This window comes from Bos javanicus, chromosome 4 (genome assembly GCF_032452875.1).
Source record: "Bos javanicus breed banteng chromosome 4, ARS-OSU_banteng_1.0, whole genome shotgun sequence".
In the NCBI taxonomy this organism is placed as follows: Eukaryota; Metazoa; Chordata; class Mammalia; order Artiodactyla; family Bovidae; genus Bos; species Bos javanicus.
Genome location: NC_083871.1, coordinates 29,353,290 through 29,490,157, shown reverse-complemented (window position 1 = coordinate 29,490,157; position 136,868 = coordinate 29,353,290). Strand labels below are relative to the sequence as shown.

Sequence of the window (136,868 nt, the reverse complement as noted above, 5' to 3'; positions counted from 1 at the left end):
TTCAGATACACCACATGGCTTCTTCTTGACAGTGTTTTTGAGATTAAAGATGCTACCCCTAAAATGTGACAGCAAGCAGATTCCTTGGATGAGTAAATACTTAGAGAGAAGCATAATATGTTCCTCCCCTGAAGATAGGTTAGGGGCTTAGATGAGGGCATCACAGAGGCTTCCCTGTGAGGAGAAAGGCAGTCAGGCAATACTTGATCACTACAGAAATTATGAGACAAACTAACCCACAAGTACAGTACATTCCACCCTCCATCTCAGGAAGAGGTAAACAGCCAATTTTGACTTCAACAGCAAGTCAGCCCACAGCTATTGCAACAGTTTTGATTTATGAAGTAGTTTTCATCTGTTGTTTGTCCCCTCTTAATCTGAGAGTGGAGAATAGTTGAACCCTGTAGTGGTGAACTCTTGTGACTGTAAATGTCACAGCGCATAGGCACCACCTTGGATCTGAGGGTGATTGTGAAGCTCTGCGTTGTTGCAGGTATTATGAAGGAGGTTGCGGGGGGTAATTGTGCATTTTTGAAATAAACAATGATGCAAGCTATGCTCATCTTCCACTTGAGTTCTGCCTTTCTTATTCAGAACAGACTTGCACACTGATTAGCGGATATTTGGGGAAGCCATGTAGCACATTTAGGAAAGCTCAGACTCTGGAGTTAGGCTACCTAGGACAGAATCTTGAGTCTGTAACTTAGGAGTCATGTGACCTTGGGTGAGAAATTCACTGGCTCAGTTTCTTCACCTATAAAATGAATGTAAGAAATACCTGTCTTATAGGATATTGGGAGGATCAAAATAGTAGATTTGTATGAGGAAGGTGAAGGGCTTCATGTTGCACTTAGCCTTAGTGGTATCCAATACATGTAACTGCCTTGCAGTTGTACTCCCAAGTGAGATGTAAGAAAGCTGGCTTTGCCTCATGTTACATTTGATAACGATGAAGATGATGGCCAAGCTATGCCCCATATACGAAACACATTAACCATGCTATGCACCAGGGAGAATTACACTGGACCCAGTTTTTGTGTCCCCACCACTTAACTTTGCTTGGCATCATCTGTCTTTTTATGGCTTACATCTTTACTAGAGTCATCAAAGCCATTATAGGCATCACCTCATTTCTGACCAACATGAGTTATTGCTGCCCTCTTGAGATGACACAAGACCTGAACTGAAGGGAACTATTATAGCTCATCTCCAGTACCTACATCCAGGGTTACTGGTCCTACAGAGGCACAGCCTTGTCTGGTGGCTGCCCAAAGGACTGGACAACACATTTTGGAGCTATGAGAGGTAATTCCCTGTGGGGTGACACTTGACTAGTCAAAGAGGGAAAGGAAGAATAAATGGATAAGCTACTTACCTTTCTTTTCTAGATAGCCTGATCTGAGATACTGTGATTCCAAGTGGTCAGTTCAGCAGCAATCATCTAACATTTGCTTCACTCTTTTCTTACATCACTTCACTTTCTTTTCCACTCTTGCTTTCCTGGGATTCTATTCTCCAATAAAATGTTAGTAGGTAAGCATTGCCTTAGGTACTGTTTTATAGGGATCTAGCGACTAAAAGCAATAAAACCATTTGTCCATAATAAGCTGATAAATAAGCTTAATAAACATAAATATTTTAACAGCAACTTTAAAACAATGTAGTAATGCTTTTTATTGCCATGGAAACACAGAAGAACCAGGAGCATATTCCTTGAAAAAAGGAAGGAAATGTCGGGCAGGCTTCCCTGAGGAGATTTTTTTTGAAGGACAAATAGAGTTTTTGAAGGATTTTAAAGATGGGTAAGATGAGGATATATGTATAGCTATGGCTGATTCATGCTGAAGTTTGACAGAAAACAACAAAATTCTGTAAAGCAATTATCCTTCAATTAAAAAACAAATTAAAAAAATAAAGATGGGTAAGGAAGGCAGAAAGAACAAATTAAGAGACAGCAAAGTTATATGGACAAATGCAAACTTGTATGCAAAGAATAAAGGGTCCCATGTGACTGGAGTGGAGAGTGCATGGAGCGGGTAGTATAGAAGAGACGGAAGTATGTGCTGATTCAGATTGTGAAGGTCCCCGGATGCTATGCTAAGAAGGAACTTTGGCATTATACCAAGGATGAAGGGAGCTTCCAAAGGTTTTGAGTAGGGAGGTGGTATAATCAGATCGTAGTATGTCGGAGGCAGGTAGCTGGCTAGGCGAGTAATTGCAACAGTCCACATATGGCCATAAAAACCTAATCTGAGAAAGAGAGGGACTGGAAAACAAAGGCTTCCCTGGTGGCTCAAATGGTAAAGAATCCACCTGCAATGTGGGAGACCAGGGTTTGATCCCTGGGTTGGGAAGATCCCCTACAGGAGGGCATGGCAACTCTCTCCAGTATTCTTGCTTGGATAATTCCGTGGATAGAGGAGCCTGGCAGGCTATATAGTCCATGAGGTTGCAAAGAGTTGGACACAACTGAGCAACTAAGCACAGGAAAACAAAGGACAAATGCTAGATTTATTTTGGGGATGAAATCAAGAGGATTTGAAAAACTTTGCGTGTAGAGTGAGAAAAAAAAGATGTTATTGTTGATGCTTGGGTGGTAGCCACACAGCAGAATGAGTAATGATAGCATTTACCAGAACAGAAGACAGAAAGGAGGGCACATTTTTGAGGAAAAAGTTAATTTTTTAATAATGTTTCTACATTTCCCAATAAACATCTAGGTAAAGTCCCTAGGAGTAGTTGGGAATACAAATCTAGACCTAAAATATATTGTTACTCTACAGATAAAGTTGACTGCTGACATTCTCAGAGATATTGGAAAAGTCGGTCAGGAGAGAGACCAATAGGTAAATCAATATTAGGAGCATGAATATAAAAGGAAGTTGTATGGTGTCACCACAAATTATTCTCCTAAGGCTATTAAACTGGCCAAAAACATTCTTTTGAGTTATGTGGTTTACCTTTTGGAAATACAGGCAAATGTACCCAAATGAGTCCCAAGGCTTTTCTCATATTTTCGAACTTTTACTTTCAGCTCCTCATCGGTGAATATGAAAGGGACTTTTCTCTGTTTAATTTCTTCTTTGGAATCCTAAAGCATTTCCCTAAAATGTTTCAATCCTCAAATACTTTTTTCCCTTTTATGAAATAGTTACTTTCAACCACTTACACAAAATATTATTTTAAAATATGCAATATTATGGTTTCCAGAGTGTTGAAACATTGGTGATTCCAGAAAAAAGATTTTCTGAAATGTCATCTTGGTAAAGTGAAAATAACACTGAATAAACAGCTCAGAGACCCAGGGTCCATTCTGGTTCATCCACTAAGATTTATTTAAATCCTTCGATTCTCACTTTGTTGCAGTGCCTGATACATTGTTGTGTGTTGTATGAATAAATAATGTTGTATGAATTTTCAAAATAAAACTAGTCTTGAACTTGAAAATTTCTAAATAACTTTTCAATGGTAAGAATGTCTTTTACCCTCATGTCTTTCTAATAACTTTCATTAAAATCTTGTTCAGCAGGCCTTTCCTAAATAATTAGTAAACTGTTATTCTCTGCAAAGATAAATAGACTAGGAACAAATCTATCTTATAAATTTAGATAGCATCTGTTTTATAGGTATAGAAAATAGAAGCAGATAATTTTCTTACAGTAGCACCAAAATTCACTAATTAGGTGTCTCTAAGAAAGTAATGCTCTACATGTTAACGTAAGTTCTGAATACTTTCAATGTGCCCAGTAACTAATGTAAATAATAGCCCTCTGATCTTAGTCTCAAACGTATTTGGTATTTGTCTTTCTTACATATACTGATTGATATTCTTTAAATCATGCCCATTTTAAGTGTCTCTTGATTACACATGGACTTTAAACATAGATTTCAATCTTAAGAATGTAAAATTTCTGGTGCCTAGTCCATTATTGAGAAATTCATTACTATATTTCAAATGCAAATTATGACCTTTAGGTGAGAAGAAACCTATTTATTGAACAGCATTTAAAATTGCACCAGAGGAACCTAAGTAACTTAAGAGCAATAGTATTTGTCCAAATTGAGACAAAGGTTTTCCTGCTTATTGACAGCATTAGTACTTAGGATCAGTTCAGTTCAGTCGCTCAGTCGTGTCCGACTCTTTGCGACCCCATGAATCGCAGCACGCCAGGCCTCCCTGTAATCACCAACTCCTGGAGTTCCCTCAGACTCACGTCCATCGAGTCAGTGATGCCATCCAGCCATCTCATTCTCTGTCATCCCCTTCTCCTCCTGCCCCCAATCCCTCCCAGCATCAGAGTCTTTTCCAATGAGTCAACTCTTCACATGAGGTGGCCAAAGTACTGGAGTTTCAGCTTTAGCATCATTCCTTCCAAAGAAATCCCAGGGCTGATCTCCTTCAGAATGGACTGGTCGGATCTCCTTGCAGTCCAAGGGACTCTCAAGAGTCTTCTCCAACACCACAGTTCAAAAGCATCAATTCTTCGGCACTCAGCTTTCTTCACAGTCCAACTCTCACATCCATACATGACCACAGGAAAAACCATAGCCTTGACTAGACAGACCTTTGTTGGCAAGTATGTCTCTGCTTTTGAATATGCTATCTAGGTTGGTCATAACTTTCCTTCCAAGGAGTAAGCGTCTTTTAATATCATGGCCTCAGTCACCATCTGCAGTGATTTTGAAGCCCCAAAAAATAAAGTCTGACACTGTTTCCACTGTTTCCCCATCTATTTCCCATGAAGTGATGGGACCAGATGTCATGATCTTCGTTTTCTGAATGCTGAGCTTTAAGCCAACTTTTTCACTCTCCTCTTTCACTCTCATCAAGAGGCTTTTTAGCTCCTCTTCACTTTCTGCCATAAGGGTGGTGTCATCTGCATATCTGAGGTTATTGATATTTTTCCTGGCAATCTTGATTCCAGCTTGTGTTTCTTCCAGCCCAGCATTTCTCATGATGTACTCTGCATAGAAGTTAAATAAGCAGGGTGACAATATACAGCCTTGATGTACTCCTTTTCCTATTTGGAACCAGTCTATTGTTCCATGTCCAGTTCTAACTGTTGCTTCCTGACCTGCATATAGGTTTCTCTGGAGGCAGGTCAGGTGGTCTGGTATTCCCATCTCTTTCAGAATTTTCCACAGTTGATTGTGATCCACACAGTCAAAGGCTTTGGCATAGTCAATAAAGCAGAAACAGATGTTTTTCTGGAACTCTCTTGCTTTTTCCATGATCCAGTGGATGTTGGCAATTTGATCTCTGGTTCCTCTGCCATTTCTAAAACCAGCTTGGACATCTGGAAGTTCATGGTTCACATATTGCTGAAGCCTGGCTTGGAGAATTTTGAACATTACTTTACTAGCATGTGAGATGACTGCAATTGTGTGGTAGTTTGAGCATTCTTTGGCATTGCCTTTCTTTGGGATTGGAATGAAAACTGACCTTTTCCAGTCCTGTGGCCACTGCTGAGTTTTCCAAATTTGCTGGCATATTGAGGGCAGCACTTTCACAGCATCATCTTTCAGGATCTGAAATAGCTCAACTGGAATTCCATCACCTCCACTAGCTTTGTTCGTAGTGAGGGTTTCTAAGGCCCACTTGACTTCATATTCCAGGATGTCTGGCTCTAGGTGAGTGATTACACCATCATGATTATCTGGGTCGTGAAGATCTTTTTTATACAGTTCTCTGTGTATTCCTGCCACCTCTTCTTAATATCTTCTGCTTCTGTTAGGTCCATACCATTTCTGTCCTTTATTGAGCCCATCTTTGCATGTAATGTTCCCTTGGTATCTCTAATTTTCTTGAAGGCATCTCTAGTCTTCCCCATTCTGTTGTTTTCCTCTATTTCTTTGCATTGATCGCTGAGGAAGGCTTTCTTCTCCTTGCTATTCTTTGGAACTCTGCATTCAGATGCTTATATCTTTCCTTTTCTCCTTTGCTTTTCACTTCTCTTCTTCTCACAGCTATTTGTAAGGCCTCCTCAGACAGCCATTTTGCTTTTTTGCATTTCTTTTCCATGGGGATGGTCTTGATCCCTGTCTCCTGTACAGTGTCATGAAACTCCATCCATAGTTCATCAGGCACTCTACCTATCAGATCTAGTCCCTTAAATCTATTCTCACTTCCACTGTATAATTATAAGGGATTTGATTGAGGTCATACCTGAATGGTCTAGTGGTTTTCCGTACTTTCTTCAATTTACCTCTGAATTTGGTAATAAGGAGTTCATGATCTGAGCCACAGTCAGCTCCTGGTCTTGTTTTTGTTGACTGTATAGAGCTTCTCCATCTTTGGCTGCAAAGAATATAATCAATCTGATTTCGGTGTTGACCATCTGGTGATGTCCATGTGTAGAGTCTTCTCTTGTGTTGTTGGAAGAGAGAGAGCTTCTTCTTGAGATACTACTTAGGATAGCTATCTAAAATTATCAGTGTGGACTCTAAGGTGACACATTGCCTTAATCACTTGATGGGGCCAATTTAATTTCCAGAAATTTAGTGATACCGGTAGACCTGTATTTATTTAATATGGCATCCAGAACTTTAAACTCTAGCTTTGGAAATTTATAAATTTCTTCTGAAATGAAAATAGGGGAAATCACTGTAACAATGTTCCAGTTAATTGTTCTTTTTTATCAATGCCATCTGAACGTGTAGGTAGTCTCTACCCCAAGTATCGTGTTAGGAGGATGTCCATAAGATTTAACTGGGAAAAGATAAGCAACTGTGCTTCTTTTGTAATGAGGTTATCACTAATAATCTCATAAACAAGTACATTACAGCAAAATCCTCATCACACTTAAAAAAATATTTCTTTGTAAGTGTCCCTAGTGACAAGGACCTAACTCACTCTTTTTTTTCTGGAGCAACTTTAAACAAGCATGCAAATTTTGTTTCCCCTAAAATCAAAAAGGAATATGAAATTCACACATTCAAACTATGTTTAGCAAGCCTCTTCTATAACCCAGGCAACATGCTAGCAGCTGGGAAATAAAAGTGAAGAAACAAAAACATAGGCCTTGGCCTCATGGAGCTTATCTGAACAATGAACAGGAATTATTTACAAAAATTATCATGGAATGTAAAATTTTCTATAGATACTCAAATGAAGGCTTTCCTTTGAGTAGCCCAGATCTAAACGGAAAGAGAGAGGACAGTATTCCAGTTGGAAGAAATGTGGAAGACTCTGATGGAAGAAATCTTGGAAAATCTAGAAATTAGAAGAAATCTCCTCCAGAACAGGATTAATCATTAAGAGTAATATTATTAAAGTTGGCAGATAAGAAGGGACACAAGAGAGCATGGAGGGCCTTCCTGGCCAAATGGGGATTTCAGCTTTACACTGAGAGGAAGGGAAAGCTATTTAATTTGAAGGCTGGAACATTGTATTTACATTCTGGAAAAACCATTGTGTTTTCTTTCATTTTTAATAAAAAAGAATTGACTGAAGAGCATCAAACATAGATAAAAAAAAAAAAAGAGGCCACTTAAGCTGCTGTTGTATTTGAGGCAAGGGAAGTGGGTTGTTCGGAGGAGAGTCATGACAGTGAAGTGGGAAAGAGGGATATGGGATGAATTATATTTAGGAGATATGCCTGGCAAGGGCTAGTGATGAATTAGATACGGAATGGATGAAGTAGGTGATTTGGGGAGGTTGGCCTTCAAAATTGGACTGCTCATGGTGCCACTTCCTGAGGTGGGAAATACAGGCAAGGAAACCATTTAGGGACAAGTTCATGTTTTTTTGTTTTTTGATTGAATTGCATGGGTAGAAGGACTTCTCTGGTGGATCAGCAGTAAAGAATCTGCCAGCAATGCAGAAGACTCGGCTTTGATCCCTGGTTGGGGAAGATACTCTGGAGGAGGGCAGAAAACCACTCCAGTTTTCTTACTTGGAGAATCCCATGGACAGAGGAGCCTGGCAGGGTGTAGTTCATAGAGTCGTACAGGGTCAGACATGACTGAAGCGACAAAGCAGTAGCAGGAGCAGCAGCAGCAGCATGAGTAGAAATGAAGAAGAGGGAAGAGCTTGAGAGCTAGTTATCTGGGTTTAGCGCTCAGAGGAGAGTCCTGATATAAATTTTATACCATTAATGTATAGCAGATAGTGTAAAGAGTGGCAAAGATGAGATTGCCTGGGGAAAGAGATGAACTGCTAGGACAAACAGTAGAGGGGAATGAGTCAGCAAAGACTCATTTGCTTTGAAAAAGAGCAGCTAGAGACAGGAAAAGCATCAAAAGAGTCTCACAGATGCCAAGGGAGAGTAAGTACCAAGAAGGGATCAGGGAACCTCACAGTAGGAATTGTGTCCAACTCATCAGAATTTTCCAGCTCTGTCTACAGGCACATCGTAGATGGCTCTCCTTCCTGGCTTGTGGTGGGTGGGTGTGGCCATGCGTTAGTTCTGGCTAAAGAGTTATAAGCAAACAGAATGTGTGTTGATTCTGGGCATAGTCTATAATTGCCTGTATGAAGTTCACCAGAGGTCTCCCTCTACCAGGATAACAAGCAGTGTCCAAATTAGAGGCTGCTCTGGAGGTCCAAGTTCCTGAGTGATTGAGTTGAACAAAGGCCTCCAGCTAACCCTCAATGGACCTACAGAGAGAGCAAGAAAGAGACCTGTGTTATGGTGAGCCTAAGGGATTGGAGTTGTTTTTTACTTTAGTATCATATAGACCCTTCTAAATGACATTAGTGTTAAAATCTTCTGAAAGATCAAGAAAATTAAAGAGTTGAAAAAATTCCATTGAATTTAGGAAAGTGATCATAAGGGGAATTTAATGGAAGTAGAAGTCAGAAAGAGTTGAGGCCTGAGAAGATAAGTAAACTGACAGCAAGTTTATATAGAGAGATGGTTGACAACATCAGTGATGAGGAGGAAAGGTTATCATGGGTGCTTGAGAGAGGTGTAAAATTTGTTGTTTTTATAAAATGAGAAACATGTGGATAGAAAGAATTCTGATGGGAAATGAGGTAGAATATGAAAGAAAATATAAATGAAAATAAGAGATGATTGATACTGACAGTTTCTTGAAAAGGTAGGAGGGAAATGTCTTGAGAACTGCTAACAGAGGCAAATTTTGACTAAGTAATTCTTGGCTCTTTACAAAAAGAATCACTTATTGGAACAAAATTGAATGAATGAATGACTAGATAAATAAATGTTCTGTAATGAGTAAAGAATAAACAAAGATGAAACCTTTATATTTTCCTCTTTTTTTTTTTTTTTTGGTCCCGATGTTATATATCAGAAGAGACAGTTCTTACCTCACCACTTTAGAATGAGACCTGTGTATGTTTAGAACCAGTCCTGAGCAAAACTGTAAGTAATTAACTTTTAATTTAGGCCACTCTTTCATGTTGCAAGAAATACAATGAAGAGGGTGTGTTGAAAGGAGAGAGAATAAAATTAAGAAGCACAGGAAGTCACTATGACACTTAAACAATCAGGAAGAACTCAAATATTGTTTAAGATGTAACTCAGTACACATCCACTAGAATGTAGGGTTTGTGAAAGCATGGATTTATTTTTATTTTCTTCTCTCAGTAGACCTTATCAGTATCACCAGGTCTTAGACTAGTCCACGGTGCATAGTAAGCACTCAGGAAGTATTTGTTGAATGTGAGAATGACTAACAGCTTGCCTTGCCCTTATAAATGTCTAATACTTCCGAACTCTGATTCTGCCACTCCTGCCTTTATCTTACTCTGCTTCTTTCTCTGTTTCTTCTGTCACTACCAATCACCAACACTCCACCCTGCTCCTCTCTTACTCCCACGGTTTCTGTATATTACTCAAGCTTTTGACTAGTTTGTGGTTTCTATTTTCCGTCTTGTCAAGGTATTTATCTTAGTTTTGTAATACTCCAGAGACTGTAACTCTATTTGAAGTTTTTCATTTTCATGCCATAAGAGAGATGGTATGATTGTTTAGTTAGTTATTTACTGCTCTCTCTCTCATGTATGTGTGTGTGTGTGTATATATATATATATATATATATATATATAAGATAGGGCATAGCTCTCATTTCAGAAGACCTCATAAGACCACTATATAAGTCTGTAGCTTTCAAATTTGTCCACATCAAGGAAAATATTTTCCATTTGACCCAACACTCGCACAAACACATTGTTAACACACACACATACACATGGAAATAATACTTCATGAAACAGAACTGATCCTTTTTCGTTCAATATACTCTGTTACATTGTAGTTTAGTCTAGTATATTTTATTTTATTGATTCCATTCCATTAATTCTGTTCTGTTCCATCTCCATTTATTCTATTTCACTTAAAAATGTTATGAATTGATTCATGGCCCACAAACAGGTCAAACATACAGTATGAAAAATCTTAGTCTAAGTTGCATATGGCCAACTTTGGTTTAGATATCAGTTTTTAACCTGGTCATCTGGGATCAACCATTTGTGGTTAGCCAGGGCAGCCAGTGGAGTCATATGTTGCAAGCAATGAAAGATTATATCTTTGGCTAAGTTCTTTCATGAGAAGGAAGAGGTTCAGTTTAGTTCAATCACTCAGTCGTGTCAGACTCTTTGCGACCCCATGAACCGTAACATGCCAGGCCTCCCTGTCCATTACCACCTCCCAGAGTTCACCCAAACTCATGTCCATTGAGTTGGTGATGCCATCCAACCATCTCATCCTCTGTGGTCCCCTTCTCTTCCTGCCCTCAATCTTTCCCAGCATCAGGGTCTATTCAAATGAGTCAGCTCTTCTCATCAGGTGGCCAAGTACTGGAGTTTCAGCTTCAACCTAAGTCCTTCCAGTGAACACCCAGAACTGATCTCCTTTAGGATGGACTGGTTGGACCTCCTTGCAGTCCAAGGCACTCTCAAGAGTCTTCTCCAACACCACAGTTCAAAAGCATCAATCTTCGGTGCTCAGCTTTCTTCACAGTCCAACTCTCACATCCATACATGACCAATGGAAAAACCACAGCCTTGACTAGATGGACCTTTGTTGAAAAAGTAATGTCAGAATAAGTGTCTTTTAATTTAATGGCTGCAATCACCATCTGCAGTGATTTTGCAGTGATTTTGGAGCCCCTCAAAATAAAGCCAGCCACTGTTTCCACTGTTTCCCCATCTATTTGCCATGAAGTGATGGGACCGGATGCCATGATCTTCGTTTTCTAAGTGTTGAGCTTTTAGCCAACTTTTTCACTCTCTTCTTTCACTTTCATCAAGAAGCTCTTTAGTTCTTCTTCACTTTCTGCCATAAGGGTGGTATCATCTGCATATCTGAGATTATTGATATTCCCCCCAGCAATCTTGATTCCAGCTTGTGCTTCTTCCAGCCCAGTTTTTCTCATGATGTATTTTGCAGAAGAGGTAGTCCCTTTTTTTTTTTTTCATGTGGATGTGAGAAGTACTTAATATGGTCTCTATGATAGAGACCATCTCTCATTCTAGTGCAGCCCTATCCTTTCCTCACTCTGCCCATTTCTTAAATTAACCCCTACTAAAATGTTGGTTGATAGAGTCTTGCAATGAGAACCCCTCTTAAGATGCATTTTAATTTTAGTATGGTCGTATTTAGTTAATGTAATTTAATCACTCTTGAGAGCACACCATTTTTAAAACAGAATCCTGGGTCACTCGTTATGAAATAAAGGGTGACAGTGCAGAAGCAGGTGATATTTGGGGGAACCAGGGCTTTTTGTCAATGCTGCGGAATTTCCTGAGATGTTAACATGAAGCAACATGCAGAATAATGGCCTCTTCAAGATGTTCACACCCTAATCCCTGGAATCTGTGAATATGTTACCTGACATGGTAAAGAGGGCTTTGCAAATGTGGTTAAGGGCCTTTTCACTGAGATATGGGTAGGTTAACCTGTGGGTGGTGGAGGGAGGGAGTTAGGGGCAAGATGTGATGACAGGATCAGAAAGATGTGACTTAAGAGGATTCCATCTATTATTGCTGACCTTCAAGATAAGGAAGGGATCTGAGCTAAGGAAGGGGATGGCCTCTAAAGTTGAAAAATGCAAGAAAATGGACTCTGCCCAGAGCATCCCAAAAGGCATGTGCTTCTGCTAACACCTTGATTTTAGCCCAGTGCGACCCATGTCAGCCTCCTGACTTTCAGAATTGTATAATAATAAATTTTTGTTGTTTAAACCACTATATTTGTGGGTACATTGTTACAGCAGCAATGGAAAACAAATACATTCAGAATGAATTTGCCAGCACCAGGAGAATGTGTAGAAATAAAAGCAGAACCTCATCTAGATTCTGACATCCCAAACATGTTGTTTAAGGGTAGTGGATAGGTGACATAAGGCACTCCTTTTCTTCTATGCAAGAGAACATTGAGCTTTCAGACTTTGTAAGAAACCGGTCTCTATGAAGTTTCTTCTCTTAATCCCCAAGGTAGAGAATAGAACTTGCTGTGCTTGAAAATTTGTCAAGAATATGCAAACTAAGAGACAGGATATGAAATATACTGCTACTTTCTTTAGAGATTCAAATTGACAGAAAAATTACTTCTGAAAAATCCCAGTAATTGTGCCCACAGCACATAGCAGTATGTGAATGGAAGTGAAAGAAGAAAGAAAGTGAAATTGCTCAGTTGTGTCAGACTCTTTGAGACGCCATGGACTGTAGCCTATCAGGGTTCTCCATCCACGGAATTTTCCAGGCAAGAGTACTGGAGTGGGTTGCCATTTCCTTCTCCAGTGTTAACATTAAAAAATGTTTTGTGTCTTCTTGTGCAAAAGTGTTTAAATATTCAAGAAACACACACACACATACAGACATGTGTGCATGCTCATTTGCATCAACTCTTTGTCACCCCGTGGACCGTAGCCCACCAGGCTCCTCTGTCCATGGAATTCTCCAGGCAAGAATACTGGAGTGGGTTGCCATTTCCTTCTCCAGGGAATCTTCCTGACTCAGGGATCGAACTCATGTCTCCTGCATTGGCAGATGGATTCTTTACCACTGTGCCACCTGGGAACCCCATATATAGATATAGGTATATAGATAGATATAGATAGCAAAACATGTTATGTAAACTATATTAGCAGATGAATTAGGAATATTTGCCATTCCCTTTTTTCTTGACTTACAGATTGTGAACTTTATGGAGTACAATTAAAAGTTGATATTTTTTTCTCAAATAACTTGCAATATGGTATATCAGGGACTCAGAATAAACTCTTATTTCCCCTGAAAGTGAGTGAGGTAATCTGTATGCTTGTACACACACATACACATAAAGACATCTGTTAATGGAGTGCAAAAAAATCACTATTTTAATCAAGGGACACAAAATTCAACACTTTTCTAGGACTTAATGATAAATATATACTTTGGAAAATTTCTGGAAAATCAAAAGTTCCAGGGAAATTGATGTAAAGACAGCTGAAGGTTTTTCCAGAGTGATCTTGGTATGACAATGGCAGTTATACCAATAAAAATACAGAGGAGTCAACAAATGGACTATTATTTAGGTTACTGTTACGAGGCAAGTAATCCATAGACGTTCCAGCAAAAACTTCACAGGGGATTCTCTGTTGTTGATTAGTAGAAAAAGGACAGCATGGAAACATCTTTTGATCATGTGAAGAGTTGGCATATATTCCATTATGTGCTATCCTGCAAGCAACAAGTGAAAGAAAACAGCAGTGAATTTCTAAACTACAGCTTGGCAGGGGTCAATTTATGAATGATTCATCTTATGCTTGAGTAAAGAGCCAGAAAGATGTAATGAAGGAAACTATGAAATTGTAAGCACAACTTGGCTCACTTTCTTAATCTAGAGAAATTAGGATTGATGTGACCTAAATTAACTTTGGCCCTAACATTTAAGGGCTTCCCTGGTGGCTCAATCGGTAGAGTCTGCCTGCAATGCAGGAGAACTGTGTTTGATCCCTGAGTTGGGAAGATCCCCTGGAGAAGGAAATGGCAACCCAATCCAGTATTCTTGCCTGGAGAATTCCAGGACAGAGGAGTCTGGTGGGCTACAGTCAATGGGGTCACAAAGAGTCAGACATGACTGGCTGACTGACCTACTTAACATTTTTCTATGATTTGAGATACTCACTGAAATTAACTGGTAAATGGCACAGTATTAACTGTTTTGGGAAAGTTGTAGTATGATCATGACTCAGGGACAAAGTGATCCAGAAAACAGATGTCATAGGCAGCCCAGTGGTGTAAGAGTCAGTGGCATACCGAAACAGGACAGAGAAAAAACTCCAGGGGGATCTTTCTTATAAGCTTGCAAAAATGGCCTTTCCCTTTCCAAGACAGCCTCATATGGGGAAGAATCTGATCATGTTGGCTGGGGGGAGTGGGGAGGCATATGGCTTTTGCCTATCGCTCTTTCTAGTATATTTGTTCCAAACATAGGGATGAAACATGAGTGATATTTAATATAGGTCATTAAAGGATACCAAGAAAATCCCCTTTTAATTATTAAGTAACACCGTGGACATATTCAAACCACTTTTTGTGTTTGATTTCCCCCTATGGGTGCCAGGCATCCCTAGCTCTGCTTCCTACGAGGTACAGAGAGGCAGTAAGGTCTAAATTCTCTATCAGATGTGGTATTAGGAGAAAAAAGCTACCTCTGCATTAATGAGCAATCGACAGTTTCCATGTGGTCAGAAAATTTTTAAGTTTAAAAAACTTTAAGCAAGCCTTCCTCATTTTACAGATCAGTTCAGTTAGGTCAACGAATATCTACTATTTCCAGATACTGTGGAGCTTTTGGATATTTAGGGATTGAATAGGACCCAGTCATGATCAGATAGAGTCTTAATAAAGTTGGGTGGGCAGAGGTAATATCTGTTATGGTGAGGTAAGAACTACATTAAATGTATGTATCGGTCAATGTTCTTAGTTCCAAACAATAGAAATTTAATTTGGCTGATGGAAATTGAAGAAGGATGCATCAAATTCTAGTCCCACAATTGCTGAAGGCTAGAGAATCAGGCACATGGCTTGTGAGGACAAAGCAACAGCCACCGTTATGTTATTGAATAAGTTAGTTTTTTTCTGCTAAGCCCTAGAGACCAGTTTGCAGAATCATTACTGAGAGTTCTAGGTTCTACACTCCATGGCTGTGACAGACACATCCAAGACAGAACGTTGTTTGCACAGCTGCCTCTGTTCACCTCAAGACTGGATTCTCCTCTGTCTCTGCTGCTTTGTGTCTCCAGTTCCCAATTCCAGGTGCCAGATAACTGTGTCTGATTAGCCACTCTAAGTGCTTTCCCTAATCTACCAGGCTAGCTGGGACAGTGAGTCACTGGCATTTTGGCTTCCATGTTGTTGTCACCATTAAAGTATGGATGGAGTGTAGCAGGTTTTAAACTCACAGTTTAATACATCACTGTCTCTTTTAGCTTAAATAATCTTTTGGATAACTCCTTTTTTTGCTCTCAGCCTGTCAGTTTCTCCTCCTCCGTCTTCAGTTTTCTTTAAGATGGTCCCTAAGTGTATATAGTAAGACAGACATAACATTATGTTATGGGGAAAGAAGGGGATCTGAAGCCATGTCATATTGTCCGGGTCCTGGCTAGTCACCTGCTATAGAGGAGTTTGCTTTGACTCTAGTGCTTGACCAACAGGTCTTTCTGAAGTGTTGTGCAAGCATGACATCCATTATATGATCCTTACCATTTTTCTTGGGTCACAAAGCATAATATAGCCTCTTTGTCCTAACTCCCTAGTATCTGCATGTCCACTTGCTCACTTGGCACCTTCATGTTCCCACAATGAAGAATATGGTGTTATTCCCTGAACAGCTGTCCTAGCTGGGCAAAGAATACAATTGTGTCAGCTGTGTGATTGAACATGGAGGCCCTGCACCTGATAAATTTCACTTTTCACTACCTAGGGTGCATGTGTGTCCATGCTCAGTCGCTTCAGTTGTGTCCAACTCTCTGGAACCCCATGGGCTGTGGCATGCCCAGGCTGCTGTGTCCATGGGATTCTCCAGGCAAGAATATTGGAGTGGGTTGCCATGCCCTTCTCTGGGGGAATCGTCCCAACCCAGGGGTTGAAACTGTGTCTCCTGCATCTCCTGCATCACGGGCAATTCTTTATCTACTTTATCTACTGTTTCAACTGAAGCCCTCTTAGAGTTCCACTTACACTCTGGCTTTCTTCTTTCTACACCCTGGGCTAGAAAGGCCTGGCTTCCTATACTTTTATACTATCTGTCAGGAAATAACAGATATCCATATTCTACTTAATTTGTAGGTGCAACAAATCTTGTGGCTGCAAGTGATCACGATTTCAGGGTAGAAATGAAAACAACTTGGTTTAACATTAACAAAATATCAATTCAGCCAGACATTTGTGTAAATCAGTACAAGAAACATATAAGGGGTTAAGAATGGGGTAAAGGGGTCAGAAAAGACATTCTTAAGGAAGCAACTCTGAACTGTGTTGGGGATGAACTCCCTGCCCACTTTTAGATAGCTTGTATGCACACAGGCAGAATGAGGGGCTAGAAGTCCTTAAGATATATTAGAGGACAGTTGGGAAGACTCTCCTGACCAGCAGTCACCTTCACTAACCTGCCTTTGTGTCTGATGATGCACAGATATCTCACTGTGTGTCAGCGGAATCTAGAAGGTTCACTTCCTCCGCAGTGGCTGACAGCTAGACTACATAGCAGACTGTGTGAAGACTGGGAGAATTCTATAGAAGTAGACATGTAAGGAACTAACAACTACTGGAACAATTCCCTTCTTGGGTGGGAGAGATCAGTGATTAAGAATTATTTAAAGAAGTCTGAAGGGCAGAGTTTTCACTTCAGAGATTAGATTGTAGGGGAAGGGAACCACAAACACTGGAGCTGATCAAAATTGTAGATGGTGGCAGGGCCACGTCTCCAATCAAGATGCAATTATGGGAATGAGGGCCAGTCTTTGGGAAGCTGTTAACAAGCCAAGTGCACAGCATGGAGCAGAACTGGTGAAACAATTAATTCTGATCCAGTAAAGTGTTCATTTCAGGTACTGACAGGGGTTAAATTGATAGACTTAGTACCATACCATTCTGCAAATAGAGGGCGTGGAAGCTGCACCAGACTAGACCACAGGAGCATGCTGAGATCAGTATTCCTCCTAGGTATTTAAAGGCTTCTTTAAATGCAAATATTTCCTGGGAGAGATAAAGATAGTATTATCCAGATTGGAGTAAATATCTCAGTTATTTCATTCATTGGTTGTTTTATCAGAAATATTTACATGTAAATCATTGAGTTAGTGAGTGGGAATAAAATCAGATCTTACCTTCACATTGGAAGATAAGACCACATATATATACACACACCAATGAAATAAGGTATAAAGCCTGTTATGAGAGGGCTAGATAATATATGAAGTTTGTTAGGAGAGAGAAAATAATTCAGATTAGGACAGACTGGCAAGGGCTTCTTAGAAAAGAATGTTTTGTTTCACTGAGCTTTGAAAGAAAGGAAGGATCTGAACATTTAAAGTTGGGAAAATAGTATTTCAGAGAGAAGAAACAGCATGGAGAACAAAATCTGTAGGGTTTAGGGAAACAGAAAACTGTTTGTTTTGGAAATAATATAAATGACATAAGGGCAAGTTAGGTTCTGGTCAGGAGATTGGGAGATCTGTGGCAAAGGAAATAGAATGACTCAATTTGAATTGTGGAATGACCCAAGGGGAAACTTCAAAAGAGCTCTGAGTGGATCAAGTAGATTTGACCACATGAAACCCATTTCCTTAGTAGGGAGGCAGGGAGAGAGAAAGTGCAGAAAATGGAAAAAAAAAAAAATTATTTTGTCACCATTCTGCCATCTGCTTACTTTAGCTGAATCTTTCCATTAGGTTTTGGGTTCAGACCAGAACTTGTCTATAACCATTTTATGGTTTGTTTCTAATGAGAAAGGAAAGGCTAGAGACAGATGCTGTATGAATAAAAGGAGAAAATACATTTTTTAGGTTTTGTTTGTTTCTAACACTTTCCCAGTGTTGCAAAGACGTGAAACAATTATTGCACCTTTACTTTTACCCAAGTTTTAAAATTTCTATTTATCCTTCCAATTTTCTTATTTTTGAGTTTTGAGCAATCAGAGGTAATGTTGGAATGCACAGAAGGAAAACACAAAATCAGGGAATGGAAAGGAAAATGATAGAAAATATCAACAAGTTTCATCTTGTTCACATTTTAAAATCACATTTAAAGTAATCCAGGGCATTTACAAATTGAAGGGTAAAATGTTTCTATTATACCTTTTAGCACCTGTGAGTGACAATCACAATGCTGATGCAGGATTAACTAGAGGCTTTCAGGATTTACCTGGGAAGTTCTCATTCATCTGTTGCACAAGGTAATGAGGCATCTCTGCCCTGAATCACTGAAAGAGAATCTGGTGTGGCAGGTTGCACAGCTGAATGAGGATTTGTTTGCATAAAGTCTTTTTCGTTCCAACAGTGAGGGCACCTTCTTGTTGGCAAACATCAAACCTTTTTTTTGTTTCCTTTTATAGATATAATTTCGTATTTACAAATTGTTCTTAAATATACCCACCCAATACATACATGTTTACTTTTTGCTTTGCTTTTCCACCTTCCCAGAGCAAAGCTGCACCCTCTTCTCCCGGTTTCAGGTGAGAAATTTGAATTGTGGGTATTGTAGTTCTTCTCTCTGTTAGGGTTTCCGGTTGAGCAGCCTGGAGTCATACCACAAGGACTCCTAGTCCCAGGTGGCTCAGTAAGTAATAGTTCAGGCGCCACATACAGAGCAAGGCACGTTTGTAAGGAGTCCTTGGTTTTGGGTAGAAAGACTTCCATTCACTCTACCAAATAATGTTCCTGAACTGAAGAGACTGGGGTTCATTTCTGCAATTGTAAGTGCTGCTTTTAAAAATTAATTCTTTTCACTATTGATATATGGTACAAATAGGAAATTGTGTCATTTCCAGAACAATTGAATAAAGTAAATATTTCTTCCTTCCCAAGGCCTCCTTGGGAAAGAAAAAGAGAAGGTAATTGACACTCTGTGGGTTTGTGGGACATGGTTTAGAATAAATTTTAACACATAAAATAAATACCTGAGACATGGCATAGGATGAAATAACTTATGAAAAGAACAATAAGACATGCTACCTTCAAAGTCAGGTATAAACAACAACAACAATAGAACCCCACTTTGACTGACTTCAAACATGTGGATGGTTGAAATCCTTTGAAACTTTAAAATATTTCAAAAGGCAACAGCTGTGTTGAAAAGACTGTGGATGTTAAAGTCAGATAAAGTTAGATTCAGTGGCCCTACTTCTTAGATGTGTGAACTTTGGCACAATATTTCACCTTGTGGAGCCCCCATTTCCACACTTGTACGGTGGGTATAAAACCTGCTTCACTGGATTAATAGTATAAATGAGTGTTGTGCATTATGCTGAATAGATGCCTAGACAATAGCTACTGGAGGGTGGACTTTCTTCATAATGAAGTTTCAATTCAGCTTCAAAAACAGATTAAAGGGATAATTTATTGTAGGATTCCACTTATATGAGGTATTAAAGAGTAGTCAAATTCATGGAAACAGAAAGTAGAATTGTGGTTGCCAGGGGTTAGGGAGAGGGGGAAATAGGAAATATTTAGTAGGTAACGAGTTTCAGTTTTGCAATTTGAAAATGTTCTAAAGATTGATTGCACAATAATGTACATATACTTAACAGTGCCGTGCTCTACACTTACAAATGGTTAAGATGGTAAGTTTTACATCATGTGTTTTTACCACAATTTAAAAAAACCAGATCAAGGAGTGCGTAGTTAGAATACTGGTGCCTCTTATTTATGAAAGTATCTCTGACTTCTTAAAACATGTCTAAATCCATTTTCAGTGGGTCTGATTTTAGGGTTGATATTGGATCACCTGTGTTAATCTCTGGTTTTTACATAATAATAATTAGCAGAGAGGATAATGCAATTTTGCTGTATTCTTAAAGTCATCACTATTTTTGTGGAGATCCTTTTATATCCTCCATAACTTAATTATGTGATTAATTTATAATAGTGAGATTTCATCATTACTGTACAGAATATAGGAATTGTGAAGTCATAGTTTGGTTACAACTTACTTAAAAACTTTAGAAACAGCTTAAATGTTTTATTTATTTTGGTGTTCTCACCTTCCCTGGACCTAATTTATAAACAGATAATTTTATGTGTCTGTCTTAGAGATAATAAAGACTATTAAGACAGGATGGTGTTTAGCTAATACATTTTAAGACAGGATGGTGTTTAACAGATCCTGTCTTAAAATGTATTAGCTAATTTGGAGGACAAAAGGCAATTTGAAGTGAAATTGATTTTAGATTTAATAACATACAATGAAAGTATGTCATTGTTAAATTTTTGGAAAATCTCTTGAAAGACTACACCAATGCCTAGCTGTCTATTAAAGCTATGTGTCTTCTATGGTATTTGGTGATAACTGAAAAGGCAATGGCAACCCACTCCAGTACTCTTGCCTGAAAAATCCCATGGGTGGAGGAGCCTGGTAGGCTGCAGTCCATGGGGTCGCGAAGAGTCAGACACAACTGAACGACTTCACTTTCACTTTTCACTTTTATGCATTAGAGAAGGAAATGGCAACCCACTCCAGTGTTCTTGCCTGGAGAATCCCAGGGACGGGGGAGCCTGGTGGGCTGCCGTCTGTGGGGTCGCACAGAGTCAGACACGACTGAAGCGACTTAGCAGCAGCAGAAGGTGATAGTAACTGGTATTTGTGACAAGTGTGTAAAGTTTTGCATGGGATATATCATTTAAATGTAAACTCTCTCAGGAACTATGTCAGGAAATCCCGGGTAGGATTAAAGTGAAAACAAAGGAGAAGGAAAGCTGCAGAATCAGTTGATAAATATAGTATACTATCTAAAAGGGCATTACTTTTGCTGTTGAATGTCATTTATAGTCTACTCTCTCTAGGACATGCCATTTATTCACTTAACAATTACTTCTAACAGTCCTACAATGTCCTCCCACTGGGCTGGGCTTTGGGGTTAGAGTGACTGAGGCATAGCCCTTGAGGGGATCCTATTCTACTAGAGGAGGTATGTACTTATAAATAGCTAAAGGCAGAAAGTGCTAATTCATGACACTCAAGTCATTCCTGGCCTCACTGTTGGTTCATTCCTACTGTTTAGAGTATACGGTGCTCAGGATCATGAGATTAAAGAAGTTTCCATAAGTCTTTGCTTGAACTGTAATAATTAGAGGACAGAAAAAAATAAATTTGAAAACTTGAATGTGAGTGGGTCAAAAACAAAGTGGAATGACTTCCCTGAACATGGAAGAAATACATACCCAGAATCTCAGAGGAAGGGGAGTTCATAGTGTCTGGAATAAATAACAGGTGCTGGGAATGAAAATGGAAGAGGGGGATGGGAATTCAATAGCAAAACAACAATAATAATAATTTATAATAATAATAAATGATAACAGTCAAAATGCTTTTGAGTTTTTAAGCTTGGGCCTGAGAGAATAACAGTAATACTGAAGCAAAAGAGAGGGGAGCTAGTTCTTTGGGGGGAAATGTGCTTCAGGCAATTTGAAATCGGAGCTAAGCTGACCTTTCAGTGGAAAGGGAAACTGCATTGTTAATCATGTGGAATTGGAATTCTGGAGAGCCATCAGAACTGGCCAGAGAAATAGAGACAGCAAGCAAGCACCTCTTTCAGTAAGATGAAGCAGTTCTGTTCTTCCTCATGCCTCACTCATAGAGGCTTGCTGAAGAAAGAGAATCTCCAGGTATCTAGGGATGGAGAGGGGAAAGAAGACTAGATTGACTGCTTCCACAGCTTTATTTTGTCTCAGGGTTTCTCTCTTGATTACTATAGTCACTACTTGCTCAGTGATGACGCTTCTTTGTAAGAGCCTTCCTGGGAAAAAACAGAAACATCATCTCTAGCCAGGAGACTGACCACTGGGTTTACTTTCCAGGAATGGTAGAGGGGAGTTTTTGTCTTCTGTTTCCATTGGGAAGAGCACTTAATTTGGAAGTTTTCCTAAAAAATACAATACATAGTAGATTTCCATTTAAAGATAGACAGATATCATAAAGCCTTGCACACTCACCTTCCAGTCTAGCAAAAAAAAAAAAAAAATTTAGAAATTAAAAAAAATCAAGTGCTCTACCTGGTTCTGTTTCTCCCTTTGCTACTTCAGCAGTTACTGCTTTTCAGTCTTTGTAGATTTTCTCTCTGTTGTATGCTTTTATTCTTTTGTCTACCTTTATTTTTATATTTTACTATTTCTACTGCCATTGAACATATCCATAAATATTATATAAGCTTGTTTTAAAGTTGAAAGATTTTATAAAAACCCTAGTGTATACAGTGTTCAACTGCAACTTGCTCTGTTCTTTTAACCTCGTACTTTTGAGGATAATCCATATTGATTTTTGTAGTACAACTTATTAGTTTTCATAGCAGCATGGTATTTTGCTATCATAAGTAGAATTATAAATAATCTTATACATGCCAGTTGTATACAAATGTAAGATTTATTTTAGTGAATATTTCATAGATTTGCTGAACCATAGTCATGTATATCTTCAAATTTATGAGATACTGATGAATTGCCTTCTAAAATATTTATCCCATATTTTGTTCATACACAATGAAGGAGAATTCCTGTTTCTCCCTAATCTCAAGACACTTATTTATCTTAAATGCTCTACATAAATAATCTCTCCAGATGTAACTGAAAACCAGATACTTTTGGCATCTTGGAGACTCAGATATGTTTGTAGCATTGTAATCTCTAAAATATAGTGCAAAATTTGATCTTAAATCAACTTCCTTGTTTCTCAACCTATGGTGTGAGAGAGCAACTGAATTTTCTATTTAGTAGACATTGTTGTTGCTCAATCACTAAGTCATGCCCGACTCTGTTATTCCGTGCACAGTGGGCTTCCCTGGCCTTCACTATCTCCCACAATTTGCTCAAATTCATGTCCATTGAATCAGTGATGCTATCTAACCATCTTTTCCTCTGCCACCCCCTTCTCCTTGTGCCTTCAATCTTTACCAGCATCAGGGTCTTTTCCAGTGAGTCAGTTCTTTGAAACAGGTTGGCAAAGTATTGAAGTTTGAGCTTCAGCATCAGTCCTTCCAAAGAATATTCAGGGTTGAGTTCCTTTAGGATTGACTGGTTTGATCTCCTTGCTGTCCAAGGGACTCTCAAGAGTCTTCTCCAGCACCACAATTTGAAAGCATCAATTCTTTGGTGCTCAGCCTTTTTTATGGTCCAACTCTCACATCCGTATATGACTATTGGACCTTTGTTGGTCAAGTGATATATCTGCTTTTTAATATTCTGTCTAGGTTTGTCATAACTTTCCTTCCAAGGAGCAAGTCTTAATTTCATGGCTGCAGTCACTGTTCACAGTGATTTTCAAGCCCAAGAAAATTAAATCTGCCACTGTTTCCACTTTTCCCCCAACTATTTGCAACGAAGATGGGACCAGATGCCATCATCTTCATTTTTTGAATGTTGAGTTTTAAGCCAGCCTTTTCACTTTTGTATTAATAATAATAATGATACCATGTACCAAATACTGTCTTAAGTCCTTTAAGTGAAATATATGACTTAATTAATTTGAGGGTTAAGATAATGATGTTCTGCCATTTTAGAGATAAAGAAACTGATTCACAGAAATACCATGTCAATAGTAAGAGCTGGTGAAATTTGTATCTACTCAGACTATTCCAGCTAAGACAAGTGATAAAAGGTAGGTGGGAGCAGACTGGAAAAAGAGACATCAAAGTAGCATAGTCCTAAACTTCCAAAAGTTTAAAATCTAGCCACTATTTAATAAGATAAAAAGAGCATAATGAAGTGATGAGAAGTGTCAAATAAGTCTATATTTGTATGGAGAAAATTTAATTTTGCCTAGGAAACCTGGAAATGATTTTCATAAATGATCAAACTTTACTGAGCCTTGGAAATTAGAGAAAGGAAGTTAAAGAGGCAAAAACAAAGGGAGTAGCTACTTATAAAATATAAGGAAATAGAAAGTACAAAATATATTTGGTAAAATTAATTTATCCAGCCATTGACTCAACAAATAATTTCTGAACATCTGTTGTGTGTGAGGCACTGACCTAAACCGTGGGACACAGCAGTGAACAAAAAAGACCCCATCTCTCTCCATAGGTAAGTGTGGTTGGTGATGTAGTATTCGGGGAATTGGGGGCAAAAGATGAAGGAAATAAGATTGGAAAGATAGATTGCTTATAATTATGAAGCATTTTCAAATATCAGCCTAAGAATTATGCACTTTATTCTGAAGGCAGTGAGGAATCAGTGTGAGTCACTGTGGGGTGAGTGGCATTATTCAATTATTTATTCAGTAAACATTAATTCAGCGGGCTTCCCAGGTGGCTCTAGTGGTAAAACCCCGCCTGCCAATGCAGGAGACATAAAGGACAGGGTTCAATCCCTGGGTCAGGAAGATCCCCTGGAGGAGGGCATGGCAACCACTCCAGTATTTTTGCCTGAAGAATCCCATGGACAGAGGAGCCTGGCAGGTGACATAGCATCATACAGAGTTGGACATGACTGAAGCGACTGAGCACACAAACATTAATTCAACCTGAGCTTTACTTGGTCCTGGGGATACGAAGATTGAGGGAGTGATAAGCATGTGTATACAGTTGATAATGCTATGTAAGAAATAAGGTGGGAGTTGCAAAGCATAGGAAAGCCTAACAGAGGCTGGAGTGTGTGGTGAGAAGAGGGGGACCATGGTAGGAGATCCTAGAAAGTAGCCAGTTTTGACCTAATGAAAATTTATCAGAGTAAAACTTTAGGTGTGTTTCCCTTCCAATTTTTTAATATTCAAAAGAAAATAAATTTTATTAACTGACATATCATTTCATATATCAAACTTTTTAATTTTCTGAAACTTTCTCCTCAATACCTATACAGAAATATAATTCTCAATCCTCAAACTAGAGTGCTAGGAGAAACCTTTTTATCCTTTGCTATTTGAAAAATAGCAGGTTTTAAGCAAAGTAAACAATCTCTGCTTACTAAACCATTCTCTTTTTGGATGGTTTTAATAAACTGAAAATTCAATAAAAACATTACTTGTTTTTGAATATCAATAACTGAACATTGTTTTCTAGTTGTAAAGGTTAATTCCTCAGTATTTACATGTAGATTGCAAGCATACAGTATGGATGCATTTTTATGTTCTGCCTGTAATCCAGCCTATTTTTCTGTATTATCATGTGCAAAAAAAAAAGTATGTTATAGCTCACCTATTTATGGAAAAATATAGACTCATTTATTCAGTCCATGGTATTTCATTCAAGTTTCTAAATCTTATTTATAAATGACTTGGTCAGTTATTTGGAAAGGGCATTTCACTTGGGTATAGACACAACTGTGTCAGAATGTCAGGGCTGAAAAAAGATGTTGGAGACTTTGTGCCAAATAGAAAAACTTAAAAAAATTAAGCAATGAATAGAGGCCTTACTGTGTATGTAAATATATTTACAAAGATATTAAAGAAAAAATGTAAAGTAATTCTTGCCACAATAAGAAAATGCAAATAATATGTTAGCATATAGAATGTGAAGTAAGCTGAAACTCCAGGTTTCAGATTTCTCGTCTGCGAATTCTCTCCTCATAAGCACGACATGGCAGCTTTCAATTTTTTCCAACTCTTTCCAGTAAGAAATATTGTAAACATATGGAATGTCTAGTGCCTTTCCTTTTTTTACTTAATATATCTCAGTGATTGACCCATATCATTGCATATGAGAAAACCACATTATTTTTTTCCTGCAATGGCTGTGGATATGCCAAAGATTTTTATTGGTCTCATATTGTTGATTTTTATGTAATTTCTAGATTTTGGCTACAATTAACAGAGCAAGAGTGGTCAAGGAGGTTAAATTGGAAAATTTGGCCAAGATTCTAAGATAACTGTTTTCTGACTAAAATCCCAAGTTGGGAATATTTTCACAAGTATTGACTCCTCACCCACCTCCAGGTTATAAGGAAAAATAAAGGGAGGATAAAACACTGAGAGGATTTTATAAGAATGATTTTTGAAGAGCTAACCCAGTGTGGAGAGGTAGAAGTGAGGGATGGTCTTTTTTATCTCAAACATAGAGGAAGTGGCTTTGCTATATACTCCTGGAAAGTTTAATGTGTTTTCCTCTAGAAACGCAGAGCTAAGGGGGACATCACTAAGAGAAGAATTAGATGCATTGCTCAGTTCACAGGTGATACAGTTATAAGCTTCTGAGGATTCCCCAAAGCTCACTCATGTACATGTGCACACACTCACCCCCATACACAGTGTCAGTAATAAACACTGCAGAGCCAAAGCCAACTTTCAATCACACTAATAGAGTAAAAATGTTCTGTTTATTTCTCCTTTTTCTTCCTTATTCTCCAATTTTGGAGGCTTCAGTAACAGGAGCTTGCAAGTTGGGTGACAGAGGAAGTGAGGTAGAAAAAGAGAAGGTGTGCACAGCACTCCTTTTCCAGAAGCCTGTAGACTTGTAGGGCACGAGAGCAGGGAGATCGGTCTTACACCAAAATGTTGGTATGCTGATGGAAATATTGGATGGGGCATTCTAATTCGTGAATCAAAACTGTATTTTGCAACCTTAAATAACCACAGAATTTTCTTTAAATCTCAGAGTAACCAAAAGATACATGGGGCCAATTGGGGAATTTTCGTCAGTGGTATTGGGAAAAACTTCCCCCAGTGAATACGTTTTTAAAAGGAAAGTGGTGGACAAAAATACAATTGCATTCTGATTCATCTCACAAATTGTTTCAAATGGTTACATGTGTATCTTTGCCTATATGTAAGCAAAACTCTCATTCTTAAACAAAGACAATGTATCTATGAATTTCCAGAACAGAGTAATTAACTTGCAGTAAGAATAACTGAAATTAAAACTACTGTAGACAGAGTATAGAGAGTATTTCTAGAAGACTCTTGAGAGTCCCTTGGACTGCAAGGAGATCCAACCAGTCCATCCTAAAGGAGATCAGTCCTGGGTGTTCATTGGAAGGACTGATGTTGAAGCTGAAACTCCAGTACTTTGGCCACCTCATGCGAAGAGTTGACTCATTGGAAAAGACCCTGATGCAGGGAAGGATTGGGGGCAGGAGGAGAAGGGGACAACAGAGGATGAGATGGCTGGATGGCATCACTGACTCGATGGACATGGGTTTGGGTGAACTCCGGGAGTTGGTGATGGACAGGGAGGCCTGGTGTGCTACGGTTTGTGGGGTCACAAAGAGTCGGACACGACTGAGCGACTGAAATGAACTGAACTGAATTTGGTATGGTAATGTGTCTTTTAAAATTTAAATTAATTAAACTAATTAAATTTTAGGCTAATTAAAATTAGCAAAAATGAAAAATTCAGTTTCTCATTTGCATTAGCCTTATTTCAAATATTCAGTAGCTACAAGTAACTATTGATTATGTGATTTGACAAAGCAGATATAGAATATTCCCCAAATCACAGAATTTTTGTTCCCTATTACAGACATTAAACTGTTTAATTCTCATGAAACATAGGGGGAAAATTATAGTTATTGTTCCCACTTAGTAAATATGAAAATCTAGAATCAAAGAGGTTTAGAATCTTGAATTTCTTTGATTCCAGGTCCCCTGATCTTTCCTCTAAACCACACTGGTTTACCCTCAAGGCAAGAAGATAAAAAAAATTAGTTTCACTCTACTTTCAGAATGCAATGGGGGATATCCTAAAATCTAGAAATCCCTAAGGGAAGGAAGAGTTGCTCATCTCAGTGCTACTGGATTGGTGGGGAACAAGTCTTATTTCTAGTTTCTCAGTCAGTTAAGTTCAGTTCAGTCGCTCAATCATGCCAGACTCTGCGAACCCACGGACTACAGTACATCAGGCTTCCCCTGTCCATCACCAACTCCTGGAGTTTACTCAAACTTGTGTCCATTGAGTCAGTGATGTCATCCAACCACCTCGTCCTCTATTATCCCTTTATCCTCCTGCATCAATCTTTCCCAGCATAAGGGTCTTTTCCAATGAGTCAGTTCTTCGCATCAGTTGGCCAAAGTTTCAGCTTTAGCATCAGTCCTTCCAATGAATATTCAGGACTGATTTCCTTTAGGATGGACTGATTGGATCTCCTTACAGTCCAAGGGACTCTCAAGAGTCTTCTCCAACACCACAGTTCAAAAGCATCAATTCTTCTGTGCTCAGTTTTCTTCACAGTCCAACTCTCACATCCATACATGACTACTGGAAAAACCATAGCCTTGACTAGATGGACCATTGTTGGTAAAGTAATGTCTCTGCTTTTTTAATATGCTGTCTAGGTTGGTCATAGCTTTCCTTCCAAGGAGCAAGTGTCCTTTAATTTCATGACTTCAGTCACCGTCTGTAGTGATTTTGGAGCCCCATAAAATAAAGTCGCTTACTGTTTCCATTGTTTTCCCCATCTCTTTGCCATGAAATGAAGGGGCCGGATGCCATGATCTTTGTTTTCTAAATGTTGAGCTTTAAGCCAACTTTTTCACTCTCTTCTTTCACTTTCATCAAGAGGCTTTTTAGTTCTTTACTTTTTCCCATAAGGGTGGTGTCATCTGCATATCTGAGGTTATTGATATTTCTCCCGGCAATCTTGATTCCAGCTTGTGCTTCCTCCAGCCCAGCATTTCTCATGATGTACTCTGCATATAAGTTAAATAAGCAGGGTAACAATATACAGCCTTGACATACGCCCTTCTTGATTTAGAATCAGTCTGTTCTATGTTCAGTTGTAACTGTTGCTTCCTGACCTGCAAACAGATTTCTCAGGAGCCACATCAGGCAGTCTGGTATTCCAATTATTTTAAGAATTTTCCACAGTTTATTGTGATCCACACAGTCAAAGGCTTTGGCATAGTCAATAAAGCAGAAGTAGATGTTTTTCTGGAACTCTCGTGCTTTTTCAATGATCCAACAGATGTTGGCAATTTGATCTCTGGTTCCTCTGCCTTTTCTAAATCCAGATTGAACATCTTGAAGTTCACAGTTCATGTACTGTTGTAGACTGGCTTGGAGAATTTTGAGCATTACTTTGCTAGTGTGTGAGATGAGTACAATTGTGTGGTAGTTTTAGGATTCTTTGGCATTGCCTTTCTTAGGGATTGGAATGTAAACTGGCCTTTTCCAGTCCTTTGGCCACTGTTGAGTTTTCAAATTTGCTGGCATTTCTAGTTTCTAATACAGCCTGTTTTGCAATCTATAAAATTTATTCCTATAGATGTAGATTCAACTAAAAGACTGTTTTAATGAATGGGGAATATTTTAGTAGCAATGTTGTTGGTTTAGCCGTTCAGTTGCGTTCTACTCCTTGTGACCCCATGGACTGTAGTCCACCAAGCTCCTCTGTCCATGGGATTCTCCAGGCAAGAATACTGGAGTGGGTTGCCATTTCCTTCTCCATTAACAGCAATAGTGAAATACTAAATAACTACACTTAACTAATATTTCACCTTCACTTTTGTATGGTTCTCTGAGAAACTACTCAGTGACTTGGTTATGCATAGGTTGTTTTAAGACCAGGTTTACTTTCCATTGTTTTTACAAAATAAATATACAAAATTCATAATAAAACCATTGCTTCACACTAAACATCTAATGGTGTGAACATGTAACTGTTTTATTGGAGAAAATATGAATCCAGATGGCTCAGCCTTGAGTTCTTTTCATAAACACTTCATGATACAATGGGGCTCACTCTTGTATCTCCTGATCCCAGCTATTCCTTTCATCCCTCTCTGTTGTTACTGCTACAGACTGTGTACCCCTTCCTCTGGGTCTCACCTGTTGTGTCCCGCTCTTTGCAATCCCATGGACTATACAGTCCATGGAATTTTCCAGGCCAGAATACTGGAGTGGGTAGTCTTTCCCTTCTCCAGGGAATCTTCCCAACCCAGGGATTGAACCCAGGTCTCCTGTACTGCAGGCAGATTCTTTACCAGCTGAGTCAAAAGGGAAGCCCTACCAGCACCAGTTAAGGTCATCTTTATATTTGACTCTTAAATTCAGATGATATAGTGTCACTTCTTTCCTTTAAAATATATGCTTTTAAATAAAGAAACATAAAAACAGAAATTTATCCTGCCAAATAATACCCAGTTATTTGAAGACTTTACAAAAGAAAGATGTAGTAAGCCAGACAGAGAAAGACAAATTCCATGTGATATCACTCATATATAAAATCTAAAATAAAAATAAAGCCATACAATTGACCCTATATGCAAAACAGAAACAGAAGGTCCTTAGCTCTTCCTGAATCTTTGACATGGCTCCATATTCTCTCACCATCTCTTCAGTGCACAAAGGCCTCCCCTGGAAGTCCTAAAAAGAGCTCCAAAGAATCCCCCACTCCCCATTTCCCTGCCTGTTTTTTTGTTTGCTCTCCTGCCATACAGCTCTCAGCCTGCTGCTATCTGGCAGCCCACACTGGGTCCCTGCTGGCCTCAGATTCCCACCAGCCCTCACCTGGTGAAGTTCCCTCACCTTCAGATCCTCTGTGCTTTCCTTACTTTGCCTCATCTTGCTGCCCCTCACCAACCGCCTTCCCCTCACCCTGCTCCCCACCTCATGTACTGGTTTCCCTTCCTCAGCTGCCTCATCCGACTTTCCTTCATCTTCAGTCTTTCCCTGCTCTCAGCTCTCCTTCATTTTCATTGTAGAGTTTTTCCTTGTGGAGATTTTGTTCCTCCTCCTTGTTGGGAAGCATAGTACAAAATAGCCGTAAAAGCAGAAAGTCCTTGGGAAAATGGCGAAGGGCCAGAAGTACCCAGCTTTGTACTGTGGACAGAAAAACATCTCCTGCCTTTGGTTATGCTCGGCACCAAGATTTAATAATAAATAGGGATGTTACTTGAGAAAACGGGTTGTGCTATAAGCACATGATCACTTAGAGCGCGCTGTCCTTGAAATGTTTTTACTGATTATGTGTTAACCCCGTATACGCTCTGCTGGCCGTATACTTTAAGCTCTTTGTTCCTGCTTCTATAAAAAGGCTTGACTGCAGAAATAAACTTGTCAGTCCTTGGGGAAAAAAAAGAAAGATGTACAACTATCTGGGTTGGTTTAGGGTGACACTTTCCTGGGTACTGAGTAATATGAAAAACACTCAGCAATGGCTATGGCATGGATGCTAACTTATCAGAATGGATGCTGGTCAGCATATAGTACCCGGTGTTCTCACTGAGTATCCACTCTGCCTAGAAGCATGGATAGTCATGAAAATATTGCCTGGCTTTTATAAGCTTCCAATATTAGATAACACTCATGTTTCCAGTCTTGGGTGGCATGGGATATCTTGGGAGCCTAACTATGAGGATGTTTCTCTTGGTTCAAGCAAAGAGTAAATGAGGTTCTGACGGTTGAGAGCATTGCTTGGCTCCCCTTTTATCTAATTACATTGCTTGATCTCTCATGCCTTGAGTTGAGTTTGGCTGTTTACTGAAGTTGAAATTCCCTATTCTTAAACTATGCTCTCTTGCTTGTTGAGGTTTGACAGCAATTTATTTTCTCTTTTAGGATTTGTTGTTATGATCAGTAAGTTGGTTGAGAATGTTGATACCAGAAGTCTCTCAGTGACCTGTTTTCTTTCGTGGGTGTCATGATTTTCTTCCATTTTTATTCTTATCATTTTGAAATATAACTTAGTAATGGTTGTTTCTGAGAGAGACATTTTTATGTTTAATTGTAGCTCTCTGTTTCTAGTAATCTTTTAAAGAGCGTGTGTATGTGCGAGTATGCGTATAGAATGATATAGCCACTTGTTTTTCTTTATTCTCTATCTTGCTAATAATTGTAGAATAATATGGGTTTCCAAGGTGGTGCAAGTGGTAAAGAATCTCCCTGCCAATGCAGGAGGTGCAAGAGATGCAGGTTTCGTTGCTGGTGCAGGAAGATCCTCTGGAGTAGGAAGTGGCAACCCACTCCAGTATTATTGCCTGGAAAATTCCATGAAGCAATGAGCCTGGTGGGCTACAGTTCATGGGACCCCAAAGGATCAGACGTGACTGAGCACACATGCACACGGTTTACTCAGCTTCCCTAGTGGCTTCCCCAGTGGTAAAGAGTTCACATGTGATGCTGGAGGTATGGTTTCAGTCCCTGAGTCAGGAAGATCCCCCGAAGAAGAAAATGGCAACCCACTCCAGTCTTCTTGCCTGGGAAATTCCATAGACAGAGGAACTTGGCAGGAGTTGCAAAGGAGTTGGACATGACTTAGGGACTAAACCACACCAGCAATAGTTAACTCACAGTTGCTTTAAAACTGTTCAGAAGACCTTTTTCTTTTATGAAAATACATTTAATTCACAAATTTCATATTGATTAATTTTATAGAACATTAATTTTATTCATTTTAAAATCTAAGCATTTCAATATAAACAAAATTATTTTGAAATAAAATCTATTTTTTATTTAAACCGGGTGATAAGAATTGCAAGTGGATTCCTATCCCCTCGTTCTAATCCTTATTTTAGAGCGTGGTTCTAAGTGGTTATTTCTTCATGTTTATGCAATGATCTTCACGTTGCTGGAGGGTGTGGTGGGGAGGATAGTGCTAGAGCACAGGTCAAGAGGGTGCCAGAGTGTCCATTGTGCTGGGCAAGGCAGGCCAAGCCCTTTACCTGTAACTTCAGTGGTATGTCCTGGGTTGAGCTGCTGCCACATTCTCTGCCATATACTCTCAAATCCCTTATATGTGTAAATCCCCTTTGCCCTGATAGCTTTGGCTGGGATGGTGCTTTTTTTTTTTTTCCCTGATGTGCCTAAGCAGGAGAAAGTCAAATCTACCAACTCTTTATCTGTGGACCACATTTCCACCTTTGTAACTAATGCTTTTCTCTTCTACTTCTAGCTTCTTTGTGCGTGTATTGTATAAATCACATAATCTGTCTGTGTCTCAATTTCTTATCTGCAAAAGGAGCTCGTACTCTGGCTACTTTTTCTGCTAAGATAGTCCTGAGGATTAATGAACTGACTTTCAAAAGCACAAGTGTCTGAGATGATAGGCCCTCCATAAATTCAAATTACAATTATTACTATCCTCCCTTTTATTGCCAGGAGAATAGTAACTCAAATGGGATCTAGTTATTTATAAAGGGCTTTGCATTTTAAGAAGTATTTTGTAATCTTTAATAACTTAGAAAAGCCTCTCCCTGCACAGTCTCAGCATCATGCTTCTATTGAAAAAAGGATTCATAAAGATCTTTTTCATGAACTCATTCATTGTTTTGCTGATTCAGATTATAATTTTTCAATCCTATTTTGTCTTATCCTTGAAGGATTTGTTATATATCAAGGCTTCTTGGGGGGTATGAGATTTATTCTTCTAATTGAATTATTTGGATAATATAAATATAATTTGACTTATAAATTGGTAACCTTTATTAAAATATTGCTTCATTAGAATGGAAATGAAGAGATTAAAATTGAGGCTGAGATCTGTATTGAGAACTCCAGAATGGAGGCTTGGACCAGGGTCAGACTTCAGGAGCTTATCAAATCATGATTGAATTATCAAAGGGTGGAGCCTGGACAGAATGTTCACTTGTCCAAATAAGCCTTCAGTGTTTACCTTGGGCAGTTGATTTCCTTTCATCCCCTCCGCCCACTGCGAGACCAGCGTTCATTAAATTGATTCCTTGGCTGTACAGCTTTGTTCATTGTTTACACCCTGAAACTGTCTGGATACACTTGGCTCTTTATCCCTCTCGATCTCCCATGTTGCCTTTGGATCCAGTGCTTGATTCTGGTTCAGAAAAGTCCCTGGGGCTTTACCCAAGCACTAGTTTAATTAGTGCCAGGTTTTTTCCATCACTCATGAAAGGGGATCAGGCATTGCTTTGATCTAATATCTTTTTGGCAACAGTTTGCTTCTCTTCCCACCATTTTCCTTCATGCCCCAGGTATCCTGTGTTCTCCAGGACATCCAGAGGTATGTAGTCTTCATGAGGTTTCTTTACTAATACCCAGACTTCAGAACTTCCCCTTCTTTCTTTCTCTACCTGGATGAGTCAGTCTAGTAACTGGAAGGCAGTCTGCCTCATGACTTTGGTGTTTCAGGGTTTCATCACTAGAGAGTGCTATTTTCTTCTTATGATCCTTGAAATCGTTTATGTTGAAATGGTTTTTATTTAATAAATATTTCTATAAATGAAATCACATATATATTCTAGTGGACAAAGGAAGCCTATATATTTTAAGGATGAAAGCAAAGAATAAATGGTAGCTTTGGAAGCATTTCTCTTAGAAACCAAAATGTTAAGTCTACTATTAGCTGATCAAAATTTGTTTTAAACTTTTCTGTTTCATCTGAAGTTGAGTATGAAGAATAATGACTTTAAACTTCATTTTTCAAATATGGCTTTTTAAAACTTTACAAGATAAAGTTTGTCTGAAATCTTTGTACATCATACAATTACATTCTACTTTCTTAATTTTTATCTGGAGGCATTTGTGAAATAAACCATGCTCTCAAGTTTTTTCAGTCCTCAATTTATTGATAGTGGGAACACAAGGACATGTACAGATTTACTGGCAGACAAAAGAATTTGATATATATTATGTGAAAAATCAGAGTCAGCTCAACATTTTGAAATGTCCAAGAAAGAAAAATAAGTTGTCATTAAGATTCCACAGAATCTTTATCTTAGCTCTGCTTATTTAATACACAAAAAAATGCAGAGCCACATGATTTTTACTCAAGAAGGTCAAAAAATTTACATCTGTTAGTTTCACTTAGGCAATAGGCAAGGCGCAGAACCAATTGAAAGCAGACCTGAAAAGAAGAGATTGCTTGTCTTCCCCCGGGAGGGCCTAGGAGGAGCAGAAAAGAAAATAACGATTGCTGTCTTGTTAAGAAAACCTTAGACTCTCTTTAATTTTTAACAAAATTAAAAATTATTCAATCCTTTTCAAATACCACAATTTTAATGCAAAGCTCATTTTGGGATTAAACTTTCTGTTGTGATAAACATAAACATCTGGCATTCACGGAACCTGAGAACTGATGTGGACCTCATCACCACCTCTGTAAGTGTTTTTAGATAAACAACAACAGTTTCCATATTTATAAGAAATGACAACTGAATTTGATTGGTACTTTTCAGATATATATCATGGGAACTAGAAGGTCTATGGAGTGATTTCAGAGCTCCCACTGCAGTGAAAGTGGTGGCTAGCAAGGTGAGGGTTGTGGGCTATCCTCCCCTTACCTGTCAACCAGATGAGTGTTTCTTTTATCACTTTCCAAAACTTATTTCTCTAGGTTTTGCCCAATATTCCGTTTTCGGGAATTGTTCCTCTATGCATGAGAGAATTATGTTTGAAAACATTCAGTTATTGCTAAGGTGCTTTCATTTCTAAAGACATGTTTTCTATATATGTATACCAACATACATTGTTATATATTTATACACTACCTTTCCCCAATGGGACTTAAAGTACCAAATCACAAAATATACATACATAGTAAAATTGAAAACCATTAACAATGAAAGTTAAGCCTCATAAAATAATGGCAAGGTATAGTAGGTTGGGTGAAGAGATTAATTATATTAAACAAAAATATCAGGGGTGTGAGAATCTATTTTAATGTACAAAATCTCAGTCTAATCTTCCCTAGCTAAGGTAAAACCCAAAGCATGAGGCAATACTAATCTGTTTTTTAAAAAAATCTTTATTTTTAATTGGAAGATAATTGCTTTATAATGTTGTATTGGTTTCTGCCATATATCAACATAAATCAGCCATAGATACACATATGTCCCCTCCCTCCCACTTCCACCCCATCTCACCCCTCTAGGTGTCACAGAGCACCAGGTTGAGCTCTCTGTGTTACACAGAACTTCCCATTAGCTATGTTTTACATATGTAATGTATATATTCCACTGCAGCTCTCTCGATTCATCCCACCCTCTCTTTCCCCCACTGGGTCCATAAGTCTGTTCTCTATGTCTAAATCTCTATTTCTGCCCTGCAAATAGGTTGTACCACTTTTCTAGATTCCATATATATGCATTAATATACAATATTTGTTTTTCTGTTTCTGATTTCACTCTGTATAACAGGCCCTAGATTCATGAGGTAGATGAAACTAGTCTTTTAATAAGAGAAAATATTAAAATTCAGGGGAAGAAATTTTTTCTATCCCCCACATTGGAGAATAATTTGTCATACATGGCTTTATATGAAACATAATGGGCAAGTTTCCTGATTACAGTTTTACAGAAATATAGGGAAATTACATGTATGGTCATATCTTATCTTTACCAGGAGTAAAAACCAAGGAAGTAGTGCTAAGCCGTCACTCTGTAAAGACCATTTTGATAACAGGCTAGAATAATATGCTTTACTTTTAAAGCTGCCCACTTATTGGAATTGATTTAGGGATAAGACTAGAATTGGGGTGCTGTGAATGGTTCATATACCCTCTTCTAAGATTGGCATGGCTTTTAATAGAATCTACGTGATGGACAATTTTAATTTCACATTGTGAGAACATGTCTAAAAGGCAGATTTCTTTTGTTGTTTGTGAATACAGCAAAATGATGTTTTGTGTGGAAATAAAATTCCTGACATGGTCTTGTTTTCTTAGTTTTCTGTTGGACCTCAGCCAGCAGAACCCAGAGGTTGAGCTGGCTTTCAGCCAGCACCTGAGTGACTTAGGTGTGAGCTTTTAAGGGTACAGTAAAAGGAATGAGGCCTACTAACAGGCTCTTTATTCCTCTGCCATGGGACCAGATTAAAATGCTTCCCCTTGTGTTTATCTCTGCTGCTGCTGCTGCTAAGTCGCTTCAGTCGTGTCTGACTCTGTGCGACCCCATAGACAGCAGCCCACCAGGCTCCCCCGTCCCTGGGATTTTCCAGGCAAGAACGCTGCAGTGGGTTGCCATTTCCTTCTCCAATGCATGAAAATGAAAAGTGAAAGGGAAGTCGCTCAGTTGTGTCCGACTCTTGGCAACTCCATGGACTGCAGCCCACCAGGCTCCTCCACCCATGGGATTTTCCAGGCAAGAGTACTGGAGTGGGTCTCTAAGGAAAACTAAAAAGAACGAACATAGAAGGGGGCATCACTTGGCTGTACTATTTTCTAAGTTTGGAGAAGAGAAAAAAAGTTGGGTTCCTTGCCTCTGCCACCATTGTCAGAACCTGGCTTTCTTTTTAGTTCTATCACTGAAAATTTTATCATCTAAAATTCTATGATCTAAGGTTATGATATAAAAGAAAGATAAAACCCCTCAGAGCACCATGACTTCCTAATTTCACTGGTTTTAAAATGGATTCCATGTCATTTGTGAATAGTCAGATGATGGTGACAGGAGATGAGATCTTGATGGTCACATCATGAAGATCCTCTCATTTAACAGATGGAGACATGAGACTATCAGCAAGCGATGAGTCACTGCAGGTCACATAACCAGCTGGTCACAAACCCAGAACTAGCCTCCAGGTCTCACTCTTTCTATTCTACCACTCCACAGTGTCCAAAGAAATGATTATGTTACAATAGTCAATGTTTTATTTAAATATATCTACTTGAAACTGTGTGTGTGAGTATGTATTTGTGTGTGCAGACACATCCCTATTGTGTAAAGATGATAGATACGGGGATGGAGAACAGTGTTGGCCTTTTGATTTCTGGCGCCTGATGGTTTTACTTTGCTGTTCATGAGACAAAAAGGGAATAGAAAGAAGTCAAACTTCCCCAAGAGTCTGAGTTTACCTTCTTAATGACACGTTTATTTTTCCACGTCACATTTTGCAAAGAAGTGAGAAGTGGGCCTCCGCAACCTGGCCTGCTTTCCGTAGTTTTTGACGTTACAATAACTTCCTTAGTTTAGCTGCATCTTTTACAAGATAGCTCATAAAACCTCAGAAGCTGGTTTCTTAGAGCACTTGCATCAGTGACTGTAATAGGATGCGACTTAGAAGAGAAATGGCAATAAAAAAAATTGAAGACAAAGTTGCACCTTATAGCCATCACCTTGATATAACTCTTTTTTTCACTTCTCCAAATTTCTTCTCAGTTTTTAATCTGTAATATGTACATTTTTATACTTTCAATCATAGTTTATATAAACTTTCAAGATTAGCCTTTTCACTTAGATATACTATGTCTCATGTTAGAGGTTCTGCAACTATTTTGCTAAAAGAGGACATTATGTTCTAAGTTCATAGCTTATAATATATTTAATTATTCATCTATTGAAGAACATTTGGGTCATTTTCAGTTTATCTTTTTATTACATATAATGCTATGATAGAGAATTTTATAAACATAGCTATCCCTCTTACTTTTAAATTACTTTCTTAGGGAAAATAAAGATTATTTAGAAGGATTAAAATAATTATTTTAATTCCCCAAGGTGGGCTTCCCAGGTGGTGCTAGTGGTAAAGAATCCTCCTGCCAATGCAGGAGACATAAGAGATGCGGGTTCAAATCCCTGGGTTGGGATGATCCCCTGGAGGAGGGCATGGCAACCCACTCCAGTATTCTTGCCTGGAGAATTCCATGGACAGAGAAGCCTGGTGGACTACAGTCCACAAGGTTGCAAAGAGTAGTATGTGACTGAAGCAACTCACCATGCACACACATGTACATTCCCCAAGGACAGACTTTTGTGAGGCATGAAATTTATATAATTTGGGGAAAGGGGATCTTTGAGAAAAAGAGTATAAACCTACAAATATAAATTGTTAGGATTCCTCTCAGTGCCATGAAGGCTCATCACAGTGAGCCTTGTAACAGCCTCAAATTGTAACAGCCTTGTAACAGCCTCAACTTGTAACAGCCTCAAATTGTCAAAGTGGTAAATGCTCAAATACTGTAATAATTGCAATTTCATCAGTAAGATATGAAATACTTCATCTCTGAAACCTCATGAGTACTGTGACTTAATTACTTTAGTACTATAATAACCTGGCTACATTTAACATGGATAATTTGCTTTAGTGTACTTGTTTTACTTACTAGAAAGATCTTGTTTCATTGCCTCTTGCTATATAGCAAACTATCCCAAACCTTGGCCTTCATAATATGGATTATGGCTCTAAGGTTGCAGGTGGACTGGTCTAGAGGGCTCATGATGACTTCATATTCTCACCTGGAATTTTGCAAATGTGACCAGAAGTTGGGACTCAACTGGGCTTGTTGACCAGAGTACCTGTATGTAGGCTATCCAGCACGATGGCCTCGGAGCAGTCAGACTTATGACGTGGCAGCTGACTTCACTCAGAGCAAGTTTTCAAAGAGAATTGGACAGAGCCTCCAAGACTTCTATGATGGAGATTTAGAAATCTCAAAACATTGCTTTTTCCACACTCTAAGTCAAGCAAATCTCTAAGGCCCATTTGGATTCAAGTGGAATTTCAGTGAGACGATTATACAGTTGAACTGGAAATTATTTTTAATCTACCACAGGGTAACACATTTTTCTTGCTTGTGTACTTCTTATATAAATTACCTGTTAAATAACATCTTATATTGTCAACATAATTATGAAGGTTTAAATAGAATATTAAATGACTTTATGATAGTAAGGAAAGAGAAATTTTGTAACCTGCATAAATCTATTAAATGTGCCTTTAATAGAGTTGAAAAGTCAGAATTACTTCAATAGCCAACTTAAATAAGGTCACTAGTTTATGGTTATATGTTACATATTGTATATATTATATCCTTATCTTCCATTTCTTTCTTTCATATTTATTTATTTTATTCCTTTAGTAAGATGATAAAGACGGCACATTTAGGTATAGTCATGTCAAATAAATGGGCTTCCTAAGTGGCTCAGTGCTAAAGAATCCGCCTGCTAAGCAGGAGACATGGGTTCAATCCCTGGGTCAGGAAGATCCTTTAGAAAAAGAAATGGAAACCCACTCCAGTATTCTTGCCCAGGAAGTTCTATGGACAGCGAGCCTGGCAGACTAAAGTCCATAGGGTCACAAAGAGACAGATACAGTTTGCAAGTACACAGCAGCAGCAGCATGTTAAATAAATGCTACAGGAAAATTAGCATAGAAGAAAGGACATGTGAGCCCTTTGCCTGTTTGCCCTTAGCCTCCATTTCTGTCCTTCTCTGCTCCTCTGTGTATTGTAGGTTTGTGATACCCCACAGATTGCCTTTCGGTTTTTATTGCCAGCAAGATTCCAGTTAGGTCTTGCCAATGGGAGGTCCTGCCAAGAGACTGAGAAATGAAGGAGGGGGAAAGTGACTCACTTCCTGATTTCAGCTTCTGGGCCTCCATCTGCAGCAGCAAAAAGTTATGAACTCTAAGCATCCTCTGACCATTTCAATAACATGCTACAAAATTATTCCCTAATTCACACACCTGCCTTTTGGTGTACTCCTTGGCTATACCAGCACCAGAACCTGCAGTAGAGATCTTCAGTAACCTTGGCTCCAGTTGAGTACTACCTCCTCAGCAGTTGAGCACCAGTTATACAAGGCCCAGTTATATTTCCAGCCACCCAGCTCTCTCCAGCACCTTATTTGTGGTCCAAGTATTGACACGGGACCCCTACTTGGTGTTTCCAGGGTCTCTTGAAGGACCTCAAAAATGTACTAGCAAGTGGGCAACTGGATTCTACACTCTCATCCTCCCTTTTGTTTCCTTGGTCTGGGAATAATAGCTCCTTCCTGCAGGTGTCAATATCTAGGTTAGTTCACATTCTGAATTTTTACTCTTTCAGACTTCTATGCTTGAAAGATCTCATATGATTTATTATTATTTTTTTTACTGGACCCTGAGTGATACAGTAGGAGCTGTATTATTGCTAGTCATTTGCAGATGTGGATAAAGTATCTACTAAGGGAGAATATTCAGATCAGAGCAGCTGGAGCAAGAGAAAGGTGAGCAAGCCATCCATAAAATATTGGTGCTTTGTTACCTGAGTTTTTAACGCCACCCTTGTTTATGGGCTTTGTATCACAGTACCAGTTGTGTTTTGCAGGAAAATACTGTCTTTTCGCAAAACAGAAAGCAAACATTATTGGGGGTAGTACTCATTTTTCTTGTCATTGTCAAATTGAATTTTGTAACAGCATAAGTCACAGGAATAGGTGCAGTGATTATTCTGTCATTGACAGTTCGTAGGAAGCCTCTCAAAAATGAAAGAGTGGGTTATTATAGGGGGGAAAAAAAGCTTGCATTGAAAACCTTTCAGTTTTTATTGGTTTGACAAAAACTAACAGATTTTGGCTTTGTTGCTGTTTTGAAGCCATGAACTGTTCCAGATTTTTCATGTTTAGAATTATCTGTGCAGGCTGTGGGAATGGAAAAAGGCACTGCCAATTCCTTTTTGAAAAAAAGAGGGATGTTTATTTATTATGCCTTGACTCTTAAATTCATTTGTCAGTTCTGAAAAATTTGTATTGAGAAAAAAATTTTCTTTAATATCAAGATCCAGTAACAATTTATTAGTTAATGTATGGCCTTAATTATTATACAAATATTAAATAATAAAGTAGTAGAATCAAAATGTTTCAAATAAAGAAAGTGAAGCAGAAAACTGCTCACAATTAAGCATTTAATTTAGCATGAATGTAAGTATCTTTTATATTCAGAGGACAAAAATGATATTGTATACTGGACAAACATATAAAATAGTCCTGATTTATTTATTAATACCTTCAGTTCAGTTCAGTTGCTCAGTCATGTCCAACTCTTTGCAATGCCATGAATCACAGCATGCCAGGCCTCCCTGTCCATCACCAACTCCCAGAGTTCACTCAAACTCAGGTCCATCGAGTCAGTGATGCCATCCAGCCATCTCATCCTCTGTTGTCCCCTTCTCCTCCAGTCCCTCCCAGCATCAGAGTCTTTTCCAAAGAGTCAACTCTTCGCATGAGGTGGCCAAAGTACTGGAGTTTCAGCTTTAGCATCATTCCTTCCAAAGAACACCCAGGGCTGATCTCCTTTAGGATGGACTGGTTGGATCTCCTTGCAGTCCAAGAGACTCTCAAGAGTCTTCTCCAACACCACAGTTCAAAAGCATTGATTCTTAGGTGCTCAGCTTTCTTCACAGTCCAACTCTCACATCCATACATGACTACTGGAATAACCATAACCTTGACTAGATGGACCTTTGTTGGCAAAGTAATGTCTCTGCTTTTCAATATACCTTAAGCCTGGTATTATGGTTGTTATACAGTGGAAGTGACAAATAGATTCAAAGGATTAGATCTGATAGAGTGCCTGAAGAACTATGGATGGAGATTCATGATATTGTACAGAAGGCAGTGATCAAGACAATTCCCAAGAAAAAGACATGCAGAAAGCAAAATGGTTGTCTGACGAGGCCTTACAAATAGATGTGGAAAGAAGGGAAGCTAAAGGCAAAGGAGAAAATGAAAGATGCACCCATTTGAATGCCGAGTTCCAAAGAATAGCAAGGAGAGATAAGAAAGCCTTCTTCAGTGATCAGAGCAAAGAAATAGAGGAAAACAATAGAATGGGAAAGACTAGAGATCTCTTCAAGAAAATTAGAGATACCAAGGGAACATTTCATGCAAAGATGAGCACAATAAACGACAGAAATGGTAAGGACCTAACAGAAGCAGAAGATATTAAGATGAAGTGGCAAGAATACACAGAAGAACTATACAAAAAAAGATCTTCATGACCCAGATAACTACAATGGTGTGATCACTCACTTAGAGCCAGACATCCTGGAATGTGAAGTCAAGTGGGCCTTAGGAAGCATCACTACAAACAAAGTTAGTGGAGGTGATGGAATTCCAGTTGAGCTATTTCAAATCCTAAAAGATGATGCTATTAAAGTGCTGCACTCACTATGCCAGCAAATCTGGAATACTCAGCAGTGGCCACAGTACTGGAAAAGATCAGTTTTCATTCCAATCCCTAAGAAAGGCAATGCCAAAGAATGCTCTAACTACTGCACAATTGTACTCATCTCTAGCAAACTGTACGCTAGCAAACTAATGCTCAAAATTCTTTAACCAGGCTTCAACAGTATGTGAACCATAAACTTCCAGATATTCAAACTGGATTTGTAAAAGGCAGAGGAATCAGAGATCAAATTGCCAACTTCTGCTGGCTCATCAAAAAAGCAAGAGGATTCCATAAAAACATCTACTTTTGCTTTATTGACTATGCCAAAGCCTTTGACTGTGTGGATCACACAAACTGGAAAATTCTTAAAGAGATGGGAATACCAAACCATCTAACCTGCCTCTTGAGAAATCTGTATGCAGGTAAAGAAGCAACAGTTAGAACTGGACATGGAACAACAGACTGGTTCTAAATCAGGAAAGGAGTACGTCAAGGCTATATACTGTCACTCTGCTTATTTAACTTCTGTGCAGAGTACATCATGAGAAACACTGGGCTGGAGGAAGCACAAGCTGGAATCAAGAATGCCAGGAGAAATATCAATAACCTCGGATATGCAGATGATACCACTCTTATGGCAGAAAGTGAAGAAGAACTAAAGAGCCTCTTGATGAAAGTTAGCTTAAAACTCAACATTTAGAAAATGAAGATCATGGCATCCAGTCCCTTCACTTTATGGCAAAGAGATGGGGAAACAATGGAAACAGTGAGCAACTTTATTTTTGGGGGCTCCAAAATCAGGGCAGATGGGCTCTAAAATCACTGCAGATGCAGATGGTCATCACTGCAGATGGTGACCAAAGTCATGAAATTAAAGGACGCTTGCTCCTTGGAAGAAAAGCTATAACCAACCTAGATAGCATATTAAAAAGCAGAGACATTACTTTACCAACAAATGTCCATCTAGTCAAAGCTATGGTTTTTCCAGTAGTTATGTATGGATGTGAGAGTCGGACTGTAAAGAAAGCTGAGCGCCAAAGAATTTATGCTTTTGACCTGTGGTGTTGGAGAAGACTCTTGAAAGTCCCTTGGACTGCAAGGAGATCCAACCTGTCCATCCTAAAGGAAATCAGTCCTGAATAGTTATTGGAACAATAACTATTGATGCTAAAGCTGAAACTCCAGTACTTTGGCCACCTGATGTGAAGATCCAACTCATGGGAAAAAAACCCTGATGTTGGGAAAGATTGAAGGCAGGAGGAGAATGGGACAACAGAGATGAGATGGTTGGATGGCATCACTGACGCAATGGACATGAGTTTAAGTAAGCTCTGGGAGTTGGTAATGGACAGGGAGGCCTGGTGTGCTGCAGCCCATGGAGTTGTAAAGAGTTGGACACAACTGAGTGACTGGACTGAACTGATGGTTATCAAATGCCAAAATGGATAATTATCTTTCTATCTTTATAGCATGATGCATTTATAGTTATTTTGTATCATAGATATCCTTCTTTTAGGATTAAGTTACTTTGGAATACAAAAGTCAAGCTAAGTTTATTTATTATAGCCAGTGGGGCTTATTTAGAATATCATTTCATGTGACTATCTTTGTGCTGCATGGAGAACAAATACTTCAAATTGATAAACAGTCTAGATCGAGATTACCTATTCAGATCTTCACAGAAGGAGGACTTTTAGGATAGCTGTAAAGGCTAAAGAGAATACAGATGTTTACTAGTTACCAACTATATAAATATGTAGATAATCCCATGGATGGAGGAGCCTGGTAGGCTCAGTCCATGGGGTTGCTAAGAGTTGGACACGACTGAATGACTTCCCTTTCACTTTTCACTTTCATGCATTGGAGAAGGAAATGGCAACCCACTCCAGTGTTCTTGCCTGGAGAGTCCCAGGGACAGGGGAGCCTGGTGGGCTGCCGTCTATGGGGTCGCACAGAGTTGGACACAACTGAAGTGACTTAGCAATAGCAGTAGCAATTAGGAGAATGAAGATATTTGTGATTGTCTGGTCTACTCATTTACAATGAGACATGTTAATTCTCACAGGTAGCATAGATAATAATAGATTATAAGGTAGGTTAGAAAATGGAGTCTCATATACTTTCCTGAATCTTTCTCTCATTCTCCCTTTTTTGTTCATCTCTCTGTGTTTGTGTCTGACTCTTTGTCTCTGTCTCTGTCTCTCTCACCTTCTCATATTAGCTGGCAGCCTTTCTCACTTTGGTCTAGAACCAGTAGATAGTGGAACTTATGCCATTTCTTGGTTAGTCTTCCCAGAGCTTTCACACTATGGTGGGCATTTCTTTCAAGAAAACCATTCATGTAAACTACCTATATGCCACATTTGCAAACCACCTAGACAACCTTCACAAAGTTCCATCAATTTATTACATGTAATTTTTGGTCTGTTAATCCAGCTCTTTTTAGAAAAAAGCTGGTTTTAGAAAAGGCAGAGGAACCAGAGATCAAATTGCCAACATCCGCTGGATCATAGAAAAAGCAAGAGAGTTCCAGAAAAACATCTATTTCTGCTTTATTGACTATGCCAAAGCCTTTGACTATGTGGATCACAATAAACTGTGGAAAATTCTGAAAGAGATGGGAATACCAGACCACCTGATCTGCCTCTTGAGAAATCTGTATGCAGGTCAGGAAGCAACAGTTAGAACTGGACATGGAACAACAGACTGGTTCCAAATAGGAAAATGAGTACGTCAAGGCTGTATATTGTCACCCTGCTTATTTAACTTCTGTGCAGAGTACATCATGAGAAACGCTGGGTTGGAAGAAACACAAGCTGGAATCAAGATTGCCAGGAGAAATATCAATTACCTCAGATATGCAGATGACACCACCCTTATGGCAGAAAGTGAAGAGGAACTCAAAAGCCTGTTGATGAAGGTGAAAGAGGAGAGTGAAAATGTTGGCTTAAAACTCAACATTCAGAAAATGAAGATCATGGCATCTGGTCCCATTACTTCATGGGAAATAGATGGGGAAACAGTGGAAACAGTGTCAGACTTTATTTTTGGGGGCTCCAAAATCACTGCAGATGGTAACTGCAGCCATGAAATTAAAAGACGCTTACTCCTTGGAAGGAAAGTTATGACCAACCTAGATACCATATTGAAAAGCAGAGACATTACTTTGCCAAAAAAGGTCCATCTAGTCAAGGCTATGGTTTTTCCAGTGGTCATATGGATGTGAGAGTTGGACTGTGAAGAAAGCTGAGCGCCAAAGAATTGCTGCTTTTGAACTGTGGTGTTGGATAAGATTCTTGAGAGTCCCTTGGACTACAAGGAGATCCAACCAGTCCATTCTGAAGGAGATCAGCCCTGGGATTTCTTTGGAAGGAATGATACTAAAGCTGAAACTCCAGTACTTTGGCCACCTCATGCAAAGAGTTGACTCATTGGAAAAGACTCTGATGCTGGGAGGGATTGGGGGCAGGAGGAGAAGGGGATGACAGAGGATGAGATAGCTGGATGGCATCACTGACTCGATGGATGTGAGTCTGAGTGAACTCTGGGAGTTGGTGATGGACAGGGAGGCCTGGTGTGCTGCCATTCATGGGGTCGCAAAGAGTCGGACACGACTGAGCGACTGAACTGAACTGAATCCAGGTCTTTACTTTCTCAGCTCTCAATTAGAAGTTCATTCTTTCATTTTGCTGCATATTTTACTGAGTACCTCCTATACACTAGAAACTTATCTAGATCCTAGGGATACAACAGTGAACAAAACAGACAAATAAATAAGTCTGTGGTGCTTATATTCTAGTGTAGGGAATATAGGACATAAAATAAATTAGTCTTATGTATTGCATATTAGAGGTTATAGGCGGCATGGAGAAAAAGAAGATAGACAAATGCAATGAAGGATGTGTATTGAATTAATAATTTTAGTCAAGGGGCCAAGGAAAGTGTCATTTATGAGGTGATATTTTGGTAGGTATATAAAGATGCTGATGAAGTCACCACAGATATCTGGGGAAGGAGATTTTTAGGCAGAGAAATCAATAAACATAAAGGCCATGAGGCAGGAATGTGCCTATTGTGTTTGAAGCACAGTAAGGCCAGTGTGAATGGAGTCACGTGATGAAGGAGAGGGTATAGAAGATGACCTCAGACTGGGTATAGGGTCAGGTGTTTTGGACTAAGTTCCTACAGATCATATGATGTTGTCTTTTACTTGGTTGGAAGCCATTGCAAGGTTTTGAATAAATGAATGTTATGATCTGAGTGACCTGACTGTTCAAGGAGGAGAGAGTAATAAGCTACATTGCATGATGTTGATGGATTAAAGACATTGAATGAGAATTTACCATTGAAATTGGCAACGGGAACTCATAGGTGACCTTGACAAAAGCATTTCTGATGGAGTGGACAGTAGGTAAAAATGATGGAAGGGCACTGAGAATAAGAAAAAAATAATTATGGATGAATAGAGAAGGTATTTTTGTGTGTCTGTTTTTGCTATAAAGGGAAGATGGGAAATGGGTGGAACCTAGAGGGTATAGTAAGGTCAAGATGGTTTGGTTGACTTTTTAAAAAGATGTCCAGAGTATCAGCATGTTTTTATGCATATAGGAAAGATGCAACAGAAGGGAATACACTTGTGATGCTGGAAAGAGAGTTTTGATGCATTTCTTTGAATAGATTACTAGGTATGGAACCTGCATATCTGTAGAGCCAGGGATACTTGGCTGGCAGTACCAACAGTTCATCCTCAGTAATGGGAAAGAAACCCAAGCACATGATCCAAAGATAGGTAGTTCAAAAGATGTGTTGGTAAGAACAGGTGGAAATTCTCTCTAAACGCTTTTTTTTTTTTTTTTTTTTTTATCCTCAGTAAAATACGAAGGAAGATTATCAGCTAAAAATGAAAACCAAGGAGGGTGTTAGAGATTCAACAAGAAAGGAGAGGGGCATGTATGTGCCTGGGAATTTAAGTAAGATTGCCTGGCAACTTTAGGAACTAACCACCTGGCATTAGTGTGTGTGCTTTTCTTCATCTATGAGCACTTTCTGGATTATGGTTAATAGGTTCAGTGTTGGGTTTCACCAAGGTACGGTTCCAATGGTTAGTATTGATAGAACTTGTAGAAACATTTGGAGAGTTAAGGAGGAAGGCAGGAAGGTGGTTGTAGTGACCATTCTTGTCATTTAAACTGTGAATAGAGGAAGAACTATTTGAAGAGGAAACAGGTGACAGGCAGTGAAACAGTGATACAATCAGTAGGTTGCTGGTCCAATAGGGTAAAGAAATCAAGGAATTGCCATGAAATATTAATTCATATTAGAGTTCATATCAATTTTAAGAATTTTTCTTTGTTCCCATGTGGTTTATCCTTCATCTTGTTTTTCCTTTAAACATATCCATCTTTAGACATTCAGTTCAGTTCAGTCACTCAGTCGTGTCTGACTCTTTGCGACCCCATGAATTGCAGCATGCCAGGCCTCCCTGTCGATCACCAACCCCCAGAGTTCACTCAAACTCAAGTCCATCGAGTCAATGATGCCATCCAGCCGTCTCATCCTCTGTCATCCCCTTCTCCTCCTGCCCCCAGTCCCTCCCAGCATCAGAGTCTTTTCCAATGAGTCAACTCTTCACATCAGGTGACCAAAGTATTGGAGTTTCAGCTTTAGCATCAGTCCTTCCAATGAACACCCAGGATTGATCTCCTTCAGAATGGACTGGTTGGATCTCGTTGCAATCCAAGAGACTCTCAAGAGTCTTCGCCAACACCACCGTTCAAAAGCATCAATTCTTCGGCACTCAGCTTTCTTCACAGTCCAACTCTTATATCCATACATGACCACTGGAAAAACCATAGCCTTGACTAGACGGACCTTTGTTGGCAAAGTAATGTCTCTACTTTTCAATATGCTATCTAGGTTGGTCATAACTTTCCTTCCAAGGAGTAAGCGTCTTTTAATTTCATGGCTGCAGTCACCATCTGCAGTGATTTTGGAGACATTAGGTATGATTTAATTACTACTGTCCTCTCTATGTCAAATAATATTTTCATAATAAAATAATATACACTCATTGAAATTTAAAAAATAGAGAAAAGGAAAATGAAAATCACTGAAAGAGTCTTACCACTTAAACAAATGTATTGGTAGTATTATTGTGTATGTTAGGTTTTTAATATCTCTGTCCTGTTTCTCTTCATGACGTTTCATGATTTTCTACCATGTTTAAGTTTTTTCATTTCAACATAGTCTTATAAAAATACTTACTGCCAATCCTAAAGGAGATAAGTCCTGGGTGTTCATTGGTAGGACTGATGTTGAAGGTGAAACTCCAATACTTTGGCCACCTGATGCAAAGAGCTGACTCATTTGAAAAGACCCTGATGCTGGAAAAGATTGAGGGCCAGAGGAGAAGGAGACGACAGAGGATGAGATGGTTGGATGGCATTACCGACTCAATGGACATGGATTTGGGTGGACTGGGAGTTGGTGATGGACAGGGAAGCCTGGCGTGCTGTGGTTCATGGGGTCACAAAGAGCTGGACATGACTGAGTGGCTGAACTGAACTGAACTGATTCCTATATAAACAATGAAAAATAGGAAAGAGAAATTAAGGAATGAATCCCATTCACCATTGCAACAAAAAGAATAAAATATCCAGGAATAAATCTACATAAGGAGACAAAAAAAACTGGACACAGAAAATTATAAGACACTGATGAAAGAAATCAAAGATGACATAAATAGATGGAGAGATATTCCATGATCCTGGTAGGAAGAATCAATATTGTGAAAAGGACTATACTACCAAATGCAATTTACAGATTCAGTGCCATCTCTAGCAAATTACCAATGGCATTTTTCACATAACTAGAACAAAATGTTTCACAATTCATATGGAAACACAAAAGACCCCGAATAGCTAAAGCAGTCTTGAGAAAGAATGGGACTGGAGGAATCAATCTTCCTGACTTGAGAGTATACTACAAAGCTATAGTCATCAAGGCAGTATGGCACTGACACAAAAACAGAAATATAGACCAATGGAATAAGATAGAGAGCCCAGAGGTAACGCATGGAACTATGGGTACGTTATTTTTTGACAAAGGAGGCAAGAATATACAATGGGGCAAAGACAGCCTCTTCAATAAATGGTACTGGAAAAACTGGACAGCTGCATGGAAAAGAATGGAATTAGAACTCTTCCTAATGCCACACACTAAGAAATGGAGAGATATTCCAAGTCAAAATGGATTAAAGACCTAAATGTAAGACCAGAAACTATAAAACTCTTAGAGGAAAACATAGGCAGAACACTTGATGACGTAAATCAAAGTGAGGTCTTCTATGACCCACCTCCTAGAGTAAAGGAAATATGGGGAGGGAGGAGGGAGGAGGGTTCAGGATGGGGAACACATGTATACCTGTGGCGGATTCATTTCGATATATGGCAAAACCAATACAATATTGTAAAGTTAAAAAATAAAATTAAATTAAAAAAAATAAACAATTGGGGCCTATTTAAATTTAAAATCTTTTGCACAGCAAAGGAAACTACAAACAAGGTGAAAGAACAACCCTCAGAATGGGAGAAAAAAATAGCAAAAGAAACAACTGACAAAGAATTAATTTCTAAAATATGCAAGCAGCTCATACAACTCAATTCCAGAAAAACAAACAACCCAATCAAAAAGTGGGAAAAAAGACCTAAAAAGTCATTTCTCCAAAGAAGACATACAGATGGTTAAGAAACACATGAAAAGATGCTCAACACCTCTCATTGTTAGAGAAATCCAAATCAAAACTACAATGAGATACCACCTCACACCAGTCAGAATGGCCATCATGAAAAAGTCTACAAACAATAAATGCTGGAGAGGGTGTGGAAAAAAGGGAGCCCTCTTGCATTGCTGGTGGGAATGTACATTGATGCAGCTACTATGGAAGACGGAATGGAGATTCTTTAAAAAGCTAGGAATAAAACCACCATATGACCTCCAAGGCATATACTCAGAGGAAATCAAAATTGAAAAAGACACATTTATCCCAATATTCATTGCAGTGCTATTTACAATAGCTAGAACGTGGAAGCAACCTAGATGTCTATCGACAGCTGTGATACATAAATACAATGGAATACTATTCAGCTATAAAAAGGAACACGTTTGAGTCAGTTCTATTGTGGTGGATGAACCTAGAGCCTATTATACAGATTGAAGTAAGACAGAAAGAGAAATGTAAATAGTGTATACTGATGCATATATGTTAAATCTAAAAGATGGTACTGATGAAATAATTTTCAGGGCAGCAATGGAGAACAGACATAGAGAACTGACTTATGGACATGGTGGGAGGGGAAGAAGGAGATGGTGAGATGTATGAGGAGAGTAACATGGAAATTTACAATACCATATGTAAAATAGAAAGCCAACAGGAATTTGCTGTATGAATCAGGGAACTCAAACAGGGTCTCTGTGACAATCTAGAAGAGTGGGATGGGGAGGGATATGGAAGGGAGGTTCAGGAGGGAGGGGATATGGGGGTATCTATGGCTGCTTCTTGTTGATTTATGACAGAAAACAACAAAATTCTGTAAAGCAATTATTCTTAAAAAAATTAAAAAGTGCATCTCTGACCTTTCATTTCAGCTCCTTCCAGTGCAGGCCTACCTGTCTGCCCCCAACTCCTCTCCATTTCAGTGCATCCAAGCATAACTTATTAAACAGAAAAAAAAAAAAACCTTCATGCTGTTACATACTTCCACCAAGATTACCTTTAATGACTGTATAATGTTCTAATGAATCCATTACAATGAATCCATTGTAATCCATTTTTTTCTACATTATGGGATATTTATAATAATTTACTTTGGCATTAAAATTGTGTGGCGATGAATGTTTTTATGAATGATTTTAAAATTATTGTTTAGATCTCCTAAGGAATTTTATATGTTCATTCTTCCTTTTTTTATTTTTTTAATTTTATTTTATTTTTAAACTTTACATAATTGTATTAGTTTTGCCAAATATCAAAATGAATCCGCCACACCAGTCCTTAGACACTTTTATTTTCTTCAAGTGAATCCTCTCAAAATTTCCAGATAGTATTTTGAAACCTTTTCCAGTGAATTTAAATAGAACAGATAATTCTTTCATTTTCAGTATTTTAGGTTCCTTTTATTTATTTTATTATCTTACCCACTTTTCAATATGATACTACATTTTTATGGTGCTCCATCCTGACCACAGCTGTAAATTCACATGTCCTGTTGTTTTTGTGATTAAGATAATGATTTATTCTAACTTCTAGTTACTTAGTTTGGCATTAAATATTTTATACTTATGGACCAGTTTTTATGTTGAAAGTTTCCAGATCCATTTAGAATGTTGATAAATGCTTCATCTCATTTATATTGTAAAACTCAAAAACATCCCAGTTAGTAGGTCCCTTTGAGTTTATAAGAATCAAAGATGCATTTAGATTACAAGGGGTCCTGGAGAGGCAACATGAGGATGTTAGGAAGAAAAACAACATGAGAAACCAACGAGCAGGGCATTACTGACCTGGAGTACAATTACGGATGTAACCGGCGCTCTGGCCATGTAGTGGCAGTTGTAGTTGGTCCTTCAGGGGAGCTACTCAAGGCCTTCTACTTTAGGATTTTCAGGGACATTACCTACAGATTACTCTGGTTTTACTCTATGACAGTGTGGACCCCAGAGCAATATTTTTGCACTTTGGCTCTTGACTCTTTTACTTCTTTGCTATATGACATTAGGTAAGTAAACTAATCTCTACATACCTCAGTTTCCCTCACTGCAAAATGGAGATAATAATATCACTTACCTATGATGCAGATTCGGAGAAGGCAATGGCACCCCACTCCGATACTTTTGCCTGGAACATCCCATGGACAGAGGAGCCTGATGGGTTGTAGTCCATGGGGTCGCTAAGAGTTGGACAGGACTGAGTGCCTTCACTTTCACTTCACTATGCAGGTTAGAGGAGATAACAGATGTAAAGTACTTAGAACACTACCTAGCACAGAGTATACCTAGTAATCCTTAGGTGTTATTAGTTACTGCAAGTTTAAGTTAACCTATATTAGACAAACTCTTACTTCTGTCAGATTTCCCTTATTTCCAGTCTCTCTATTTTCTATTATTTTATTCACAATGATTTTTAAATATTAATAGTAATATTTACTGTATTCTCTGTTTTTACCCTTTTCCCTTTGTAACTAAGCAGATTAGGTATTCTTTAAAAATTTTCTTCATAGATTATAATCTACTTAAAAGAATGTTTCTATTTTCTTCCATATATTTTCTAAGTGCCATCTCATTTTTAGCTTGGACATCCAACCTTATCCAAAGAAACTTCCTTATATTCTTGTCTTTCTTCCATGATTACATGTCATTTTCAGTCAATTTGTCTCTTTGGTTAAGTTGGAATGTTCATTTTGGTTATTGTTTGAATATCAGAATATATATTTTAGAATAATACATGTTTTTATATAGTCTTATGAAAGCTTGCAATAGATATTGTAAGATATATATTGTAATAATGATAATATAATAATGTAAAATAGATATTACAGTCTTATAAGAACTTACAATAGATATTATAGATAGATAGAGGTGGAATTTTAAAGAGCAATTTGTCAGTCTCTTATTAATTCTTAAAAGAGAAAAATTTAAATCTCTATACAAATAACAATTTGTTAGTAACTCAAGTTCAGCTTTTTACTTCTTAAGACTGAGACTCCTCCTCCATAGTCTCACCAGGAGGCTAAAGAGACTCATGATATATGTTTAGAAACTTGGAATAGGGAATAAAAGGAATATTGAAAATTTTATCAAACCAATAAAAGAAAGAAAAATAAGTAAAAATACAATATGAAGTGGTAGAAATAAGTAAAAATCATGACATTTGATGACTTTTAAATGATTATAAAATGATAGAATTCAACTATTTAAAGACAGAGATTAATAATCAAAATGAATTCTTAAAAATCCAGCTGTTAGCTGTTTATGGTAGCATACCTAATAACCAATCAAAAGTGTTGAAATAAAGAGAAAAAGATATCACACAAATACTGAATTTCCTTGAGTTTCAGGCATCATTCCATTTTAAAACACACCCAAAGAAAAATTTAGGTCAAAAACATTCATAGTGATAAAGAGAAATGCTAGAGAAAAATAAAGAGAAAATCCATTAAAGAAACATAACTACTGCTTCCCTGGTGACACAGTGGTAAACAATCTGCCTGTGATAAAAGAGTCATTGGTTCAGTTCCTGGGTTGGGAAGATCCCCTGGAGAAGGAAATGGCAACCCACTCCAGTACTCTTGCCTGGAGAATCCCATGGAGGGAGGAGCCTGTAGGCTACAGTCCATGGGGTCACAAAGAGTTGGACACAACTGAGCAACTTCACTTTCACTTTCCAGCAGAAATTTATAAATCAAACAGGTATAAAATAACTGTAAGGATAGAGTAAGCTTGAACAATGTAGCTTAATAATTTCATCTAATAAGTAAAACTGGATAGAACAATTTCATGCATAATGTTAGTAATTTGTCCTTTAATTTCAAATATTGTTTGTGTATTTCCAAATTTTAAAATGAAAAAAATTAAAATGTATTATATATCACACAAAACCCTGAACTTCTTTCCTACAAATGTAACAGAAAACTACTAAAACATATGTGCATGAAATACTATGTAGTTAATATAGATGTATAAAAAAATATTGCTTAGTTCTAGTAGCTTAAAAATTCATAACCCCTTTATTTATACTATCTTTATTTTGCAGTGACTGCTTATGATTCTGATGTTCTACTGGTTGAATTTGAAATGAAACTTGCTGCTGTTGTTCAGTCACTAACTCATGTCCGATTCTTTCCAACCCCGTGGACTGCAGCATGCCAAGCTTTCCTGTCCTTCACTATGTCCTGAAATTTGCTCAAATTCGTGTCCATTGAATCAGTGATTCTATCTAATGATCTCATGCTCTGCTTCTCCCTTCCCCTCTTGCCCTCAATCTTTCCCAGCGTAAGGGTTTTTTCCAATGAGTCAGCTCTTCACATCGGGTGGCCAAAGTATTGGAGCTTCAGCATCAGCACGAGTCCTTCCAATGAATATTCAGGGTTGATTTCCTTCAGGATTGATCAGTTTGATCTCCTTGCTATTCAGGAGACTCTCAAGAGTGTTCTCCAGCTCCACAGTTTGAAAGCATCAATTCTTCAGCACTCAACCTTCTTTATGGTCCAACTCTCACATCTGTACATGACTACTTGAAAAACCATAGCTTTGACTATGGGTTTTTGTTGGCAGAGTGATGTCTCTGCTTTTTAATATGCTGTCTAGGTTGGTCATAACTTTCCTTCCAAGGAGCACGATTTTTAATTTCATGGCTGCAGTCACTGTCTGCAGTGATTTTGGAGCCTGAGAAAATAAAGCCCGTCACTGCTTCCACTTTTTCTCCTTCTATTTGCCATGCAGTGATGGGACCAGATTCCATGATTTTAGTTTCTTTGATGTTGAGTTTTAAGCCAAATTTTTTACTCTCCTCTTTCATCTTCATCAAGAGACTCCATAATTCCTCTTCACTATCTGCCATTAGAGTGGTATCATCTGCATATCTGAGGTTAATGATATTTCTCCCGGCAATCTTAATTCCAGTTGTGATTCATCCAGCCCACATTTCACATGATGTACTCTGCATAGAAGTTAAATAAACAGGATGGCAATAGCCTTTTTGTACTCCTTTTCCCATTTTGAACCTGTCTGTTGTTCCATGTCTGGTTCTAACTATTGCTTCTTGACCCATATATAGGTTTCTCAGGATACAGGGAAGGTGGTCTGGTACTCCTATCCTTTAAGAATTTTCCACAGTTTGATGTAATTCACACAGTCAAAGGCTTTTGCTTAGGCAATGAAGCAGAAGTAGATGCTTTTCTGGAATTCTCTTGATTTTTCTATGATCTGACGAATGTTGGCAATTAGATCTCTGGTTCCTCTTGCTTTTCTAAATCCAACTTGTACATCTGGAAGTTCTAGTTCATGTGCTGCCAAAGCCTAGCTTGAAGAATTTTGAGCATATATTTAATAGCATGTAAAATAAGCACAATTGTATGGTAGTTTGAGCATTCTTTGTCATTGCCCTTCTTTGAAACTGGAATGAAAATCGACCTTTTCCAGTCCTGTGGCCACTTCTTAATTTTCCAAATTTGCTGGCATATTCAGTGCAGCACTTTAACAGCATCATCTTTTTAGCATTTTAAATAGCTCACCTGGAATTCCATCACCTCCACTAGATTTGTTTGTAATAATGCTTCCTAAGGTCCACTTGAATTTGCACTCTGGGATGTATGGATCTAGGTGAGTGGTCACACCATCATAGTTATCCGGGTAATTAAGAACTATTTTGTATAGTGGAAAATTCTTAAAGAGATGGGAATACCAGACCACCTGATCTGCCTCTTGAGAAATATGTATACAGGTCAGGAAGCAACAGTTAGAACTGGACATGGAACAACAGACTGGTTCCAAATAGGAAAAGGAGTTCGTCAAGGCTGTATGTTGTCACCCTGTTTATTTAACTTATATGCAGAGTACATCATGAGAAACGCTGGACTGGAAGAAACACAAGCTGGAATCCTGATTGCCGGGAGAAATATCAATCACCTCAGATATGCAGATGACAACACCCTTATGGCAAAAAGTGAAGAGGAACTCAAAAGCCTCTTGATGAAAGTGAAAGTGGAGAGTGAAAAAGTTGGCTTAAAGCTCAACATTCAGAAAACGAAGATCATGGCATCCGGTCCCACCACTTCCTGGGAAATAGATGGGGAAACAGTGGAAACAGTGTCAGACTTTGTTTTTGGGGGCTCCAAAATCACTGCAGATGGTGACTGCAGCCATGAAATTAAAAGACGCTTACTCCTTGGAAGGAAAGTTATGACCAACCTAGATAGCATATTGAAAAGCAGAGACATTACTTTGCCAACAAAGGTCCGTCTAGTCAAGGCTATGGTTTTTCCTGTGGTCATGTATGGATGTGAGAGTTGGACTGTGAAGAAGGCTGAGCACCGAAGAATTGCTGCTTTTGAACTGTGGTGTTGGAGAAGACTCTTGAGAGTCCCTTGGACTGCAAGGAGATCCAACCAGTCCATTCTGAAGGAGATCAGGCCTGGGATTTCTTTGGAAGGAATGATGCTAATGCTGAAACTCCAGTACTTTGGCCACCTCATGCGAAGAGTTGACTCATTGGAAAAGACTCTGATGCTGGGAGGGATTGGGGTCAGGAGGAGACGGGGACAACAGAGGATGAGATGGCTGGATGGCATCACTGACTCGATGGACATGAGTCTCAGTGAACTCTGGGAGTTGGTGATGGACAGGGAGGCCTGGCGTGCTGATCTGATCTGATCTGATCTATGTATTCTGGCCACCTTTTCTTAATCTTTTCTGCTTCTGTTAGATCCTGACCATTTCTGTCCTTTATCAAGCCCATCCTTATAGTAAATATTCCCTTGATCTCTCCAGTTTTCTTGAAGAGATCTCTAGTCTTTCCCATGCAATTGTTTTCTCTATTTCTTTGCATTGTTCATTTAAGAAGGGCTTCTTATCTATCTCGCCTTCCTGTTCTCTGGAACTCTGTATTCAGTTGGGTATATCTTTCCCTTTCTCTCTTGCCTTTCACTTCTCTTCTTTCCTCAGCTATTTGTAAAGACTCCTCAGACAACGATGTTGCCTTCTTGCATTTCTTTTTCTTGGGGATGGTTTTGGTCACTGCCTCCTGTAAGCAAAAATTTGACTTAGGTCATACCTTAATGGCCTAGTGGTTTTCCCTAGTTTCTTCAATTTGGCCGTAAGCAATTTGACTTAGGTCGTACCTTAATGGCCTAGTGGTTTTCCCTAGTTTCTTCAATTTGAGCATGAATTTGGAATAAGGAACTGATGATCTGAGCCACAATCGGCTCCAGGTCTTGTTTTTGCTGACTGTATAGAGTTTCTCCATCTTTGGCTGCAAAGAATACAATCAGTCTTATTTTGGTATTGACTACTTGGTGATATCCCTGTGTAGAGTTGTCTCTTGTGTTGTTGGAAATCGGTGTTTGCTGTGACCAATGCATTCTCTTGACAAACTTTGTTAGCCTTTGCTCTGTGTCATTTTGTACTCCAAAGGCAAACTTGCCTATTACTCCAGGTATCTCTTGACTTCTTACTTTTCTATTCCATTTCCCTGTGATGAAAAGTACACTTTTTTTTCGGTTTTAGTTCTCAAAGGTCTTATCATAGAACTGGTCAACTTCAGCTTCTTCAGCATTAGTGGTTGGGCCATAGACTTGGATTACTGTGATGCTGAGCGGTTTGCCTTGAAAGAAAACCAAAATCATTCTGTCATTTTTGAGATTGCACCCAAGTACTGCATTTTAGACTCTTTTATTGACTTTGAGGCCTACTCCATTGCCATCTCCTTGACCACATCCAATTTACTTTGATTCATAGACCTAACATTCCAGTTTCTTATTCAATATTGTTCTTTCCAGGGTAAAACTTTACTTTCACTACCAGACACATCCACTACTGGCCGTCATTTTCACTTTGGCCCAGCTTCTTCATTCTTTCTGGAGCTATTTCTCCACTCTTCCCTTGTAGCATATTAGGCATCTTCTAACCAGTGGGGGCTCATCTTCTGGTGTCATATCTTTTTGCCTTTTCATATTTTTTATGGGGTTCTTGTGGCACAAATACTGGAGTGGTTTACCATTCTCTCCTCCAGTAGACCACGTTTTTGAGAACTCTTCATGATGACCTGTCCATTTTGGTTTGCCCTGCATGGCATGGCTCATAGCTTTATTGAGTTATGCAAACCCCTTTGCCACAACAAGTCTGTGGTCCATGAAGGGGACCATGTTTTGTCAGAGCTCTTCACTATGTCCCATCCATCTTGGATAGCTCTGCAGGGCATGTCTTACAGCTTCATTAAGTCATGCAAGCCCCTTTGCCATGACATGGCTTTGATCCATGAAACCTTAGGTTTTTAGCTAAAAATATTCCTTTGAATTTAGGGGAAATAAACATATTTTTTTCCTAGAGAGACTGCCAATAGGTCCTAATGAGAGGTTCACATGTTATGTAAAATCTGTGTATTAAAAGCTGGAAAGCTTTTACTGGGAAATGTTAACTAGGGAGATGCTCTTTGGGGACATATCTATATGTATGTTTGTATGTATGTGGTAAGCTAGAAAATGCTACCCTGAACATAAGAAAACTCTTTTGGCCTAAACATAACCAAGATTTATGCTAAAAACAGGCTTTTATATTATTTTAGTATCCAAAAGTGTCTCCGTATAGATCTTATAGTACTAAGAGAAAGAAAAGAGGAATACATAAACCCCAACAAAGCATGATAAGGGAGAGAGTATTTGTCCTTAAAGCCTAAAGTAGCACTGGTCTTAGAAATGATCCCTGGGCTATATCAGGAAGGGCCATGCCACTTACAGGGAAGAGAGATTCCTACATGTTTCCTTTATCACCTTGAAATCCCATGTCTCTTATAATGTCCCAATAAGTGTTTTGCCCCAGGTTTGACTTGTAGAAATGGGCATCTTGAGCTGCCTATATTTTATGATGTATATTTTATGCTTGTCCAAAACAAAATGAAACAAATATATTCAACATATGTAGTCTCATATATATGAGAATATTCTAATATTCAGGAATATATTCTCATCACCTTTAATTATGATTCAGTGGCTCTCAATGTTTGTTGTGCATCAGAATCTTCTGGGACATTTTTATAAAAAATGATACCTGGGTTCTACTCCAGGCTCTTGTAACAGGTTCTGGACATCAGTGTTTTTTTGTTTATTTGTTTTTAAGTTTCATGGTTGATGATGCAGAAGAATGGCTGCAAATCTCGATTTTACATTAAACTAGTTAGGGCAGTCAGTCAGGGGGCTGGAAGCAAGACCATCACAAAGCTCCCAAGCAGCAGTCCAGGAAGACTCCGACCTGGCACCAGGTGGCGCTGTGGGCACAAATCTGAGTCTCCTTCCGGTTTCCTCAGCTGAACACATGGAATCCACCAACTGTCACAGAGCAGTGAGGGTCTCAGGAGAGGGGAACGCAGCCCTCTACCTTGAGAATTCCACCTGCTTTGAAAGAAAGGGGAGAGGCGGAGGAAGGGAAAGGAAGAGTTCCTTCTGGAAATGTTCGAATTTCTTTTGGGGGAAGTGAGAGAGTTGAATTTTTCAGTCTGATTTAATGAAGTAAAAAGGACAGTGATGGATAAGTCTATTCATCCCATTCTGGATGGTTTCCTTTGTATTTAATTTGCTATTTCTATTAGAATTTAACACATGAAAATAGAACCAACAAAGTCTAATTTAAACATTAAAATTTGCCATTCCTGATGGCTCAGTTATGGGTATGTTTACTTTTTTGTTCATGATTTTAAATATTTAAAAATATTTACAGATAGAAGGAATGTATATTGACTATTTCACATCCTCTACGTGGGACCATGTGTTTGTCTAATATAGTGTAATTACTCTAATATAGTGTAATTACTGGAGAAGGAAATGGCAACTCACTCTAATATTCTTGCCTGGAGAATCCCATGAACAGAGGAGACTGGCAGGCTACGGTCCATGGGGTCACAACAGTTAGACACGCGGCACCCCACTCCAGTACTCTTGCCTGGAAAATCCCATGGATGGAGGAGCCTGGTGGGCTGCAGTCCATGGGGTTGCTAAGAGTTGGACACGACTGAGCGACTTCACTTTCACTTTTTCACTTTCATGCATTGGAGAAGGAAATGGCAACCCACTCCAGTGTTCTTGCCTGGAGAATCCCAGGGGCAGGAGAGCCTGGTGGGCTGCTGTCTATGGGGTCACACAGAGTCGGACACAACTGAAGTGATTTAGCAGCAGCAGCAACTAAACAGCATATTGTAATTACAGTGACAACCATCCTGGTTTCCCTGGACTGAGGGGTTTTAGTTTCAAAACAGGACAGTCCTGGGCAAACCCTCATAAATAGTTTGTCTCCCTACTTGTAACCCATGTATTTATTTGGGCACCTGTGTTTTCCTGTTATTTATGCCTTTGAGTAGGACTCACCGTCTCTTATTAGTGATCCACTATAAGCCTTTTTTACATCAGTGTTCATGCTGTTATCATGTAATAGCAGCTGAACATTTGTACTGTCTTTCTGTCAAGAAGGTAGACTTTAGATATGTGAATGATTTACACCAGCATTTTAAGTTCAAACCTAGGAAGACTGAGTATACACAAAATATTTGTCAGAGGGTGTTTTCTTTCCTGGCAAAGAATTTGGGGAATCTTATAATTAATTCAATTCAGTAACAATGGGGCAAGTATTGGCTAAAAAGCATTAGATTTTGTTGCAAAAGGACTGAGAAAAACTAGTTAGAAAAAAATACAGTAATTTTTCAGTTACCCTCCTTAGAGAGGTAAAAAGATCATAGTTGAATAATCAATCATGTTAAAAGAGCAATTAAACTTCCAAAGTACTTTTTCTGGTTCCTCTTTTCCAATATTTCTTAAGTATCTTTGTCAGTAGCTACTCATTACTTATGCTAAGACCAACAGAATTGATGTGATTTTTTCACAGATATGAGAAAAATAAAACAAATAAGAGCTATCATTTTCAGCAGTGATTGGTATTAATTCAGGATTTATGGTATTCAGTTTAATCTTTACAATAACTTTTCTACCAAAAAATCTGCAGCCTTATTGATATATAATTCACATACCACTAAAACAACTTTAAAAATATTTTTATACTTTGTTGTCAAGAAAGTTATGCTCAGTGAATTCATTTGTAAGCTTTGTTTTTTTAATTTAATTTTATTTTTTAACTTTACAATATTGTATTGGTTTTGCCATATATCAAAATGAATCCGCCACAGGTATACACGTGTTCCCCATCCTGAACCCTCTTCCCTCCTCCCTCCCTGTACCACCCCTCTGGGTCATCCCAGTGCACCAGCCCCAAGCATCCAGTATCATGCATTGAACCTGGACTGGCGACTCGTTTCATATATGATATTATACATGTTTCAATGCCATTCTCCCAAATCATCCCACCCTCTCCCTCTCCCACCGAGTCCAAAAGACTGTTCTATACATCAGTGTCTCTTTTGCTGTCTCGTATACAAGGGTTATTGTTACCATCTTTCTAAATTCCATATATATGCATTAGTATACTGTATTGGTGTTTTTCTTTCTGGCTTACTTCACTCTACATAATAGGCTCCAGTTTCATCCACCTCATTAGAACTGATTCAAATGTATTCTTCTTAATGGCTGAGTAATACTCCATTGTGTGTACATTTGTAAGCTTTGTTTTGAAGTTGTATCTGTCTAATTTCAAGGTCTGCATTCTTTCTCTTACACCCCAGTTCCTCTGTTGTCATGAGCCTGCCACTGTTTTTGACAGGAGTAATGCAAATACCTGTTAAAATGTTCTACGAAGAATGATGGATAGGAGATAGGGTCCCAAAAGACAACTGACCAGCAATTATTTATTTTCCCTTAGGGGCTGAGGTCAGGGTCTCAAACCATCTGAATAATAGGAGAAGCTTCTGGAATAGGCTAGTTGGAGAAATTATTTCTATATGCACAGGAATAATAGGAAGGAGGGATCAGAGGGAAAGAAAGAGAATCAGCTGGTCCTGCCACTTTTATACAGTACTTTGACTATTAAAGCAGCACCAGCAATGTGGGCTCATTAATAACAAAAACAACAACACTTCTTATTACTCTTCATTTTTTACAGATGATAAACAGAGTCACAGGATGTTTAGTAACTTTCCTTAGTTTATACCCAGGGGTCCAAAACAAGAGAATTCTAACTTCAAAGCCTCAATTCTTTGTATTTTGAAGAAATGCATTTACACATAAAAACAGAAACAAACACTGCTGATAGGGGAAAACTCCTGAGATCTCATAATGTCAAGTACTCTATAAAGTGGTAGAGTTTTATAGGGTGTAAAACTTAAAAGCAAACTAATACAGCATTAGTCTCAGGGTCCTGAAAAGGGCTGTGCAAGTCAAAGACCTACAGGTTCAGATCCCTTAATCACAATAAATTCTACTCTAGGTCCACCCTTTCAGAATCAGTACTTGACCTCTGTACCTTTTGAAAAATACAAGCTGAGAGACTTCTCTTGCACTGAACAATGCAAAAAAGTATTGCTTAAGGTCACTATTTAGACAGTCAAAGTCATATCCAGGAGCTCATGCTACAGTTAAACTTGTTCAGTTACCTACCAGCTCTCTGAAAGTGTCACCTTAATTTATTCACTTGTTTTGTTTTCATTTTTTTTTAACTGAAGAATGATATATACTTACTTGTTTACGTGCATTTTATTGTTTGAGTATTTGTAAGCAGTCTTCAATTTTTTTGAAATCAAGAAAAATTGTGTGTGTGCATAAGGAAGATATATTTCTTAAAGTTAAACTTGAGAGACATATTACTAGGAATATTATATGGCAGCAACAGACATTTGATAACACCTTCATTAACTGTTTTCCACAGTAAAAGTACTAACTTTGTTCTATGACTCAGAAGGTTAGTATCCGTGTTTCTATGTGGGAGCATTAACACAGCTATGATCTCAGGAAGATTTCAGCCCATGTCCTAACTGTAATATGCAGAGGGAGAGTGATTTGTTCAGGTCTGCGATTTAGCCACTCCTCTTAATTGCACAAGTGGGAGTGAATCCCATCTTTAGCTTAGCCGATTGTTTGGATCAAGAGATAATGCTTCTCTGGATCCTCATCAAGAACTGGAGCATATAAATCTGTGTGGGTTGAAATGTGTAAACAGAAACTCAGTTGAGAGAAACTAAGTAGAGTGGGCTTTACTGGACCTGATGATCTGTGCTGCCCTTTTGTAACCTAACATTCTTCTATTAGGACGGGGAAATAAATAGCTGCTTAGCTGGAACCCCTGCTCTCTATCCAGTTTGACAGAATTGCCCTGGGAGAGATGCCATCAGCACATGTTAAGAGAGAATTCCATGATGGAGACTCACACTGTTCAACATACACTAAAGGGTGGGCCTTCCTAGCAGTTACAAGCTCCCCAACACTCCCAGTGGTGTTGATGCTTCCGGTAAGTGATTTGTTTGTATCAAATGCTCACTGTGTAGCTGTAACTAGGAATGTTTTCCATATTGTGGTCTCTATAAGAAAGTGAAGAGACAAATTTTTGGTCTATTTCTAATAATATACTGGAACTTACAGCATGATGTTGGTAAAATTATTTATTATTTTCCTACCAACTCTCTGCAAGTATCACTCTAATTTATTTGCTTATATGTTTTATTTTTTACTGAAGATCAACACATACTTACTTGTTGGGTAACTGCATTGTGCTATTTGAGTGTTTGTAAGCATTTTCAAATTCTTTTTTAAACCAAAGTGTGTGTATGCATACACACACGCACACACACAAACACACAATACTCTTAAAATGAACATACTGAAAGGACTTCAAATTAATAAAACAAATGTTTACTGATTATCAACTATGTGCGTAGGTCAATATTAAATACTGATGATTTATAATGAATATTTATAAGAAGTATATAATACTCTGAAACACTTCTCTCTCCATGGATTAGCCTCTGAACTTTTGAAAGGTTTCTTACAATTTTTAAAGTGTTGATTACATAGTTCTGCTCTCTGAAGTGAAAGACAGGATGTTGCAAGAAAGAGATAAAATCAGGATGAGTAGAACTAACTTTGCCAAGGAAGTGATCTTCTCTTGCTTTAGCCAAATGTCCTACCTAAAAAGTCCTTGTTTGGTAGGAGGTACAGTGCGTGAGGCTGGAGACCACTTTATTTTATTCTCATTGAATTAAACTTTTTATTACTTTTGGTTCAAAGTCTTAAAATCTAAGCCATTGTTACTTTTGACATCATATAGCATCAGAAGTTTAAAAGATCTCATGTGTTGTTCTTATACAACTCATGGAAATGGCTAGACAGTCAGCAAAAACAAGACCAGGAGCTGACTGTGGCTCAGACCATGAACTCCTTATTGCCAAATTCAGACTTAAATTGAATAAAGTAGGGAAAACCACTAGACCATTCAGGTATGACCTAAATCAAATCCCTTATGATTATGCAGTGGAAGTGAAAAATAGATTTAAGGGCCTAGATCTGATAGATAGAGTGCCTGATGAACTATGGAATGAGGTTCGTGACATTGTACAGGAGACAGGGATCAAGACCATTCCCATAGAAAAGAAATGCAAAAAGAGCAAAATGGTTGTCTGGGGAGGCCTTACAAATAGCTGTGGAAAGAAGAGAAGCAAAAAGCAAAGGAGAAAAGGAAAGATATAAACCTCTGAATGCAGAGTTCCAAAGAATAGCAAGAAGAGATAAGAAAGCCTTCTTCAGCCATCAATGCAAAGAAATAGAGGAAAACAACAGAATGGGAAAGACTAGGGATCTCTTCAAGAAAATTAGAGATACCAAAGGAACATTTCATGCAAAGATGAGCTCGATAAAGGACAGAAATGATATGAACATAACAGAAGCAGAAGATATTAAGAAGAGATGTCAAGAATACACAGAAGAACTGTACAAAAAAGATCTTCATGACCCAGATAATCACGATGGTGTGATCACTGACCTCGAGCCAGACATCCTGGAATGTGAAGTCAAGTGGGCCTTAGAAACCATCACTACGAACAAAGCTAGTGGAGGTGATGGAATTCCAGTTGAGCTATTCCAAATCCTGAAAGATGATGCTGTGAAAGTGCTGCACTCAATATGCCAGCAAATTTGGAAAACTCAGCAGTGGCCATGGGACTAGAAAAGGTCAGTTTTCATTCCAATCCCAAAGAAAGACAATGCCAAAGAATGCTCAAACTACCGCACAATTGCACTCATCTCACACGCTACTAAAGTAATGCTCAAAATTCTCCAAGCCAGTCTTCAGCAATATGTGAACTGTGAACTTCCTGATGTTCAAGCTGGTTTTAGAAAAGGCAGAGGAACCAGAGATCAAATTGCCAACATCCGCTGGATCATAGAAAAAGCAAGAGAGTTCCAGAAAAACATCTATTTCTGCTTTATTGACTATGCCAAAGCCTTTGACTGTGTGGATCACAATAAACTGTGGAAAATTCTTCAAGAGATAGGAATACCAGACCACCTAATCTGCCTCTTGAGAAATTTGTATGCAGGTCAGGAAGCAACAGTTAGAACTGGACATGGAACAACAGACTGGTTCCAAATAGGAAAAGGAGTACGTCAAGGCTGTATGTTGTCACCCTGTTTATTTAACTTATATGCAGAGTACATCATGAGAAACGCTGGACTGGAAGAAACACAAACTGGAATCAAGATTGCCGGGAGAAATATCAATCACCTCAGATATGCAGATGACAACACCCTTATGGCAAAAAGTGAAGAGGAACTCAAAAGCCTCTTGATGAAAGTGAAAGTGGAGAGTGAAAAAGTTGGCTTAAAGCTCAACATTCAGAAAACGAAGATCATGGCATCCTGTCCCACCACTTCATGGGAAATAGATGCAGAAGCAGTGGAAACAGTGTCAGACTTTATTTTTCTGGGCTCCAAAATCACTGCAGATGGTGACTGCAGCCATGAAATTAAAAGACGCTTACTCCTTGGAAGGAAAGTTATGACCAACCTAGATAGCATATTGAAAAGCAGAGACATTACTTTGCCAACAAAGGTCCGTCTAGTCAAGGCTATGGTTTTTCCTGTGGTCATGTATGGATGTGAGAGTTGGACTGTGAAGAAGGCTGAGTACCGAAGAATTGCTGCTTTTGAACTGTGGTGTTGGAGAAGACTCTTGAGAGTCCCTTGGACTGCAAGGAGATCCAACCAGTCCATTCTGAAGGAGATCAGGCCTGGGATTTCTTTGGAAGGAATGATGCTAAAGCTGAAACTCCAGTACTTTGGCCACCTCATGCGAAGAGTTGACTCATTGGAAAAGACTCTGATGCTGGGAGGGATTGGAGGCAGGAGGAGAAGGGGATGACAGAGGATGAGATGGCTGGATGGCATCACTGGCTCGATGGATGTGAGTCTGAGTGAACTCCAGGAGCTGGTGATGGACAGGGAGGCCTGGCGTGCTGCAATTCATGGGGTCACAAAGAGTCGGACACGACTGAGCGACTGATCTGATCTGATTCTCATACTCTCCTTCTCACAGAGTTCAGATCAGGAGGTGAGAGTTTGATTCTTACACCTACCAGTGATGATCCTGGTATCCTGAGCAACTCATTTAACCTCTCTTCAGCTAAGTTTTACCATCTGCAAAATGAACATTCTTTGTCTAAAATAATGCTTTTCTCTTTTCTTCATGGTCACTTGTAACTGCAGTCACTTGAATTAATTCTGAAGGCTAAAAATTGCCAACTGCCTGAGCCAAGACCACTCCATAATTTGCAATGCTCAGTGCAAAATGAAAATATGGAACCCCTTGTTCAAACATAGTACTTCAAGATGGCAACAGCAGAGTATTAGACCAAGCATGAGACCCTGCTGAGAATGGGACCCTGGTTCATACATTCTTCTTGTGGGTCCTGCTAACTTGTGACAGTCTTTTGGGGTCAAGATTGTGACTTGATGATACTCTCCAGCAACAAGCCTGGGCATAGCCTCTCATCTTACTTCCTTCTTCTGACCAGCAGATAGGAAGCATAGTGTAGGGTTCAAAAGCTTATTCTCTGGAATCATTTATCCCTAAGTTCAAACAATGGCTTTGCTGTTTAGTACCTACGTAATTTTGGGCAAATAAACTCCCAAAGCTCGATTTCCTTATCTTTAAAACCAACTTTCTAGAGTTGTTGCTAGTTATAAATGAGAAAATTCATGCATGGCACTGAGGACGATAATAGTAATAGCTCTTATTATGAATTGTTGTTGTTTAGTCTCTAAGTCATGTCTGACTCTTGTGATGCCATGGACTATATATAACCCACCAGGCTCCTCTATCCATGATATTTTCCAGGCAAGGATATTGGAATGGGTTACTATTTCCTTTTCCACTTATTATGGATACGTTTTATTATTTTTCAGGTCTGAAGTATTCCTTTTGTGTATTTGTTTAGAGTCCTTTACACTTTCTGTTTCAGACTATGGTTCCTAGGAAGGTTTCTTGGCTACATCATGAAGCTGAACATAAAACAATTTCCACTCTACTGTTTCTCTGTCTCTGATTTATACTTGCTAATATGATGTTATCCTGAATAATTATTGTAATTTACCAAAACTTCAGCTCTGCCAGTGATGGAAGGGTGGTAAAATAAAAAGGACATGATGGAAATCTTGACATGGTTATATTAACAATATGATGTATTGATAGAATGTTTTGAGTCACAACAATTTGAGGCATCATAGAAATGATTGTCTATTACTAATACTGCCTAATGCACCAGGGTCCCTGCTGCCCTCCCTGGAGAAGAGCGTAAAGCTATTTGTCTTAGGAAAAGTGACTGCTGATATTTTCCCTGTCAGGTCTTTTAAATCTTTGATCATGATTACCAGAGAGAAAATGCAGTGCAGTTGCTCAGTCGTGTCCGACTTTTTGCAACCCTATGGACTGTAGCCTACCAGGCTCCTCTGTCCATGGAGTTTTCCAGGCAAGAGTACTGGAGTGGGTTTCCATTTCCTTCTCCAGGGGATCTTCCCTACCCAGGGATCGAACCCAGGTCTCCCGCATTGTAGGCAGACGCTTTACCATCTGAGCCACCAGAGGTAACATTCAAAACCACCTGTGGTGGATTCATTTTGATATTTGGCAAAACTAATACAATTATGTAAAGTTTAAAAATAAAATAAAATAAAAAAAAACACTAAATCATTAGTCATGGTTTAATGACTAATGGTAAGGATATATGCAATACCAATCAAAAGATTGCCAGTATACAATCAGAAGGTGCCCTGGGGTTAATATCCAGTGAGGACATACACATGATGAAAACATCCAGTGAAATCACAGCAGGTAAGCATCATCACAGTTATTTCTTTTGCTTATAGTTCTTTTGTGTTCCCTTGAGACTTTTTATACCAGTTGCATTTTCAGGAAAATGCAAAGTTATTTAGGTAGGTTTGGCCTTTTGGGAATGAAGTCCACTAATCCAATAATTGCTCTTCTGACATTTTAGCATGTACTGTCACCTATAAGAGTAATAGCCTAGATGGAAGTATTTTTAATATCACATAGGTAAAGAATTAAATGCAGTACAGATCATAGAAATATAAAGGAGATCTGAGATATTCAAGGACAAGTTGGAAAATACTTTGAACCTACTTGGTGGCTAAAAATAGCCATCTTCCCTGTATAATGACTAGCATAAACATAATGACTTCAAATGAATGCATTTTAAAGGAGTAATTCTTTTAAATGGTACTGCTTCCCAGGTTACTCTTGGAAACACTGCCCCCTTCTGAAAAAAATCTGCAATCTTTTACTAAGTTATACAGTTGGTAAATTTTCTCAGTCACTTAAGGCCTAATTGAAAAAGTAAAATAAATGAAGATCAAAACTTTACTCATTGGTTCTTTAAGAAAAAAATAAAAGTAGATCATGTTGAATCAGAATAATTGTGTTGTAAAAGCATACTGGCAAGAGCATGTCCCCAGTTAAGTTAGTAAGGTACTAGATTGCTCTTTTCTTACTTATTCATTCCAAAAAAGACTGACTTCATGCTTCTTTAGATGAAGTTTAAAATTTCCCATTTCCAACAGCAATTACAACTGAGTATAAAGTTTAACTAGAAGAAAACACAAGGAAATAAATGATAAATGTGCCTAGTGCTGTTTGCACCTGTGTAAACATGCACTGCCCTCTGCATGCCAGCACCATGTTCCTTCCAGTCAAGAGCTTTTCCCTTATACTGCCTGTCCCTACATTTATAGGAAAAGAATTCCAGATTTAGAAGAAAGTCCAGTAAGGTGTGTGTGCATGTGTGTGTGTGTGTGTTATCCTGTGTGTATGTTTATACAGAAAAAAAATTACAAAAAGAAAGATCTGCTGAGGGGTAGTGGGAACAGCCAGAAGATAGGAGAAATCTATTGGGAAAGAAATCAGCAGGGTGGTTTTTAGAACGTGATTCTTAAAATGTGTCCTCCGCTACACCAGAACCACTGCATCCTATCACTTGGCCACTTCCTTAAAAAAGCAAATTCTCAAGTGCAACCCCAGCCCTTCTGTTAACAGATTAGAAGGGCTGATGGGGTGGCTCCAGCGAACTGTTTTGTTTGGTGTTTGTTCAAGCCTTCCATGTCATTCTAGTAGGGTTGCATTTTACAACTACTGGCTTAAATGACAGTGAAGATCTTCTTAGGTGACTGGAGAAGAGGACTACTCCACAAAGAATTCCAGCACAACCACCTTGTCCCTTTGTGAGGAGTTATGATCCTACAGGAGCATAATGTCATAGGCACCATTCCTGGTTCTTACATGGTTGAGATATTCTCACTGTATTCCATTGGGTTATAATTATGTTTTACATCAAGGGTTATATGCTGCTAAATAATCCTTGGTATAAATTATTCCTTTCTTTTTTCTGTAAGAAATTAAAGAGTTTAGGTAGATTTCTGTCTAAACTGGTTTTCCATTTAAAATGTACTTTATCTGTTTGAAAAATACTTTTTATATTTAAGTATTTTCCCCCGTTTTAATTTGCTTAATTTTACTGAAGGATGTGAACTTAGTTTTCCTGTTTTAAAGTTTTGGCTACACTATTTCAAAGTGTTCTAAGGATTTTAGTATTGGGCATTACATTTTGCAAAATCAACCAGAGAATTTTGAGAATCTGCCAGGAAACAAAGTTCAGTATAAAATGCACATATAATTCTGCTTTTCACCAGAACTTTCTATGTGGCTTCACCTGTTAGAGAAAAAAAACTGCTATTGCACCATATTTTAATGAGATACTTTTTGCATTTGCTTATACACCATGTTTGGAAACTATGACCGCTTTTTCCTTTTCTTTCTCCACCTTCCTTTTCTTTGGCCATGCCACACAGTGTGTGGGGTCTTAGCTGCCCAGTCAGACTGGACCTGCTTCACCTCCATTGGGAACATGGAGGGAGTCTTAACCAGTGGACTGGCAGGGAAGGTCCTCTTTTTTCTTTTCTTTTCCTTCCTCCCCTATTCTTTCTCCTCTTTAATTTTTTTTCTTTTATATCAGAAAAGGCTTTTTATTTCTTTTTTTTTTTATTTCTTAAAAAAAGTTTTTGAAGTGAAATGTCAAGAACTTGAAAGTAATGTATGGCAAAAAAGACAAGTGAGAGGTGAAGGAGCTGTGGTTAACAGATGGACAACAGGAAGCAAGATTAAGCAACAGTGGAAACTGGAACTGGAAGGTAGGATAGTCTCAGAATAGATTGTTGGGAACCTTGAGTCTGAGAAGGGGTATGGCAGCTTGCATTATGGAGTGTATGGGATAGCTGCAATGTGCATGAGTAATTATGACTGGTCAGCCACTCACCAGCTATTCGATCTTGTAGGTTACTTATGTCCCGTTGCTAAGATTCATTTTTGGACTCTATGAAATCTGATTTAATATACCTATTTTTCAGTGTTGTCATAGGTTTCAGAGAAAACATATATGTAAAGAAAGCTGAAGCTCAGCAATGCCAGTCTACAGTTAGTACATATGGATACCTTTACTTGTAATTTGTCTGTTTTTATAGTTGCGTGATACTCCATTGTATTATAACACCACAGTTTATTAATTTATATAGCAAAGGATATTTTGATTGATTCTAGTTTTTTGATAAATATATAAAGAACATTCTTATATATTTCTTCTAATGCACATATGCAAGGTTTACTAGAAACAAATAACTGGGATTGAAATTGCTAGGTACCACCATCCCAGGTGGTGCTAGTGGTAAAGAATGCACCTGCAATCCATGAGGCCCAGGTGGGAAAGATCCCTGAAATAGAAAATGGCACCCCATTTTTGTCTGGGAAATCCCATGGGCAGAGGAGCCTGGCAGGCTACAGTCTATAGGGCTGCAAAGAGTCAGACAGGACTGAGCGCACACACACACACACACACACACACACACACACATACCCTAAGCATCTTTCCTAGATAATACTAGATTGCTTTCTAAGTGGTTGTGCTTATTGACACGTCTACTGCTGCTAAATCACTTCAGTTGTGTCCTACTCTGTGTGACCCCATAGACGGCAGCCACCAGGCTCCCCTGTCCCTGGGATTCTCCAGGCAAGAACACTGGAGTGGGTTGCCATTTCCTTCTCCAATGCAGGAAAGTGAAAAGTGAAAGTGAAGTCGCTCAGTCGTGTCCGACTCTTAGCGACCCCGTGGACTGCAGCCCACCAGGCTCCTCCATCCATGGGATTTTCCAGGCAAAGTACTGGAGTGGGGTGCCATTGCCTTTGTCTACTAGGAGTGTATAAAAATTCTCTGTGCTCCTCATCTTTTCCAATAATTAGTGTTGCCAGATTTTAAAATTTTTCCAAATTTCATGGTTGAAAATTGTATCTCATGTGGCATCATTTAGCAGTTCCCTGATTACTGATAAATTGAGCATATTTTAATATATTTGTTTGATATTAACAAGAGGTGGCAAGAATACACAGAAGAACTATACAAAAAAGATCATAATGACCCAGATAACCATGATGGTGTGATCATTCACTTAGAGCCAGACATCCTGGAGTGTGAAGTCAAGTGGGCCTTAGGAACAATCACCATAAACAAAGCTAGAGAAGGTGATGGAATTCCATCTGAGCTGTTTCAAGTCCTAAAAGATGATGCTGTTAACTTGCTGCACTGAATATGCCAGAAAATTTGGAAAACTCACAAATGGCCACAGGACTGGAAAAGGTCAATTTTTATTTCAATCCCAAAGAAAGACAATGCCAAAGAATGTTCAAACTACTGCACAATTGCACTTATCTCACACACTAGCAAAATAATGCTCAGAATTCTACAAGCTAGGCTTCACCAGTACTTGAACTGAGAATTTCCAGATATTCAACCTAGATTTAGAAAAGGTAGAAGAACCAGAGATCAAATTGCCAACATCCATTGGGTCATAGAAAAAGCAATAAAATTCCAGAAAAAACATCTGCTTCATTGACTGAGCTAAAGCTTTTGACTCTGTGGATCACAACAAACTGTGGAAATTTCTTCAAGAGATGGGAATACCAGACCACCTTACCTGCCTCCTGAGAAACCTGCATGCAGGTCAAGAAGCAACAATTAGAGAACAAGGTGGTAGAGGAATAGGTGGACGTGGAATATATCTCTCTCCACAGATACAAATAGGAATACACCTTCAGACATAGAAGTGCATGGAGAACACCAGGTGAGAGGGGACAGGAGTACCTACCAGTGGAAAAGAATATATAGAATCATGCAAAGCTTGGTAGGATGAAGGAACTAGGGGGAAAAACAGGAGTGTTCGTAGGACTGGACCTGCCCTCCATGGGTGGGGGAACTGAAGCAGAGGTCCGATCCCCATGTCGGGGCAATTGTCTGAGTCAGAGGAGAAACACTGAAGGCTGAGAGTGAAACAGCTGATCTGTGGCAGCCTAAATGGAATGAGAATCAGGCAGTCCTTGCTGCAGCCATATGCACCCTGGACAGGAATGCTGGTCCCCTGGAAGGCACAGTGGCTGGGAGCTGGAGTTTAGGGATTGTGGGACAATCCCAGGGCGAGGGCTGCTGTTGACCCCAGAGAGACAGATTGAGGGGATATGAGGGAGGAGATCATGGTGGGAAATGCCTGTGGAGGAAATCCAGGCAGCCATGGAAGCAAGGCGATGCTGCTGAGTCATGTGTAGCAGGTAGAAACATCACCATAGCCTTTCTCTCTCCACACACCAGCACTGGCAGCTGAACAATAGAGAGGCTGGCCCATCAAACACCTGACGCACTGAACTACAGAGTAGGACCCCACCCAGAGTGCTCCTTAAAGTGACTGATGCGCCAATCTACAGAGTAGACCCCAGTCAAGGGGGCCCCCTCTTGTGCCTGAACGGGCGGAGCTATAGAGAAAGACTGACCAAAGAGGCTTTCTGATTGCCAGCTACAAGAGGCTCAAAAAGACGCTGATGGGCCATAACTCCTGCGGTGGAGGCAGTCCATGTCCCTGCACACTTGGCTCCACCAGGGTCCCTGCAAGCCAAGCAGCTGTTCCACCTTCACACTCAACTCTCACTGGGGCAGAGCTGCCACAGGCAAAAAAATTCTTGAGTCTATGCACTCAGGGTCGCTTCGGTTGTGTCCGACTCTTTGCGAACCTGTGGATTGTGGCCTGCCAGGCTTCTGTTTCAGAGAGGGGGTTCTCCAAGCAAGAATACTAAAGGGTATTGGCCAATACTGGTTGCCATACTCTTCTAGAGCATTATTTTTCCTGCTGCCCTCGCTGTCAGCCCCTTTGAGTACCTGGTGCTGACAGAACCCCTGGGAACCAAACAGCTGCACCACCTCCGCACCTGGCCCTCACAGAGGCAAACCCAGGTCCTTCAGGGAAGCCTCAGGAGCTAAACACCAATGGACAACCCACATGCAGAGGTAGAAATAAAACCACAATTGAAACTCAGGGGCAGTGTGGCTAAGGAAGAATACCCAAAACCTTCAAAACAGCTGTTCAAGCTGCAGATTAAATCCACATGATCAACTAGGCAGACTTTGTGTCTATGCAATATATAAAAGGCCATTGAGAGCTCCCACAAAAGAAAATGCAATAGCTCTGATAGCTGTGGACCTTGAAGGCAAGACAGACAGGAGTAGGACCAGATTAAAATCTGAGCTGCCCCCACAGCAGGTCCAGAGATCAGCACAGTGTTGGAGGGCATCCTAGGGAGGTGAGGTGGACTGTGACTCCCAGCGAGGGAAAGGACTCTGACAGCAGAGACTCAAGAAAAACATTTACTATTCTTATTTTTTGAGTTGTTCTGTGGATTCTTCTCGATATTTTTTTCTTTTCTGTTCTTTTTTTCCTTTTTCCCCCCTCTCTGTTGTAATTGTCGATTTTATTGGTACTAAGAAATCCAATTAAGCTTTTGAGCTTTTTTTTTTTAAGTCACATTTTTATTGTTATAAACCTCTGCCTGTACGTTGGGCTTTTGCAGCTGTGGAGGTTTCCTTTTTTATTTTCTCTTTTTTAAATTTTAATTTTTAAACCTATTATTTTTTTCTGCATTTATTCCTTTGTTTGCTTTTCCTACTGTTCTTTTCCTCTTGCAGTTAATCTTTAACATATATAAATCTTCTTTATCTACCTCTATTTAACTTTGTATATCTACTCTTGCCTTTCCTTCTCTCCTTTCCTCTCAACAGATTTGTTAGTTTTATTTTGATTGCTTTATTCCCCAATTGGCACTTTGCTTTAGTTTTGTCTTCCAGTTTGTGCTTTAGTTTTGTTCTGGTAGATATAATTTTTGATTTCCTTTGTTCACTGGGTCAATCTATTTGTACTTTATTTTTGTTGGACTGTTTTGATTTTGCTTATGGGTGTATATTTATATGTGTATATTCAGTTACACTTTTTATTGTTGTTATAAACCTCTGCCTCTTTGTTGGGTTTTTGCAGTTCTGTGGAGTTTTACTTTTTTTTTCTTTTTCTTTATTCTTTTTCTTCTCATTTTTTTTCTCTTTTTTATACTTTTAATTTTTAATTTTTTAAACCTATTATATTTTTCTAGATGTATTCCTTTATTTTCCTTTTCTACTGTTCTTTTCCCCTTGCAGTTAATCTATAATGTATACAAATCTACCTCTATTTAATTTTGCATATCTATTCTTTCTTTTCTTTCTTTCCTTTTCTCTCAACATATTTTTTAGCTTTGTTTTCATTTCTTTATTTCCCACTAAGCACTTTGTTTTAGTTTTATTTTCCAATCTGTGCTTTAGTTAGTTTTGTTCTTAACTGGTAAATATAATTTTTTCTTTCCTTTGTTCTCTGCATCAGTCTACTGTACTTTATTTTTGTTGGTCTCTTTTGACTTTGCTCATGGGTGTAGATGTATATCCCATTATTTTAATTATTATTTGCCTGATTTTGTAACTGCCATTTATCTGGAGTTCATCATTGGTTTCTTGTTTTTGGATATTTGTTTTAATCTCACTTAATGCCATAACAAACCACTTGTGGAATGTTTGTTCCTGAGCAGATATCAAGCCCTGAGCCTTTGGAGTGGGAGCACTGACTCCAAGACCCTAGACTGCCAGAGAACTAACCCTGGGGAGTATCAAATAGTGAGAACTCACACAAAGGAAATCACTTGAATACAAGACCTGGCATCACCCAACCACCAGTAGCAGCCTGTGTATGACACTTCATCTGAATAACACACAAAACAAAAATACAAACCCAATCATCAACAGACAGGAGTACCACCTTGCTCAGCCTTGCCCATTAGAGGAAAAACAAACAAACAAACAAAATCTCAGCACAAATCTCACCCTTTACAAAGCTTATACAAACCACTGGAGCAACCATAGGAGGGCAGAAACCAAAAGGAAGAAAGAATTCAACCTTCTTCAAGGAAAGAATTCAATTTTCTTTGAAGCCTAGGAAAAGGAGACCTCAAACACAATAACTTAAAAAAATAAATAATGAAGGTTAAAAAATTAAATTAAATTAAAAAAAGAAAAGGCAGACAAATACTGCACAAATGAAGGAACAAACTAGAAACACAGACATCTAAATAAATGAAGAGGAAATAGGGAAACTATCTGAAAAACAATTCAGAATAATGATAGTAAAGATGATCAAACACCTTGAAAACAAAATGGAGAAAATGCAAGAATCAATTAACAAAGAATTAGAAGAATTAAAGAATAAACACACAGAGACAAACAGCACAATTACTGAAATGAAAAATACTCTAGCAGGAATCAATAACAGACTGTCTGAAGCAGAAGAACGAATCAGTGAGGTGGAAGATAAAATGGTGGAAATAACTTCTGAAGAACTAAATAAAGTAAAAAGAATGAAAAGAACTGAGGACCATCTCAGAGACCTCTGGGACAATATCAAACACACCAACATTCAAATTATAGGTGTCCAAGAAGAAGAAGAGAAAAAGGGTATGAGAAAATTTTTAAGAGATTATAGTTAAAATGTCCACAACATGGAAAAGAAAATAGTCCATCAAGTCCAAGAGGCACAAAGAGTCCCATACAGGATAAACCCAAGGAGAAACATGCCAAGACACATACTAATCAAACTAACAAAGACTAAACACAAAGAAAGAATATGAAAAGCAGCAAGGGAAAAGCAACAAGTAACACATAAGGGAAACCCCATATGCTTAACAGCTGATCTTTCAGCAGAAACTCTGCAGGCTGGAAGGAAATGGCAGGATATATTTAAAGTATTGAAAGGGAAAAATCTACCTGGCAAGGAAAAATGTACTTGGCAAGAATCTCATTCAAATTTGATGGAGAAATAAAAAGTTTTTCAGGCAAGCAAAAGTTAAGAGAATTCAGTACCACCAAACCAACTTTACAGCAAATGTTAAAGGGACTTATATAGTCAAGAAATACAAGAAAAGAAAAAAGATTTACAGAATCAACCCTGAACAAGTAAGAAAATGGCAATAGGAATATATATATATATATATATATATCAATAATTACTTTAAATGGATTAAATGTTCCAGCCAAAAGACACAGGTTGGCTGAATGGATACAAAAAGAAGACCCATATATATGCCATCTGCAAGAAACCCACTTCAGACCTCAAGACACATATAGACTGAAAGTGAGAGGATGGAAAAATACATTCCATGCAAATAGGAAGCAAAAGAAAGCTGGAGTAGCAATCTTCATAGCAGACAAAATAGACCTTGAAGAAGATTACAAGAGAAAAGGAAGGACACTGTATAATGATCAAGGGATCAACCCAAGAGGAAGACATAACAATTGTAAATAACTATGCACCCAACATAGGAGCACCTCAATACATAAGAAAAGCACTAACAGACATAAAAGGAGAAATTGACAGTAACACAATAATAGTAGGAGACCTTAACACCCCACTCACACCAATGGACGGATCATCAAAACAGAAAATTAATAAGGAAACGGAAGTCTTACATGATACATTGGATGAGGTGAATCTCATTGATATCTTCAGGACATTCTATCCAAGTACAGAAGAATACACCTTCTTTTCAAGTGCACCTGGAACATTCTCCAGGATAGACCACTTCTTGGGTCACAAATCAAACTCCAGGAAATTTAAGAAAATTGAAATCATATCAAGCATCTTCTCAGACCATAATGCTATGGGACTAGATATCAATTACAAGAAAAAAAAACTGTAAGAAACACAAACACATGGAGATTAAACAACACATTTCTAAATAATCCAACAGGTTACTGAAGAAATCAAAAGAGAAATCAAAAAATTTCTAGAAACAAATGACAATGAAAAAACAACAACTCAAAACCTATGGGATGTAGCAAAAGCACAGCTAAAGAGGGAAGTTTATAACAATACAATACTTCCTCAAGGATAAAGAAAAACATCAAATAGATAACCTAACTTTAAACCTGAAACAACTGGAAAAGAAGAACAGAAAGAAAAAAAATTAATAGAAGGAAAGAAATCATAAAGATCCAAGGAGAAATAAATGAAAAAGAAATGAAAGAAACAAAAGTAAAGATTAATAAAACTAAAAGCTGGTTATTTGAGAAGATAAACAAAATTGACAAAACTTTAGCCAGACTCATCAAGAAAAAAAGAGAGAAGAATCAAATCAACAACATTAGAAATGAAAAAACAGAGGTTACAAAAAACAATGCAGAAATGCAAAGGCTTATAAGAGACCATTATGAACAACTACATGGCAATAAAATAGATAAACTGTAAGAAATGGACAGATTCTTAGAAAAGTTCAATCTTCCAAGACTGAACCAGGAAGAAATAGAAATTATGAACAACCCTATTACAAGCACTGAAATTGAAGCTGTGATCAAAAATCTCCCCAAAACAAAAGCCCAGGATCAGATGGCTTCACAGGAGAGTTCTGCCAAACATTTAGAGAAGAGCTAATGCCTATCCTTCTAAAACTCTTTCAAAAAATTGCAGAGGAAGGAACGCTTCCAAGCCATCACCTTGATACCAAAACCAGACAAAAACAACACACAAAAAAGAAAACTACAGGCCAATATCATTGATGAACATAGATGCAAAAATCCTCAACAAAATTTTAGCAAACAGAATTCAGCAACACATCAAAAAGCTTGTATACCATGATCAAGTTGGGTTTATTCCAGGAATGCAAGGATTCTTCAATATATGCAAATCAATCAATGTGATACACCATATTAACAAGTTGGCAGATAAAAACCATATGATAATCTCAATAGATGCAGAAAAAGTCTTTGACAAAATTCAGCACCCATTTATGATGAAAACTCTTCAAAAACTGGGCATAGAAGGAACCTACCTCAACATAGTAAAGATCATATATGATAGTTCAGTTCAGTCACTCAGTCGTGTCCGACTCTTTGCGACCCTGTGAATTGCAGCACGCCAGGCCTCCCTGTCCATCACCAACTCCCGGAGTTCACTCAGACTCACGTCCATCGAGTTGGTGATGCCATCCAGCCATCTCATCCTCTGTCGTCCCCTTCTCCTCCTGCCCCCAATCCCTCCCAGCATCAGAGTCTTTTCCAATGAGTCAACTCTTCGCATGAGGTGGCCAAAGTACTGGAGTTTCAGCAAATATTATTCTCAATGGTGAAAACTGAAAGCATTCCCCTTAAGATCAGGAATAAGACAAGGGTGTCCACTTTTGCCACTATTATTCAACATAGTTCTGGAATTCCTAGCTACAGCGAACAGTGATGACAAATAAATAAAAGGAATCCATATCAGAAAAGAAGAAACAAAGCTCTTACTGTTTGCAAATGACATGATACTGTACACAGAAAACCCTAAAGATAGTATCAGAGAATTACTAGAGCTAATCAGTGAATTTGGCAAAGTTGCAGGATACAAAATCAATACATAGAAATCACTTGCAATTCTGTATACTAACAATGAATAATCAGAAAGAGAAATCAAGGAATTAATCCCATTCACCACTGCAACAAAAAGAATTAAATATCTAGGAATAAACCTACCTAAGGAGACAAAAGAACTGAACACAGAAAAGTATAAGTCACTATTGAAAGAAATCAAAGATGATATAAACAGATGGAGAGATATTCCATGTCCCTGGGTAGAAAGAATCAATATTGTGAAAATGACTATACTACCAAACACAATCTACAGATTCAGTGCGATCCTTATCAAGTTACCATTGGCATTTTTCACAGAACTAGAACAAAAAATTTCACAATTCATATGGAAATACAAAAGACCCTGAATCGCCAAAGCAATCTTGAGAAAGAATGGAGCTGGAGGAATCAACCTTCCTGACTTCAGATTATACTACAAAGCTACAGTCATCAAGACAATATGGCACTGGCCAAAAACAGAAATATACACCAATGGACAAGATAGAAAGCCCAAAAATAAACCCATGCACCTATGGGTACCTTATTTTTGACAAAGGAGGCAAGAATATACAATGGGGCAAAGACAGCCTCTTCAATAAATGGTGCTGGGAAAACTGAACAGCTACATGTAAAAGAATGAAATTAGAACACTTCCTAACACCATACACAAAGATAAACTCAGAATGGATTAAAGACCTAAATGTAAAACCAAAAACTATAAAACTCTTAGAGGAAAACATAGGCAGAACAGTCGATGACATAAATCAAAGCAAGATCCTCTATGACCCACTTCTTAGAGTAATGGAAATAAAAACAAAAGCAAACAAGTGGGACATGATTTAACTTAAAACCTTTTGGACAGCAAATAAACTCTAAGCAAGGAGAAAAGACAACCCTGAGAATGGGAGAAAATAATAGAAAATGAAAAAACTGACAAAGGATTAATATCTAAAATATACAAGCAGCTCATACAACTCATACCAGAAAAACAAACAACCCAATCAAAAAGTGGGATAAAGACCCAAACAGGCATTGCTCCAAAGAAGACATCCAAATAGCTAACAAACACATGAAAGAAAAGATGCTCAACATCACTCATTGTTAGAGAAATGCAAATCAAAATTACAGTGAGATATCACTTCACTCCAGTCAGAATGGCCATGATCAAAAAGTCTACAAACAATAAATCAGGAGAAGGTATGGAGAAACGGGAACACTCTTGCACTGTTTGTGGAAATGTAAATTGATACAGCCACTATGGAAGTATAGAGATTCCTTTAAAAACTATCAATAAAACCAGCATATGACCCAGCAATCCCACTCCTAGGCATTTAACCTGAGGAAAGAAAAATTGAAAAAGACACGTGTATCCTATTGTTCATTGCAGCATTATTTACAATAGCTAGAATATGGAAGCAACCTAGATGTCCATCGACAAATGAATGGCTAAAGAAGTAGTGGTCATATATACAATGGAATATTACTCAGCCATAAAATGGAATGCATCTGAATCAGTTTTAGTGAGGTGGATGAACCTAGAGCCTATTATACAGAATGAAGTAAGTCAGAAAGAGAAATACCATATTCTAACGCATATATATGGAATCTAGAAAAATGGTACTGAAGAATTTATTTACAGGACAACAGTGGAGAAACAGACATAGAGAATAGACTTATGGACATGGGAAGTGGGAGGAGAGGATGAGATGTATGTAAAGAGTAACTTGGAAACTTATATTACCATATGCAAAATAGATAGCCAACTGGAATTTGCTATATGGCTCAGGAAACTCAAACAGGGACTCTGTGTCAACAAAGAGTGGTGGGATGGGGAGGGAGATGGAAGGGAGGTTCAAAAGGAAGAGGATATATGTATATCTATGGCTGATTCATGTTGAGGTTTCACAGAAAACAGCAAAATTCTATAAAGAAATTATCCTTCAATGAAAAATAAATAAATAAAAAAGTAGTGACAGTTAGAACTGGACATGAAACAACAGACTGGTTCCAAAATGGGAAAGAAGTATGTCAAGGCTGTATACTGTCACTCTGCTCATTTAACTTACATGCAGAGTACATCATGCAAAATGCTGAACTGGATGAATTGCAAGCTGGAATCAAGATTGTTGGGAAAAATATCAATAACCTCATATATGCAAATGACACCATCCTTATGTCAGAAAGTGAAGAGGAACTAAAGAGCCTCTTCATGATGGTGAAAGGAGACAGTAAAAAAGCTGGCTTAAAACTCAGTATTTAATAAACTAAGATCATGGCATCTTGTCCCATCACTTCATGGCAAATTAGATGGGAAACATGGAAACACTGACAGACTTTATTTTATTGGGCTCCAAAATCACTGCAGGTGGTAACTGCAGCCATGATAAAAGACGCTTGCTCCTTGGAAGAAAAGCTGTGACCAACCTAGACAGCATATTAAAAAGCAGAGACATTACTTTGCCAGCAAAGGCCCATCTAGTCAAAGCTATGGTTTTTCCAGTAGTCGTGTATGGATGTGAGAGTTGAACCATAAAGAAAGCTGAGTGCCGAAGAATTGATGCTTTTGAACTGTGGTGTTGGAGAAGACTCCTGAGTGTCCCTTGGGCAGCAAGGAGATCAAACTAGTCAATCCTGAAGGAAATCAATTCAGAATATACTTTGGAAGGACTGATGCTGAAGCTGAAGCTCCAATACTTTGGCTACCTGATGTGAAGAACTGACTCATTAGAAAAGACCCTGATGCTGGAAAAGATTGAAGGCATGAAGAAAAGGAAACTACAGAGGATGAGATGGTTGGATGGCAGCACTGACTCAACAAACATAAGTTTGAGCAAGCTGCGGGAGATGGTGATGGACAAGGAAGCCAGATGTGCTAAACTCCATGGGGTTGCAAAGAGTCAGACATAACTTAGCAACTGAACAACATTCTCCTCTTGCCTTCAATCTTAATATATTTAGGGATTGATTATTTATGCTTTTTGTGAGAAATACTTATTCAGATATTGTTTCAATTTTTTTTTGTAATGTCTTATTTTGCTGATTGATTTGTAGAAGTCTTCAATATATGTTGGAATCCAATCCTTTTTTCGTCTTCAGTCATATATAATGAAAATATCATCTCCCAGTTTTTGGCTTGTGTTTTTACTTTTTGTGAACAATGTCCTTTGCTATATAGGATATCTCATTCTTTTTTTTATGGTTTGCTTTGTGTTTCTGCTTTGCTTAAAAATTGTTTCTAAACAGCATCAAGATAAATCCTTAGACTCTACTTTTAAAATTTTGCTTTTCAGTCTTTAAATCTCTTAGAATAAATTTTTGCATATGATCAATGTAATTTTTTTTCAGCATGAACTATCAATTGTACCATCAGTGTTTATTGAATTATCTATTTCCACACTGCTCTGCCTGCCTATCTCTATCATATATAAATATTACATTCTTGTTTGAGGGTGATACTACTTCTGGGGATATTGTGTGTCTTTAGTATATTTGTATTCCAATCCACATTGTCTTACTTAGCACTTATTTCTAATAAATTATGATATCTGGTATCACACATCACTTCTATCATGTCCTTCTGGATTGTCTTGAATAGTTCTTTGCTTTTCTTCATAATTTTCAAAACAGCCTAAGTTACAAACATGTATGTAATATGTGATTTTTCTTGAACTGCATTGAATTTATAGGAAGATTTGGAGAGAATATCTAGTTTAATGATTTTTTTAGTTTTTCAGTCATCAAACAAGAAATGCTTATTTAGTGGAGTTTCATTTCATTACTATTTTTTTGTTATCCTTGGGTTTTTCATTATTACTTTTTTTATAGTATAGTATCCCTAATGCATTTCTAGGTTTGTTTGTTGCTATTAATCTAGGATATGAGTGTTTTTCAATGGAGTATTAATATCTGTATCAGGATATCTAGTCAAGCATCCTACCAGAAGTAGAGGATCTATGTAGAGTATTTTTATATGTAGTTTTCTATTTAAATCTGTGGATTTCTTTGAGTCTGGTTTCTATGCCAACCTGTTTATATTATCTTATAAGAAATATACATACATATATATAATATATATATATGCCTATATATTGTTTACTTTGTAGGTGGAATAATGTTAACCAGTGAAAAAGCCCATTTTTGGTCAGGAGGAATTTCACGAAGTATGTCTGAAGGAAATCTGTTTGACATGGAAGCCCGAAAATCCTCAAGAAATTGTGATATTACAGGTACAGGAATTTATAATTATTGAAATTATTTTTACCCGTCATGACTAATTATTGGGGGACTACTTCTGAAAAGTGTTACAAACAATTAAGAGAATTGTAAAATCACAACTTTATCATTGAAATACACTATCATTAAAAAGATGAGAAAAATAAAATAGTCAAAATAAAATAAAACATGTAATGATAAGTATTATAAGGAGACAAAGTTCTTTATTAAATGAGCAGTATATGCAGTAAATACAGTGAATTTTGAGGTTAAAGAGACATCTGTAGGTTGCAGTGGGCCAACAAATCCAGTATAAAAGAATTGAATAGATTCTCAGAGGAAATGTAGGTTTTAAGAGAGTTTGAAGGTCCTGGATTTGAAGAAAAGTGTAAAAATAAAAGAAATGCAGCAATTGTTTTTCAAAATGTATCTTAACATTTTTAATATATGACACTTAAAATTAATTTCAATCAATATATAGTTCTATATATAACAAACAAAAATGTCTGAAAGCTTACTTGAACTCATTTTTTCTATTTTAGCTTTCATTTTCTCTAAAGCAGCCACAATTTTACAAAGTCCAAAAGCGAAGTCGCTCAGTTGTGTCTGACTCTAGTGACCCCATGGACTGCAGCCTAGCAGGCTCCTCCGTCCATGGGATTTTCTAGGCAAAAGTACTGGAGTGGGGTGCCATTGCCTTCTCCGAACAGAATCATTATCAATATTTATTGAAAAAGTGATCAAATATAATTTGCTCTAAACAAAAATATTCCAGTATTTTTGAGATATATAGAAATTCATTATAGTTGATATATAAGTATTTGAATGTGTTGCTGATTCTTAAAATATCCACTTTCCAAAGTAACAGCGTATTTCCCTTTTGTGGTGGTAATAAGCCTGTTCTTTGCCATTTTAAACTTTAAAAAGCTCAGTGAATTCCTTCAAGTAGTAAATCTAATGGTGGTCTATTTTTTTCAGTGCTTATTTTCATGAAATGTTCACTTTTAGTTTATTTTTTTAACATTTTAGCTGTGTAGAGATATATTTGATATTTTTCACATATTGAATGTTATCAGGAAATAAAATGTTAAATAAATAATCTAGATGTAATGAGACCAACCACTGTATATTTAGAAAAATCTGGATGATAGACTAAATTATTCTGTTTTTTCAGAGGTACTCATTTATGAAAATGATATATTAAACAAGGCATAAATGTATGTAGTCTGGGTCATTTTCACAAATATGTGTTAAATGATTATTATTGAAATTTCTAAATATTTTTGTTTATAAATCATAGTGTCTTAAGATAAAATAATGTTACATAGAGTCAAAATAACCTGGTCGAACAATTTCTCTTTCCTCTCAACATGAAAATTTGACTGAAATTAACATTGATTTTGTAGTACTTAGACTGGATATCAAAGACAAATAAAAATTCTTCAATTTTTAAGCTATAGTAAAAATTAATCTTGGTTGTATCTCAGAATGCCATTTCATCTTTGTTTTGCTTTATTTTGGTTTAAATAACACGAATGTCCAGATCCAGGTTTGCCTCTTGATTGGCCAGAGGATTTCACACTTCATGGCAGTAATGCTTCCAGTGCTACAAATCCATTCTGGAATGAACTGTCTGCATCAAACCCATTTTTGGATGATATAACTCAGCTAAGAAATAACCAGAAGAGAGATAATATTTCTATCTTGAAGGAAGATCCTCTTCTTTTTTTTAGAGAAATAGAAACTGGAAACTCTTTTGATTCCTCTGGTGATGAACTTGATGTGCATCGGTTGCTTAGGCAGTCTTCCTCAAGGAAATCTGGAAGATCTAAAAGTGTTTCAGAACTTTTGGACATTTTGGATAACACAGCACATGCCCATCAGAATATACATAACTTTGACCAGATCTTAGAACAAGACTTAGAATGGCTTCGAAATGATCGAGAGGCTTATAAAATGGCTTGGTTAAGTCACCGCCACCTTGCCCGTTCCTGTCTAGATTTGAGTACAATTAATCAGAGTCCTGGATGGGCCCAAACACAAGTTGCAGAGACTACAGTAGTTTGCAAATTAAACCACCAAGGAGGGTCAGTACAATTACCTGAATCAGATATCACTGTTCATGTGCCCCAAGGCCATGTAGCTGTGGGAGAATTCCAAGAAGTATCTCTAAGGGCTTTTCTAGATCCTCCACAAAAGCTTAACCATGACTTTTCATGCACCATAAGCCCACTGTTGGAAATCATGTTAGGCAACCTTAACACAATGGAAGCCATTTTGCTGGAGATGAAAATTGGGGCTGAAGTGAAAAGGGATCCTTTCAGCCAAGTCATGGCAGAAATAGTGTGTTTACAGAGTCTGGATAAAGAAGGCCCCTTCAAAGCATTAAACAACTGCTACATTTATAAAGACACCATCCAGGTCAAGCTAGTAGACTTAAGTCAAGTGATGTATCTAGTGGTTGCCGCACAAACTAAAGGTACTCAATCACCAGTTGCCACCATTTGGGATTATATCCACAGAACAATTTCAGTTGGAATTTATGGACCCAAATATATCCACCCCAGTTTCACTGCTGTTTTCACAGTTTGTGGACATAGTTATATGCCAGGAAAGCTTACTATCTCTGATATTAAAAAAGGTGGGAAACCCAACACATCTCCAGTTGTGTTTCAGCTCTGGGGGAAGCATTCCTTCTTACTTGAAAAGCCACAAGATTTAAATATATCTGTCTTATCCTGTGATCCTGATTTTGAAGTAAAAGCAGAAAGAAAAAGGAAAGAAGTTAAGCAAAAGCACTTGCAATCAGGTCAAGCAGTTCATCAACAATTTTTCTTCTCTTTAGTTGACTCCAGAGAAATGCACTTGTTTGTTTTCTGTGTTCAGGTGGAGCCTCGCAGTGGTAGGCCAGTTACACAGTTCTTTATAACTTCACCTGATCCAGCTCCGAACCTAAAAAGTCTGTCAAATCTGCCAAGTGATTTGCAGAAGAAGAAGGAAATCAACTCTTCTCCCTTATTACCAACTGTGCATGTTAAATATCCTACATTTCAAGACAAAAAATTGAACTTTACCAGCTATGGAATAACCCAGAAGACAGTGATAAGACAAAATAAGATTGAATACTTACTTGAATATTTCAAAGGGGACACAGTAGCTCTTCTTGGAGAAGGTAAAGTAAAAGCCATTGGACAGTCCAAAGTGAAAGAATGGTATGTGGGAGTCCTGAGAGGTAAGATTGGACTTTTACATTGCAAAAACATCAGGGTGATTGCAAAGGAACAAGTAATGTCTATGTCAGATAATGTCTTCACAACCCGGAATCTTCTTGAACAAATTACCCTGCCTCTTAAAAAACTGACTTACATCTACTCAGTTGTCTTGACCTTGGTATCAGAAAAAGTGTATGACTGGAAAGTTTTAGCTTATGTCCTAGGCTATTCACATCTGGCACTAGAAGACTTTGATCAACTACAAGCAGACAAAGAATCAGAAAAAGTTGCTTATGTTGTAAAGAAGTTAAAGGAAGATTGCCATGCAGATAGAAATGCCAGGAAGTTTCTTTATGAACTTACTGTGGTGAGTATTGCTTGATCACAGGAATTTACTTACTGTAGAGAACTTTATTAACTTGGCAATACTTATAAGTAAACATATGAGAGTAGTTTCTCAAGTTAATTGAAGTCACTACAGAGCTTTGCGTACAAGATCATATAACTAGTTTCTTAGATTTGACATTCAACTGTGATTTTCCCAGAAACTAGGCCCCCAAGGATCATCCTTTAATGGAAGATTAAAGATTCTGTTTGTGCTAAAACATAACAATTAAGAGATCCTTTTTTTCTCTCTCAAATATTTAGATAGCTCTTAAAATATCAGAGGAGTTCCAATTACATGAAAGTAAATAAGACAAAACTGAAACAAAACTACTTAACTTGGGCATTGTTGTAGACTCACTTTTTAGTGTTTTTAAGACATATCACCGATGTCCTTAACTTTAGCAATTTAACATTTGTCTTATGTATGTGGTGCATCACAATCCAAAAGTGATATTGCTAATTCTCTTCTTAATCTTTATGTTTTAATAGTACTCTAAGAATCCTGTTTTTTTCAACATAGCATTCACCCCAGTGTAAGGCTCAGCAGAGAACTATAAAAAACATGAAGAACTGTTTTGCCTTGTATTTGGATATTCAGTAATTTATTAAAAAAAATCAAGAGCATATTTCTAAAAATGGCTAAAATGTGACTGTATAAATAATAATAATGATATATACCACTTTCCTAAGGATCTCTATATATTTGGCACTGTGCCCAGCACTGTATACATACTCTTTCACTTGGCCATTTTAACCAACATACAGGATAAGTCTAGTTAGTATCTCCTTCTTCAAATAGAGGAAACAGAGTCTTGGGAGGTTGGGCAACTTGCCCAAGATCTGCCATTTGGTTAGTATCAAAGATGGGATTTGAAATCTTTTTGGTTCCAAAGCCACACATAAAACCACTATATTTCCCTGAAATAAAGTTTTTAACAATGTACATATATATATATATATATAAAGATATTTAAGTATGTGTATTGGTGTGTAGTAAGTATCATTATAACTGTGAAACTGGTGGCCTATAAGAGATGAGTGGTTCATGTTAGGTGAGGCAGATTCATGTAGAGGAGTCAAGTTTTAATCAAAGTGCAAAATGGGAGAAAACATTTTTGGCAAGGGGTTTATTCTGTGATGTTAACAATAGCTAACATGATATAGGGTATACATACATATATATATATATATATATACACACACACACACTATATGTGTATAGTATATATATACTATATATATTTGTGGGCTTATGGGCTTCCTGGGTAGCTCAAATGGTAAAGAATCTGCCCGCAGTGTGGGAGCTCTGGGTTCAATCCCGGGGTCAGGAAGATCCCCTGGACAAGGGAATGGCAACCCACTCCAGTATTCTTGCCTGGAAAATTCCATGGACAGAGGAGTCTGGTGGGCTATAGTTCATGGGGTTGCAAAAGTCAAGTAATGACTGAGCGACTAACACACACACAGATACTCTTCAATTGTTTTTATGATTCTACAGTGATACTGAGAAGGGTAAATTTTTAAAACCCAATATGCAATTAAATAGGTGGTTTTATGATGGTGTGATGCATCCTCACTTAATCCGGGGTATTTACAGTCATTGGCTGATCTACCTGGTTGAAGCTGCACATGCATTTTGCAATAGCTCATGACCTCTCATAGCTTGTGTTCAGCATGGACCCATGAAAATTTGAACTGAAAATTGCTTTCTTGTTTCTCTTTGTGGCAGAAAAGTTTATATTGACCAAATGGTCTTAAAGTTTAAGCTGGGTTACACTTACTCTATGTTAGTGTATGATAGTTGAGTCACTTTGGTGACTGACTAGACAGTGCTGGTGGAGAGCTCGTTTAAGGGAGTAGTTCCTACAATTTCATGTTGTGCCTCAGTGGAGGCTTCAAAATTTCTGAAAGGAAAGAGCTAAGGCCTAGTTATCTAACCAGAAGATGATGAAGCATATGGTATAGATGCTACCTCTTGAAACTTTATTTGTATAGTGAAAAGTGAAAGTGAAAGTCATTCAGTTGCTTCCAACTCTTTGCAACCCCATGGACTATACAGTCAATGGAATTAGGAGTACCTTTTTCTTGGATTGTATACTTGGGATTCCAGCTTGGAGTAGCTGGAAATGAACTTATAAAGATTGTGGGTTACAATTTCCTTAATCATATCTAGACATTAAGACTGTCTTTATGTATTTTGGAATTTGACACTCTAAGAACTTCAGCATCTAATTCAACTTTCATAATGATTTTAGGGGGTTAGATGGGGTAGTATTACTATCGTATCCATTTTAAAAGTCATTAAATAGAGACATTTTGTGATTTATCTAAATTCCTATTCTTTGTGGAGTTGGATTTTAAACTTAGGTTTTATAACTTTTAAGTGCAAATTTATTTTCCTTAAAACAAGGAACTGGGATAAGCTAAACCCACTCCACAGTTTACTAAAGGCACCCTCAGGGGCCTGCTGTCAGCACTGCTTCTCCCTGAGGTCACAACTCCTCTCCATAAATTTACAGATAAATATAGTCCATGTATAGAGATCATGGGTAGTTCTCCTAATGCATCCATAAGAATGAACATTCCTTGGACTTTAACAGTTGCTTCACTCAGTCATTCATTTTTACTTATTGTTTCATAATGAAACAATAAGTAAAAAGCTTTTAAGTGCCATTAAATGATGAGGGACTACTGAACATTTTTATTTGAACAGAAAAGAAAGATAGATAAATCTCATCTTGTACTTTAGAAATATATTCAAGACAAAAGAGAAACTCGTAGACTTGTTTGAAACATGCGTGGCGACTGACAAAGCTCAGTGCTTAATTAAGGAAGAAAAAAGAGTCTGAAGGTTTTCTCTTTTGCATCGTTGAAACCTAAGTGTTTTATATTTGATACCTTGTGATTTAAATTTAGCATTAACTACATTGATGGTACGGAGAAGGCAATGGCAACCCACTCCAGTACTCTTGCCTGGAAAATCCCAGGGACGGGGAGCCTGGTGGGCTGCCGTCTGTGGGGTCGCACAGAGTCGGACATGACTTGAAGCGACTTAGCAGCAGCAGCACATTGATGATAAAGGAAGAGAGTTAATTTTTTAAGTTATTAATAGCAATAGCTTTGTTGAAGGTTGTCTAAGTTTCTCATTTTTATGCAACACATATAATTCTGGGGAGTTTTAAATCATATTTTGATTAAAAAATTAAGTAGTATTTACCGACAGCTGTGTGCTCACTCTAGAAATCCTATAGCCAGTCCTCTGGAAGGAAAGTAATTACTGTTTGTATAGTGAATAATCATGGGTTAATAAATTATTAACTGCTAAAACCTCAGGGTATCTTTGGAAGTGGCTAATTCAACTTCCCCCTTTGGTAATTAAGGATATTAAGAGACATATTAGTTGAGTGGTTTACTTAAGGCCCTATAATTAGTTACCAAGTTAGCCCTGAAACTCCCCTTAATTCTGATCTAGTTTGTATCCTCTGTACTTTGCTTGTTGGATTTGCTTAAAAGTAAATCAACTCTTTGAATTTTAGAAAACTCAAATATATGTGTGGTGAAAAAAAGGATGCCAGTTTCCAGAATATGTAATAACAAATTTAATTTCTAGATAAAAGTTCAAATTATTTGCTTTAAATTATGACATGTAGTTGTTGCTGCAGGCTCTGCTGAAGATTGATTGCCAAGGATTAGTAGTGCATCTTGTCCAAGAGGCTGCTATTCTGACTTCAGCTGTCAAGCTTGGGAAAGGCTGGAGGGAACTAGCTGAAAAGTTAGTGCGACTCACAAAGCGACAGATGGAGGCATATGAAATTCCTCACCAAGGAAAATCTGGAGATTTGGCTGTAGAGGTAAGATTTCTGTTCATCTAGGTAGTAAAAAACTGCAGACAAAGTAAATCAAATGCAGTCAAGAGTCCACTGCATATACTAACTGACTGAGGGAGTGTCCTAAAGGATCCACTCACTGAAATCACTGAATCTACAACCATTGATGTTATCTGAAATATACTCATGTCACTCTTTAACGGTATTAAGAACCTTTAAGATATATTGATGTTTCCCCTACTGGATTGCATATGGCCTTTTATCAAATAAATTGACCAAATGAGATAGGCAGTTGTTATGAAGGGCTATAAGAACTTGAAGCAGAGAAAAGATAAACTTTGAAGGAAAGAGTTGGGACCCAGTCAGGACAAGGAAAAGAGACACAATAGTAAGTATTTATCAGCTTCAAAAATAGAATCAGTCATTGGTGGTAAATAATGTTTGGTGACAAAAAAAACATTTAAGAGAGTAAATGGTGTGAGGTCGTTGGTAACAATAGCTAGAGATATCTGTGTGCATTATCTATCTCCTTCACAATTTTGCATACAGTAACTATAGACATCAAATACAGAATGACAGATGTCAACTTAAAATATAGTCACAAACTAAAAGTTGAGAGTTATGTTTTATTTGGAAATTTTGCAGAGTTAAGCCTGGGAGGCAGCATCTTGAGCATCCCTGAAAGAACTGCTCTGAGGAAGTGGGGGGAAGAGTCAGGTCATATAGAAGTTTGCAACAAAGGGCAGGTAGTCTGAACATCAAAAGTATTTGGTAAATTACAGAAAACCAGATATCTCAAGTTAAGGAATGTAGCACTTTTCTGTGTATGGGAAAATACGAGTCTGGGCTTACTGAAATCATTCCTTTAATATGCATCTCAGCCATCTGGGCCCAGCATCCTGCATTTTTCACATCCTGAATTCCTCCATGGTCACTGTAGGGAGTGACTGTGGCCCAAGGGGCCAGAGAGCTCAGGTGCTCTTCCTGGGTACCCTTAGGACTCAGGAATTCACATTTGAAGGACTAGAATCACTGATGACTGTGATCCTTGTTTGCTGGTATGGCAGGAAATATTCCATTTCTCACAGCATGTAAAACAAAGCAAATACGTAAAATTCAAAATTTTTATTAATATTAAAACAAAGTATACTATTCAGTGTAAGTTATATAAATATTTTCTCTATTTACCACAAAGACATATGAGTCATTTTTTTATTGACTAAATCAAATCCCTTACGCTTATACAGTAGAAGTGATAGATTAAAGGAATTAGATCTGATAGAAAGAGTGCCTGAAGAACTATGGAAGAAGTTCGTAACACTGTACAGGAGGCTGAGATCAAAACCATCCCCAAGAAAAAGAAATGCAAAAAGGCAAAATGGTTGTCTAAGGAGCTGAGAAAAAAAGAGAAGCAAAAGGCAAAGAGAAAAGTAAATATCCATCTGAATGCACAGTTCCAAAGAATAGTAAGGAGAGACAAGAGAGCCTTCCTAAATGATCGATACGAAGAAATAGAGGAAAACAACAGAATGGGAAAGACTAGAAATTTGAAATACCAAGGGAACGAAACATTTAGAAATACAAAAAAAAATTAGAAATACCAAGGGAACATTTCATGCAAAGATGGGCACAATAAAAGACAGAAACAGTATGAACCTAACAGAAGCAGAAAATATTAAGAGGTGGCAAGAATACACAGAAGAACTATACAAAAAAGATCTTAATGACTCAGATAACCATGATGGTGTAATAACTGACCTAGTGCCAGACCACCTGGAGTGCGAGGTCAAGTGGATCATAGGAAGCATCACTATGAACAAAGCTAGTGGAGGTGATGGAATTCCAGCTGAGCTATTTCAAATCCTAGAAAATAATGCTGTTAAATTGCTGCACTCAATATGCCAGCAAATTTGGAAAACTCACAAGTGGCCACAGAACTGGAAAAGGTCAGCTTTCATTCCAATCCCAAAGAAAGGCAATGCCAAAGAACGTTCAAACTACTGTACAATTCTACTCATCTCATATGCTGGCAAAGTAATGCTCAAAATTCTCCAATCTAGTCTTCAACAGTACATGAACCTAGAACTTCCAGATGTTCAAACTGGATTTAGAAAAGGCAGAGGAACCAGAGATCACATCCTTTGGATCACAGAAAAGGCAAGAGAATTCCAGAAAAACATCTACTTCTGCTTCATTGACTCCATTAAAGCCTTTGTGTGGGTCACAACAGACTGTGGAAAATTCTTAAAGAGATGGGAATACCAGACCACCTGACCTGCCTCCTGGGAAATCTGTATGCAAGTCAAGAAGCAACAGTTAGAACTGGACATGGAACAATGGACTGGTTCCAAATTGGGAAAGAAGTACATCAAGGCTGTATATTATCACCCTACTTATTTAACAGGGTGCAGAGTGCATCATGTAAAATGCCAGGCTGGATGAAGCACAAGCTGGAATCAAGATTGCTGGGAGAAATATCAAAAAAGCTCAGATACGCACATGAAACCACCCTTATGGCAGAAAGCCAAGAAGAACTAAAGAGCCTCTTGATGAAAGTGAAAGAGGAGAGTGAAAAAGCTACCTTAAAACTCAACATTCAAAAAACTAAGATCATGGCATCTGGTCCCATCACTTCATGGCAAATATATGGGGAAACAATGGAAACACTGACAGACTTTATTTTCTTGGATTCCAAAGTCACTTCAGATGGTGACTGCAGCCATGAAATTAAAGACACTTGCTCCTTGGAGAAAGGCTATGAGAAACCTAGACAGTGTATTAAAAAGCAGAGACATTACTTTGCTAACAAAGGTCCATCTAGTCAAAGCTATGGTTTTTCCAGTAATCATGTATGGATGTGAGGTTTGGACCATAGAGAAAGCTGAGCACTGAAGAATTGATGCTTTTGAACTGTGGTATTGGAGAAGACTCTTGAGAGTCCCCTGGACACAAGAAGATCAAACCAGTCAATCCTAAAGGAAATTAGTCCTGAATATTCATTGGAAGGACTGATGCTGAAGATAAAGCTCCAATACTTTGGCCACCTGATGCGAACTGACTTATTGGAAAAGACCTTGATGCTGAGCAAGATTGAAGGCAGGAAGAGAAGGGGACGATGGATGATGAATGCTTGGATGGCATTACCGCCTGGAAGGACATGAGTTTGAGAAGCTCTGGGAGTTGGTGATGGACAGGGAAGCCTGACATGCTCCAGTTTGTGGGGTCTCAAATGAGCGACTGAACTGAACTGAAATAAAAATATTCCAGTGATGAGTACATATAAAATGGCCTGTATCTCTGTTTCACATGAGTGCAAACATTTTCAAGATATTTCAGTTAAGGAAAAATTATCTCTCTAGTTAGATAATGACTTGATAGGAGGCAAAATCTATATTCTCTGCTTCCTTTTTGAGCATAGAACTGGGTATTAATTTCTTGAGAAAATTTTCTTACTTTGAAGTAACTATGTCACCTGTGTGTGCAGTGTGTGTCTGCAGACTGGAGCCTGGCCGCCTACAGTCCATGGGGTCTCAAAGAGTCAGATACAACTGAGCATACACACACACTCACACACCTATTAGAGTAGCCAAAATCCAGAACACTGACTGCACCAAACGCTATTGAGAATACGAGTAACAGGAACCCTCATTCACTGCTCGTGGAATTACACAGTCACTTTGGAGTGTCTTGGCTGTTTCCGGCAAATGAAACGTACTCTTGGTATATGATCCATCAGTCCTGCTCCTTAGTATTTACTCAAAGGCATTGAAAACTTTTGTCCACACAAAAACCTGTACATGAATGTTTACAGCTTCTGTATTCGTAATTAGTAAAACCTGGAAGTAACCAAGATGTCCTTCAGTAGGTGAATGTGAATGGATAAGTACACTGTGATATAATAGAATATTACATGACAATGAACTTTTATTCAGCACATAAAAAAATGACTTATCAAACCATGAAAAGACATGGAAGATCCTTCAAATAACATTACTAAAGAAAAGAACCCAATCTGAAAAGGCTATATACTGTACGATTCCAAATATATGATGTTCTGGAAAAGTCAAAACTATGGAGACAAATCAGTGGTTGCCAGAGTTTGGAAGAGAGGAATAAATAGGCAGAATACAAAGGATTTTTACGACAGTGAAAAAACTCAATATGACACCATAGTGATGAATACATATCATTTTATATTTGTCCAGACCAATTGAATGTACATAGATGTTAACCCTACACTATGGACTTTGAGTGATTATGATGTATCAGTGTAGATTCATCAGTTGTATCCAATATACCACTGTGGTGAAGGATGTTGATAATGGGGAAGGCTATGCATGTGTGGAGGCAGGAGATAAATGGGAAATCTTTGTATCTTCCTCTCAACTGTGCTGTGAAGCTAAAACAGTTGTAAAAAAAAAAAAATCTTTCCAAAAAAAGTTGTCCAGTTGAAATCAGGGCTTGTTTTTGTTCTCATTAAGCTCTGTTTTTAAAAAGATTTTACTTAGAGTTGTTTATCAAGAAATTTTGTTAAATATCCAACTTGTCTCAAATTGTGGTTGTTTTCAGTTTGTCTTCCCCGCAAATCTTCATAAAGGCCAGCTAACAGCCTACTTTTCCTTTATTTACTTTAGCACAGCCCAAATCACGAATGACTAAGTCTATGCCTGAGGCTGATAAATACTCAGAACCGGAAAGGAAAACCTCTGTGTGTCTTTCTAGAGCCTATTGTTTAATTTATTGAGATAAGCACTAACAATCTTCACTTTGGTGCTTACCGTGCTAAGTTGCTTTAGTCATGACTGACTCTTCGCAGCTGTATGGATTGTAGCCCGCCAGGCTCCTCTATCCATGGGATTCTCCAGGCAAGAATACTGGAGTGGGTTGCCATGCCCTCCTCCAGGGGATCTACCCGACCCAGCGATCGAACCCACGTCTCCTGCGGCTCCTGCATTGCAGGTGTCTTCTTTACCGCTGAGCTTTACCCGGGAAGCCCCCATCACTTTGGTGCATGTGGTTAAATGTTTAGAAACTATTCCAAATAATCTATAAAAGTTTTACCTTTTAGACTACGTACTGTAAAGGGTAAATGTATGCTGGTTTCCAGGTCTCTGAAAAAAGAAAAAAACCTGTACAATATTTTTTTCTTAAGGAGGAGATGATTCTTCAATAAGATTAATTTACAGGTTAAGCAGTTGATTTCAAAACATACTTTTATTAATTCTGGATAGGGTATGCAGAGGGAGGGAATTGAAACTGGGGCAAGGAGATAACAAATTCTTGTGGTTCCCATGCTGCTTTTTATTTCCTTTATCTCACTTCCTCAGTGGACACACATTTAAAAAATTTCCTCCTGTGTGTGCCAGTGCCTACAATCAGCTTCTTTTCACTCACTTTTCTTGCTGTTCAACTTCTTCCTTTTTCCTTTGTTCTATTTTTATTTTATCTAACAGTTATCTGGCACTTACTCTGTGCCAGTCGCTGTTCCAGTAACAGTTCAAAAATTAACTTATTTAATCCTTTGAACAAAAAACTTGTAGGGTGGATACTGTTATCTAAGCTGTAGGGAGGCTAAGTAACTTGCTCAAACGTGCATAGCTAGAAACTCACAGAACCAAGTTTGGAGCACAGACCTTTGACTTTGGAGTCCTTATTCTTTAACCCCTACGCATTGACCACCCGTTCAAATACAGTATAGTAGCTGAGTGGCAGAGCTGGGAGTTATGCTTGGGACGGGGAATTTAAAAAGCTCATTTTATTTTTTTTCTTTTTTTCAAGCCATGTCATGATTCTATCAAAATTTGCCTCAACACCTCAGCCAATTTAAGAATGGATTATCAAAAAGAGTATCACATTTTTCTTTTCAGATCAGATCAGTTGCTCAGTCGTGTCTGACTCTTTGTGACCCCATGAATCGCAACACACCAGGCCTCCCTGTCCATCACCAACTCCCGGAGTTCACTCAGACTCACATCCATTGAGTCAGTGATGCCATCCAGCCATCTCATCCTCTGTCGTCCCCTTCTCCTCCTGCCCCCAATCCCTCCCAGCATCAGAGTCTTTTCCAATGAGTCAACTCTTCGCATGAGGTGGCCAACGTACTGGAGTTTCAGCTTTAGCATCATTCCTTCCAAAGAAATCCCAGGGCTGATCTCCTTCAGAATGGACTGGTTGGATCTCTTTGCAGTCCAAGGGACTCTCAAGAGTCCAACACCACAGTTCAAAAGCATCAATTCTTCGGCGCTCAGCTTTCTTCACAGTCCAACTCTCACATCCATACATGACCACAGGAAAAACCATAGCCTTGACTAGACGAACCTTTGTTGGCAAAGTAATGTCTCTGCTTTTGAATATGCTATCTAGGTTGGTCATAACTTTCTTTCCAAGGAGTAAGCGTCTTTTAATTTCATGGCTGCAGTCACCATCTGTAGTGATTTTGGAGCCCAGAAAAATAAAGTCTGACACTGTTTCCACTGTTTCCCCATCTATTTCCCAGAAGTGGTGGGACCAGATGCCATGATCTTCGTTTTCTGAATGTTGAGCTTTAAGCCAACTTTTTCACTCTCCACTTTTTCTTTTGGCCACTTTTTATTCTTTTATAAGATGAAAAAAGCTTCTCTCTGGGGATTTCTGAGAACAACAATTTTAAATTAACCATCTCCCCAAGTAAAATTTTAAGAAAAGTTATTCAATTTTTCTAATGATGTCACAATTCCTACATAAAAAGCAAAATTACACAACCTCTGATGTTGATATAGCTACCTCAGTTTTCATTCCGTTGGCAGAGTGTATCTTTTTCTGTCTCTCTTCCCTTTTAATCTGTCTTAGTCTTTGTATGTACATTGCACTGTGTCCTGGTGTGTGGCTGGGTTTTGCTGTTTAGCTTCATCCTGGCAGTCTCCCAGTTCTCCCTGGGGTGTTTGGGTCCCTCACATTCCATACAGTTGTTGCTGTGGTTGAATTTGTAGCTGCCCTTCTGCTGTTTCTTTCCTCCATCTTGTATCTTTTTGATTCTGTTTCGCCCTTAACACCTTCTTTTGAGGTAAACAAGTACTGTTTTGGAGAAGGCAATGGCACCCCACTCCAGTACTCTTGCCTGGAAAATCCCATGGATGGAGGAGCCTGGTAGGCTGCAGTCCATGGGGTCACAAGAGTAGGACACGACTGAGTGACTTCAGTTTCAATTTTCACTTTCATGCATTGGAGAAGGAAATGGCAACCCACTCCAGTGCTCTTGCCTGGAGAATCCCAGGGACGGGGGAGCCTGGTGGGCTGCCATCTATGGGGTCGCACAGAGTCGGACACGACTGAAGCGACTTAGCAGCAGTAGCAGCAGCAGAATATGATTATAAGCAAAACGTGTTTTTCAGAGTATTTCTTTTGAGAAAAATGTATATTTACACTATACAAAGAAAAATTTCCTGTGAATGTTAGTAAAATTTTTTTCTGAGTTTTTCTGAGCCTATTTATTTTAAAAAATAGGTAGCAATAAAATATTTAAAAAATGAGTCCATATTTAAAAGCATTTGTATTTTACAAGTAGAATGCTGGGGATTTCGGGGTCAAGATACTCACCAGCCTAAACTAGGTATTCTTTATTTAACCTTCTGGAGATTATTACCATTTATGACATAAGTGATTTCCTTAGCAACTGTCTCACACTGGTCCCCTGTCTAACAATAAAGGCTGTGCTCTTTCCATCTTATTCAGTGTGAACATTTATTCACCAAGGACACTAAAGGTTCACTTCCCCTTTTAAACTACCTTCTGGCCGTGCCCACTGGGCTCCACCTCCACTTCAACAGGCAACAATAAACCTGCTGAGGCTGATCTCTTATCTGATTTACCAAAATGGGCCATCATCCCATAGAAAAGTCCAGTGAAGTCAACATTCCTAATGGTAATATTTTCTCATCTCAGAAACCATCCACCTATAGAGAGTTGTAACAGCCAATATTTATATGTTCTGCCGTCTGCACTTAATCAGTGAGAAGATAATTCTCTGTCTTATCTTCTAGTTACAATCTTTTCCCTCCTCATTCTCCAACTGGCTGCTGTAGTGTTCAGAGCACTTTATTCTAAGTCTAGCTTCAATATGGTAAAGTAGGAATCCTTAAACAGGTAATTTTATTATTATTTTTATAGCTGAATGAAAGTTCTATATGGAGTTATTCCTACTTTTTTAGACTCTCACCTCTGTGTCCTTATTCGGTATATAAATCATCCATACAATTAACATGTTTTCTGTGATTATCAGTTCTCAACATTGGAACATAGGAACTACAGCAAACACAGAATGAAAGATATGATTCTTTTCTCTCTGAAGTCACATTTCATTTGTCATGGGAATTGGGATAAACTGTTAATATTTGCATTGTTATATTTCAAAGACATATATGATTAGATGCTAAAATAAGCAAATATAAATAATAATGAGAATAATAGTTGTTGCATGTTTACTGCATGTCATCTAATCATTATGAGCGCTTTCTTTACAATATCTCCTTTACTTCAACAAACTTTTCAAAGCAGACATTAAACCATTTTCTTTTTGCAGATATGCAAACTGAGTGAATACATTTGTGTCAGCTCTCCAGAATTACGTGGCAGATCAGTGACAGGACTAGGATTTAAATCTAGCTTTGTTTTACACACAGTTCTATTCACTGTGCTCTACTGATGATAACTTTTTTCAGAGTTAACTAAATAAAAGAAAATCAAAGAATCAGGAGCTTTCAGAGGGCATATCTTAGTCCTGAAGGATAGGTAACATGTTAATAACTGGTGAGGACTAGAAGGAGGTTTCAGGGCTCTGGATACAGTGACTTCTAGAGACCACTGAGGAGAATATGAGTGTTTGAGGAGAGAGGTCATTTTAATAATTATGAGGAGATATGGCTGGACATATATATTTTGGAGAGTCGTGAATGACTGCCCAAGTATTGGTTAAAGTTCCTTGTCTGGGTTTCTGTTCTAGCTCTACCAGCTATTAGCCTAAGACCTTGGACACATTACTTGACTGTTTTTAGGAATCATTTTTTCTTGTAAAATGAAGCAAATAATACTCTCCTATTCTTCAGATGTTTGAAGGATTGAAATATGTGAAATATTTGTGACAATGCTTTGCACATTGTAATAGCTAAATACATGTTATTTATTATTTTGTCTAAGAGGAATAGGTGAATTTGACAACTGTGTGACAATGTGTGATTTTCAAAAAGGGAATGAAGTATACTAATTTTTAAGTAATATAGCCAAGAGTAACCATAGAAAGAATGTAAATAAGGGACGAATCCACAGTGATTGTAAACCTTCTTTTCTGAGAGACTGGCAAATGCTAATGCATGGAAAAAATGAGGGAAAAAAAAACCTGGCTGATCAGATTTTTATTACTGGCTTAACAGCATTTAATTTTCTTTGGAAAATATATTTTTTAAAAAGTAAAAGGAACATCCTTGTACTCTTATGGTTTTCTGGTTCACACTGCAACATATGGACTCTGCTTATAGGATGTGGTATTGCCTGGTTTTGTATCTCGGCCTGGCTCACGTCTAGCCTTGGTGCTTATGTCTATGGTTTGCTGCTGTTTTATAGTAAGAAATATATTAATAGTTTGTTTAAAAACAGAAAATATTATATGAAAATTTATCTACCAGTGGTAAAGTGAGTAGAATAATTTCTCAGATCTTCACTGTTTGTACTAGAGATCTGGCACAGTGACATAGCATGTGGACTATCATGGTTTATTTTGTAGAGTACTATAATGCTTGGTGCTATAATCTGTAATTCTAAAAATATACACTCCTTCTTTTTTAGATGATAGAATAAAGAAAAAAGACATCACAGTGTAATGTATTCCTATGATATTTGGCTTAATTCTGCATTATATATCTAATTGGGTTCCCAGGTGGCTCAGTGGTAAAGAATCCACCTGCCAATGCAGGAGATGTGGATTTGACCCATGGGACAAGAAGATCCCTTGGTATAAGAGATGGCAACTCACTCCAGTATTCCTGCCTGGGAAATTCCACAGACAGATGAGCCTGGAGGGCTACAGTCCCTGGGGTCACAAAGAGTTGGATACAACTGAGTGACTAAACAACAACAATGATGTATCTGATTACCACACTAAAAATCAAATAGAAGTCATAGTCATATTAGGTTAAATATTACAAAGATATTTTTAAATGTATTTATAAACACTAATATTTGTATTAGAATTTAGATTTTTCTCTATCAAGTTTTATTATTAATGATCACAAAAAAAAAATCAGAAAACCAAAGCCTAGCTAATTATAAGACTTAAATTAGTATTTATTAAAAATCTAATACTGAAATAAATTTGTGGTAATACTTTAGTGAAATGGCCTCATATTTATAGCCAGGTGACCAGGACTCGTTTCCTACCTAGGTTTTCCTACCTCGGTTTTCCTAAGATGTTAGACTATTTTGATGTAGTAGCAAGGAATGGGTCTTTTGTCTTCTTCTGGCTCATGCGTAATCCCTGAAGTTTGAAGAGGTTATTTCTAGAGCAAACACAGCTGTCTCTGCCCAAAGAGACTTTTCCAAGAGAATCTTAGGTCAAATTTTAACCAAGTCCAAGTGCTGTCTCCTTTCTAAGGAAATAGTGACCCCTGATATGTTAGTCTCCCTTCTTTTCTGAAGATAATGGCAACCTCCTCTTTAGTAATATTTATGTACTTACCAACTACAGGTGATGGAAAGACCACCTGGATATTGTAAATGATGCACTGAAGATAGAATGCATATAATAATCACTAATGAGGCAAATTTGCCTTGATACGTCAGATAATTGTGCTTAAAATGAAACGTTGCTTCTATAGTTTCACGAGGAAAGTAGGTGGATTATTAATTCTTTAATGTGGCAAAATGTAATTATCTCAAGGTAGTTAAAACCACTTGCATTCTTTATACTATTCATATTTTATGAGCTAAAATAAGATGAAGAATGCTTTGCTCAATTTGAATTGCTTTTGTTCATGTTGCATTTCATTATCTAGTGCATTATCTAATTCGTCTGATTGGCTTTTAGGAACAAGCACTCTAAATTTGGAAAACTCTATCCTGTTTCATTTCTTTTCGCATCACACACCATTTTTTCACTGCTCCTTTACCTTTTTATTTGTCTTCTAGTATCTGAAAGATAAATCAAAGACATATTCCTACTATAAAAATTCTGAGGATTTGGAAACTGCTCAGACTTCATAGGTTAAACGTTTTACTGATGCTGCTGCCCTTTATACAAAGAGATCATAGCACAGAGATGAGAAATTAACAACTGTCGGCTTTCATCAGCCTCATGCTTCCTATTCAAAGATGAACCCATAAACACCATGAAGTTAACATGAAAAGTCTAAGTAAGAGTAAAGAGATGAGAATGATGTCAAATATTTATGATATTCTGTGTCAAATATTTATGATAAAGATGAGAAGGCTGATGGAAATTGTTTTGTCGTTAGGAAAAAATTCAACAAAAACAAACCTTCAAGAGCATGTTGTCCTTTTGATTAGTCAGAGCATTTAGTGCAGAGTTCCTGAATATCTTTCCTTAAATCATAGCATTGAGCAAGAGAGGAAGAACTATTTTTAATCCACTGAATAGATATAAGATAACATGAACCTGGAAGAGTTCTTGGCAGTCTACAACTCATTTCCAATTTTTTTTTAGATTTAATAGATCATCCTAGAAAGAAAATTGTTTATTCTACTCATTTTATTCATTCAAACTTTTCCAGAGAAAATAATTTTGTTTTCTCTTTAATTTATTATAAAGTTTAGAATCCTTTGTTGTCTTACTGTGTATGTATATTTGGATATAATTTCATAAAGTCCACCATTTCAGTTCAGTTCAGTCGCTCAGTTGTGTCTGACTCTTTGCGACCCCATGGACTGCAGCACGCCAGGCTTTCCTGTCCATCACCAACTCCCGGAGCTTGCTCAAACTCATATCCATCGAGTTGGTGATGGACATAAAGGCCATAGTTAATTAATGTATGCAAGTTATGTTTTCTGTCTTTGCCTGTGATAACATATATTCACTTGCTAAGAAAACTAGAAATATTTTAGATAATAAAAAGTGCTGAAGAAAGAAAAATGTAAATATTTAAGAATTTGAGCCCTATTGTCATATATCTATACCATATAGGACAACAAACAACTGATTAGACTATTGCATTGATGAAAGCTGGACTTCTATCATGCTTTGTTAAGGCAAATCTTAATATATAAAAAGTTATATTTACTGTGCTTGGCAGAGGTTTGCTTTTTGAGGGAAAATATAGATCCCCAAATTTAATATTTCTCATCCGTGTATCAAGTACATAACTACAACATACGCTTTTGATCTAATCCCTTCTCAATTATTCTTGATACTTGCCCCCTTAACTACCTGCCCCAACTCCATAATTATTTTAATGTTTGTCTGTGTTTATGTCTTTTCTGCCTAAAGAAAATTGACTTTTCACCTCGAGTATATTACATTTGCTGCCTCTTTAATCCTCAGCAGCCCTAAATTCTCCATCTGGCTAAGTCAGGATTCAAACCAAATTCTCCCTTCAGTTATATACTATCACTTTTTACAGATTATTGTCCCTTGAAACATAGTTTTATCTTCCACTGCCTCTACTTCTAGTGTTGTCTCTCTTCCTTTAACTTCCAAATTCCAGATGCGACCCATTTGTTCTGTGGCTTCCAGTTCCTTGGCACCTACTTATACCTGCAGTCTCCCTTTCACCACTCTCTTGAAACTGCCTCCTCCAAGGTTACCAAAGTCCTATTAATTGGCAAAATCCTGAATTTTCTCCATTTTATTTCATGTTTCCACATCACTTGATGTTCCAAGTAGCAGAAGTAACAGAAGAGAGACACCTTCAGTGAGAGAGTGCCATGCTGGTAGTTTTACAAGTTTGTCCAGGGAGGAAAAGCCCTAATTTATAGCTTTTACCACTTTCCTTGGTGTAAATTCTTCCAACATGGATGACTTTAACTTTCCAGTGTGTCACTGAACATGGAATTGGGAGACTGCATGAACATAAATTTGTGTGAGCCAACCACTGAATGTCCTTTGGGGGATACTATCAGTCCTTAACTTTTGCAGCATGAAGCAATCTGTTTCATTTTTCTATTACTCTAACACCAGCTTTTCTCCACCCTTTTATTGCTTCTGTTTCTTAATTGTGGTACCCAATTGTAGACTTCATTATGGGTTAAACTTTTTACACCTTTATTTTCTACCTTGGTGTTTTCCTCTACTCTCATGCTCTTCACCATCACTTTAGCATGAATTATGCTAAACCCTTGCCTGCTCCCTAGAGGTCATCTCTCTATTTCAGTTTCTTATTGGGGATAACAGATAGCCCCTGTTTTACTTCAAACTCAGTAAGGCTAAAACCATACTGCTTATCTTTTCGTCACCAAAAAGTACAATCATATCCTATTTATAAGTATTAAATGCATCCTATATGCCAGACACTTCATGAGGTGTTTTGGACACAGACATAGAGAGTATTATCAGTTTTATAGAATAAAAATTCAAAACTCTGATAATTTGATACATTTACTGTAACTATCCCATGTCTGCCATATGGTGCTAAGTTGCTTTAGTCATGTCCTACTCTTTGAGACCCTATGGACTGTAGCCCATCAGGCTTCTCTCTGCACGGGATTCCAGGCAAGAATACTCCAAAAGAAAAAGGAAATTGGATATGAACCCAGGATTCTGAAATCAATGCTCATCTTTCTATTACAGCATAGTGCTTCTCAGTTGATGGAACTGCCACTTTTTTGTCGTACATTGAATTACAATATGCAAGTAGTTTTGAATTTTTCTTAATTATTATTTACTACCAAATCTTGTCTATTCATACATTGGGCCAGTGTTTCTACAAGAATCAATCTCCCTTCCATGCTATAAAGCTTCTAAAAACAAGAGCTCTGCTATATTCATTTTATTCCTTTTTGTAACAAAATTCCTTATAGCAGTTGCTCAATAATTTTGATTAAAAAGTGAAATAAGTAACAACAATGTATTTCAAACATTTTCATTGAATGTGTGCCACAGTGGTATTTCTGTGTCATCAGTATTGAGAGCCACCAATGATATTATATATAGCAGAACACATTTTCCACTGAAGGAATATCCAGGTTTAGTTTGCAGCAAATAGGAGCAAAAACGGGATGCAAAATGTGCTCATGTTTTAGTACAAATCATGAAGTTAATCATGTGTTTATAGTCCAAAACCACTATACCTATTTCTAGGTAGCTTATAGTTTAGACTCCAGGGGATTTCTAATGAGTGTAGGGGCAATATGCGTCCTTGTATTTCTGACAAATACAGGAGACTCCTGGGAAGTCATTTCCCACTTCAGAGGTCCTAATTAGGGTCTGGGACTCAGCAATCTATCCACATTCCACTGAATTGCAAAAACTGGCCATACTGTTATGCTATGAGTACAAATTACCAAACTTGAAGGGATTATATGGCCCTCTGCCTTTGGCACCCCACTCCAGTACTCTCGCCTGGAAAATCCCATGGATGGAGGAGCCTGGTGGGCTGCAGTCCATGGGGTCGCAAAGAGTCAGACACGACTGAGCGACTTCACTTTCATTTTTCACTTTCATGCATTGGAGAAGGAAATGGCAACCCACTCCAGTTTTCTTGCCTGGAGAATCCCAGGGATGGGGGAGCCTGGTGGGCTGCCGTCTATGGGGTCGCACAGAGTCGGACACGACTGAAGCGACTTAGCAGCAGCAGCAGCTGCTGCTGCCTTATTAAGTAGGTAGATAGACCATTGGACTTCTGAATCTGTAGTTTCTAATTCCCATATCACCTTGGTGTATTACCTGCTTCTGACAGCACCAAGGGGCTGCTTTATGACTGAGTATGCCTCAGGCCTTTTCTATACATAGCAATCTGGTGTGCTGTGACAAGATACTTGAAACAGAGCTTTTCTACCCAAGAAAATTAGTGAAGGCATATACTTTGATTCTGCCTCGTAGTGCACAACCTGAAAATTACCCATTTACTGTCCTTTAGAGGCATCTGTTCCCTGTGATACTGTGTCATTATCTTGGTACTGAAATGAAATGAGTTGCTGTTTATCATATCATCAAATACATCTTATACATCAAATATATCATATCATCAAATACATCATCAAATACATCTTTTTATCAGAGTCAGTCACCAGGGGGCTTAAAATAAAATCTTAAATGTCTTTAGCTATAAACATTAGCATTTTAAACAATATATAAAAAGTTGAAAAATACTGTGCCAGTTAGTTGAACATCAGGGAATTTTAAATGAATTTGACATAGATTACAAATTTAAAGCTTTTACAGAGGTTTAGGATATAGATTTAGATATGGATTTAGAAAAGGCAGAGGAACCAGAGATCAAATTGCCAACATCCACTGGATCATGGAAAAAGCAAGAGTTCCAGAAAAACATCTAATTCTGCTTTATTGACTACGCCGAAGCCTTTGACTGTGTGCATCACAACAAACTGTGGAAAATTCTGAAAGAGATGGGAATACCAGACCACCTAACCTGCCTCTTGAGAAATCAGTATGTAGGTCAGGAAGCAACAGTTAGATCTGGACATGGAACAACAGACTGGTTCCAAATAGGAAAAGGAGTACTTCAAGGCTGTATATTGTCATCCTGCTTATTTAACTTATATGCAGAGTACATCATGAGAAATGCTGGGCTGGAAGAAGCACAAGCTGGAATCAAGATTGCCAGGAGAAGTACCAATACCTCAGATATGCAGATGACACCGCCCTTATGGCAGAAAGCGAAGAAGAACTAAAGAGCCTCTTGTTGAAAGTAAAAGAGGAGAGTGAAAAAGTTGGCTTAAAATTCAACATTTAGAAAACTAAGATCATGGCATCTGGTCTAATCACTTCATGGCAAATAGATGGAGAAACAATGGAAACAGTGAGAGACTTTAATTCTAGGGGCTCCAAAATCATTGCAGATGGTGACAGCAGCCATGAAATTAAAAGACGCCTGCTCCTTGGAAGAAAAGCTTTGATCAACTTAGACAGCATATTAAAAAGCAGAGGCATTACTTGACCAACAAAGGTCTATCTAGTCAAAGCTATAGTTTTTCCAATAGTCATGTATGGATGTGAGAATTGGACTATAAAGAAAGTTGAATGCTGAAGAATTGATGCTTTTGAGCTGTGGTGTTGGAAAAGACTCCTGAGAGTCCCTTGGACTGCAAGGAGATCCAACCTGTCCATCCTAAAGGAAATCAGTCCTGCATATTCATTGGAAGGACTGATGCTAAAGCTGAAATTCCAATACTTTGGTCACCTGATGCAAAGAACTGACTCATTTGAAAAGACCCTGATGCTTGGAAAGATTAAAGGCAGGAGGAGAAGGGGACAACAGAGAATGAGATGGTTGGATGACATCACGAATGTGAAGGACATGAGTTTGAATAAGCTCCGGGAGTTGGTGATGGACAGGGAGGCCTGGCGTGCTGCAGTCCATGGGGTCACAAAGAGTCGGACACGACTGAGTGACTGAACAGAACTTAACTGAGATATACCCAGTACAGAATAAACTATTCTGTAGTTAGTGTTTCTGTGCATCTTGGCAGTGATAGGCAAGACTGAATCTGACAGTAAGGCTCTGTTACTGTACTTCAGCTCATCTTGCATGGCAGAGTATTAGTGGAACCTACACTTTGGGAAGTTTGGTTTCAGTGTGAGTGTTCAGGAAAGTAGATGAGAGAATACCTCATTCACAGTTTGCCAGTGATGGAAGATACAGTTCTTTATAAATCAGCCTGGTAAGGATAAATCTTATATACAGAAATACGGTGTGATTTCTGTTGCTGCATCAAGACCACATCAATATGGTTTAACTGATAATTATCTTCCATTCAGTATCCTGAAGAATCAAGCTTTGCCTGGAGAGGTGAAAATACAGGTGTTCATGGCTTCCCAGGAATGCCATTTGAATAAATAACATCAAATTATACTTTTGTCTTGATGCCTACTCTTTTATTAATATATAGATTGAAATGAAACATAGCAGAACTCCTTATTTAGGTCTTTCATTCTGTTAGCTTCAATGCAGAGTATATGGGGTATCAGTGGAGGATGACAATTAGATCTCAAGGCCCTGCTTCACGTGATATTACTGTTACTGGAGGCTCAATTTTAAAGGGGCAGCTCTGCATAATATGTCACAGTCTGTGTTCCTGCACTTTGAAAGTGATAAAATCACAAATGAATTAGTTTAGCGAACCCAAGAAAGTAGCAAGTAACAAAGTTTATATTCCAAATATTCCCATTACAAGTACAGGGTTCATTTTTTTATTATCCTAGAAAAAAATGCATTTTAACATGGCTATGTGTCTGTGTGTGTGTTTTCTGCAGTTTGTCTTATTTGGTCAGCCTTTGTCTCTATTCTCTCTGAGGCTGGTTGCCTTGGTTACCACTATATACACGCTCTTTTGTGAGGTTCCTCTTTGACGTACATTTATTTCTATGGAAACAATGAGGTCATTAGTATGGGTAGGTGCTTTAGAGAAAGCACAATGAAGTATTGAATATCTCTCCTTCTTTTGGTTATTAAAATGTATCATTAAATTGTTTTTTAATTAGAGAAGTATATTTCTGTGTTCCTTTTGACTTGATCATGAAGCTACATTTTTACTTATTTATAGACTTGCTCATGACAGATAGATGGGGAAACAATGGAAACAGTGAGAGAATTTTTGGGGGGCTCCAAAATCACTGCAGATGGTGACTGCAGCCATGAAATTAAAAGATGCTTGCTCCTTGGAAGAAAAGCTATGATCAACCTAGACAGCATATTAAAAAGCAGAGGCATTACTTTGCCAACAAAGGTACGTCTACTCAAAACTATGGTTTCTCCAGTAGTCATGTATGGATGTAAGAATTGGACTATAAAGAAAGCTGAGCGCTGAAGAATTGATGCTTTTGAACTGTGGTATTGGAGAATACTCTTGAGAGTCCCTTGGACTGCAAGGAGATCCAACCAGTCTATCCTAAAGGAAATCAGTCCTGAATATTCATTGGAAGAACTGATGCTGAAGCTGAAGCACCAATACTTTGGCCACCTGATGCAAAGAACTGACTCACTGGAAAAGACCCTCATGCTGGGAGAGTTTGAAGGCAGGAGGAGAAGGGGACGACAGAGGATGAGATGGTTGGATGGTGTTGCCAACTCTGGACATGAGTTTGAATAAGCTCTGGGAGTTGGTGATGGACAGGGAGGCCTGGCATGCTGCAGTCCATGGGGTCACTAAGAGTTGGACATGACTGAGTGACTGAACTGAACTGAGACTTGCTCAAATACAATGACTTAAAGCATTAGATATACTGTTTAGCTCCTTCTTGTTATATGTGGTGTGGTAAAGATCACCACAGATATATATATAACAATAAAAGAGTTATGACTTACACCTTAAAAATGTGTCAGAGAGTGAAAAGTTTATCTCAGTAGTATTTGTTATAGTAAAAAAATTGCATAAGGAATTCACATGAAGAAAATGAGCAGTGTTTAGATGAATCTAGAAAAAAAAGGCCCTATTTATGGTCACTGTTTTTTTTTTTTAATCTATAGTTTTAGAAACACAGGAATATAACAGAGGAGTGATAGTTATTAAAACATATTTTCTGTGGTATTGGGCTTGCCAGGTGGTACTAGGGGTAAGGAACCCACCTGCCAGTGCAGGAGATACAGTAGACACAGGTTTGATCCCTGGGTTGGGAAAATCCCCTGGATGAGGAAATGGCAGCCCACTCCAATATTCTTGCCTGGAAAATTCCAGGGACAGAGTAGCCTTGCAGACTATAGTCCGTGGGGTCACAAAGAGTTGCACCTGAATGTGTGACTGAGCATCATCTGTGACATTAAATAAGTGTGTGTAGATATGCATATATATATTTACATATAATTAGTATTCTGTTTTCAAATTTTAAGAGCCTTATTAACCCTTTTTTAAAGCATCTCTTTTCCTCTCTGACTTATTTACAAACTAGTCTAATTTTTTTTTTTTTTTTCTGTATAGATGATGTGGAAACCTGCCTATGATTTTCTTTATACTTGGAGTGCTCACTATGGAAACAGCTACAGAGATGTGTTACAAGACCTACAATCGGCTTTGGACAGAATGAAAAACCCTGTGACCAAACAGTGGCGAGACTTAACTGGAGCTTTAATACTAGTGAATTCTTTAGAGGTTTTGAGAGCAACTGCATTCTCCACTTCTGAGGAAGTATAGAAATGAAGGATATGTTTTTGAGAGGAAGGAGTAGAGGGAGAAAGGGGGGTGTGTGAGAGAGAGAGAGAGGAAAAGAATCTCAGAAAAGTATTGCTTTTAAGAAAAAAAAAAAAGTTTTTCCCAGTGAAAACATAGCCTAGCACAAAATCTAAGGATGGGTTTTATAATCAAATATGTATTTTTGTATCTGCCTTTCACATGCAAACATTAAGCTGCTTTATTGTTGAGAATGGAAAGAAAAAACTCTTTCTCCCTTTCAAAGTTACTTTTAATTTCTTTTAGTTAAAGCAAATGACTGCCAGCATAATTACATCACACAGAAACCCAGATAATCCAGAGGCTCTCTAAACACTGGAATTTTGCCAGCAGACAGGTAGAGGGAGAGGAGAAGGGAGCAATGCTCTGTGGCCAGGCATCAGACTACCTACTTTCTCTACCTGATCACTTTTATTTCCAGTGGCATTTGCTAGGATTATTCCCATTTTTCATGTGAAGAAACTAAGGGCTGGAGAGGACAGTCAGGGCTATACAGCCAGTGTGAAGCAGGTTTTCTGTTTGCAGAATCTGGCTCTTTTTTTTTTAATTTTATTTTATTTTTAAATTTTACAAATTGTATTAGTTTTGCCAAATATCAAAATGAATCCGCTACAGGTATACATGTGTTCCCCATCCTGAACCCTCCTCCCTCCTCCCTCCCCATACCATCCCTCTGGGTCGTTCCAGTGCACTAGCCCCAAACATAGCACATGGGAATATAGTTTAAAAAAAAACAAAATGCATATTAAAACTTATAGGTAATTATTTCCTTTTAATTAAGCTCTCTGCTCTATTCTACCATCTCATGAAGGTGCCAGAAGGAAGATACGACTGGAAATCTGTTGTCTGCATCCACCAACTGGAATTTTTACCACCTTCCTCCATCTTGAGGTCTAGCTAATCCTTCAACTTTTTCTTCAGGATCATAATGCAGAGTAATTCTTTTAACTTTCAAAGATTTTTTGAAAAGAAGGGTTATTTTTTAAAAGCCTGATTTCTTACTGCTGAATGCAGCCATCTTATCTACCAGAAACACTGATACCTGTGTGTGTGTGTGTGCATGCTCAGGTGTTTGTGTAATCATGTGTATGTGTGTGTATTTCAGAATGTCTTATAAATCTTTTGGAATACAAAGATTGTACAGAAATTTAGGCAAGTATGAATGCTAACTGCTAGAGAGTTGATAAGGGCTGGTCTGTGCTTACTCCTGTGTCCAGTCCTTTGGCTGCCTGCCTCTGTTTATGTGCCCTGGACAGTCACTCATTTATTGTCATTCAGTTGACAGAGTGTGTGTACCCACTTTGTGGCAGATGCATAGATGTTTGAGATTAATAATGGGAAAAAACAGCATGATCCCCCTGACTTCAGTACTGCTGAAGTGATAGAGGCAATAATAAAGAATTATACAATTAAATTTAAAATGGCATCTGCAATACCAGCTGCAGAGGAAAGGCTGGAATGCCAAGAGATATAGATTCGGGGCAGGGGAGGGGGGAATCATGAGGATCAGGGAGATCGCATAAGTTTTCCCTGGTAAAGAAATGATGCGCCTGAAGGAGGATCAGACATTGCTTCTTGTCTGGAGAGGGTGGCGGGGCAGTTCCTCAGTGCACTGAAGCCCTCAAGCCGGAAGGGAGCTCAGGAGATGCATGTACCCAAGGTGAAGGGCTGGGAAGGGTGAAGGAATGAGGGAAAGAAAGAGAAGTCTTCAAAGGTAATGTGGATGAGCTGAATAAGGATTTTATTTAGGGATCCTGAATAAAACATGTCCATTTGGCTAAAAAGTAAAAGCAGAATCATTTTAGAGCTTTTAATACACCTACCCTGAGGTATTTGGTATGCTGGCAAAGGTAATTTGAATTAGGATTTAAGATCTTTAAGGCTTTTAATATTTGTATTTGATGATAAGTGAATACAGCCTGCCCAAGGAGTTATGTACACACATTCAAGGACAGAATTTATTTCAGTTGAAAATGAATTCAGGGAGAAGGGAGAAAAAAGAAACAATCTGTAAGTTCGGAACACAATCATTTTTAGTGGTGATTTTGCTTTTGCTTTCTTTAGAACATTCTTGGAATCTTATTAGCATGTCAGCAAACCAGAGAATTTCGGGAAAGGATAATAAGGAATTAATAACTGGGTTTTTCCAGGCTCTAAGATCTGAGACAACAGAGATCTTGTGAGTTGATTAGGGCAGTAAGATTAAATAAATCACTCAGGTTTATCACATCAGAGTGTTGTGATTGTGGTTGGGAAGTTTGAGAAGAGTTTTAAAAATGAACAGCACTATCTCTGTAATTTAAGGATGAAACAACAGTTTAAATATTAATATACACAAAGATATCTTCCAATCTCATAACAAATCCTTTCAGAGGAATTTTAAACCCATGTCCAAACATTCTGTTCTTTTAAATATATTCTAACATTTTTATAAATCATTTCCACTTTTCTGAATTTTATATTTTTCTTCCTATAATGGATTTTCATAATCAGAAAAGATTAGCTTAGTAATCACAAATTGCCTTTAACATTTGGCAGCAAATCAAGAGAATTAATAAGGCAATTAAATCCCATCCTTGACATCATTAAAAGCATCAAAAGCCATTAATGTAAAACTTCTTCAAGCATTTGGAAACTGGAAAAAGCATAGCTGATTCTTTCAGTTCCTCAGGCTTTTCGCCTAATGATGAATTAGGATGAGATTCTTGTTCAGTGCTCAGCTTACAATGTAGTAATTTTTCTATGTAAGCCACAGATCCTCTACTTCCTTCTGTTAAAGCCTTAATATGAAAGTCAATTAAGGAGGTGCAAGTAATGGTGTGTCATTAATGTTCATGCCAGTCATGAGTACAGCACACTTTCATGTTCTGTAATGTAGAAAATACCACATGAAGTTTTGAAACTGGGGATAACTAGGTCTCTGGAAGGAGCAGAATGCACTACGTTAATGGATGGTGTTTGTCTAAGACATGTTGCTACTGCTAAATAACTTTGAATATGTTATATGTAAATACAATGAAGAAAATACATTCAAAATCATACAATACTATACATAATTGGAAGTTTCAAAATGAATTTTCATACTGTGATTTTGTAAATTTTATTTCCTATATTTTTTTCATGTCTAAGGAATATTTTAGGCGCTATAAAGTAAAAGGAGATAATAAAAATTATGTCTCTGAAGGCTTTTCTAGTTAAAATAGATTTCTTTCTTTTTATATTTACAAACGTCTTCCCCTTACTTCCGTATGAAGTTTCATTCACGTGCTGCTGTATAATTTAGTGAATTTCAGAGTTATAAAGAGCTGGGGTTAACCCAAAGACTTTCTTCAGAATAACATAATTGTTGAAAGTTGGTTTCTTGCATGCTTATTTTCTAGACCACAACATGAAATAAAAAGTGACTATGGATACACTACAGTATTTCAGTATTTCACTAACTGTTGTAGAAATCTGTGGCTTTTGCATACATATTTTACCTTTTCTTTTTAGCAGACCACCTGACCAGCCTCTTGAGAAACCTGTATGCAGGTCAGGAAGCAACAGTTAGAACTGGACATAGAACAACAGACTGGTTCCAAATAGGAAAAGGAATATGTCAGGGCTGTATATTGTCACTCTGCTTATTTAACTTATATGCAGAGTACATCATGAGAAACACTGGACTGGAAGAAGCACAAGCTGGAATCAAGATTGCCAGGAGAAATATCAATAACCTCAGATATGCAGATGACACCACCCTTATGGCAGAAAGTGAAGAGGAACTCAAAAGCCTGTTGATGAAAGTGAAAGAGGAGAGTGAAAAAGTTGGCTTAAAACTCAGCATTCAGAAAACAAAGATCATGGCATCTAGTCCCATCACTTCCTGGCAAATAGATGGGGAAACAGTGTCAGACTATTTTTCTGGGCTCCAAAATGACTGCAGATGGTGATTGCAGCCATGAAATCAAAAGACGCTTACTCCTTGGAAGGAAAGTTATGACCAATCTAGATAGCATATTCAAAAGCAGAGACATTACTTTGCCAACAAAGGTCCGTCTAGTCAAGGCTATGGTTTTTCCAATGGTCATGTATGGATGTGAGAGTTGGACTGTGAATAAAGCTGAGCACTGACGAATTGATGCTTTTGAACTGTAGTGTTGTAAAAGACTCTTGAGAGTCCCTTGGACTGCAAGGAGATCCAACCAGTCCATTCTGAAGGAGATCAGTCCTGGGTGTTCTTTGGAAGGAATGATGCTAATGCTGAAACTCCAGTACTTTGGCCACCTCATGTGAAGAGTTGACTCATTGGAAAAGACTCTGATGCTGGGAGGGATTGGGGGCAGGAGGAGAAGGGGATGACAGAGGATGAGATGGTTGGATGGCATCACTGACTCGATGGACGTGAATTTGAGTGAACTCCGGGAGTTGGTGATGGACAGGGAGGCCTGGCGTGCTGTGATTCATGGGGTCGCAAAGAGTCAGACACGACTGAGTGACTGACCTGAACTGAACTGAGGCCTATGTAGGCCAGAAAGTTTTAAATCTAATAGCTTTGCAATTCTGAATAATAGTGTCAGTTCACACATGAAGGGGGGCTTCCCTATTGGCTCAGATTGTAAAGAATCTGCCTGCAACGTAGGAGACCCAGGTTCTATCCCGGGTTGGGAGTTCTCCTGGAGACGGGTATGGCAACCCACTCCAGAATTCTTGCCTGGAGAATTCCATGGACAGAGGAGCCTGACAGGCCACAGTCCATAGGGTCACAAAGAGTCAGACGCGAATGAGCAACTAACACACACACACACACACACGAGGGAGTGATGGAGAGATTAGTACTGGGTGATAATTAGTAATGGCAAAGGAGAAAATTCCAGATCAAGCAGTGCTGTTGTAGTGGTGAGTACAACATGAAAGGCTTCTTCTATAAGATACTAGTCCAGGGATTGTAGCTGTGGCTTCTAATGTTTTTCCTATCACTTCCTAAGAGACTTTTCACCTATCATTCAGCCTCCCCAGGCTTTGGTTTTCTCATCTGTAAAATGAGGGGCTCGAACTGGGTAGTCTCTAAACTCCTCTTAGGCTTAAATATTTATGAATGTATAATGAATGGGATATTTTATGGGTTTTATAGATTTATTTTGCTATGAGGGAAAAATATAAATTAAAACTTATAGTCTGAATATCAATTATCTACATTAACATAAAGTCCTGCATGTGTGAGGCATAGCACACATAAGCTCACTAAGCTCTGTACAGATACTATCTCACTTATTACTCACATAGCCTACAATTTCAGGTTACACAATGTGCACTATTTTGAATAGTTGAAAACCATCAACTATTCAGAACAAACTAGATTAGAGGTATGAGAAGGTCACCAGTTGTTTTGCTCGGAGCTACCGAAAGCACACTGTCAAACAGGCTCCCTTCCTATTGCAAAGGCCTTAGACCAAGCAACCTCTATGCAGAGGTTCTTCAGCTTTAGCAACTGCAGAATCACCTGGAGGGCTTGTTGGAATATAGACTTTTGGGCTCCACCCCACAATTCTGATTCAGCAGGTCTGGGGTGCTGCCTGAAAATCTGTATTTCTGCTAAGTTCTCAGGTGATAGAGATGCTGCTGGTCCAAGGACTCTCCTTTGAGAACCACAGTGTTACCCATCCTTCATCTCTAAGAACAAAGGAGTCTTTATAAAACCAGAAAACCTTACTTCTGGGTAACAAATTTTTATGTCACTCGATCAAAAAATAGTTTTTGAATTAAAAAAACCAAATCAGATTATATAATGGCTCCATTTATATATATAAAGTAAACTAATGAACTCATAAAAGCTTCAAAATGAATTTTATTAGAAAACTAATTAAAGATCTCTGTGTCTCATCTAAAATGTAATCACATTTGAATAAAACAATTAATAATTTGATAAATTTATTGTGTTAAGGTGATTTTGCAAAATATATGCACTTGTTTCTATAAAACATCTTGGGATTTTAGCTACTTGTTTTTAGTAGCCCATCACTTGTTAAATGTCTTGCTGAATTAATTTTTCCCCATTTGGGAAAAAAATGTTTCTAAAGTGATCAACACACCCATTTCCATGCCCCACTCTCTTTGTAGAATTACAAAGTGATCACAAACATTGTTGATAAGGTAGATAGATATTCTCTTTCCAAAGAGGAGTTTCACATTTAAAGGGATGGTGACTCTGACAATAGGTGATGAGCCGAGCAACCTCACTTTGACATTAATATATCATATTTCATCCTTTGCTAAAAGTTTATTTTTAATTACTTTTTTTTTAATTTGTTCTTAGCTTACTCCTTGGAAGGAAAGTAATGTCCAACCTAGATAGCATATTCAAAAGCAGAGACATAACTTTGCCAACAAAGGTCTGTTTAGTCAAGGCTATGGTTTTTCCTGTGGTCATGTATGGATGTGAGAGTTGGACTGTGAAGAAGGCTGAGTGCCAAAGAATTGATGCTTTTGAACTGTGGTGTTGGAGAAGACTCTTGAGAGCCCCTTGGACTGAAAGGAGATCCAACCAGTCCATTCTGAAGGAGATCAGCCCTGGGATTTCTTTGGAAGGAATGATGGTGAAGCTGAAACTCCAGTACTTTGGCCACCTCATGCAAAGAGTTGACTCATTGGAAAAGACCCTGATGCTGGGAGGGATTGGGGACAGGAGGAAAAGGGGACGACAGAGGATGAGATGGCTGGATGGCATCACCGACTCGATGGATGTGAGTTTGAGTGAACTCCGGGAGTTGGTGATGGACAGGGAGGCCCGGCGTGCTGCGATTCATGGGGTTGTAGAGTCGGACACGACTGAGCGACTGAACTGAACTGAACTGAACAGAGTGACATTTGAGACTCTCTTTGGGGGCTCGGAAGCAGATTTTAAGAGTTCCTAATATTGTAAGTTGACATTTAAACCCATGGAATATGCTGAGATATTTAACGTATTTATATAAATATGATTATATTTAAGATGAAAGTCAAACTTAGCCATGATGATATTACTGGTTTTACTTCAGCTGATTCTGCAAAAGTCAGTCATTTAAACAGAATTTGTGATTGACAAGTTTGGTATGATGTTGACCTTACACTTATTAGGTTAAATGGCACAATAAAATTATAAACTCTTTTTTTTTTTTTTGTATATTAGAACAATTCATTCGACAGGAGGAAGATATACTCTTTTATTCCAGAAAATGTGTATTCAGTGCTCACTCAGTCCCCTTTATATCATGGTGGAAAGCAAGGAAATTGTGAAGGGGAGATAGGAAACAGTTTGATTATGGTCTAATGAAAGGAGACTGTTCAGGAGCAATGGAAACTTCTTTTTGCTGGTCTTTTTAAAAATGGAAAATATATTTCATTGATTCTCTTTATCTGATCAGTAATAAGGTACAAATTAACTATTGCTTGGTTTCCTCTGAATGGATTTAATGCTACTTAAAACTGTTCCTTGAAACTATTAAGAAACTTCACTAGAGCAAATACAGTCGCTCTAGGTTAAGATTGTCATTTAGCAGTCTTTCAGGAGCTGGTGTCAGAAAACCTATTGAACAGGGTTAAGCACAAAGGATTTATTGTCTCTCACAATTGAAAACCCCAGGGGTAGTTTCAGGCATTCCAGGATTCTGGGCTCGAAGGGTGTGATCAAATTGACTGTTTGTTTTTCTCCCTTCTCTGACTTTGATTATCTTAGTTTCATCCTTGGTCTCCACAAAGCAGCCCAGCAACTCTGGGCTGTCCCTTCCTAGGACCTGATGACTGTGGCAGCTCCAGTCTCACATTTCTCCATTGTAGTTTCAGGCTGTGGTGACTTGGTAATGTGTCATCTGGGCTAAACTAAATGATGTTTCCCCGAGTTCTCCTGACTGTTTCCCGTTAGGGTTAGTAACAAGAGTCATCTGTGGATGATTTGGAAGGTCACTGTGGAGCAGTAGCCACTGTGATTCTTGGAAGGGAATGTAGGTAAATCTCCGTGGCAGCTCCTGACTTAGCTTATTGGTGAGGGGCAAGTGATTGGCTTGCCATTCTGCAGCCAGAGCACCACTTGTCCTGCAGATGATCCACAGCAGCAAGATTGCAGGCTTGGAGTCAGAGAGGGACCAACAACCGTGCTAGTAACAGACAAACGAGATTCTAGTTGTCCCTGCTCTTCCTCAGTCAAGTATTTATCTTTTCTTTCCCTCAGCCTGACCTTAAACTTCAAGCTCAGTGCCATAGGCAAAAGAAAGTGCCAGGCCAAGACTCTGACCAGCTCTCACATATGCGGCAAACCAAATCACTGCAAAAAAATCCTTATTGTATATCAATGCTGATAGTTCTGCTTTCCTTAGTGAACTTTGATAAGTAGGGCAATATTAAGTATTTCCTGATAACCCCAGTAGAAGGGTCCTGATAGAAGAGTTTTTCGGTTTTGTGCTCATCTTTCAGCCAATCACTAAGGGCTGTAACCAGGGAACTTTTGGTCAGACCTGGGTCTTTTGCTCCTTCCTTCACCCCGACCACCACCCTATTCAAACCACTGGATTTGGGAGTTTTTGGTCAACAGATAGAATTGAGTTTAGTTCCTGGAATTGGGAGGAGGTGGATGCTGGGGATGTCAACAGCAATTTTCCATTAAAAATGTGATGTTATATAACCTCAGCACTATTTCCTATACCAGGAAAAAGTTTTTCCCTCGAGTGTAATTCAAGACTCTAGTCATCTGAGTCCTTCTCACGAGACTGGGCAATGGGCCTGCTTCTATAAACTTCTGCACTAAATCAAATGCTCAGTAAGTGAAACCTCACCAGCAATCTGCCCTTCACATACCACTTTATAAAATACGGATGACATGGCCGAGCCATCTAAAACCCCATCAAGATTCTGAGTTCACCTGACCCAGGAGGTCCAGGGGCAGTTCTCCTATTACTCCTAATTGTTCTCTTTTAGGCAGTATCTGTAACTTAGTCAGTGCACCTCAACTGCTGCCAGAAAGAAGCTGACTGGGAGAGAGAGCGAGGAGGAATTCCCAGAATGACTGACTGAGAAAATTGTAGTTCAGATTGAGTGGCAGGCATCACTTGCCTGTGGAAAAAAACAAAAAAAGAAAGATGGCAAAATCCTTTGGACAGTCTCTAAAAATTATGAAAGCAAGTCCAAGGTCAGGAGTATTTCTATCTTTTTCAGCCATCTGACTTTTCATTGGAGACCTTTATCTCTACTTCTGAATCAGTAATAACCTCTAAATGCTGCCCAAGGGAAATGTAGAACAGCAATGTGAACAAAGTAAATCAGATGATTCTAAGACAGCAGTGAAAATTCCAAAATGATAAAAAAAAGGGATACACGAGCAAGGGTGGTGTATTTCTTTGCTTGCTTTGTATACAGAGCAACGTTATAAAGCTACAACTCACAATTCATCTGGTCCATTTTTAAGAGCCTATAAACATTTTCTTTCTTAACACAAGTTTCTGTTTAATATGTGTTCACTAATAGTCATCAATTACCCTGAGTGGAGAAATGCTCTTCAGGAGGGAATATCAGATTGTTATGTTTTTTTAGGGTGAAGTTAAATGTTGTGGGTTGTGGAGAAATAAGAGATTAGTGATCAAGGTTATTCAGGAGAAGATGAGAGAGCACTTGATGTTACATTCCTAAAGCTATTTTCAAGAGGCTTCACTGATAGGTTGGAAGAAAAAGAATCTAAAGTCCTACTTTCATATTCTTAGAGAACGTTTCTATTTATTTCCATTTGGACTGCTGAGAAGTTTCCTATATGCCTAGGGATAACAGTCCAAATTCTAATGTGAGCTGTAAGTAATTAGTCCAATGCCCTGGGTTCTTGCCTTGAGCAAGGTTCTAAATCTTTGTTTAATGAGAGCTCATTTTGACCACTTAGTATGTTCTGTATTTATCTACTAGAAAATTTTATTAGTTTGCTAGTACTCCCATAACAAAGTACCATAAAATGGGTGGCTTAAACGACAAAAATTTATTTTCTCCCAGTTCTAGAGGCTAGAAATCCAAGATCAACTCTTTGGCTGGGTTGGTTCCTGTGCAGGCTGTGAGGGAAGGCTGTATTCTAGCCTGTCTCCTGTGTAGATGGTTGTCTTCTCTGTGTCTTTACATGGTTTTGTCTTGGTGCGTGTGTCTGTGTCCTAATAGCTTCCAGTTTTGGAATAAGGCTGATCCTAGTAACTTCATTTTATCTTAATTACCCTTTAAAGTACCCTGTCACCAAATACAATCACATTCTTAAGCCCTGGGGGGTTAGGAGTTCAACATATGAATTTGGAGGGGACACTATTCAGCCTATAACAAAAATGATTTTTTTTTTAATTTAGTGAAATCAGCTATTCTGTTTGAATGCATTTTATATAATCCTGCAATGAGTCTTATAAAAATGTTGCATCCTTGCTTCTCTATCATAGGCAAATCACAGATGCCTGAGAAATGATGGATGATCCAGAGCCACAGAATGAACAGATTGTAGTGAGGTGGCACTCCTAGACAGCTGGACCTTTTCACTACATTGTCCTTTTATTTCAAGCAAGATGTAGCATCAAATTCTGCTTGTTAGAGCTAAAGAAAAATATCAGTGTAGATAAACATACTCATACATGATTTCCCTTGGCTCTTCTTTCTTGTTATTTTAGGATCTGAGTGCTGCAAATAAAGAATGCTCTTTCTACAGGTGGGGAACATGAAGACAGTCTAAGAACAGTGTTGTGGGTAAGGATTATGACATGATTCTGGACTTTTTGGTGTGAACACAGATATGCCTGGGAAAGCAAATATCTTTTATTGAGCAAAATAAAATAATGGGAGGCTTAGATCACCCAGAAAGCAAAATGAGCAAATCTGGGAAATTTGTCCTGACAAGTGTGGTGGGTGGGGAGGGAAGAAGAGGTATGCTGGACTCCCAAAGGAGTTGAGTACATCGTCCTGGGCAGAGATTTGAGAGAAATGGCAGAAAAATCTCTAGCTGGGAACAGCATTTGAGAGTGAAGGGTGAAAAATCTTCCCCACCATTGTTTCTCACAGGCCTTTCAGGGACATCAGGGTAAACAAGCCTGGAACTGAGGGGTTTCCTGAGACTTGGAATTTTATTTGCTGAAACCAGGAAAGTCCCAGGCATACTGAAACAGTTGGTCACTCTAGGTATAAAACGCTGAAAGATACTGCTGAAAATAAGAGTGGCAACTGGGAAGGATAACACTTTCAATCATTATCAGGCATTTTGTACCATAGGTCAAATAATCACAATACTTAAAGCTGTGTTAGAAAAAGACATGGGATATTTTTATAGATGAAGGGAGACATGGAAAGTACCAAGAATGTGTCACTGACTGGGAGACAGATTGTCTTGAGAAATGGGCAAAACCGAAAGTAAGTTCAAGGTGCACAAGTTGACAGGGAGAGATAATGAATGCAAACTTTGCTAACTACAGTTGTGGCTGAGGACCAGAACTGAGAAAACTCTTGCCACTCTGATGTGGATAATCTTTGGAATGATACCTGTAAGTGTGTTACTTAATTATCAGTTTCTCTGACCAAAAAGCACTGAATTATTAACTCAGTTCAGTCAAAAAATAAATACAGTGTAAAAAAAAAAGTGCAAATTTACTGAGCAATATATGGGAAGGATATTTGTCTAAGTGGTTATTTTTGTTTATAAAGACCAGTATTAAGCATAACCAATTGCATATTCAAGTAATTCATTGAACTATAGTCACTAAGTCGTCTCTGACTCTTTTGCAACCCCATGGACTGTAGCCAGCCAGGCTCCTCTGTCCATGGGATTTCCCAGGCGAGAATACTGGAGTGCATTGACATTTCCTTCTCCAGGGGATCTTCCCAACCTAGGGATCAAAGTCTTGTCTCCTATACTGGCAGGAGAATTCTTTATCACTGAGCCACCTGGGAAGCCACGTAGTTGATTTACAATATTATGTTGGTTTCAGGTGTTTCATAGTGATTCCATATTTCTAAAGATTATAATCCATTTAAAGTTATTACAAAACAATGGCTATAATCCATGTGGAATTGTGGCTATAAGCAACAATATATCCTTGTTGCTTACCTATTTCATACATAGTAGCTTGTATCTCTTAATCCCATACCCCTGTCTTGCCTGTCCCGGTTTCTCTCTCCCCATTGGTATCCACTCGTTTGTTCTTTGTGAGTCTGTTTCTGTTTTGGTATATGCATTCATTTGTTTTGTTTCTTAGATTCTACATTAAGTGATGACATACAGTATTGCCTTTCTCTGTCTGAGATATCTCACTAAGCATAATACTCTAAAGGTCCATCCATGCAGAATCCATCCTTTTTGGGCTGAGTAATATTCCATAATATACAAATAACCCCATCTTCTTTATCCGTTTGTCTGTTGGCATACACTTGGATTGTTACCATATCGTGGCTATTGTAATTAATGCTGCTATGAACATTGGAGTGCATGTGTCTTTCTGAATTAGTGTTTTTGTTTTCGGCTGTGTGCACAACAGTGGAATTACTTGATTATAAGGTAGCACTATTTTTAATCTTTTGAGGAACCTTCATACTGTTTTCCATACTGTCTGTGCCAATGAACATTTCCATCAACAGTATACAAGGGTTCCCTTTCTTTACTCTCACGAACTTTTTATATTTGTAGACACTTTGATGATAGCCATTCTGAAAGGTGTGAGTCGATATGGTTATTTTGATTTACATTTCTCTAATAATTAGTGATGTTGAGCATATTTTCATGGATGTTGGATTTACAACACTTTATTGCATGTTTTCTGGTTGTTTCTGTAAGTTTTCTTCGTTTCTTCCCTTATGGTTTGATGATTTCCTTTAGTAGTATGCTTGTGTTCATTTCTTTTTAGTTTTTGTGCATCTATTGTAGCTTTTTGGGTAGTGGTTACCATGAAATTCACCTGTGTTGCCCTCTAATTATGTCTACTTGTTTTATCAAGTTCAGTTCAGTTCAGTCACTCAGTCGTGTCTGACTCTTTGTGACCCCATGAATTGCAGCATGCCAGGCCTCCCTATCCATCACCAACTCCCAGAGTTCACTCAAACTCATGTCCATCGAGTCAGTGATGCCATCCAGCCATCTCATCCTCTGTCGTCCCCTTCTCCTCCTGCCCCCAATCCCTCCAGCATCAGAGTCTTTTCCAATGAGTCAACTCTTCGCATGAGGTGGCCAAAGTACTGGAGTTTTAGCTTCAGCATCATTCCTTCCAAAGAAATCCCAGGGCTGATCTCCTTCAGAATGGACTGGTTGGATCTCCTTGCAGTCCAAGGGACTCTCAAGAGTCTTCTCCAACACCACAGTTCAAAAGCATCAATTCTTCGGCACTCAGCTTTTCTTCACAGTCCAACTCTCACATCATACATGACCACAGGAAAAACCATAGCCTTGACTAGACGGACCTTTGTTGGCAAAGTAATGTCTCTGCTTTTCAATATGCTATCTAGGTTGTCACTGGTAGTCATTTAAGTTCAAACATATTCTAAAAGATCTACATTGTTTACTCTGCTTCCCTATGTTTTGTCTTTGACTTCATATTGTACATCTTCATGTTTATCCCTTAACTGTTTGTTATAATCACAGTTACTTTTACAACTTTTTGTGTTTTCATCTTCATACTAGCTTATATAAGTGGTTGATGCTCAGCCGTTAATCTATACTCACCATTCCTAGTGGGATTTTCCCTTTCTTATAGATTCTTCTTTTCTACTTAGAAAAGATTTTTTAACATTTCTTTTAGGGTAGGTTTAGTATTGATGAACTCTTAGTTTTGGCTTGCCTGAGAAATTCTTTCCTTCTATTCTAAATATTAGTCTTGCTGTGCAGATTATCCTAGGTAGCAGGTTTTTCCCTCTCAGCACTTTGACTATATCATATCACTCCCTTCTGGTTCACAAATCTTCTACAGAAAAATCAGCTGATATACTCATGGGGGTTTCCATTTTTATGACACTTTGTTTTTCTCTTGATGCCTTTAGAATTCACTGTTGAACTTTTGCTATTTTAATTATGATATATATTGGTAAGGGTCTGTGTGGTTCATTTTATTTGTGACCCTCTATGCTTCCTGACCTAAATATCTGTTCCCTTCTTCAGGTTTGGGAACTTTGAACCCATAATTTCACCAAATACATTTTCGATCACCAAGTTTCTGTCTTCTTCTGGGATCCCTATAATGCAAATATTGTTTTGCTTGATATTATCCCCCAAATCTCTTAGACTGTTTTCATTTTTATTTTCTCTTTTTGCTGTCTGATTGGTGGTTTCCATTATTCTAACTTTCAGATCACTTGTGCAGTTCTTCTGTATCATTTAGTCTGTTGTTAATTCCTGCTGGTATGTTTTACATTTTGGTTATTGAATGCTCCATTTCTGATTGAGTCTTCTTTTGTATTTTCTAATTCGTTATTAAATTCTTACTTTGTTCATTTATTCTTTTCCCTAATTCAGTTAGCATTCTTATTATGTGGTTTGAATTATTTATCTGTTAATTTTTATTACTATTTTATTATTTCTTTTTTTTTCAATGGTTTTCTGTTTCAATTGTGACAGTCCCTCTGCCTTTTCATTACTTAACTTTCTCTGTCTCTACGAATTTAGGTAAAACAGTTACTCATGGTAGACGTGAAGGGGTGTCCTTATCTCAGAGTGTCCTTATAGAGAGTGCTTGTGCCGAGTACCTTTGGCTGAGGAGTAGCTATGATGTGAATGCATGTCAGTCTTCCCTCAGGTTATGCCTGTACCATCACTTTGATAGGCACTGGGGTTGGAGCTGGTGTGGCTAGATCCAGAGCTGAGTTTGAGGCAGGGCTTCTCCTCTGCTCAGTGTCTGTTTAACCATATTTTGTGGAACTCTTTCCACAGAGGAGAGCAGTGCTGAAGCCTCAGGGGCCAATGCAGGCACTCTCATGGGCTACAGTGTATCAGTCAGAGGGGTCCAAGCTGCCTGCACTGTGCCATCTGTGTAGGCACCAGCAGTTGTTGCCCTCACCTGCTTTACATTCAGCCTTATGTCTGAAGTCTTCTTTATCCTCACAGCTGGTCACGCCCTCCAGTCTCCACTGTCCCTGCCCTGTTGTGGAGTCTTGCCACATTGCAGGCGGGGCCCACAGCGTCTCTCGGTATTTATAAGGGGGCAGATTGTGGTGGACCGGCCACCAGCAGTATTCCAGATTGCTTCTGAAGCACTGCCTAAGTCTGTGCCAATAATTACAACCCCTATTCCACCTAGATGTCGCTCAAGGTCCAAGTTGCCTCTGTATCCCACAGCCGGGCTCTTTCTCTTGTGTTGGCACCCCAGATATAGTGTAGAGCCGCTCCATTAGTAAATGGGGATGGAGCTTTCATTCTGCTCAGGCTCTGGCATGTGGCAGGGCACTCACTGGAAACCAAGTAGCCAGTGGAGCTGTCTTCAGTCTGCCCTCTCCAACCCGCCTCAGGCACAAGACGGCATGCACACGTGCTCCTCACCAGCAGAGTCCAGGCTTCTGATAGCCCTCCTGTTTGTCCCAGCCAACCAACATAGGTGGCTCATCCTCCCTGGTTTGGACCCAGGACTGGAGGACCCAATAAGTGGCTCAAAACACTCCCTCCTGAGGGAGCACCTCTGCCCATGTAATCCTTTTCTCCTGAGTCCCCTTCTAGTCCCAGCCTGATCAATTTGCCTCCCTTCCTACCTCCTGATTCTATGTGTATCTTTCTTACAGTCTTGGTTGTGCAGAAGTCTTTCTACTCTCTTTAGTTAGTTTCCAGTGATGATTATACTGCATGTAGATGCATTTTTGATGTGTTCATAGGGACAGTTGATTTCCACGTCTTCCTACTCTGCCATCTTGACTGATCTCTTCTGTACATTAAATTTAAAACATGAAGAGGGTTTGGAAAGCTTTGGTGTCTAATTTTGTAATATTTGTGAAAGGTTTCTAGGAAATGCTTTTAAAATTAATTAGAACATGACTGACTTCATGTGGGTGCAGTTATCAACCAAACTATCAATTAGCAGTCAGGGAGCACTAATTTGTATTCAGTCGTGCACCCTATGTATGAGAAACGATCCAAATACATTTAAATGGGGATTTACTGTTTTGATTGTGACAGTCTTGGCAGTGTGGTCTCCTCTGCTTATTTTTCTTTCTCTTCCTCTTCATCCTTATCTTCCTCCTCCTCCTCCTCCTCTTTTCCCTCCTATTTGTTTTCTCTCAATGTCAAAAAGAATAGAAGTTGACCTATTATTCTTACAACAATACATGAAGTATCTACTTCTGTGAAAACAATGTCCATTGCTTGTCTATCGTGTCTAAAGCACTATGCAGGGCATGGGATACAAATAAGGAAAATCTTTCCATCCTGACATTTTCTATCTAGTGGAGCACTAGACATGCAAATAGATAATTATAGATATTATAACAGAAAAGAATTGGTCGTCAGTTGAATTTACATGTAGAAAGGCCATGACTGAATGTTTACTACCATCATATATTTACACAACATACTAATGTGGAAAGTAGTGAGGCCGGTTGCCCTCCTTACTTCTCCTGTGGTTTGTGGCATAACAACAGACATACTTGTGTTAACCATAAGTTGTTCCATTTATCTAGATTCAAAGCTCATTTGGCAGCTAATTTCAACTGTTGTACATAGTGAAAACAGTTGAACTCGAAGACTTTTCTTCTCTCCAGACTACCGAGCACTTAAATAACATTTTTCTATGTGCTAGGAATCAGAATAAGTACAATCGACCAGCTTTCCTGCCTTCTCAGTCCCATTTGTATATTGATAGTGTCTGTATTATTTAGAAGCAAAAAACACCTTCAAATGGAAAGTTTCTAAAGTCTTACAAAAGGTTCCTTATTAAATATTACAGTGACAACTACATTAATGCACTCCTTGATTCCTTGAGGGCAAAGGGCACTTGGAACACAACATTTAAAGCTCTGAGTAAATTCAGGAATCTCTCAGTAAGTCCTGACTCAACAGAATTAACTCAAGCTCACAGGCAGGGCTCTTATATTAATAAGGGAGATTGTATTTCCAAAACATTCCAGTGTTTAAAAATGTCTTAGAAAAACTACAACCCTGACTAAACAGTGCTCAAGTAGAAATAATTCTGCAACTGAGTACTTCATACAGGAAAAGACCTTGAGAGAGGCCCAGTTATAATTAACTGTGAAGGTGTAACTTTGACAATTTTATCTCTCTTTAGAAGAAAAATAAACATTTTAATGATTGGGATATAAAAAAAAAATGGTTTCCAGGACATTAGATAAAGTATTTGGAAAGAATCTCTGGAGCAAGGAGGGTCAGTGTAATGTGTCTCCCCAAAACTCTCTAACAAATAAAATTGTAGACTATAAAAGCACATCTTTGAACTGATTATCTTAAATTGTATATTATATAGGATTATAGTATAGGACAGCCCATTCAAATTATCTATATACTATAGCAGTTTTCAATGATATTCTGTAGTGTAATAATTTTTTTATGTTTTTAATAGGCTACTTATATAAACAATGACAACCCACTTCAGTATTCTTGCCTGGAAAATCCCATGGATGGAGGAGCCTGATAGGCTAGAGTCCATGGGGTCGCAGAGTCGGACATGACTGAGCAACTTCACTTTCATTGTTTCTTGACTATATAAACAATTTTATTTTCCATATAAACACCATACTTTTATTGTCTGTAGCACTTTATGAAAAAAGTCTAATCAAGTACCTACTTCGAAGTCTTGTTATTGTCATTGTGTTTTCCTTTGGGTAATAATAATAGATTGAAATTTCTCTCTTTATGCTTCTTGTCTAGTGCTGGATCAATGCCATGATTTCCAAGATGGTTGGATAAATTCACTGGTAAAGCAATTTGTGTTTATATCAGTTACATTCATGTTGTACAGAATTATTAGACTCCCTTGACCCAGAAAATATATTATAGCTCACTGGAAATGCAAATCAGAAAACTTAAAATTGATTATCAGATTCTATTTCAACAGTCTAAGTATTGTTTCCATAATCAATAGCTCATTATCCAGAAAGACAGGTCATTCCTGAAGAATAACGTGTTTTGAGGAGTTTTCTCAGACTAAAAACATGAATAATGCAATAAACAAGTGCAAAGTAATTCATCATCAAAGGGAGGATGTTTGCAAGAGAGCTCTTGAGGCAAGTGGGAGACTTGTTAGGAGGTTTTTTTGACTGGCAAGGTTTCAAGGGAAAGGAATAGAGGTTCCACTAAAAGGGGTTACACTGGCATCTTCTGCCAGGGCTAAAACTTAGAACTGTGCCAAGGGAAGGTAAAGAGCCTTTGTAAGTACAGGAGATGAAGGCAGGTGGGGACAGGAGTAGTATGGAGAGGCACAGGCAATGAATGAGCCCAAAGCCTATGGGTTGAGCAACACTGGGATCTGAGAGCACTCAGAATTTTCTACACTTCTTGGTGGTTCCCCCTTATCCTAGAGGTTCTTATGATGTTTTACAGCTTGATTCTCTGCATATTGTTACATCTCCACTCCCGTTTTATGATGTTAATTTCTCATCTTTATTTTAGAAGCATACCACCTGCATTAAAGATTAAAAATACATAATTTAAGATATACAATAGCTCTTTCCTTATGAGGATCTGATATTTAAATATGTTTTTATCAATTTGTAATCATATCTTATGCTTGTCCTTCTCATAGTCCTGAACCCCTAAGGATGTAATTTATATACCTAAAGAAAATGCTTTCTTTGGTTAGATAGAATCACCAACTCAATGGACTTAAATTTGAGCAAACTCCTGGAGACAGTGGAGGACTGTCTGACAGAGGACCTCTGACAGAGGAGCCTGATATTCTGCAGTCCTTGGTGTCGCAAAGAGTCGGACACAACTTAGTGACTAAACAACAACCATGCTTTCTAACTAAAAGCTAAAATAAAAATGTAATGTTGAATGAGAAAAGAAAGCAAAAAAGGATTCATAAAGTATGTAGGCCTTCATATACAATACATTCTAAATATGTAAAATTATTATACATTATTTATGATTACATGCATACATATATAATAAAAGTATAAAGGACATGCCTGGGGAAATGCGTGGCTATTTTAGAGGACTGATCATATTTAGAGAGGAAGAAACAGATGAATAGTGGGGCACTGGCTGTTTCTATCACATTTTAATTTTTTCTAAATGGAGCTTTGAACCATATGTAGCAACATATTACAATGTGCTTAATCTAGTTATTTTTGCATATGGATGCTTGCCTGAGCAGTATATTCTGTACTTTATGTTAGAAATACTTGATAAGTAAAAATACATTTAAAATTAAAGAAAAGCTTAAACCCCTATTTTTATGTTAGGAAAAATCCTAACAGAATTCCTCATCAAGCAGATCTTGATTAAAATGCTTCATTAAGCAGAATCTCAAATCACTTACCACTCTCAGTTACCCTCTCTACTTCTTTGAAAAATGTGCTTTCGTTTTACATAAAATGATAAGGATGCTACCTTTAAAACAATTGGTTTTTGTGTCTTACTGTTTTATAAAGGATAACTCAAAAGGCATGAACTGAGTATACCAGGAACTGAGAAACTTTGAGAACATTATAGATCTCCTGGAAAACATTAAAATTGCATACAAAGTACATAGCATATGATTTTCTTTCCGTACAGGGAAGTATGTTGTAGTGAAAGAAGTCTGAACTTAGGATCAGAATACAGGTTCTACCTCAGTCCTACTATTTAGTAATAGTTTAACCATAAGCAAGACAGTTACCTTCTCAGGGTCTTTGTCTCTTCATCTGAAAAACTGAAGACTTGAAATTCTTCCTAGCTCTGGGTCCTGTCAACAGGAGGCAGAGTTGGGGAATGTTAAGAAAGTAGGTTCTGAGGTCAAACGAGGGCAGACTCTTATCCCTTCCTTATAGGCTATTGTGAGGACTGGATAAAATAATACAAGCATGGCCCTTCAAACTGTGCTTTGCCAGAGTGAGAAGCCTCAGCTTTTCTTTTTTATTACTGTGATAAAATGCTGTGATTCAATTTGCCCAGAACCACAGTAGCCTTGTGAAATCTTATGATACTAAATGCTTTGTTTTAGTTTATCACAAATAAAGTACTTTCACTCTATTTCATTGCATTCCAGGTTTGAAAAGACTTTGGCTCTTTGTCCTGGCCCTTGAGGAGTTAAGAAGGCACCTGAGATATTAAAACTAAGTACATGAGATAATAACTAATTCGTATAAGGCTCTGTTTGATGAAGAGCTAGGTGGTGAGGTTCATAACCAATCCAGGAGATGGGGGATGAGACACAGCAGCCTTGGAGCCTGAGCTGGAACCAAATGATTCAATGAACAACATGGGAATTTATCTAGGTCTCAATGTTCACTGTTATCTCTCCCAGCCATTGTCAGTGCTAGTTAACAGATTGGAATAGCAAAGTCCTGAGTGCTTTCATCACCGACAAGGAACGCTCTGGGTTCTGGGAAGAATCTGGCTTAATTTATTTACAACTTGGGGCGTGGATGGATAACTTCTTTCCTAAGCAAGAAGTCTGTGTGCCAAAATTTACATTCTTGCACTCAAAAGTATGAATTCCATTCTGTTCTAAAGCTCAAATACTCTTTCCAAACATGCTATTTACTTTTTAATCCTCTCTGCCAGGAATCTTTCTGCCTGCTCATGATTGATCTCCCACTCAGTGAGGCAATGGTCCTCAGTTTCTTAGGTTGAACCAGAAGAACCATTTAGCCCTCATGAAAGGAGGAAGTAAGCCTGGCACAGAGGCTTACTGCCCACCATTGTTGTCTAGAATGGTCAATGGCGTCCCCTCTAGGAGGAAGGTGGCATCTCTTGGAGGGCTAGCCATTAGGTCCTTATAGGAAGGAGACCTTGGAGGACTTTATCCAGGGTCCTTCCAGCTGGCTGTGCGATGTGGTGAACTGCAGTAAGAAAGGTTCACAGAAAGGTAAATGAGTCGGCCTCTGCCTCCTACAAATTGCTGAGTTTATTTTGGCAAATTACTTAACTTCCCTGAGACAATTTTCTTATATGTAAAATAGTGGGGAAAAAAGATCTACCTTAGTGAATTATTGTAAGCAATAAGATAATTTATGCAAAGTACTTAGCCAAATAGTCAAATAAGTGTCATCTCTGTGTGTGGCACAAATAATTAAAAATATACATATTCCCATCACCTTGGCCTTTCTTCTCTTTTGATAAAGGAAACAACATCATTTCAAAATAGTGATATTTAATATTTTACTATTATTCTCTAGAAAATATAAACAGGAAATTCATATCTCAAATAGTTGAAATAAAAATCCAAGACTTTAGCTGGTTGAGAGGCCTGCTCTGAGCAGAACAAAGTCACACACAGTTCTTTGATGCAGCCCAGCCAATTTAAAGACATATGGTGTTGGTTTCTTTAGCCCACACGTATTAACATTTTGCTTGTATGAGCAAACTCCCCTTTGCTAACGCTTTTGAACATATCTTTCCAACATCTAAGTTTTTGTTTTGTTTTATAGTTACTCATATTTGTCATGTTTTTTGGTATAAAAGGATTTTGAATGAGGAGGGTTTTCATTGAGTCAAATCAGGTAATTTCAGAAATCTGAATTAGAATCCAAACTGAGTTAGTATTTCCTTTTTAGTCCCATGTCAATAATTTCATTCACTTCAGCTGGCTCACTAATATACAAAACTAATCAAATCTTTGAAACTCTTCCATCCTCTCTTTTGTACAGCCTTTTACAAGGAAAAACAAACGAATAGCACTCTTCTTGACTGAAAGGAACTACACAGAACTGATAACTGACTTCTGTATTAACATCATGGTTCACTCTGTGTTCTTAGTGTGGCATTGGTCTTAGAAGAGTAATGGCTAGAGAGTGGCCCAAGCATCGCCTAGCCTTCCATTAGTGACAGCATTTCTGGAACTCAAATATTTTCTTTGTTATCTTTGGCTTTAACAAATACAAAAGAAATACAGACCCCTTCCTGAAATGACTCTCATGAAACCATATATGGCTAAGGAGAGAAAGGATATAATTGTGTACTCTCTAAGGTTATCAGATGGGCTTCCCTGGTAGCTCAGCTGGTAAAGAATCCACCTGCAATTCAGGAGACCCTAGTTCGATTCCTGGGTCCCCTGGAAAAGGGATAGTCTACCCACTCCAGTATTCTTGGGCTTCCCTGGTGGCTCAGACAGTGAAGAATCTTCCTGCAATGTGGGAAACCTGGGTTTGAACCCTGGGTTGGGAAGATCCCCTGGAGGAGGGCATGGCAACCCACTCCAATATTCTTGCCTAGAGAATCCACATGGACAGAGGAGCCTGGCAGGCTACAGTCCACAGGGTCACAAAGATTTAGACACAACTGAGTGACTAAGCACACACACTCAAGGTTATCAGCTAACAGTAATGAAATGGATTCCACAAAGTATTTTCAACTTTATCAATGCCTTCTTCTTTTTTTTTTTTATCTTAGTGATAGAAGTAAGGAAAGTTTATCAAGCAGTAACTGTCTGCCAGGCATTTCTACTAAGTGAAGTGCCTTAATGTGCATAGTACCTACTGATAAGGTGTAGGTGATGTTAATGTCCTTTACTAATGAGGACACTGAAACAGACAAGTGAATACCTTGTGGTCACACAGCTTGTAAAGTTAAGTGGTAGGCCTTGGAATCCTACTCGAGTCTTTGGATTCTTATTCAAGCAGAGGCACATCTGGAGAGCATTCTTTAAAAAGGCTGAAATTTGTTTAAGGATGTTGTGCTCCCAGATGTCATTTGGATTGTGTGAACATGATAGTTTTGAAAAGGCGACTCCCCACCCAGATTCAGGCTCCATTTTGAACAGCCTTGCCTCAACTACAGCTACTTCAGTGTTTCTCATATACAATGAGGCTCCCAGCTCTCTTTCAACATAAGATTGTTGTAGGGATTAGTAGGAAAGACACAGATGATATTAAGTTATTGACTGAAGACCTATTTTCAGATTATTTTCTGGGCTTATTATGAATTCTCTAGTCATGTACTTGATATGTTTACTATGGTAATGCTCAATTAATTGTTTTAAATATTCATTATTTTAGGAATAGAAATAGTAAGTTTCCACAAAGAATATGTATTTCACTCTCTTCCAATGTATATATTTCATCATATAGATAAGTGAAAGTGAAAGTCACTCAGTCGTCCGGCTCTTTGCGACCCCATGGGCTATACAGTCCATGGAATTCTCCAGGCCAGGAAACTGGAGTGGGTAGCCTTTTTCTTCTCCAGGGGATCTTCCCAACCCAGGGATGGAACCCAAGTCTCCTGCATTGCAGGCAGCTTCTTTAGCAACTGAACTTGAAGGAAGCCCCCTCATAGAGATAAAAGGTAGACAAAATGGCGTTTTGAGGGGAAATGCTAAAAAAAGAACTAAAGAAGCTTACACCATAGAAATGTGTTATATGTAAGCAGGTCACAATGGAGAGATCAAAAAGTATGAATCAGAAATATTTAGAAGAAACTTACTTTTTCCACCTAGTAGGTAATAAGCAGTGAAATAAAAGAGCCTTTCCAGTAATAGGTAGGAAGGAAATGAGTAGTGATATCATATTAATGCTAAAAGAGAAAGTGATCCTTCATTACTGAGAACATTTTCTTCTCGTGACATAATGCAAGATATTCTGTGGATCCTTTTTCAACTGAAATGTGCATTAATGAAAACAAATGTCCTTTTACTCAAATCTCATATGGGAAGTATGACAGGGCATGGACTATTCTTCTGAACCACCAGTTTAATTATCATTCAATCAGTTTAATTATCATTCATTCTTACAACTGCATTGATTCTGATTTACAAGAGCACCTAGAAAGTCACTATTTTCCTGATTTTCTTGACGTTATAGCCTTATAGGCATTTAAAGATTTTAGAATATATTAATAGCTTAAGTAAGCCAGAACTGCTATCATATACAGATACCAACCCCTATGTTTTGTTGTCAGTCACAAAGTCATGTCCAACTCTTTGCAACCAACCCCTATGCTACTCTTTAAATACAAAAATCATGAATAAGTATAGCTGAGGATAGAACTTAATTTAATGTCATATAGATACTTATTTTTCATTTGAAAAGATATTGTTAAAATTCAATACAATTAAGAAAGAAACATATGGTCATTGATTTCGAATCGTCTACTAAGATCTTTCACCACAGAAACAGCTTAATTTTTTATGTCAGGACTTCCAAATATAGTAATATCATACTTATCTAGAATTGTAATTCTACAATTCCATATAAGTTTAATCTGATTAGATAGTAAAATCTTATTCTTTATAAACCATTCCATTCATGGTTTTTAAATATCTTATCACATTCCTTCTAAAATATTTTATAACATTTCCTGCCAGTGTGTACTAAGTAAACTCTAAACATAATTTAACTACTTCTGAATGATGTAGGTTGTTCTGTATTCTAACTTTTTGTAAAAGTTTTTAAATTCTTCTGTTCTCTTCCTTTTCTGTTGCCCAGCTTTTCATACTTCAGCTCTTGCTGATAACCAGGGCTTATCTGTCAGCTTACTTCTTTTTTCAAAGTTGCTATTTCTAATCTGTTATAACCATAGAAACCAGATAATAGTTCTTGTCTGAACTTAGAGTTAACAGGCTCTAAGTTCAGTCTCTGTTTGGTCTTGTTAACATTGATTTTAGCTTATTTGGGGACCTATTATATTTCATCCCATAGTCTAGTCAGTATTCTAGATGGTTGACATTTCCAGACCTGAAACCTCTGATTCAGTTAGGAAAGAGAAGAGGTGGAGGGTGGGGCATCCAGGCAGCTCAAGCAACATGGTTAGAGGCAAGAATGGATGTTGGAAGTATAGTGTGTTTTGAAAACTGAATTTAGGAAGGCTGCAGCCTGTACTGTAAGACAAAGAGAATGGATGTGGGATGTGGCAATAAGGGACAAGGAATGGAGCAATAAGCAGAGGCAAATGCCAAAGGTTCATGTATTTCACACTAAGGAGCTGTAACTTGAACACCGAAGTGTAAGATGCCCTTTAAGTATTTTAGAGAAGGCAGCATCATGATCAGATTTGTATTTTAGAAAGATTACTTTCATGTCACTATGAAAATATTGGTGTAAATGGCTAGGGACATCACATTTTTATTAGGTGTTAAATTAGCTTGCAGCATTTGATTCAGTAGCTGGAATAATGGAAGAGGGTTGTGTTTAACCCTTCTTTATGACTTCTCATATTCATACCTAAAATATAATAAAAACTATGAAAACCTGAGTTAAAACTCAAATGTGACAATGATAGTTTACCTCCTTTAAGGAATACAAAGAAAAGAATCACTGCCAGTTTATACGGGCTCTTTGGAAAGTTCCAGAGTACTCTGGTGTTTTTTGGCAACTGGCATATAACAGTAAAACCTGGAGAAAGGTCTAGAATGCCCTGTGTCATATAAAGCATTCTAATTGAAAAAGAATCCCCCAAATGCAGAAAAGTTAAGCTGAAATATCATGAAATGCAAATTATTAAGTATTAAAATTTTTCATCATCCTTATCATTATTAGTATACATATGTAGCAAGCATTATCTTACATTTTAAGTGATAAAAGAGGCATTAAGAAAGTGGCTTGCTTAAGCAGTGACTGGCAAAGATAACTATACAAAAAGAGTCTTTATTTGAAGCTATGTAGGGATTTGGTCATAAGAGTGAGTTTTATCCTTTGTGCTGGTCAAAGATGGTAACCCCTATGTATACCAAATTGCCTGCACTAAGAAGCTGAGAATGGAACTCAGAGAAATTTTCTACTGTGTTGTCATGAGCACGGTAGCAATAACAATAACCATATGGTAATGGGTGGTGGAGATAAGAATGATGATTATCTGGTTTCACTCACTGGTAGCTGTGTCCCTTCATTTTCATGGAAAATCCCTTTAAAAACTGTAGGAGGACCTAAATATATGAAATTGTTTCCAATCCACTTTTTATTTAAGGAGCTAGGAGAAATAACTGAATTTCATCCCTTAATTTTGCTGATT

At 38.1% G+C, this 136,868-nt stretch overlaps 1 protein-coding gene across 4 annotated transcripts; it reads left to right on the top strand.

Moving 5' to 3' along the window:
* The first annotated feature begins 18,276 nt into the window (after positions 1-18,276).
* Positions 18,277-117,974, top strand: MACC1 (MET transcriptional regulator MACC1). Of its 4 annotated transcripts, XR_009735815.1 has the most exons (7): positions 18,277-18,866; positions 63,812-64,010; positions 83,991-84,113; positions 85,643-87,678; positions 91,361-91,549; positions 110,600-111,783; positions 114,341-117,974. XR_009735815.1 is itself a non-coding variant. In XM_061413669.1 (6 exons), exons 3-6 carry the CDS (start codon positions 83,999-84,001, stop codon positions 110,810-110,812), a joined length of 2,553 nt encoding a protein of 850 aa, XP_061269653.1. In that variant the 5' UTR covers positions 18,277-18,866; positions 63,861-64,010; positions 83,991-83,998; the 3' UTR covers positions 110,813-117,974. The 4 variants fall into 4 exon arrangements, 3 of the variants coding, with proteins under 3 accessions (XP_061269653.1, XP_061269651.1, XP_061269652.1); XM_061413669.1 differs by having other exon boundaries at positions 63,861-64,010; positions 110,600-117,974; XM_061413667.1 differs by having other exon boundaries at positions 110,600-117,974.
* Positions 117,975-136,868: the final 18,894 nt, after the last annotated feature.

What these genes read in the sequence shown, in the direction of transcription:
- MACC1 (XM_061413668.1), top strand. Translation starts at nt 83,999, where the DNA reads ATGTTAACCAGTGAAAAAGCCCATTTTTGGTCAGGAGGAATTTCACGA. An exon ending in AAGAAATTGTGATATTACAG is followed by an intron (nt 84,114 to 85,642) that starts GTACAGGAATTT and finishes ACGAATGTCCAG; the next exon opens with ATCCAGGTTTGCCTCTTGAT. An exon ending in CTGGAGATTTGGCTGTAGAG is followed by an intron (nt 91,550 to 110,599) that starts GTAAGATTTCTG and finishes TTTTCTGTATAG; the next exon opens with ATGATGTGGAAACCTGCCTA.